The sequence below is a fragment of the Gobio gobio genome (genome assembly GCF_949357685.1).
Source record: "Gobio gobio genome assembly, chromosome: 14".
Classification (NCBI taxonomy): domain Eukaryota; kingdom Metazoa; phylum Chordata; class Actinopteri; order Cypriniformes; family Gobionidae; genus Gobio; species Gobio gobio.
Genome location: NC_137107.1, coordinates 15,820,199 through 15,923,907, shown reverse-complemented (window position 1 = coordinate 15,923,907; position 103,709 = coordinate 15,820,199). Strand labels below are relative to the sequence as shown.

Sequence of the window (103,709 nt, the reverse complement as noted above, 5' to 3'; positions counted from 1 at the left end):
GAACGTCATTGACAAATCTTTTCTTGATAAATGTATGGATAACACAAGTTATGGTGTTGTCACAATTAATCAAAATATCCAACTTTAACGTTGCTAAATGGCATCTATTAAATTATGATTTTCTCTTCTATTTAAATGCACATTTCTTTTTACAGTTTTCTCTATTTTTCCAACAAAAATAGCTTCAAACAATGACTCTGTGTGACTAACAGGATAGAGTAGGCGCCCTCATTATGCCTCATAAGATTCCATAATAGAATTTTGGATAATAATGGAATATCGCGAGCGGGCGCGCCTTGCGTGGGTGCCGGCGATTCGACAGCAAAACGCACGTCCTTGACGCGTGGTTTAGCCTACCACAAAAACGCGCTTTCTTAACATGGGCTTCGGGGTCAAGGAAAACGCGTTAAGAACGCGCGCTTAGGCTATGGTAAATCAAGCATCGAGGACGCGCGCTATGAGTCGGACAAAACGCATGTTACTAATGTGTAGCCTACACAGGTAAACCAAACAGGCAGTGCAAACTTGTGTTTGAAGTATCCAAACAGACTAAAGAACGTGCGCTTTGGTGTTTTCAAAATTGCATGCTCACTTTTTAGGGCACACCTCTTATAAAATAAAGTTACATATTGTTGACCATCTTTTTAAGTAATTACACTATTTACCACGATACACTATGGCTGTTATAAGAATTAAATGAAATCAATATCAACAAAATCTATCTTACCATTTATCAAAATCCACTTGCACTGTAATTACAATTGCCTAAATAATGTAGGCTAATGAGATTTTTAGATTTATGTTCTAAATATAATATTTTAATTATAGAAATATGAAATTTTGGGAAACATTTTATTATTCCAGGCCTATGAAATTATAAAACTGCCAGTAGCTATAGTTGGCAGCGTAATGGATTCTAGAATCATCCAACTGTTCAAAAACGCTGAATTATGCAAGAAAGAAACCTATACTTTGTTTGAAGCTATTTTTGTTAGAAAAATAGAGAAAAACTGTAAAAAGAAATGTGCATTTAAATAGAAGAGAAAATCATAATTTAATAGATGCCATTTAGCAACGTTAAAGTTGGATATTTTGATTAATTGTGACAACACCATAACTTGTGTTATCCATACATTTATCAAGAAAAGATTTGTCAATGACGTTCAGGAGCTGTAGTGGTTATTTTGATCTTCCTCCACTCTTTGAACAAAACAAACATTATTAACATTATATACTATTATTATATATATCGTTATTAACAAAACGAATAAGCAAATTACATGATACACCCGCATACCATGAATTTCCATCATTACCGGCATTACCATTTTTAATGAAAACTCAACTACAAAAAAAATGTAGGCCTACAATAAAAAAAAAACCTATATATAGCCTATTAAACTTTTATTTAAAAAAAATACGGATGACAAAATACATTAATAAATAAAAAATCTTTGGAAATTCCTCTTTAAAACGAATGCTCAGTTTATGGTTCACTATTTTGGTTCATTTTTTATTAAAAAAAGTTATCTTGCGCTTGCCTCCGCTGTCGTCCTGTCAGTCATCTCCTTGCTTCGCGGCTCTGATTACAGTTATAGTAAAATTTAAAATCACCATCATCGCTACCCATATGCCGATATGTATTAGGCCTACAGTATTTGCAATGACCATCCCTTGTCCAAAACCGAGCGAATTGTAAAGAAAAGTTATGACTGCTGCGTATAACACTTGTCTGAACATTGCATGGTCACCCGCTCTTCGTTGTCTTGCGCAGCTTCACCACACATATTTAGCCAACTCCACACAGCTAAATAAATCAGGCTGGGTGCAGATTAATATTTAATATTTCTGATATAACTTTTTCTGTGAAACGCGTTAAGTTGCACAGAAGAAAGCCCATGCCCTGTACAGTTTAAGAAGACTATTATTTTGTTACACAGAACTGGGGAAGGGCTGATGACGTCACATACTCAGATTTGCTTGACCAATCAGCGGAAAGGAGCGTCTCATGACCGCCCACATGTGGAAAACGAATTTTAAAGTCATTTATCCGTTTTTTACCCGTGAAACGAGAAACGAAAAATCAAGCCGAAATCTCGTTTTTTCGTTTTTTTTTAAAACGAAAAAACGAATAAAGGAGCCATTTTCTAATTTCTGCTTATTTCATTTCAAATAGAAAATCAAACGATCAAAACGTACACGGACCAACAAATCTTGCAGCAGTGCTTTGATCTGACTTTGAAGTGTGTGTGCGTGTGCGTGTGCGCATGCTCGCAGTGGCTAATTGGCACATTCAAAAAAAAAATAATGCTCTGTCATTCACTCATTCAATTCTTTGTTTTTGTATACCGGTATGTGAGTGACAAAAAAACCTCTGAAATCTCAGTGGGTGCCCATTTTTGTCCAAGAAGGCCCAATTAAGGAGGTTTTTTTTTCCAACCACTTAACATCATAAAATCAAGTCAATTTCTTTTTTGTGTGTTCAGGTGGCAAACTTAGAGAAAGCAGCCAAGTCTTGTACCACTCAGATTAAGGGAAGTATTTTTAAAATTAAATTAAAAAACGGTTTTGCCCACTTTTGTCCCGAAGGTCTTTTGAGTGTTAATAAATATCCTGAGGCTTCCACACTTTATAATGATAGTGACAGGGCCCACGAGTTTGAAGCTCAAAAAAGTGCATCCATCCATCATAAATGTAGCCTACTTCACATGGCTCTGTGGGGTTAATGAAGGCCTTCTTAAGCGAATCGAAGGGGTTTTGTAAGAAAAATATCCATATTTAAACTTTATAAAGTAAAATATCTAGCTTCCGACAGACCGTCTTCCGTATTCAACTTACGTTTTTTTCCCTGCAGCAGTTTCTATCCAGGTTTACCCAAATGTAAACTGTTCATTTTGTTTATGGCAACCAGAAACTCTATACCTCATATTTTCTGGCATTGTCAGTAAACACACACACACAAAGTTGTGGTGACAAGTTTCTAAATGTATAACTGAGAAATTGTTGAGCAATTTAATTTTACTGTATATACATGTAATATTTGCTTATAAATGTTAAATTTCATATTCATCAAACTAAAAATGCTGGGTTGTTTCAACTCATGTTTGGGTCAAATATGTAAAAAAAAAAATTATTTTTTATTATATACTATTACAGGGAGTACAAACTATATATATATATATATATATATATATATATATATATATATATATATATATATATATATATATATATATATATATATATATACATATATATATATATATATATATATATATATATATATATATATATATATATATATATATATATATATATATACATATATATATATATATATATATATATATATATATATATATATATATATATATATATACATATATATATATATATATACATATACATATACACATATATATATATATATATATATATATATATATATATATATATATATATATATATATATAATATATATATACATATATATACATATACACATATACATATACACATATATATATATATATATATATATATATATATATATATATATATATATATATATATATATATATATATATATATATATATATATATATATATATATATATATATATATATATATATATATATATATATACATACATATATACATATACATATATATATTTTTTATTTTATTTTTTAATTATGCTTTAGGCTTTATCATATATATATATATATATATATATATATATATATATATATATATATATATATATATATATATATATATGATAAAGCCTAAAGCATAATTAAACATGTTTTGGCAGCTTAGATTCCATAAATGGGCAGTTCAATAAAACTTTTATTTTTGCCATTTTAATTAAATTGGTTTATTGTTGGCTTTGATATGATCCGTGTATGTCCACATTTAATTGAAGTTCACCATATCACTGTATTGCATCCCATTAGGTCTTGACGCATATGTGTGTGTATTAGCTTGTCCATTGATTTAAACTACATTTCCCATGATCCTTTCAACCGACGTTTCCTTTCTGTTGAAACGGGAAGGAAGTGTGGTTCTGGTGTAAATATGAAGCGGTAAGCGAAATGGTATTTTTTTTATGCTTACAGGTGTAATTTGAGTCTGAAACTACGTGAACGCATTATGATAAATATATCAGGACTTATTCCCACAGAGCCATATTAAATATGAGTAGAGGTCTCTGGATGATAAAGCAATTCACATGACTAGCTGATTGCGATACATTTTGAAGGGTTAATGATGAGAACACACGCTTGTATGGTGGTTAAGTGTACCTGAAAAATAAATAGTGTGTGTGGAAATGTAAAAAAATAAAAGACATTGCGACCAGTTACAGCAAATGAAACAAACGCTTCACATTATAAACCTCTTAACTTTTAACGTTTAAATCTGTAAAATTTGTGTTTGGACATGGTTATTTTCACCTTTCTTCCTCATGAACACAGATTTAAATAAAAGAGAAACAAACAAATTGTAATATATTGTTAAAATTATACTTATAAAGGCTGTTTAGTAAAGCGATGCTATTAATTGTTGCACGGATTAATTGTTCACCCTAAAACCTGTAATGTGTGCTAACAAAGTAAATAAGATGGATTTTGATTTCATGAGGACTTTAAATAGGGTAACTTGTTATCTGTAACCTATTACATTTCCAAAGTAACCTTCCCAACACCTTCTTTTTATGCTGGTTAAAACCTCCAAAAATAATTAGATTTGGGGGGGTGGGGGTGGATTTGGGGGGGGGGGGGGATTTGTGGTGGGAGAGTTTAAAGTAATTGTATTTGTGGTGTAAAACAGTTGACAGAAATGTGTTTTGTGGTTTTCAGGGTTACACGTCATGCCTGTGATGATGTGCCCATCCCTGAAGAACAGGAGACAGAAGGCCAGAGACAACTACACAATCTACTGCTACAGCAACTGGATACAGATGTAAACATTGACCAGTCAGTTTGTGTGGCTTTATCATTTATTTTCTCCTAATTTTTTATTTGGTACACACAAACAGTATATAGCAGTAACTGACTTGATTATTGGTGTTTGCTGCCTGTGTTTTTTATTGAAACAATAGACTACTGCAGGGATGACAATTTTTTCAGCCAATAAATAAGTATCACTCTGGTTCCCTCTAAAAAAATAAAAAAAAAACATTTTTAACATCAACAAAAGTTTGTGATTCTTGCATGTTTTGTTCATCATGATATTCTTTGCAAATTAACACAACTTTTTATGAATTTTGAAAATACAATCAGAAGTAAAAAGCTAAACATAGGCTTTAAATTAATTACGTCACAGTCACCGACATTAAGCTGTATTTAAACCAAAAACCGATTGGGCCCTATTTTAACGATCTGAGCTCATGTTCTGAAGTGCATGGCGCAGGTGCACTTAGGGCGTGTCCGAATCCACTTTTTCTAGTTTAACATCGGAATAAACGGTTGGCGCGCCAGGCGCATGATCCAAAAGGGTTTTTCTCTTAATGAGTCATGGGTGTGTTTTGGGCGTAACTTGCTATAAACCAAAGCAGGGCCGGCCCTAGCATTTTGGGTGCCCTAAGCAGATTTCAAAATGGGGGCCTCCAACCTACTATTATAAGATATAGAATAATAAGGTGACAGTGATACAGTGCCTTCTAATCACAGTGCTCACAAATTGCTGAATTAAACCTAGGGGTGATTCTAGGATTTCAATGAGGGTATGATTAAAAATATATAAATTGTATATATTGTTAGTATATTAGGGTAGGCATGGACAATAAAGTAGGTTCTACACCACCAAGTCAATCCCTGAATATTGAATAACCAGCTAATATTAATTTATATTCATTAAGAATATAGACAAACTTTATATTACTGTAATTGTCTAGATTTGAAATATGTGGGTAAAATATATTTTTTTTCAACAAAATTTTAAACTCTATTATTCTTTTTTAACTCTACATTTGTGCAGTAACCTAGTGGCCATGGGGCCCTAGCAACCGCTTATATCGCTTATTAGGTAGGGCCGGCACTGAACCAGTGTCATCTCCCATTCCCTTTAAAAGCCAGTTGCGCTTGCACCATGGCGGATTCGCTATTTACATGGCGAAAGACTGAACGCTTCTCCAGAGACAAATTCTTTTATTTTTAATATTTAAAAATGTTTGTGTGCTGCTGCGTGTCCATGTCTGTGTAATAAGCAGAGTGTACTCCCGTTGTGCACCCGCCTATAGGCGCATATTACTAACACGGCCTTTAAATAACAAAAAAAATACTGCACTATAGACTTTAGACCAGGTTTTTTTTGGTCAATGTCGCAGTCGTTTTCAGTTGCCTCAAAATAGCAACGCGCCAACAATGCGCCTGAATACACCTTGTTTTCAGACCAGCACGCCCATGGGCGCACAGATGGGCGCAAGCATATATATATAGTTTGTACTTCCTGAAATAGTATATCATTTAAAAAAAAAAGAGTTTTTGTCCATATTTGACCCAAACATGAGTTGAAACAACCCAGCATTTTTTTTTTTGCGCACAAAAAGTATTCTTGTCACTTCATAAAATCAAGGTTGAACCACTGGAGTGTATATATATAATATTATATAATGTGTATGTATATAATTTAATATAATATATTAAATATATACTCATTAACATATTTATTTGTTATAGGTGTGTGGCTAAGAAGAAATGCTTTGCTCCAGCAGCCGTATACAAGCCTTTTGGGGAACAGGCAGCAGGTGTGAGGAGTCTGTCCCAGTTCCAGGCCTTGCAGGACGGGGATCAGGAACTGGCCGCTCTAAGAGAGTTGGGCCTTACAGATGCTGAAATAGAGCTGTGGAGATGCAGGGACCAGCCGGAGAGCTCTTGGAAGGTTTTCAGTTTTAACATGACGTCTTCTAAACAGAATGATTTTGAACTGAAAGGAAAGTGAGAAAGGCTGACCTACAGCCTACTCAATGCAATGTCACCCAATTCACTATTTTTTCAGGACAGAGGGGTTTGTGTGGCACCAGAGGCAAAGAATGAGCGCCTGCAGGCCATCCGGGATAAAATGGTGGCACATGCGGAGCTGCTGTCCCAACCGCAGCGTTTCTCGAGCAGTCGGCCACTTTCCCGTAGGGAGATGGAAATCGAAAAGGCTCTTTTCCATGGCAGTGACCGTTGCAGTTTCCTCACTGCCCTTTACCATCGAGGTTAGAGAATATAGTAATACTGAGTAGTACCTGTAGGAGCTTTTTTGTCTATTTGAATCTTTGCTGTCTTTTCTATCCACAGAAGAAGAGTCACCGGTCAGCCAACAGGGAGCGTCATCTGCCATCACAATGGACCATTTCTATAAAGACTTTCTTGAAGGCCAGAACAAAAATTTTGCTAGTACTTCAGAGTGTTTTTCTCAACCAAAAAGTATCACTAATATCCAATGTAAATCATCAAGCTTTAAAACTGACCAATCATCTTGCACAGTCCGTGATTCCAGCCCATCCAAAGACCAACACATAACCCCAGATTCAAGCCCTGTGTCAGACGCTGTGATCCAAACACAGTCTCAACAAAAAACTGTTAAAACTATGAAAATGACAGTTAGTCAGTCCATTGGTGAACTGAGTGCAGCTTTTGTCCAAGGGTATGATGGGCCCGTTAGAGTTAGTGGAAGGATAGAGGAAATTTCAGTTGAAGAGATCAAGAACAATCGTGAGACAGAAGAGGAAATACGGAATATTCCCAGATTTAAGAATTACCAGAGAGGAAATCCATCCAACGTAAGTGTGGATAATAGCAACATACCTGCGTTAGAAATGTTACATAATATTTACGAAATAAATAATTAATTAGTAAGATATCTTTATAATATAATTTAAAAGATGTATTATATTATATATTGACATTTTTGGGTTTGGTAAGATTTCTGTAGTGTTTTTAAACAAAATCTCTTATACTCGCCAATGCTGCATTCATTTGATCAAAAATACAGTAAAAACAGTAATATTGCTTAATGTTATTGCTTTTTAAAATAACGGTTTTCTAATTTAATATGAATTAAAATTCACATGATCCTTCAGAAATCATTCTTATATGCTTATTTAATGCTCAAGAAACATTTATATTATTATCAATGTTGAGAACAGTTGTTTTGCTTATTTTTTTATGGATAGCTTGATCATTTTTGGATGAATTGAAAGTTCAAAAGAACAGAATTTATTTGAAATGGAAATCTTTTTAACAATGTAAAAGTCTTTACTGCCATATTTTATTAATTTAATGCATCCTTGCCAAATAAAAGTATTTTCTTAAATATATATATATATATATATATATATATATATATATATATATATATATATATATATATAAACAGTCTTACTGACCCCCAGACTTTTGAATAGTAGTGTATGCAAAGATGTTTCTTTACATCAGAGTACATTTCTGTCTCTCTCTTGTGCATTTAGGTCCTGTGCGTGAAGAACATGAGTCCACGGGCAACAGTGGCTCAGTTGGTTTCTCTTTTTTCAAGGTTTCAGAAAGATGACAAACAGCCCATTTTATACCGCTTGCTGACTGGCCGACTCAAGGGCCAGGCTTTCATTACACTCTCTGGTAAGAGAAAGACTCAATTGTGCGATATTATTTCCCATAACAAACAACCATTTAGACTTAATGGGATAGATCACCCAAAAATGAAAATTCTGTCATAATTTACTCACCCTCAAGTTGTTTCAAACCTGTATGAATTTCTTTCTTCTGCTTAACACAAAGGAAGATATTTGGAAGAATGTTTGTAACCAAGCAGATCTCGGCAGCGATTGACTACCATAGGGGGGAATACTATGGTAGACAATGGCTGCAGAGATCTGTATGGTAGTCACACTTGAGTGTGACTAAATTATTTATGACAGAATTTTTGGGTGAACTATCCCTTTTAAAGGTTCAATATGTAATATTGGCAGCTAGTGGTTGAAATGGGTTCTGCAGTCCAAATTCAAAATATTGGAGAGAGCTGTTTGGGGGCACCCAACCCCCAATGAATGAGAAATCGGAGAGCCACATCCCATAAATCCCACCACCTTCCCTGAACAAGAAATCGGACTGCTGGGGGGCCTTTAGACAGTTATGTGCCCAGAGCACAACTGCGACATAATCCGTCCCTGCTTATCCTGTAATTTGATCAGATGATTTATTCACATTTTGTAATGCCTCTAGTCATAGAGCTTTTTAGATGGATGCCAAGGTTTTTAGGTCAAGTAGAATCTGTGATCTCTGACGTTTGTGTGCTGGCTTCCATGGCTGCAATATGCTTTGTTTTCCATCAAATGGCAACTAGGGTTTCAAAATACTATTGGGTAAATTGCCAGTGGATGGGATCACACACACCAAAAACAAAATAGACATTCCAACATGGAATGCACATTTCAAAGTAGGGATGGGAATTTTTGTCAATTTCTCATTTCGATAATCGATAGGTCTCAAAAAGAGTACTCTTGGGGGTAATTGGGGGCGGGGGGTGGGCGTCTCCGTCATGAAGATATGAAACTATTTTAAGAGTGTTACGAAAATTTATGTTGACAAATACAAACACCACATGTCTGAAAACATGAACATATGACTAGAAAAAATAACTTCTAGATTATGATGCATAAATGTTTTTGAAAAAGAAACATCTAAAAACAAAATAACCGTCTCAATAATATCGGGCATTGTAATTGAACTGGAACTGTGAATAAACAGCACCCTACATAGCTTTGTTAGCAGGTTAATAAACTCAAATAAAAAACGCACCCTATATTAGATTAATCAGTGTACCTACTTGCATGAGCACAAAAGGACGCGAATGCGCACATGAACTTAGCCGTGCTAGTTTTTACACATTTTGAATGATCTCTTCCCTTAACAACAACGCCGATACACGGGCAACTAAAGCACAGATAATTTACAACATTATTACAATTGTGTTCTCATTATAATGTTATGTACATGACAGATTGGCTCTGCACATCTTGCTCTTAATTTTATTTTTCCTGATCAAAGTGATTACAGACATCACTGCGTGTTTTTCGAAGGCATAATGAGAAACAACTTTAAACAAAACATAGATCTACTGATAAAAAACATGAGAACGAAATAACGTTGCTGCATTAATATCATCAATGCTTTTGGAAAGAAAAAAAAAGGCTATCTAAAAAGAATATAACTGTCTCAAATAACCCAAGAGTCAATAATGTCGGGCATTGCATTTGAGCTGAAACTAAAGAGAATGAACACCAGTTGGTAACGGCAGCAGTTATTAAACTCAACAAAACGTGTCCATATGAGATTAATCAGATATAGACAACATAAAAGTAATCTTACTACTTGCATCTGCAGAAAAGGACATAGATGCGCACAACTTCACCGCTCTTATGGATTTCCTTTAACAGCTGATACACGGGGAACTAAAGCACAGAGAATTTACAACATTCTATTACAATCTTGTTTTCATTATAATGCTATGTATATGACAGATTAGAGCTGCACTTGCACTTAACTGTATTTCATGATCGCAGTGATTCCAGGCATCACTGCAGTGCGCGCTTCAGTTTCACTTTATTTCGCCGGTCTGGAAGGCGTGCTGTCTAACGCTAACCAATCGGACCTCAGTTACCCCCCAAAATGCAGCAATAACTAATCAGAAAAATAGACAAATATATTTTTTAAAGTCAGGGCGATCATTGTTTTCATGATCGGTCGTTGCTGTCACTTTCGAGTAATCGATCACTGTTGCCCATCCCTATTTCAAAGTAGAATAACTGGCTGTACCGTTGTATTTCAGAGAAACAAGTATGTGAACTTAGCACGTGGTATTTTTATTTTCAGTACAGTCAAAAAAATTACATACAGCACCTTTGAATTCACTGTTGACTACATTCTTTTCACCACTTAAAAGGGATAGTTCAACCAAAAATGAAAATTTTGTCATCATTTACTCACCCTCGAGTTGTTCCAAACCTGTATGAATTTCTTTTTCCATACTATGGAAATCAATGAGGTCCATTGACTGTTCGTTTACCCATATTCTTCAAAATATCTGTTCAACAGAAGAAAGAAACTCATACAGGTTTGAAACAACTTGAGGGTAAGTAAATGATGGCACAATTTTCATTAATAAGTGAACTATTCCTTTAATGCAGAACTTCATATAACACATCTGGGCACACAAGTACACAGTACGCTGTGTAACATCTGCATTATTTGCCTTCTGTTTTTCACAGATGTCAAAAGCGCCCAAGCAGCTCTAGACTTGTTAAATGGCTACAAGCTGCTTGAAAAGCCGCTGATCATTGAGTTTGGCAGAGAGAGAAGTAAAGTGACTGATGCAGACTGATGGATCCTCTGTAGATCCCAACACCCTTTCAATACAAAAAGATGAACAGTCCTGCAACGAGAAACCCGCCTAACTGTATTTAAATGGATTTTTCATTCTTTGTTTGAAAATAATAAATTGTATATACTGTTTACTTGGAAATGTCATTGTGAATCTGTTTCAAAAACAAAAATATCACAGGATAATTGTAATTCTTTTGTTGACCAGCAGATGCCAATCTTTCTCAATCTTTCTTAAGTCACCATAAAATCCAAATGAACAGTTCTTCAACAGTCACCAGCAGAAGCAGAGTGATCTATATCTGCTGTTGCTATGTGTAGATGTTTTACCTTTGCTCCTCTAAAGTATATGCAAGGTTGTGCCCGCAGTCAATGAACCCTGCAAGTGCAGGACTCACCAAAAGAACCAATTACATTTCAGTGCTTTGTTTGCAATGCTCTTTCCCACAGTTACAGATTAAAATGTTGAGTTAAATGAGTTAAAATCAATGCAGTCGAGTTTCAGTTGGAGTGCTTCAAGTGCCCTTTCTGTAAATCACTTGTTTATATGATAACGTCACCTCAGTTAGCATAAACAGGCTTCAGTATATTGTTTTTAACGCGTGGTTCCAATTTGCACAGCACAGAGTGTCTATAAGGACATATTTGGGTTCAGTTGCAGTGTTTTTTTGTTTTTTTTTGCATCTTTCATTTGAAGAACAAGTCAAGGCAACTTTATTTATATAGCGCTTTTAACTATGCCGATTGTTTCAAAGCAGCTTCACAGTGTTAAACAGGAAAATAATGCAACAGAATTTTATTCAGCCGTATAGCCGTCCCGGAGAAAACGCTGATGTCATCAGTTCATTTAAATTATCATACAGTGACAATGTGGGCTTTAGATCATTAATTTAGTTTATATGGTTAATTTAGTTTAATAATTAGATTTATTTGGATAGTTAGTTGAAACATTTAGTGTCCCCAACTGAGCAAGCCAAGCCAGAGATTGCCGATCACAAGAAATGGTGATGCAGATCTGGAGCATAACACAGGCATCAAATAATAGAGACAGTCCTTAGAAACAGGCCGATGTCTGTGCTCGCAGTGGCGAGCGAAACAGCCCCAGTCGAAGCACTCGGCACCACAGACAGCGTCCAGATGGTACTCACGTACAGCAGGAGACTGGGCAGAAAAACAGATGAGACCAACACGACAACACAGGTCGATCCGACCAGACTAGACAGGGCAAACGAGAGACGTGAACCTGAACATACAATAAGTGAAGCATACAATAATAATCTGGCAAAGAAGCCACAAACTGGGGCCGTTTCAGAAAGGAGGTTAAGTGAAAACTCTGAGAATGTTAACCCTGAAATGAGGGAAACTGGGTTTTCTGTTTCAGAATAGGAGGTATTACAAACCCGAGAAAGCAGGGTAAGTCAAGCCCGTTTCTAAAAGAGAGGTAACTTATACTCAGAGTCAGTTACCAGGGTAACTTATACTGCGAACCTAACCTGGTCTGGAGCAGGTTTTCTTCTGTAAACCCAGAGTTTCTTTTGGTCTCCTCCCCTTTTTAAAGTGCCAGCAGTTTAAATACTTAATTCATTCATTCACACTGCAAAAAAAATATTTATATCTAGCAGGCCTAGTACATTTTTTTTTTAAATTCTTAAATTAAGATGCATCTTCTATATAAGAAAAATTATATAATATATTTAGTCTTGTTTCCTGGGGGGATCTAAATTAAGTGTATTTTACTTAAAACAAGTAAAATTATCTGCCAGTGGGATAAGAAAAATAATCTTAATGAAAAAGGAAACAAGATTACTAAACACACTGGCAGATAAATAAAAGATAAATATATAAATATATATATTTTTTTTTTTTAAGAAATCCAGACTAAATATCTTATGTTATTTTTCTTATGTAGAAAATGCTTTAGACATTTTACCTGGAAACAACAAGACAAAAATACTAAGAAAAGCATTTTGTTGCAATGCAGGTTCATTCATTCATTGCTCCTATTTCCATCATGCAGACACCGTCAACGTGACAAAAATGGCATGTCCTTTATAGGATCCTGTAGATGAGGAGGCTGCATTAAATCATTGAGAGTTAGTTTACATTGGCAGACTTTTTTTTTTTCCTTTTTTTTTTTGCCATATCCACATGCATATTTATTTGAGCAGCGAGTGTATTCCCATCATCGCACCTTCTGAAAATTACACGGATTACTTAATGGAATGGAAGGACGCCAGATGGAAGAAGAGCAGTCCAATATATTATATGCCATAACCACCACCACCACAGCTGTTTTATTCGCAATGTATTTGATCATCTTTATTTCCTTTTTTGCTATTGGCTGAGTACTAAATTGACAAAACTAAATATTCAACTAAATTTTCAATTACTGATCTGCCCACATTGTCACTGTATGAAACTGAACTGAGCTGGATAACATCACAGTTTTCTCCAGAGCGGCTGTACGGCCGAATCAAATTCTGTTGCATTATTCTCCTGTTTAACACTGTGAAGCTGCTTTGAAACAATCGGCATTGTAAAAAGCGCCATATAAATAAAGTTGACTTGACTTGACTTAATTACCCTGATTTAGAAATGTAACGGGTTGGATAAGAGAACATTTAATTATATGAAAAGAGCATTAGACTAATATAGACTACTATAGATTATGTGGAAAAAGCAGCTGCACATTGAAATAGACACTGAATATTTATTTAATATGTCAAACATTTGTAAGGTCATGCAGCCTACAACCAATATTTTAAGCTTAAAGCTTTAGCTGATTTAATTGCTATTTATGCGTAATTTTTAGCTGCTGCTAAATTCTTTTTTCTTATTTTGTTTGCCCCGTGGAATACCATGAACATTTTCCATCTCAGGGTAAGTCAACTCAGAGTTCAAGTTTAAACTCAGAGTTGGTTGAACCTCCTTATTGATACAGGGCCCCAGGAGGCACTAAATAGCCAGAAAGATGAATACAAAGAGTAACAGGTGCGGTCTCAATCAGAGAGCGTGCTGATTGCGATAGCAAACGGGAAGGAGAAGAGAGCCAAACCTAACTCATGACAGTAAAGGTTCATTTCTGTATGATTTATTTTACAGTTTTTCTCAATCGCTTTGGCACATTTTTCAAAACAGTCTTAACTCTCTAAACTGTAAGCTCAGCTGTCACAACTGTTTGCTGGAACATCAGAACTCTATAGCATGTCTGCAAAATATAGTTACTCACCCAAAACATTTAATTTATGCTTCAAAACCTAGTTATTATGTCAGTAAATTGGCCAATACTAACAAAATCTGAATGCTCTTGTAGGTCTCCGAGATTTTTACTGTAAATACGGATTCAGACAGAAGGTAAAAATTGACTGGGAAAAGTCAATAATATAGTACACAAAAAGAAAATGAACATTTGTATTTATAGTACATTTATTTTTTTGAAGTGTGTTACATGTATTTATTAACTGTTTGTTCATTTTTACACACTCTATTATGTCTTTCTCTAACACAAACATCTTACATATCTTCATATTGCTCTTCCATGACTTAAACACGCAACACAATTCTACAAAATTAAATGTACTGTATCCCAAATGAAAAATGAACAAATTAAATATGTACAAATGAGTTGAGCCAAAGTCCCCAGTGGATCCCCGGACCTCAGTTTGAAAACTCCTACTATAATAGCCTACTTTTCTTTGACATGGAACTCAGATTATAAAGTATACCAGTCTTCCTTCCACATTTCTACTCTAAAATTCTCTCATTGTTTCTTAGAGAAGAAGAGGAACATAGTGTTTTTGAGCCGCTAACCTCTCTGGCCAAGAGTCTGGAGCCAAAGACTAATAAACAACACAAAACTTTATTTACAAAGTGAATATGATCATTTAGTGCTCAAAGTGAGGGAATATAGATTTGTTAATGTTGACAAAGTGAACATTACTGTCATATGAAAATATTAAAACAAGCTGTGTAAAACAGTCATACAAATGCAAAAAACTACATGTGACTACAAAATCATTTTGTATGTTTAAGTAACAAGATTGACTGACTCAATGCTTCATGAGAGGCCAGCTGAAAAGTCATTGTCAAATATTAGCTCTGCATGTTTACATATGATCCTGTCGATCCATATTGAAAATCACCTAGCTGTTTATTTTGAAATTTTGAACCTCTATAAAAAGAAGAACAATGTCCAATAGAGAAGCAAAACCAAAAGCACCTCATTTTCTGTTTAATCAAATTCTTTGGGAATGTGTCTGCTTACGCCTTAATCCAACAATCCGACCTATTATAGTCTTTTGTCGGTCCAAGTATTAATTACTTCAGTGCTTTTAGGAGAATCGGTACAAAAGGACTGCACAGACTAGCACAAATCCTCAAACGTAGCCGGTGACGTCATACCCGGCTGCTGTATTCTGCCGAGCTGATTTCCTGACATCCTGTGCGGGCGTAGTGGAGTGGGTACTAGTGCTTGTATGGCTGTTAAGGGTCTGGTTCTTGTTGGTAAGGTTGGGGTTTGTGGTCGAATGTAGGTTAGCTGGATGGTAGGGCATCGAAAGGGGCTGTCCGCGTGGGTTGGTGCGGTCAGGGTAGGGGTAATGGCGTCTGGTTCCCCTGCTACCGTCTAAATCATCACAACAGGATACACTCAGCAGCCCTCCACCTAGCATGGACAAGAGCGAAGAAGCCAAACCCACATACAGGCAGTCACCTATCTCAAACTTAAGACTGGCTGGCATGTTCTGCATGTAGAAGGTCTGCACCACCTCATGGGTCTTCCAAGACACAGGGATCAAGGACAATAGCCCTGCCAGGAGAAACAGGGAACCTCCTGCCCCAGCCACCTTGGTCTTGATCGAAGAGCCATCCATGCAGACGGTGCACTGCATGCCGACAGTGGACACCGCACAGGCCATGACAGAAAAGATGGATGAGATGACCATCATGGCCCTGGCTGCTTGTAGATCAGTGGAGAGTCCCAGAAGGGTGTTGTAGGTCTCACACTGGAAGGCTCCAGTGCTCTGGTATACGCACTCCATCCACAGACCTTTCATGCTGACTACCGCTGTCACAATGTTGGGGCCAACGTGTGCGGACGTTTCCCAATATGGCAGAAGAGTGGCTACCAGGGTCCCAAGCATGCCAAAAAGGCCAAAAAAGAAACCCATCAACTCCAGCGCTGCTATCGCCATGTCGCCCACTGGATGAACGCTTTCTCCGAAAGTCAGACACACTTCCGCTTGATCCCTGTAAAAGAAAACAACTCACTTTAGCTTTTTAAATTATTTTTAATTCTCAAAAATTTAACTGTTGTGTGTTATTCAATATTACATTTTAAGTTAATACAATTTCAATTTATAAAATTACACTGTACATCTGACCAACAAAACCGAGAGATTCCAACAATAAAGTGAAATTGAATTGATGTATCATTTCAAATATTCAGGTGCTGGTCATATAATTAGAATATCATCAAAAAGTTGATTTATTTCACTAATTCCATTCAAAAAGTGAAACTTGTATATTATATTCATTCATTACACACAGACTGATATATTTCAAACGTTTATTTCTTTTGATTTTGATGATTATAACAGACAACTAAGGGAAATCCCAAATTCAGTATCTCAGAAAATTAGAATATTGTGAAAAGGTTCAATATTGAAGACACCTGGTGCCACACTCTAATCTAAATAACTCAAAACACCTGCAAAGGCCTTTAATGGTCTCTCAGTCTAGTTCTGTAGGCTACACAATCATGGGGAAGACTGCTGACTTGACAGTTGTCCAAAAGACGACAATTGACACCTTGCACAAGGAGGGCAAGACACAAAAGGTCATTGCAAAAAAGGCTGGCTGTTCACAGAGTTCTATGTCCAAGCACATTAATAGAGAGGGTGAAGGGAAGGAAAAGATGTGGTAGAAAAAAGTGTACAAGCAATAGGGATAACCGTACCCTGGAGAGGATTGTGAAACAAAACCCATTCAAAAAAGTGGGGGAGATTCACAAAGAGTGGACTGGAGCTGGAGTCAGTGCTTCAAGAACCACTACGCACAGACGTATGCAAGACATGGGTTTCAGCTGTCACATTCCTTGTGTCACGCCACTCTTGAACAACAGACAACAGAAGTGTCTCGCCTGTGCTAAAGACAAAAAGGAAAAAAAGTGGTCCAAAGTTATGTTCTCTGATGAAAGTAAATTTTGCATTTCCTTTGGAAATCAGGGTCCCAGAGTCTGGAGGTAGAGAGGAGAGGCACACAATCCACGTTGCTTGAGGTCCAGTGTAAAGTTTCCACAGTCAGTGATGGTTTGGGGTGCCATGTCATCTGCTGGTGTTGGTCCGCTATGTTTTCTGGTCAACGCAGCCGTATACCAGGATGTTTTAGAGCACTTCATGCTTGCTACTGCTGACCAACTTGGAAAAGCTGGAGATGCAGATTTCATTTTCCAACAGGACTTGGCACCTGCACACAGTGCCAAAGCAACCAGTACCTGGTTTAAGGACCATGGTATCCCTGTTCTTAATTGGCCAGCAAACTCGCCTGACCTTAACTCCATAGAAAATCTATGGGGTATTGTGAAGAGGAAGATGTGATATGCCAGACCCAACAATGCAGAAGAGCTGAAGGCCACTATCAGAGCAACCTGGGTTCTCATAACACCTGAACAGTGCCACAGACTGATCGACTCCATGCCACGCCGCATTGCTGCAGTAATTCAGGCAAAGGGAGCCTCAACTAAGTATTTAGTGCTGTACATGCTCATACTTTTCATGTTCATACTTTTCAGTTGGCCAAGATTTCTAAAAATCCTTTCTTTGTATTGGTTTTAAGTAATATTCTAATTTTATGAGATACTGAACTAGGGATTTTCCTTAGTTGTCTGTTATAATCATCAACATTAAAAGAAATAAACATTTAACATATGTCAATCTGTGTGTAATGAATGAATATAATATACAAGTTTCACTTTTTGAATGGAATTAGTGAAATAAATCAAATTTTTGATGATATTCGAATTATATGACCAGCACCTGTATTTATACATGACATAAAAGTGGGGGTTGGGTACTATGGTAGTCAATGAGGGACGCGATCTGCTTTTTTACAAACATTCTTCCAAATATCTTCCTTTGTGTACAGCAGAACAAATACATTTATACAGGTTTGGAACAACTTGAGGGTGAGTAAATGACAGCATTTTCATTTTTGGATGAACTAACCCTTTAAGTATGTTTAAAAAGCACAAATTGTTTTAGCTAATTGCAAAAACCTTACATGCAATACACACTTAAGTATATTCTTTTAAAGTATATTATTTCCGTATCAAGTACCCTTTTTAAAAGTGTAATGCGAGTGTACTTACACTACATATGTTAATGGGTGAGACGTTTCCAGTAGTTCTTAATTCACTCATATGTGGATGTGTGTTCCCACAGTGATCCTACCATCTCTGTTGTCCTGTAGATATGAGGAGCTGCCCTGTCCATGTACACACAGGCACCTCTGGAAAAGATAAGTTAAATATTTACTCGTTACTCACCCCAAAACTGACCTTTTCTGCATTCATCCTAAAAACAAGGCCACTGTGGAAAAGGGCAACGTCAATCCTAGTATGTTAAGTGTTTTTTTTTTTTTCAGCAGTGTGGAATTCACTCAAATGTTATCAGATGTTTTGTGTTTTATAAAATTGAAGAGATGCTGATTCGAGCGTTGGCATTTCAACTTTTAGGGCATAGTATAAGTAGGCAAATTGTGACGCAGCAACAGCTTCCAACGGCTAATATTTCCCACAACCCATTATGCGTTGGACGAGTATTCGATTAGAACTACAACACAAATAAAAAGTGTTAAAAACCTAAAAACATGGCGGATGTGTGAGTCCGACAGTTAAAGTCGCCATGAAATAAAAATTGACAATTCTTATTTTTATGTAATATTGTAGTGTTTATTATAAATGATTTATCTGTGCACTATATAATTTTTTTTTAATTCATGCACTCATAATCTTTAATCAAAAATGTTAACCTTCTCTCCCCCTCAAAACGAATTATCTTCCTGTCATGTGCTATGGCACGAGGGTGTCTCATTTCTGCCTCCATTTTGTTAGCATCGTCCAACTTCCAACGATCCAATCAATTCCCGAAGGACAAAATCAAGCCCCGCCCTACATTTCTTTTTCTCATTTCAGAAGCCATTTCACTCGTTTATACGTCACAATAAGTCAATCGCAACTTCTGTTTCATGTCCGAATTTAAGAAGAGATGTTTAGGTAAAGGGGTTTGAGTGATTATTAATTAGTATCTAACCTGATGAAAAAATATTCAATGTTATTCACATTATATTTCATCTGCAACAGCACTGTGAACTTTTGTAAAGATTTGCTTAGTCATTTTAAATGCATCATTATGTAAGTTGAAAAGACATAAGTCTCTGCATGAAGACCCATGACTGGCAGATCAAAATGCTATTACATTTCTTTCCGAAACATTAGGAAATGAAGGGTGAATGATGGATAAGGTTTTAAAATAAAAAATAAAATAGAAAACTGGCATCAAATTCAAATTTTGTTCAAAAGACTGTTTTCCAAGATGGCTCCTGTCTGTATACGCGTAAAGTACTGTCTTTATAAAGTATCTTCTTATTAAACTGTTTGTACACTTACAAAGTTCTCAATGCTTCGGTTTGCATGTAGGGACCCTCATTATGCTATCGTGTTAGTGTGAGGCTATTTTGAGCCTTGTTAGTGGTTTTAACTAGCGATTTAATTTTACTTTTATATGCCCCATATACTAGCATTATAAGTTAATCTGTTTTTAGAGATAAAACTCTTTACATTCGATTTTCATGAAAACGCATCCCAGAGAACGATCTACTCGGTAACCATGTGTTAATTACCCCTAGGTTAATTTTTCACCGGAGTTGTCCTTTAATGTTTAGTGTTATATAATATATCGTTAGACTCTAACTTCATTTAGATAACGTGAGCAGCACTGCAACAGCTACTATATCCAGATGCTATCTTTCATTTCAACAGTTTTTAGATTCTCTGAGATCTTTCTGTCAAATACGTTTCTATGAAGTATTTGTCATTCAAGGAATAACGTATCTAGCGCCTGGATATAAAGAGTTGAATAAATCGGTTGCCCTGTTTTTTTTAAAACACTATTTAAAAATTATTTCTTGGGTTAAATTCTGTATATTCTAACATCATTCATTTATATTCACCTGTTGTGTATGCTTTGTAGCCTGGATGCCAGCCGAACTTAGCCCCGCCCACAACATTTTTACTCGGGCAGTTCGGTCTGGACTTGATCCATAGAGAAGTAATTATGCCCGAACAGAAACTGTTCGGACCAATGAAATTGTCAGGGCGGGCTTTAGACGATGATGGACAGATGATCAACATTAACGTAATCATCCACGTCATCAAAGGCGCTTGGGTTGAATTTGTTCTAATCCTAAACGGAGAACTTGTTCGTATATGCATTCACCTTTACTATTTCTCTCAGAAATTATGATCGTGTTGGTAAGTACTCTGTGTATCCTTAAATTCTTTTTTTACAACACCGGCAAAGATCGTTTTCACTCATCTTTTTCTTCTAACTTTAGGCTACTTATTCCAGCGTGCGTGCAGGTACAGGGTTGCCAAGTTTTTACAACAAAACCCGCCCAATTGCTAACGTTCCTCAAAACTAGCCAAAAACCAGCCCAAAAGTTTTCCGGGGTGGGGGGGGTGGGGGTGGTATCAGACTCATATTCTGACTAGAATTGAGTATGACGACGTCAGGCTATATGCTTTGAGTATCAAAATAACATTAGGACGTTAACAACATTAAAAAAAAGAAAAAAAAAGAAATTATCACTATACCAGTAGATGGCGGAAGAGGAACACTTATTGGCTCATTAGCCATTTTTTAGCATTTCATTTTTATAGATTATCAAATCACTATTATAACATTAAAATATCGATTTTTGTTACTTTATTTGTACTGAAGTGTTAAATATATAGGCTAATTGTAGGGAACATTACAAAGTAGGGGTGCACCGAAATTTCGGCCGCCGAAAATGGCATTATCGGTTTCGGGCCGAAATAAAAAAAACAGCCGAAAACGTAAACCGAAAATGAATGTCACCCACCCCTCCCATCCGTGCGCAAGCGCTTAGGTTTCACTCACGGTCGAGCGGTTTTCACGCGTCTGCCTATCAAAGATTAAACATGTCAGCGGTATGAGAACAAATAGAGATACTGAAATATCTGAAACGATACGATACTCCTTTGCTATAGTACTGATACCAGCTGCGCTCTCCTCTCCAACCGACAGCGAGTTGACACGCACCACCTCCTCTCATTCAGTCCGGTTAACCCTTTGAACACGGCGAACACGTTCTGCTGGATTTAACCTCATGACTGTGTGTTAGTGTCTGGTGTGACCGGTCTGAATTTCGCGCTGAATTTCACATAACGTTAATTCTACTCATTCCCGCAGATTTCGCGCTCGCATCTGAAGCGCGCACACACACACACACCGCAATAAAGCCGCCTCTGACATACAAGTGCAAAAATGAGCTCCTTTTTCCAGCTTATTAATGGTCAAATACACAAAAAAAAATTCTCAATGTCCATCTTGGTGAGTATTAACGTAAACAGTCGTCCAGTTCAGGAAAAATGTGTAACAGGAACAGTGTTTGAGGTCCATGCATACATCGGGTCTTAAAGGGACAGCAGTTATTTATTATTCAAACTACAAAAAGACAAATGATCACCTACTGCTCTTGACTGATTAACTTGTGTAACTTTAATGGATTTACCTGTATTTAATTTTTTACAATGAAAAAAATCTATGTGTTTGTGTGTATATATATATATTAGTGTACGTTTTTAAAAGAAGCAATTCTCAGCTTCAGTTTCGGTTTTCGGCCAAGTGCATTCTAAATTTTCGGTTTCAGTTTCGGCCCAGAATTTTCATTTCGGTGCATCACTATTACAAAGTCTAATGAAAAACAAAAACATCTGACTAACTTCACAATAAATCTTTATTTAAATCGTGTCTGTGCTTTGTTTATGATGAGGGGATTTGTAGATAATGAGAAGATTTGTGTAAAATGTAAACTTGCACTAAAATTCATTCAGCGTTTTGAGACTGTATAAAACTTGTTTTGATCGATACTGAGAGGATTCTCATTGCCGGTAAATTAATCATATGATTGGTTATTATTTTCAACAGAAATGCCCATGATTGACTACAATACTCAACGCTGTAAAATCATGTTGTACTGTCGTGACCCAAATAAAATGAACAGATCACTCAAAAAAAGATTAACGTTGTCTCTTCTTTATCTCTCCCAAATGCTACTGTAAAGCCTAATCGAAGTCAATGCACATATTGTGTTAATATTTGACAGAAATCGGTGCAAATACAGTGAAAATGCTGTCCATCCTGCTTAATCCTATTCAAACAGATTGACAGCGCGGAGTTGTTTAGAATTATTGAGAGCTCTATGGCTCTGGTCAGCACAATATGGCTTTCATCTGATTGGCTTAAGTAGACGGTGGGTGGAGTCTACCTATTTGTGCATTTGTGTGAGTGTAGACACTAGAAATGTTTCCAAATCCACGCGCTGTGCTGCGATTTGTAAATGTGCAAGCAGAGATCCACCAATGCAGAGGAAGCCATCAACAAATGCACAGGAAGCGATTCACAAATGAATGCAAGGCAGAGTTGTGTTTGTGACATAAAAACATATGTGTGGATATTTGTTTTATTCACAAATTTCATTGTAATTATTTGTGAATCTTATTCATTTTTGTGAAACTCCTGCATATATTTGTGGATCTCATTCTATTTATTTGTGAATTTATAACATTTTTGTGATTCTCTTTACATTTATTTGTGGATAACAATCTATTTGTTTGGAATAACGCAACAAATCTACCCCCATAAAAAATAGTCATTGGTATCTGTTATCCAGGAATGACATTAGAGAAATCACAATTTGGAGACAAAAGTCTTTCCGTCATAAAAATGTAAATAAGCTTAGTTTTATCACTATATTTGTAGGAATCATTGAAAACCAATACAATTATGGCCAAGTAGATTTTAAATACTTTTATTCACAATTATTTTATTTATTTTTTACATTTTCGTCGTATTTTTGTATTCAACGATTTTGTAAGCAGGGACCAGAATGACATTTTGGGACTTTTGAGCTCAATAGTTTTTTTAAAGATAACTTTTTTATAATGAATACCGGTACTCACATGAGTAATTAAGAGGGGAAAGTCGAGTCATTTAATATAGTGTATTTTAAAAAAAGATAATGGGTGTCTGGTGCATAATATTAAACACACAGTTTAATATTATGCACCAGACACCCGAATTGGACACCAGAATTAACACGCCACGTCGTTGACCCTTATATTAAATTAAATTGAATGTGGACGATGATTTTAACTGTGACAAGATGATTGACGGGCAGTTTAAACGGCGACAGGATGCACGATAGAACTGTCCGTTAAAGACAGTTATGACGAAATATGTCCCAGAGCCGTTGAAAAACATTGAGTAACTTACATTTTAGAAACAATAGTCCGTTACGTTGTCTATTTTTCTACTCCAAAGAAGATAGTTTGTTCAGAAGCCACAGCAGAATCTCGTCTCCGAGGAGCACAACAGTCGCGGCGTTGCTGAATGAATCAGTGAACGAATCAGTTTTTGGTATGAATATGATTCCATGATCATAAAAGCTTCTCGATCGCCACCTACTGGTGACCAATCAACAGCAAAAAGACAGCACAGACATAGCCTACTTTTAAAGCAAAACAGCTGCGTGATAGGCTATATTAAAACAAATTAAAACTCATTAGTGCATTTTAATAAATTAATACATCATAATGTCTTGTACAAGTATGAGCCAAACGACATCAGTGTATAGACCAAAATGTTATCAACCATCACTAACTTTATATTTTCCACATAGAAAGCACATAGGCCTTTACAAAGACTAGTTTAATTCATTATGCTGTCTGTTTTGCCATTAAAAAAACATTTGAATTAAATAGACAAAAACAATTACACATTCATTTATATAATAAAATATAGGCCTACTTTAAACGTACCCTACCTGTTTAGTTATGTTGTCAAGACCACAAAGAGTCTGTGCCATTGCAGAAATATAGGCTAATATCACAGAGCAGTGTGTGCTGTGCGTGCGTGCGTACATACACAGTTTGAGCCGGTTTCAACTGAACCCTTGACTCGATCTCAGTTAGTAAATCACCTCACTGTAATAAGATTATACCAATAATCCAGCCTCTTACTGGAGGGTCAACCACGAACCAGCAAAAACAATAGAAACATGTGACAGCCCATTTATGCCACTAAATTATTATTTTCACATTATACATTTGTGACTTTACTTTATAATGTTTTCAGGTTGAACTCTACTGAATAATAAAATAAAATATATAATAAAATACTATAGGGTCACATCATTTGGTGGGTAACAGAATTCGGCACAACGCCTCAGATGGTTCACAATGAGGTCTCTCAGGAGTGAGATGTGTAGGTGCGGTGTCCAAAGTCACATTTCTTGAAACCTTCACCCGTTTTCTTACAACACCAAACCAAATCTACAAACTACTTTCACAAAAAGCCTGACTTTTCTTGAAAAATAAAACAATCGGATCAAAACTATTTCACTTAAGGGTGCTCCGATCAGGATTTTTGGGGCAGATCACAGATTAACGATCACTGGAAGCAGTCACTGATACTGATCACCGAAATAAATAGTACTATTCTTAACAAAAATGTATTTTAAATAGTCCCCTGCCTATAAAATATTAAGAGATGAGAAAGTAACATGAATTGACAACTCCTTATTTATTGGCAAGCAACATGTGCAACATATTCGATTCCCTCTCTTAGGGGTAATTAGGAACAGATTAGAGCTTAACAAATATAGCATTCCTGTGAAACAAATAAAAAAACAAAAACATGAACCGTCTGTATCAACAGAATGTAATCATATGCAAAACAACACTCTTCACTGTATGAATTAAATATAGATTAATCCTACTAAATCTACTAAAGAGCAATGAGTGATTTTCTCTTTGTCTTTTCATGTTTGATTAACATTAATGACACAGACGGTCACTTTAAGACCGAATGCACAGATCCAATATATGGGTAAAAATGTCCCATAAAAATGAGGGACTTGGGCACTGAACATGCTGATTGGTTGAGTTCACGCAGCATTTTCATTGGTTGACTCTAGGGCTATAACAACTAGTCTATAAAATCGGTAATAATCAATAATGAAAATCATCGACAACGATTCTTATTATTGATTAGTCGGGTCTGCCACCAATTTACACCAGTCGCGTCAAATTACAGCACTCAATAACGCATTTCTATGGACAAAATGCATCTAGAAATAGTGGAGTGTAAACAGAGTGAGCTGCTGCTGGAAAGGTACATGATCCAAGCTGCCCAAAAGCATGAGAATTCTATATTTTAAGCTTCAAGCTAATGCATTAGCGTTTAACATACCCGGTCATGCGCTTTTACAGATGCGTGTGCGTCCTCAGCGAAAAACGTTCATTTTACAGGTTATATCCACTGATCTATAGAACAGTGGTTATATCCTCCTTATCTGCAGCGCGTCAGTCTGACATTGGGCTTCAAACTTCACTGAACGAGCAGTGGTCAAACAAACAGAAGGCAGTCGAGAGGGAGACAATTAATATTCAGCGCAAAAACATTCATTTAGCTGAAATATCTGCTGTTGGACGCTAAATTTAGGTTTAAAAGTCAACATGTAATTCACATATTTTATAAGAGTAGTAACTGTAAAGGGATAATAGCGTGTAATTGAATATAAATGTAAGACGTTTCTACAGGATAAAGAAATGACAGTATAGGTTACTTTGTCCATAGCGAATGTGTGTGTCCCTGCAGAACATTCCTCTTATCTGCTAACACTGAGTTTGTGTTTTTGATTTTCTTTAATATCATTTTAATGTAGGGATTTAAACTGTCCTTTTGGTAGTAACTTGTTTTGCACATAATGTAGGCTATAGCATAGAAAATTAACCATGGTTCTAGTAGATAGTAAAACCATGTTGTTGTTGTTGGTTTTTTGGCTTATTTATTACCATCCATCCATCCATCCATCTTCTTCCGCTTATCCGGGGCCGGGTCGCGGGGGCAGCAGTCTAAGCAGAGATGCCCAGACTTCCCTCTCCCTAGACACTTCCTCTAGCTCTTCCGGGGGGACACCGAGGCGTTCCAAGGCCAGCCGGGAGACATAGTCCCTCCAGCGTGTCCTTGGTCTTCCCCGGGGCCTCCTCCCGGTTGGACATGCCCGAAACACCTTCCCGGGAAGGCGTTCAGGAGGCATCCGGAACAGATGCCCGAGCCACCTCAGCTGTCCCCTCTCGATGTGGAGGAGCAGCGGCTCTACTCCGAGTTCCTCCCGAGTGACTGAGCTTCTCACCCTATCTCTAAGGGAGCGCCCAGCCACCCTGCGGAGAAAGCTCATTTCGGCCGCCTGTATCCGGGATCTTGTCCTTTCGGTCATGACCCAAAGCTCATGACCATAGGTGAGAGTAGGAACGTAGATTGACCGGTAAATCGAGAGCTTCGCCTTACGGCTTAGCTCTTTCTTCACCACGACAGACCGGTACATCGACCGCATTACTGCAGAAGCTGCACCGATCCGTCTGTCAATCTCCCGTTCCATCCTCCCCTCACTCGTGAACAAGACCCCTAGATACTTAAACTCCTCCACTTGGGGCAGGAACTCTCCACCAACCTGGAGTGGGCAAGCCACCCTTTTCCGACTGAGGACCATGGCCTCGGATTTGGAGGTGCTGATCCCCATCCCAGCCGCTTCACACTCGGCTGCAAACCGCCCCAATGCATGCTGAAGGTCCTGGTTAGAAGGGGCCAACACGACAACGTCATCCGCAAAGAGCAGAGACGAAACCGTGTGGTCCCCAAACCTGACACCCTCCGGCCCTTGGCTGCGCCTAGAAATTCTGTCCATAAAAATTATGAACAGAACCGGCGACAAAGGGCAGCCCTGCCGGAGTCCAACATGCACCGGGAACAAGTCTGACTTACTGCCGGCAATGCGGACCAAACTCCTGCTTCGGTCATACAGGGACCGGACAGCCCTCAGTAAAGGACCCCGGACCCCATATTCCCCCAGCACCCTCCACAGGACGCCGCGAGGGACACAGTCGAATGCCTTCTCCAAATCCACAAAACAAATGTGGACTGGTTGGGCAAACTCCCATGAACCCTCCAGCACCCTGTAGAGGGTATAGAGCTGGTCCAGTGTTCCGCGACCAGGACGAAAACCACACTGTTCCTCCTGAATCCGAGGTTCCACTATCGGCCGGATTCTCCTCTCCAGTACCCTGGCATAGACTTTCCCGGGGAGGCTGAGAAGTGTGATCCCCCTATAGTTGGAACACACCCTCCGGTCCCCCTTCTTAAAAAGAGGGACCACCACCCCGGTCTGCCATCCCAGAGGCACTGTCCCCGACCGCCACGCGATGCTGCAGAGGCGTGTCAGCCAAGACAGCCCCACAACATCCAGAGACTTGAGGTACTCAGGGCGGATCTCATCCACCCCCGGTGCCTTGCCACCGAGGAGTTTCTTGACCACCTCGGTGACTTCAGCCCGGGTGATGGACGAGTCCTCCTCTGAGCCCCCAGCCTCTGCTTCCTCAATGGAAGACGTGACGGCGGGATTGAGGAGATCCTCGAAGTATTCCTTCCACCGTCCGACAACATCCCCAGTCGAGGTCAACAGCCGCCCATCGCCACTGTAAACAGCGTTGGTAGGGCACTGCTTCCCCCTCCTGAGGCGCCGGACGATTTGCCAGAATCTCTTCGAGGCCAGCCGATAGTCTTTTTCCATGGCCTCACCGAACTCCTCCCAGGCCCGAGTTTTTGCCTCCACGACCACCCGGGCTGCAGTCCGTTTAGCCTGTCGGTACCTGTCAGCTGCCTCAGGAGTCCCACAAGCCAGCCAGGCCCGATAGGACTCCTTCTTCAGCTTGACGGCATCCCTTACTTCCGGTGTCCACCACCGGGTTCGGGGATTGCCGCCTCGACAGGCACCGGAGACCTTGCGTCCACAGCTCCGAGCAGCCGCTTTGACAATGGAGGTGGAGAACATGGTCCACTCGGACTCAATATCTCCAGCCTCCCTCGGGATCCGGTCGAAGCTCTGCCGGAGGCAGGAGTTGAAGATCTCTCTGACAGGAGACTCGGCCAAACGTTCCCAGCAGACCCTCACAGTACGTTTGGGTCTACCGAGTCTATCCAGCTTCCTCCCCCGCCATCGGATCCAACTCACCACCAGGTGGTGATCAGTTGACAGCTCCGCCCCTCTCTTCACCCGAGTGTCCAAGACATACGGCCGCAGATCAGATGAAACGACCACAAAGTCGATCATTGACCTACGACCTAGGGTGTCCTGGTGCCATGTGCACTGATGGACACCCTTATGCTTGAACATGGTGTTCGTTATGGACAAACTGTAACTAGCACAGAAGTCCAATAACTGAACACCACTCGGGTTCAGATCAGGGGGGCCGTTCCTCCCAATCACGCCCCTCCAGGTTTCACTGTCATTGCCCACGTGGGCGTTGAAGTCCCCCAGTAGAACGACGGAGTCCCCAGTCGGAGCACTCTCCAGCACCCCTCCCAGAGACCCCAAGAAGGTCGGGTACTCTGCACTGCCGTTCGGCCCGTAGGCACACACAACAGTGAGAGACCTATCCCCGAGCCGAAGCCGCAGGGAAACGACCCTCTCGTTCACCGGGGTAAACTCCAACACATGGCAGCAGAGCTGGGGGGCTATAAGCAAACCCACACCAGCCCTCCGCCTCTCACCATGGGCAACTCCAGAGTGGTAAAGAGTCCATCCCCTCTCGAGGAGTGTGGTTCCAGAGCCCAAGCCATGCGTGGAGGTGATTCCGACTATCTCTAGTCGGAACCTCTCAACCTCACGCACAAGCTCAGGCTCTTTCCCCGCCAGCGAGGTGACATTCCATGTCCCAAGAGCCAGTTTCCGTGTCCAGGGATCGGGTCGTCTAGGCCCCCGCCTTCGACTGCTGCCCGATTCGCTTTGCACCGGCCCCTTACGGTCCCTCCCGTGAGTGGTGGGCCCACGGGAAGGTGTCCCCACGTCGCTCCTTCGGGCTGAGCCCGGCCGGACCCCGTGGGGGAAGGCCCGGCCACCAGGCGCTCGCATACGAGCCCCAACCCCAGGCCTGGCTCCAGGGTGGGGCCCCGGCTGCGCCATACCGGGCGACGTCACGGTCCTCCGTCTTTTTGTCATCATGAGGGGTTTTTGAACTGCTCTTAGTCTGACCCGTCACCTAGGACCTGTTTGCCTTGGGAGACCCTACCAGGGGCATATAGCCCCGGACAACATAGCTCCTAGGGTCATTCGGGTACTCAAACCCCTCCACCACGTTAAGGTGGCAGTCCATGGAGGAGTTATTTATTACCACACAAATACAATAGTTAAACAATGGATTGAAGCAAAACTGGTTAATTTATGGTTACCATGGAATAACTACAATAACCCAGTTGTATTTATTATTATTTTTGTTTGTTTTATTAGTTGTAAAACCATCGCTAATTTTTGTAAGGTATATTTACTTTGTATGTTTTCATAGCACTCAGCTGACACGTTTGTTTGATGGACAGCATTGGGCAGGATGTAGAGTGTTTTGTCAGTAAAAAGGGCTCTTATCCGATTAATCGATAAATCAGAAAAAAAAAAAGAAAAAAAAAATCGGCCAACTAATCGATTATCAAAAATAATCATTAGTTGCACTTAGCATTTTATTTCAACTACCATTTTTAAAAGTCTGTTGTGGTGCGTGCAGTAGAGTTGTTTGCTATTCGAATCAACAATGGAGTTTAAAAAATATGACCAATGGAACAATGACAAGGTTCAGGCTTTATTAAGCTAATATGCGGAGCACGAAATCTAGTGGGAACTGGAAAGTCGTGCACAGACCTACATCACCGGACTAATCTTCACGGTACTTTAGACCACAATGGAAACGCAGACAGCAACAGGTCTGGGGGAAAAAGTTCCTGGGACAAATTGTTCCAGGTAATTTCGGTGAAAACATGGCTTATTTCCCAAATGTTTATGTTCATGTTCACTTAACCTCTTAAGCTCTTAAGATTCTTTTGGATTTCTGCCTGACATTGACATAACATCTGAAGCCTCCTCTTACCCACATAGCCTACAATTAAGTAAATAAATAGAATTGGTGTCATTTTAAATAAAATCCCTTAAAATAACACTACAAGTGCAAAACATTTTATAAATATTATCATATGTGTCCAAAGTATTATAAAAACCAAGACGCTTTTGGAGTTTTTGAATCTTGTCTTTTATTAAAGTGCATAACTAAGCCTCTGTGTGCTCTGGGATTCTTCTGCAAGTTTTTTTTAATCCACCAGATGGCAGCAAAGACTGGAAAAAGATTATTGTTTCTACCATGTCGGGTTCAAAAGATACTTTTTTAAAAACCAAAGGGAGGCAAAAGGCTTTTTGGAGTCTAAAAGGCCCCAACTTATCTAAAACCAATCTCAGCACTGACAAAAACTCACATTTTGTGTCATTTTTGCTGTTTCAGAGCGCAATACTGAACACTGTGTGAGTCTGAACACGAGTGCTTGGCTCTCCATGGCGGCGTCCGGAAACGTAGGCAGTTGATTTGTTACCTCGCTGCCTTGCGTTTGCGCACAAAAGTACCACTAAGCAAAAATGTAATTACTACAATAGTAATTTCTCGCTAGAATTGACAAAAGTGGAAAACATTGATCAAAAACATGCATTTACACACAAACTGATCACCAACCGCAAATTTCAGGCGCCATCTTTTTCTTTAGTTCACCTGTCAAAGAATGGAAAGAACAGGATTGTGGGATATCAAAGGATACATGTAAGTGAAGCTAATGGGAAGTGAAGCTAACATTGGATTCAGACGTGCCTTGATGCCTTCTCCTACCTTGGAATGCGGCAAAGGCAGCATTTTTAAGTTTTCAGACGCAGCCCATGTGTGTTTGCATATTAATATCTGTCAACTTCGAATGCGGCAAAGGCAGCATTTTTAAGTTTTCAGACGCAGCCCATGTGTGTTTGCATATTAATATCTGTCAACTTCGCTGGCGCACAGGGATATTCCAAACTTCCCTCTATTAAGGAAGCTGTTGTAGCTCATCTTTGCCCCTCCACGTTGTTGAGGGTCAAATCGTGGTGCAGTCCAACAAACCATGTCCTACCACCGCCAACATCACCAGGGAAGGTCTATACTGCAGCAGGCCAGGCAGCGCCATCCCTCCATTCGATGGCTGTCCTGCAGGTGTTCCAAGCAAAGATGCTGAAGCATTTGGACGACCACAGCCAGGACCCGGAAGCTTTTGAAGTCGTCAAGTCAACTTTATTTATATATCGCTTTTTACAATGCAGATTGTTTCAAAGCAGCTTCACAGTGTTAAACAGGAAAATAATGCAACAGAATTTGATTCGGCTGTACAGCCGCTCTGGAGAAAACGGTGATGTCATCTAGCTCATTTCAATTATCATACAGTGACAATGTGGGCAGATCAGTAATTGAATTGATGCATTTAATTTAGTTTAGTAGTTAAATTTATTTGGATATTTTGTTCTCCTCTGGCCAATTAACAAACAGTGTATGATTATTATTCTAGCAACTTTACAGGTCAGAGGTCATATTAGATCTAAATATTTGAAAGATCTGAGTCATCACGCCGGAGACGGGCTTATTGAGGATGACATGTCGATTAAACAATTATAAAATAGTAATATTCGAAAGATCGGAGTCATCATGCTGGTAGGGTTGCCACCTTCAGTGTGATAAAATAAGGGACATCCCCCAAAAAGGACACAAATAAAGAATATAGTCATGAACTGATTATTTCATCAATAAACCATAAGAAGAGTTTCTTTGTTCTGCTGAACACAAAAGAAGATATTTTGACGAAAGTTTGTAGCCAGGCTGCTTTGGGGCACCATTGACTTCCATAGTAGGAATGTATCTTCCTGTATTCAACATAAAGACATTTATACAGGTTTGGAACAACTTGAGGGTGAGTGTCACTTTAAGCAGTAATTCTGAACCAGTAATCCCTTTTTGTGACAATTCTGAATTTTTTTTTTTATTGGTTTGAATTTATTTAAATTATGACTATATTGTAATGTAATTATTTGTCCCATTTTTATCTAAATATTTTTTTAAATGTCATAAGCTATATGACAAGATTATTTATTATGTATGATTAATATTATATAGCCTAGCTAAATGATAAATTAATAGTAACATTAATTAGGCTATAATCTATTAATTAACCTGTCTAAAAAAATATAATAATTCTGTCTACTAAGCTCTGATAATATTATATTAATATATTATCCATTAAAACAAACAAACAATAGGCCTACCTTTAGAAGATGTGTCGGTCACCGCATGTTGTTTAAGTCAGTCAGTCTGAGACACTGAAATGCTTCTCTGCAAAGTGTGCAGTTCACCTGAGGTTCATCATGAGTTACTGCACAGACCCATTGATACCTTTTTCTATTCAGCCCTATATCTGGAGATCCTCTTGTGTTCAAACGGTGGACGTGAGCTCGACATGTTTTAAAAAAACCGCGCGAGTGTAGCCTACAGTGCATGTTCTCGAGACTCCGGGACTACTCGAGACAACTTATTGTGAAATTGATTTCTTTATATTTGCAATTCGTATTCTCCACACTGCAAAATCCTTATGTGTTTATTGAACTATGTGTGGACCTATGTAAAATGGGACAAATTGCATCCCGTATTGGTTTGATACGGGACGCGTCATTTTGCTTGTAAATCCGGGACGATTCCGTATTTCGCGGGACGGGTGGCAACCCTACATGCTGGAGACGGGTTAATTGAGGATGACATGTCGATTAGCCAATTAATAAATAGGAATATTCGAAAAGTCTCACGCCGGAGACGGGTTGAGAGCTTTCAAAAAGCTTTGCAGCGCCACTGATCTCGCCCTGTGAGCAGGAAAAAATTCAGACACTTTTCGCAGACGAAGTCCCACTGAGTGAATCAACTGAGAATGGCATTAATTTACATGTATTCCCCTTCTCCTGAGTTTCCCACATCCGACTCCACTTCATGCTGAGAGATCATCCAAAATCTGTGTGATTTGGATGTAGGTTCTCTGTACAATACTATATGTCTTTGATATCGTTTGAAATGTCTCCGTGCGAATGGTACAAAAATCTCATAACCACATAAGTATAAAAGAAGTTAATAAGAGTTTTTAGAGCTTATAGATATTTTACTCACGACGGTGGGTGTGGCTTTTGGAGCCATTTGGTATCTTCTTCCAATCCAAGCAAATGGGAACTTGATCCAATTTAAATTCCCTTTGTTATCATGTATTTCCATTTGAAAGAGGTTTAGGTCTGGTCTGAGTTACTTAAAGTGATACAGCAATGAGTTCGGGGCGCACACTGTAATGGAGTTGGCCCCTAACGTGGAGTGTCTTGACACTCTGCGTTGCGTAATATTCAGTCAGGTATCGATATCTTATTCTTTGCTACAAAGTATTTGATGTTATGTACGAATTATCTTTGAATTGATTATGTAATTGGCATTATACATTTACCTGACTGTTAATAAATTGTTCCATTTTGATCCTTTCTGAATTACTCTGTAATTATTAACTATCTCCAGAAAGGAACAATATAATTGCAACAAAAGGTTAAAACGAAATGATTAAATGTATGATTAATTATCAAATATAAATGACTAAACAACCAATTGGCATTCTCTTCTAAATTCGACAACTATGATAAATGGAGTCAGATTAAAGATATATTAGTTTTAAATCCATTCTATCCAGCTGGAGACACGAACGCGCACCGGCCTTTGAGACGCTATCGTTACCGTTCATTGGAGTGATTTCAGTGGCCTTACAGGGCGTACGATGGGGAGCTTAGTCGTGTTACCACATCATTTGGCTGAACCTACTGGCATATAAAGGAGAAGGCCATCCTTCTGTCCATACACTCTAAAACCGGATAAGTTGAGTTTACTTAAAAAATTTGAGGAAAGTGTTTGCCCTAAAAAATTTAAGTAATGATTACTTGATAAACTTGAGTTAAATTTATTTAAAGATATTAGCCGTTCTAATAACTATTTTAAGTTGAATAGACTAAATACTTTAATTTTAAGTAATACCGCTGTTTAATTACTTCACTTATCTTTTTAATTGCATTAAATTGTATACAAAAGCAATCAGACAACCAAAGATTTCTCTTTTTTTTTTATTTAAAACTTTTCAAATTGCAACAATACAATGAAGACAAGTTTAAAACAAGTTTGCCCTCAAGTTTAAGAGGTTTCCAACTTTTGTCTCTACACTGTAAAACCTAACAGTTGTATGTACTAAATAAAAATTAGTTCACTACACTCAAACATTACCGAATGTTGTGTGGACACAATGACTGAAACAGAACTCAAAATGAATGAGTTATAGAAAATTTCTAGTTCCCAGCATGATAATTGGATAATAATTGTATTGTTAAGTGATTAAATAAGTGATAATTGCGAATTGGTGGTGACACCTGATGATGGTAATGAACAGAATCACTGAAGGAAATAGAAACACAAGAACTACAACTGACTTCAGCCACAGCTTTAGATGAAATCAACTGAAGATAAAAGAAGACATTAAATCTCTGAAGATCTCAGCAGAGGAGGATTAAACAACTCCACAAACAGCATTACCAGCTTCACACATTACTAACCAGACTAACTTTATTTGTAATTTCTGTTATATTGAAAATAATAGTTTTGTTTGAATTCACCATGGTGTTCAGTGTTTGCTTTTGTTGGGATCTTGACCCTTGACATAACATATCTTGCTCTGGCTTCTTTGACTGTGTTTACAAAGCACATTTGTTATGGTAAGAGAAGCTAAGAGAAAATGTGATCAGCTGGTGTTGGTTGCTGATGATATTATCGTCATGTAGTGACTGAATCACTGATCTCATTTAGAGTCTAATGCTCTGGTTATAGAGGTTTTGTGTTATTATATTTTTTTATTATTCATAATAGAACCTATGTGATTTTACAGCACAAAATCCAGGATGGTTGTGTAATCGAACAATATGCAGGATTGAAATAAATAAAATTAATGCACAAAAGGTTTTAATCTACAACTACACTCAGACACACACAGACATCAAGAATCAGAGTATGAATCTCAACAATGGTGACAATCAAAAAAATATTCAGATAAAGATCAACTTTGAACATAAAACAAGCTACAAAAACATCACAAACATAGCGAAAGTAAAAGCAAATAGTAAGAATCAAAGAAAATTTATCATAATTCAGATGCATAATTTATTCATGCCACAATGCATGCTGGGACCGATGAGGGAGTTTTGATCGGTGGTACCCAGCATGCACTGCAGCATGAAGCTTTTCATTGATTGTCACCATTGTTGAGATGCATACGCAGATTCTTGATGTCTGTGTGTGTCTAAGTAATGCCATAGATTAAACTTTTGAACACTACATGGTTTTGAAATCTTGCATATTATTCAATTACTACAACAGAGCTGGATCTTGTGCTGTTTAATCATGTAGCCACTATTATTAATAATACAAAATTAACAACACAATACCGCTATAACCAGAGCATAAGACTCCGAGTGAGATCAGTGACTTAAGCCACCACATGATGATTGTACCAACATCACCTAATCACAATTTCTCTTGGCATGCCTTACCATAACAAATGTGCGTTCTAAGCACAGTTAAAGCAGCCAGAGAAAAAAACTAATGTTATAGATTTAAGGGTCAAGAGCCCAACTAAAGCAAACACTCATTAATTAAACTATTATTTTCATTAAAACAGAAATGACAGAAATAAAGTCAGTCTGGTTAGTAATGTGTGAAGCTGGTAGTGCTGTTTGTGGAGTTCTTTAATCCTCCTCTGCTGAGATCTTCAGAGATTTAATGTCTTCTTTTATCTTATGTTATTTCATCTAAAGCTGTGGCTTAAGTCAGTTGTAGTTCTTGTGTTTCTCTTTCCTTCTGTTATTCTGCTCATTATCATCAGGTGTTCATAATTAATGCCCAATCATCACTTAATTAATCACTTATTTACTCAACTGCAACATATATTAAGAATCATTAAAAAAAAATTATATTAGTGAACTCAACTGAAATGAGCTTAGAGTACTCATAACTGTTAGTTTTTAAACTCAAATTATTTGAGGTAATAAGTTTCCTCAAATGTAATGAGTTTTCTTAACTCATTAGGTTTGACTTTGTGTGTGCTATTGTGAGCTAGCAGTAACTAGCAGTAACTAGCAAGCTCTCTGAGTTCATTTAAAGTTTGTAATTTCTGTTGTTTTACTCATTATAGTGAAGTTTTAGCTGTAAAAAGTATTTGAATGCAGTGTAAAGTTTAATTGGATATTAAGAAATATCCTTGGTTTAGTGGACTCAATTAAAATAAGTTCAGAGTACTCATAACTACAGTTTTTCTTTACTTCAATTAAGTTAAACTCAATTTAATTGAGGTAATCAGTTTCCTCAAATTAAATGAGTTTGCTTAACTTGTTGGGTTTTACAGTGTAGGCATAATTTGTGTGTGGTAGCCTACATGTCCACACCACTTTTTGCCAGGGTCAATATTGTCTCCACCACTTTTTGAAACATCTAGCGGTGTGGATGCACCTACCAAAGCTGCCTGTTCCACATAAAGGTGGGACATAAGCTTAAAAGCTGTTAGCCTACATCTACGTATTAAAAAGAAGTGATAAATCCAATTACTTTTTAGTCATAATCCTATCAGCCCACTTCCTTTCTTTAACTGTAAAAGTTTTTTTGCAAGTGGTACATACTTGTATGCGGTCGGTGATGCAGAGAACCTTGGGAAAAACACGGTTTGTCGAACCATTCGGCATTCGCAAGGTGGTCCTTGCACTGCAGGGGTACATAAATGGCTTCATTGTTGTCACGTTACGCTGAGGGAAACTGAGGTGAGGACTCATGTGCAGGATGGGAATGAATTTAATATAAAAATGAACATAAACACAAACAAAAACCCACAAGGGGGAAAACATAATATAATACAAAACATAACATAATAGAACCAAACAACAAACCAAAAAGTCAGGGAGCGGATCACAAGGAAGGGAAGTCAGGGAGCGGATCACAGGGAAGGAACACGTAGACAAGACAAACGTAACCACAAAGACTATGAGCACATGGGAACTATATAAAGGGGAAGAAATCAGGAGGGAACAGGTGGAAGAAATCAAACACTAATCAGATAACAAGGGGGAGGGATCAGACAAAGACACGAGCACAGCCCAAAACAACAACACACCACATGTGCTTCACAAGACAGGACAGACATGTGACAATTGTGTTCCCTGGACATTAATTGACCATGTCCATAAAAGAGGGCTTTTATAAAATTGCCGGTAAGATATATTGATAGGGTGACATATGAACAATTTAACCGTTCACATTCAGGTTCTTTTTTTCTTTCCAAAAAGCAGATTTTACTTAGAGCACTTATATATATATTATAGGCTACATTATCTACATATTAAGAATGATTTTAAATCTTTTTTTATTTTTAAATCCTATGATAGGATTCCCTAGAGTCATAGGAGCAATAGACTGCACACATGTTGCAATCTCAACAGCTCTAGGAGAACATGAGGCTGATTATGTGAACAGAAAGTCCTTTCACAGCCTTAATGTTCAGGTAGGGCTACTATACACATGAGATGATTTTTCATATGCATTGAGATTAACCTTTTAAATGAATAATAACTTTAACAAATAGGACAATGATTTACTGTACATTTCATCTGCAGATGACTTGTGATCATGAATGCATGATCACAAGTTTGGATGCCAAATGGCCTGGCTCAGAGCATGATTCCCGAATTTTCCGTGAGTCTGTGTTGTGTCAGCGCTTCGAGGAAGGTAAATTTGGTACAGTACAAAACACTTTGAAGTGTTAGTTTTAATTATGACAGAAAAATGTACACAATTTTCCCCTTTTCTGTTCCATGACAGGGCTTTTTGATGGCCTGTTGGTAGGAGACAGGGGTTATGCATGCCAGAGGTTTTTGCTAACTCCCTATCCTGACCCTCAGACAGGGCCACAAAACCGCTTCAATGTGGCCCTCAGTAAAACCAGGGTCAAGATCGAGATGACCTTTGGCATCCTAAAGGTGCGTTTCAACTGCCTTCGGCGCTTAAGAGTGTCACCACAGGCCTCAGTTTCTGGGGCAGGTTGTGAAAAATCTTACAATAAAAAAAGATAAATGTAAGGGCCAGTCACTTTTTTATGACGGATTCAAATGTGTGCCATAATAAAAAGCCCAGTGCATTCACCTCAGCAGCTGTATCAGAACACACAGACAGAGTGTCTTCATCATTTGCGTCACCCTAATAAATAAAAGTAGGCCAGTGTAAAGCATAACTGTTATAAAGCAGGTTATGTTCATGGTGTTCTGTCTGCAGCATACTGACATCTGTGTGGGAGACTGTGCGCATGTGTGCTGGCTTCAACAGGGACACTGCATTTCCCTCTACTGCAAAACATAGAGGCAGAAAAATTAGAAGTTAGAATAATAAAATAAAAAATAAAAATATGAATGCATTGCACACCTCCCCAGTGTCACTTGCTTAAAGGAGCCAGCACCAGGGTCAGATTGCACAGCATCTTTAATGCCATCCATAATCGGCCTCCCCTTATTGTTACTTATTGCCAACTCCTCTGCCACAGTGTATTCAGGAGGAGGTGGCCCTCCCCCAGTTTTACGGATGTCACACTTTTTCTGTTTGCTGCAAACAAGTGTTTATAAAGTGTTTATAAAATGTTCACAAAAATAATAAAAGGTTGTGGTAAATACTCACCACTTTGAATTATATTTTTATATTTTGTCTTGATCTGCTGCCAAGAACGTTTGGAGTTGGGGTTGCATCTAAAAGTCAATGAATATCATTTTTTTAGGATGTAATAGCCTATACATTCACACATATGTTGTGTGATATATATATATATATATATATATATATATATATATACACACACATATACATATACACACTCATTTCAGTTTAGCGTTTAAAACATTTTTTAAATCAAAAGTTGTAACTGTTAACATTAGTGAGGCCTAATGCACAGTGAAGTAACATGAACAATGGTTTTGCCATTACCATTAACAAAGAATAATAAATGCAAAACTATTGTTCATTGTTAGTTCATGTTAGCTTATGCATTAACTTATTTTACCAAATACAACCTTATTGTAAAGTGTTACAAGCGAACACACATACATATAGGCTGCATTACACTGCAAAAAATGCTCTTCTTATTTAGTATTTTTTCTTGTTTCCAAAATTATTAAATCAAGATGCATTTACTAGATAATTAAGTTACATAAGATTTATTTGTTTTCTTAAAAATAAAACCAAAATTAAGTGAGTTTTTGCTTAAAACAAGCAAAATTATCTGCCAATGGGGTGAGGAAAATAATCTTATTTCTGTTTGGGACAAAACAGAAATTTTCTAGAAAACATATCTTATGTCATGTAGTTATCTAGTAAATGCATCTTGATTTAAGAATTTTTAGATATTTAGACTAGAAACAAGACAAAATTACTAAGTAAGAAGAGCATTTTTTTTGCAGTGTATATACACATCATTTTACATGAATGACCTATAGCCTAGAATGTTTTTTTTTATATCTTTTTTTTGCAATCAGCAATTTTCCTCCAACATTCTTCTCTTGCTTTGGCAGCAGAGACAGTGTTACTGCGTGCTTGAAATACAGTTTTATATTCTTAATATTTCTGAAGAATAAGCTCTTGCTCCTCTGCGGAAAAATATATGGCTCTCGCTCTATCCATATCGAACGCGATTGGTTGTTTAGTGCCGACGTCACTCTTTTATGTGCACGCGCGCGTGAAGTAATCATAGCTTAAGGATCAAAGCCTGAGTTGACAGAGAAAGTTGATGAGCTGCGTCATGGTACCAATAAAGCTTGATTGCATCGGTTTGGTTTTGTCAACTCAAAACCAATCCTGTAACCCTGAGTTTGTTCAACTACCTTCATGGTATAGGCCCCTGGAGTCAAGCCTACACTGTTATCCCTGAAATTGTTTTAATTCAAATTATTTAGGTACAATAAACATAAACTCCAACAGATTTGTTCAATGACTAAATGTTTTTCGTTTGTTGTACGATTTGCATGATTTTTTTCATTCTATTTAATTGTTTAGATTAAATGTACTTAAAGAAGCCTATTTTAGTCGGTTGTCAATACAACGCAATACAAGGAAGATGCTGATTGGCTCGAACTGAAGTCAGGCATGGATGCAGCTGCACGCATTTTTATCAACGTTTGCTTCAGTATAGGCCTTGTAACTTTACATTTTGGTCTCAAACAGCTAATACATTATTAATCCCTAATAAATTAGATGTATAACAGTTAGCCAGTAAAACAAAATGTAAGTTTAGGCTGTGTTTACACTCAAAAAATTATTTTACGATACTGTTGACTTTATTTAAACAATTTATTTTGTTTAAGGTTTTCATTTTGAAATAACTAAATAAATCAACAGAAGATAAAAGAAGACATTAAATCTCTGAAGATCTCAGCAGAGGAGGATTAAACAACTCCACCAACAGCATTACCAGCTTCACACATCACTAACCAAACTGGCTTTATTTCTGTCTGACCATGATGGAGATAAGTGTTTGTTTTAGTTGACCCTTGGCTCTTTAACATTAGTTTTTTCTTTTCTTTGGCTGCTTTAACTGTGTGTTTAAAAAAACACTTTAGTTATGCCAAGACAAGCCAAAGAGAAAATGTGATCAGGTGACTTTGACTTACTGTATTGATGATGATGACATCATCATGTAGAAGCCGAATCACTAATCTCAATCACACTAAAATGTTCTGTTTATAGAGGTAATGTGTTATCAATTTTGTGTTTACGTGATGTTATTAATGTTCTGTTCTATAACACGAGATCCAGCACTGTTATGGTAATTGAATAATATTCAAGATTTTAAAACCATGTAGTGCTCAAAAGGTTTAAATCTACGGCATTACTTAAACACATGCAGACATCAAGAATCTGCGTATGAATCTCAACAATGGTGACAATGAAAAGCTTCATGCTGCAGTGCATGCTGGGTACCACCAATCAAAACTCCCCCATGGGTCCCAGCATGCATTGCGGCAAGAGCCCAACTAAAACGAACACTCATCTGCATCATGGTGACCTAAAATTTAAGTTAGTTTGTTAGTTCAATTAACTAAAAGTTTTTAATTAAATGCTGTTGAAATCTTAAAGTACATTAAACTGGAAATGTTTTGTTTTTTCAACAAGACAAAATTAACTTTTTTAGGGCAACGAGTTTCCATAAATTGTTTAAGTTCAATCAACCTGTATAAGCTTACAGTGTACTGAGTTTTATTGTTGATGTTTGCTATCTGTCTAACAATACAGAGACGTATCTGCCAGGACAGAATATAAACAATTAAGTTCACTTAACTTGGTGTTAATTTTAAGTGTACTTACATATTTAAGTTAACACAACCAATTTAGAAATGATTTATAAATTACAATTATAAAGTTCTTACACTGCAAAAATGCTTTTCTTATTTAGTATTTTTGTCTCGTTTCTAGTCTAAATATCTAAAAATTCTTAAATCAAGATGCATTTACTAGATAAGTAGATATTTTTTCTTGTTTTCTGAGAAAAAAAAACCAAATGAAGTGAGTTTTTGCTTGAAACAAGTACAATTATCTGTCCATGGGGTAAGAAAAATAAGCTTGTTTCATGATTAAAAAGACAAGATTTCAAACAGAAACAAGCTTATTTCTGATATATTTCCCGACATGTTTGCCGCTCCGTCATATGTTTGGCCACGAAGACCTGAGAGTGGGAGGTTGAGGCGGAGCAGCACATCGGAGGCAATTTTCCAAAGATGAGCGCCAGTTGCTGAAATTTCTTCAGCCACCCCCCTAATTATGGTGTTTCCCATAAAGCTCAACATTTTGTTCTGTATTTCAGGGCTGGTGTAGGTTTGATGCTTCTACAGCCAGCTTGCCAGGTTGGAGTCATCCTCTGCCTTATCCCTGAGATAAGTCTGGAAGTTTCCCTCTTCGTTGAAATGGCCTCTAAGAGCCAAGCCCTGTTTGGAGATATACCTCAGAGCACCTACAATTTGTAAGAGAGCAGACCTGGCTGCCTCTTGAGCACTTGCTGATGGGCTGCATAATTGCATTCTTACAGAATTTTGTAGATGCGTATGTGTGTTGACAGCTATAATGTGTGCCTTGCTGATCTCATGCCTACTGAAAGCTTCCCTACCCTTTCTCCAGTTTCTGAAGCCTGCCGATATGAAGCACTTTTGGCCAAGGTGGAGGTTTTCTGCGCAAAGGTATTCTTGCAATGAATACACAAAACCCCCTTTATTTGATGGCTGTAGTGTAGCCAGGGGAACACTTTGTACCAGCTGTCCTGGAACCTTAGTGTCTGATTTGATTGGGTAAGTGGCTCAATATCCCTTGCACTGGGCTGGTGCGGGCAGTCCAAAGGATGTTTGAGGTGGATCCCCTCATTTTGAGTAGCTGGTTGCTCCTAAAATGTAATTAGTTCATTGGATATGAATGAATGTGTTATTGAGTAGTAGTTTAGTTAATGGCATCATTTTTGTAAATTGTTATTTGTGTAAATAATGTAGTAGTTTAGTAAGTGGAATCTTTTTTGTCAAACAGTAATGTTGCTTGGTATAAGATTATTGTTGCTGTCTGTTTATTTGAATTGTATAGGTTTTTTCTCCAGATATATGCAGACCTCACCTCGTCATGCTCATCGGTCTGGTCCTGCCTGTCTGTCTTTCTTTCAGATGGACCGGGGACCTGTTCCTGATATAAACCATATGTAATGTAACTTGTTTTTCATTATAGTTGTTCATTAACCTGCACCTGTCTTTTTTTTTGTTGTGTGTTGACCTCACCTCTCTATTGTGCACCAGTTCCTGACATTCAGTAAGTTCTTGTCCCTAATAATGTAAACAATACAGTGAAGATGGATGTTAACTTGACTGATTTTGCCCTGTCTCATTTTTATGGTCCTTTTTTAAACAAAAACTTTTTTATAATGCCTGGATTTCTCCTTTTAGGAATTTGTTTTTGTTTTTGAATGTGCTACCTTACCTCTTCACTGTCTTCCACCAGTTCCTGCCTTTCACTTAGTTCCTGTTCCTAATAAAACAAATTTAAAAAAATTGAATAACTCCATTGATTTTGGCCTGTCTCATTTTTATTGTGGTTGTATGTGGTGTACACCCAACAGTCTACAGCAGTTCTTGTAATATCTTCTCTTCTTTTCTCCAAACCGTAAATGTAATAATTAATATTAAGTAATTGGAAATTGAAGGCATGATTCGAGCAGGCTAAGTGGTCGTACAAAAATTTGTCACACTTTTGCTCTCCGACCGACCATAGGAAATTAACGGGAAATTGACAAAAACACAAATATTCTCTACAAATCGGCCACGATGCAGAAAAAAAAGTGCGCAGCAATGAAGGGGTGACCCTTTAAAACATTAGGCTAATAGTAAAAAATATAACACAATTAATAATTATAATTAATATAATTATAAAATTAATGTTTAATAATAATAATATAAATAATAATAAGCTGTGATAAAGCATTACTGTTTATTTTTTAGTTTATTTTATTTAATTGTAATGTTACCTGTAACAAAATGCTTTCTCTGTATTCAGGTTTGACTGTAGTAATAATCCAAAAACGTGTACACTTAAAGAAAACCCTGTATTTTCCCCATATTTTAGTGTTATTCAGTGCGTTCTTCAATCTGTAACAGTGTCAAAAGCAGGGGATAACGTACGTGCATTAATTGATAAATTACGATATGTGGATCTGCGGGAGCAATTTAAGACGGTTTCCCATCCACTGTAAAAATCTAGGCTTATGAAAATCCTTTGAATGACACTGCGATAAATGTGGATACCCAGAAACGGTAAATTACTAGAATGTACAGCATACATTAGAGCATTGTTTCCCAACCTTTTTTCAGTCATGGCACCCTTTGAAAATGTTCTCCATTTTGTGGCACCCCCTCGCATATGTTACGCTAGGGGTGTAACGGTACAGATTGCTCATGGTTCGGATTGATCACGGTTTTAGGTTCACGGTTTCAGTACAGTTCAGTATTTGCTATGTTCAGGGAAAAAATGACCACTGTCAAATAAAAATAAAGAAAATAATGAGAACAAATAAGTTAAATACAAGCAGCAGCACAAATAAATACTATTGAGCAAAGATACTAATAAAATAAACTATGCTTTTCAGATTTTTCAGGTACGTCTAACATTAGTTTTCAGGTAGAGAAATTGATCAAATGTAAAATAACATTGCATATTTGAGTGTATAAATTAAAGATTAATCCTATTAAACTTACAAAAGCTATTCAATCAAGAGCAGTGAGTGATGTCCTTGTCCAGTGGCGTAGCAAGTCAGTCCCGGGCCCATATGCAAAATAAATTGTACGGGCCCCCCTAACCCCGCCCCCCAAGTAGGCTACATGGAAGAAATATTATAGATATTTATGGACCGCTCATGATTCGCCTCAGTGGCATAACTTTAACCTAGTAATGACTGACCCTGGTGCAGCCACAAATATCATAACTATAGGCCTACTGTAATTAAAGGGGCTATATGCGTTTTTCTGAAATTTAAACTCGCGATTGACACCTGTGGCTAAAAAACAGAACTGCTCTCATTTTCTGCTCGCTCTCGCAGCTGTGGTGACGTCACATCCGCAGACAGCGCGGGAAAAGACCACCCGCCAGAAAATAGGAAAAATAGGATACAGGTGCACCCACTGTGAGCGGACAAGGTGTCAGTATGCTCATCAGGAGATGTTTGAGTCATAAATGGTAAAATAAAAAAGCTATTGTTACGTTTATTTTGGGGGAAAAGTTGCATATAGCCCCTTTAAGACATATATTCAAGGAATGTATTAAAAACAGAAAGACGCTTTAATTTCAACAGGCCGCACGTCAATCCATCCCCGACGATCTTGGTTTGCTTCTTATTTATTAAATATACAAGCAATTACTTGATGAATAGATCAAAATTAAAATACAATTTATACAAAACGAAATTCACTTTAAAGACTTTCTATAAAACTCAATTGTCAAAATCATTTCTGACCATGACCATGTCTCCAGAGATATTGCGCATCGTATAATGAAGCTTACTCATGCTGCTCACTTTTCATAAAAAAAATATATATATATATCTATATATATATAGTTAATTATATATATTTAATGTTTTCCTTTATGACAGGTGAAACAACACCCAATAGCCTCCGTAATTTTTAGCCATACAGATAAATTCAAGACATAATTATAAACTATAAACTGTCTACTTTTATTTGTGTGTACACTCACAACAAGGGAACAGATTAGGCCTATTTTGCATTCGCTCCAAATGCTGTCTTCATTTAAAAAAGGTATTTTGTTTATTAAACGTAAAGTTTTACATTTCGAACGCATTTCTAAATTTAGTTCATATTTCCAACAAATGAAATTCCAAGGAAAAATAACGAAGTGTTAAAAAAAACCTTTGAGCTACCACCATGCAAATTCAAACATTTTGCCCTTCCAACGCGACAGGGGACGGTAATTAACTATGTTCTAAATAAATATGCACATAAAGGCATGTTTTGTACACATCACTATACGACATGTCCAGGAGAAAATATCATCATCAATAACATTTCGTCATTACGAGAAAAGATGTTGTTAAAATGACATAATTCAGTGGAAAAATATAATATAGCCAATGTGGCAGCAATAGCCTCCGTCACCGTAGTTTTGCGACGTGGTGCTCCGCGAATAATGTTTTATTAGCTTCAGTTTTGAAAATGACACTCCGCCGATGCAACAGTAACAGGGATGGTAAGAAAAATATAATAAAATAGGTGCACGTCACTGAAGCTTTGTGGTGTTCTCAACAATCAAAAAACTAGTCAGATCTTGAACTGTTGTCATCCCAGAGATTTGTCTTTGAAAGGCTGCACGGAATGCGATCAATTGGTGTGGAAGGGCTGCAGACAAGTCTTTGTTATATCTCTCCACTAATCTCTGTTCCCTTTCGTATATCGCGTTCTCCAGTTGCAAGCAGAGGTTAAATTGGGCCGGAGCGCACAGGAGCGCAGCTCCGCCTCCTCAGGTCCACAACACACCCTGCTGGAGCTCAGCTCCGTCTCCTTCAGCACGAAATATTGTTATTAGACTTCAATTATTGTTCGTCTCCTGGCAAATACAGGCTACATGGAATTATCAGACGTCATAATGCATTAATCGCTGCGTTCTCTGGTTCAGCACCGCGGCCACAGCCATCAAGGTTAAACCGTCATAATTCTTACAGTGAGTTACCATGGAGATCCGCGAACGGCTAGAGCAGCGGTCGGGAACCTATGGCTCGCCAGGTCTCTCACACTTTACCAACATATCTAACATTTACTAACATGATCGATAAAAAAGATTAGACACACACATCAACAGAGATCTGTTCTCTGCAGAAAAAAGCAGCCAGTTACAATTCCCCTGTTGTACAGCCTACCGAAGTTAATGACAAGTTTATGATAATAATATTAAAGTTGTGTGTTCAGTGCTGTTCGCGAGTGTCATGATAAAATAAATAATAAAAGCATGATAAGTCGCGAAAGACAACTGAATTTCTGACAGGATGCTGTGCGCGCACTCCGAGCGCAACACGGACAAACGGACACGCGCACTAGCCTTTGTCTTCGGTTGCGCGCCTAAACGGCCAAATAAACACAGAAATATATCAAAATGCCAAGTCGAGTATTCACATAAACATAAACATAGTAGATGTAAGCACTGTGGGCGTTCACACACACCAAGAGGATTTATACTCATCAGTTGGTCAACCTCACAGTGAAAGCCATGCACAATTAATTCCATATTGCAACTTATTTATTGTTTGCTGCATAATTGTTTGTTTTTAGTTATGGACTTAATAATTACTACTGTTGACATTTTATTGAAAAAAAAAGCTTTTTAATAATAATTTTATATATTTTTTTACTGTGGCTCTTTTGGAAAAATGCATTTACCAAAAATGAAGAAAAGAAATGGCTCTTTGGTCAAAAAAAGTTCCCAACCCTTTTCAGGGACAGACGAAAATGAAAAGACTAGTCAGAGCTCATCTTTAGGGGGGTATTGTCAAATAATCTACTGCCCACTGACATGGTTTTGAAAGTTAATTGGGCCTTCAAACTTATTAAAAATGCACATAATGTAGATCAGAGAAATCAAAATTTTATCGGGGGAACATCCCCCGAACCCCCCTACCTACCTGATATTTGGGACCACATTGATTTTAAAAACCCTGCTTATGGCCATAAGTGAACTGTAAAATATTTATATTTGTTTGAATAACTACTCAACCCTACCTTACACATTATTACTGGAAAAAGAGCCCCTTTGGTGTAAAAACACATTAAGTATTTTTCCAGCGCAATTTTGAATGACCATTCAACGTAAATAAGGGCTCCCCCTCCCTACAAAAGCCAATTTAACCACTGGTTGCAAGTATACGTGTGGCTGCACCACTCTCAACAAATCGACAACTGATCGCAAAGCTGAAAATCGCTGACTCAGCTGGGAAATTATGTTTTTTGGCGCGTCGATGCAGCGCCATATATTAAAATGACAGAGTAGCCTACTAGTTCTACTGCAGTCGCGGGATGCAAAAAATAATAAACGCACGCAAGAAATGACGGAGAAATTAGACATTACGGAGAAACAAGAAATTACTACACATGACACAAATATATATTTATTGTGGCCACGAATTAAAAATGAATTCCCTCGTTTTATTTAAAAGTTCCCCATGGGCGGGCCCCCTATTGGCCCGGGCCCATATGTACGTGCATACCCTGCATGCCCAGACGCTATGCCACTGTCCTTGTCTTTTGTTGTTTGACATTAAACAGACAGCAGTAAAGGCTACTGCCCCTTTAAAACCTAATGTACGGATATGCGTCGTCTTTCTCGACTGTATAAAGTTTACATATACAGACATATACAGGCATGTACAGACTATGTCTGCTAGAATACTCAAGATGGACACGTTGACATACCTTTTGTGTGAGTTTGTCCGTTCAAGAGCAAGACTTGAAAGAGAACTCAATATTTGCCATTCGTGAGACGTGTGAGCGCTTTCGGGTGAGTGCACAGAGACAAATTTTCTCAGCACGTGCGACTTCTCATTCGTGTCTTCTGGCACTACACCCAGGTGATGACGGTGAAAAATGACTAGTCATATTCGAACATCCCGCAGCACTCGCATGCATTGAAAAAAGTTTACAAAGAGAGAATTATTTGAAAAATTTGAGGGAAAAAAATTATTTGAAGGACTTTTACACGGCACCCCTGCTCTCGTCTGCAATTAACACTGCATTAGAGAACGACTAAACTTTTCAGTCACTAAAGGAAGGAGGTGCAAGCAATTATTGTAATATTAGGAAATATTAGTAAAATGAAAAAAATATAGAATTCATGAGGAATTATTCAGATTCTTGAATAATACAAGACATTTATTTTGTTATTTATTACTTCGGACAAGTTGTGCTCCATACTCCAATCCAGTGGGTGGCGGAATGCTCCTTATAGTTCAAACTATTAATCCAGTTAAACGATAGAAGAAGGGTCTGTCCAAATAAACAGTGTTAAACGCAGCCTAGATCTTATCAGCCTGTAAGTACATTTACTATTTACTATGAAAAATGGAAATCTGACAACTTGTACATGCTGAGAACACCAGACTCTTAAGGGAATCAAACCATCTTACTGAATCAAAACACTTATAAATGAATCAATGCGACTCAGAGAAATTGAATCCTGAATCCGACTTGAAATGAACATGTTGTACGTATAGTGAACATTATGCGCTTTACTGACCAGTTGTTCACATGACAACGTATGACTTGCGTTGAGTAATATCTATTTAATGTAAGGGATAATCATTATATTAAATAGATATCACCCAACGCAACTGTAAACAAACAAACGGTGTAACGTTAACCGACAAATATTTTATTTCAGATAGTTATACTATATCAACTAACTATGATTTAATCACTACATTTTTTACTTTACTATTTTAAAACATTGTCTGACATTTCACATATTTGCACACATTCACACGTTTAATCCATGTCTGATTACCGCAATCAACCCTCATCAATATTCTTTTCCCTTCTCTTTGAACTGCTGTGGGAATTGAAGAATTGATAGTTTCACAGTGCTGGAAATATTGAGCTTATTCCTGATATTAACACCCCTTTTGAGGAGGTAAAATACTAAAATACCATAAAGAAATAACAGTTATGTACAGTAGGCAAAGACAACACTCATTTGTAGTCTGGATGATGTTCTGTAAAAGAAGCCTCCCAACATCTTTAATTTAATCAGTCTGTGATAAATAATATTTAATGTTAGAGCAGTGGGTAAGTGGGTAACATTTGCATGTTACCCACTGTTCTTCAGAAAAATACTAAATGAAATGTTGCTCTAAACTGAAACGGTGAAATTATAAATTATTCAAGGCAGTACTAAACAAAAAAAAATCTTTGATCACACTTTTTTTTTTAAGTGATTAAAGGCACAATGTGTAATGTTAGAGGTTGCTTATTCAAGACAATAACAAAGGTGTAGCTTGATGTCGCTGTAAATGAGCGTGGAGTTGTCATATTCACCTCCACAGCTTATGAAAGTCCAGATACGTCTGCAAGATGTCTGTCAAAGAGTGCTTCATCTGGAAAGCATCTGCTGTGTACAAACTACGGCTGCATAATTAATCTCAAGTAACCCAAAATCGCATTTAAATCGATTTGGCTTAGGGGCATTTATGAAATCGCAATGGCTGCAATAATTATTATTTTTATGCACAGCTTGTCAGTGAAGAGCAACTCTGTGATCAGTAGTAAATGCAAGTCAAGTCAACTTAACTTTATTTATATAGCGCTTACAGATAAAAATGCATCATTTCAATTATCATACAGTGACAATCTGGGCAGATCAGTAATTTAGTTTATATAGTTAATGTAGTGTTAGGGCAACAGCTTAGGACCCAGGACCAGTAGTGAAAAATGAAGACCAAGAGTCAGGAGTTAGATTAATTCAAGAAAAATGTACTGAAGAATAGTTTGCAGTCTCATCAGCAGAAGCCAGCTTCAAGTCTCACAAGGAGTTCGTAGGCCGCACTCCCTCTAACAGTCTCCCCGCCTCCACCTATCGTACATACAATTTTTTAAACAGTTATACTGTTTTCAAGGTCTAACCACGTCATTATTGCCATGTGGAATGATTCTGATTGGCTCAGAGAAAATGCACAGTCACGGTAAATTTCCACACAAGGATAGATAGCAGAGCATATCACTAAACTAGGTAGACTAGTTGTTGCCCCATCACTAGATTTATATCACAATGACCCAGGAGGTCATAGAAAGCCGTCTTCAGGTCTGGCATCGTCTGCAGAAAATGTCCATCTTCAATATTGGGCCTGCACAGATCATGCAACACACACACAAAAGCACTAGGGTATCGCACTCTAGTCAGTGTCAGTGGATCCTGTCCTTTATCAAAAGAACACATAATAATAAAACAGAGATACAGCAATTTCTCTCCTTCGAGAGAAAAGTACACATACGTGATCTTCTTTATTCTTTAAGGACTAAATATATGAAAGCAGAGAAAGAGATACATAATTTTATTATCCTTGATTATTCAGGTTATGGAAATAAATAAAAAGAAACATTGAGAAGGATAGGTGCATAAAAGAAGAGACACAGGTATCTGACCTGCCCCTTCAGTAGTTTACTAATTAGATTTATTTGGATATTTAGTTGAAAATTTAGTGTCCCCAACTGACAGTGGCAAGGAACCAAAACTCCATCAGGTGGCATAATGGAGAAAAATAAACCTTGGGAGAAACCAGACTCAGTCGGGGTGCCAGTTCTCCTCTGGCCAATTAACAAACAGTGTATGATTATTATTCGGACAACTTTACAGGTCGGGGTCATATTAGATCGAAATATTAGAAAGATCAGAGTCATCACGCCGGAGACGGGTTTACTGAGGATGACATGTCGATTAAACAATTATAAAATAGGAATATTCGAAAGATCGGAGTCATCACGCCAGAGATGGTTTTATTGAGGATTACGTGTCGATTAAACAATTATTAAATAGGAATATTCTAAAGATCGGAGTCATAACACCGGAGAGCACTGCGAGTTTGAGTCGCTTACAACGTGCATTTGAAAAAAACAACAACACGTCAAACATCTTTCCAAATAGTGTTGTCAAAAGTACAGACTTCGGTACCTAGTCGGTACTGAAATTTAAAAAATGTGTTGAGCAGAATCGCAGACACCTGATTGCCCATTGTGCTCACGCGCTCATCAAACATGTCTGTGATTGGCTACACTGATCAGCGCTTCAAAAACATGTTGTAAATTTACATCAATGACGCTCTTCACAGAGCATTTGCTGTGCCGACCCGAACCAGTCTAAAATAGTCTGAATTAGGGATGATCGATTAATTGTCGATAATACATTTATTTGGATAAAACCTATCGATCATTGATTAATCAGGGTCATGCGTGTGCATGCTGCTGAACCGCGAAACATGTAAATCAGACACAAGGAATAATGATGCGAGCGCAGGAGCTCTGTTTGGGACCATTTTACAGCTAGAGTTACACCTTGATCTTGACTACAAGTTTGCATGTGCATTCGCAGCCTTTTGCTTTGTGCAAATGTAAGTTGTAATATTGTGTTTATTTTGTGTGGGCCTATCTATAGCTGATCTTTTAATCTCATATAGGATGCATCTGGTTAAGAATTAATGCAGTAGTGAAGCGTGCCGGTGATCAGCTTCAGTGCATCCAGCTCCAACAGCAATGCACTACTTATAATGACTAGGATTGGGACTGTCATGTTACACATCATTTCAAAGAGAACAATATTGTAATACATCATTGTGAATTTACTGGGTCTAGTTGGTGTTTTCAGCGCGTCCACACATTCTGAAGAGCACGCATCTGAGGTGAAGTTGGTGACACGTTAACTTGTATTACTCATATTTGAAGTAATTTAATTAAATGATCAATCACATCGACTCATTTTACAATCCTATAGCCCTTTATATATATTAAAAACCCTTCCCATTGATTTGGTGAGGAACATGGCGTTTTGTCAGCGTTTGCACACTCTGTCATGCGGTTGGCTATAAGCCACTGCTGTAGATGCATATGCAGTGTTAAGGCCTGTACACACCGGGACGAATATCGCGCACGCTTATCGCCAGCGTTTTTCGTGCCGTTTTTCGGCGCGTCTTGAGTGTTCACACCCAAGCAATTTTCACTGGCGCTGCGCCGAGTGAACGTGCACATTCAGTCGATGCGCTCCCGGTACACAAGATGGTGCTGCGGCACTTTAAGCCTCTGACACTCGCTTGTCACACAGAAGGAGAAGAGAGACAGTATTTACGTGCTTGCCAAAACCATAGACATATTATGTATATGGACAAAACCATTCACACACTTTTTGCTAACTGGCAAGCAGCATTAGCAGTTCTTCTTCTTTGTCTACTTACTACTTCTTCGTCGTATCAATGTGTGCTCGGCAAGACCGTTTTGTGCTTGAGCGCCACCAAGTCGTGTTTTAGTGTCACTTCAGCAGCTCCAGGCACGTGAACAAAAGCGCCGATCTCATTGGTCGGACAGTTTTTTACGCGCCGCGTCAAAATAAAAAAACGAACCCGAGGCGTTTTTTTAAAAATGACGCTTTTACGCCTGGCGTTTTGCGCGTCGGTGTGAACACTCACATTGGCGCCCATTGTTTAGTCCCGAGGCGTTAAACGTCGGCGATAAACGCGTGCGAAAATCGTCCCGGTGTGAACAGGCCTTTAAGGCTAATGATTTATCGATTAATTGATCGTTAATTTAAACGACAATCGATCATGGAAATTTGTGTAAATTGATATCCCTAGTCTGAATATAAACGCATATTATACTGTAGGTCAGGGGTCACCAACATGGTGCCCGCAAGGACCACATGAGTCGCCCACGGGCCTGTTCTAAAAATAGCTCACCATAGCACCACTTACTATTGCTATTCTTTTTAAAATCACACTTGCATTGGTGTGAATTTTAAAATTAACCCTCTGAACCCGAGAAACGCGCGGGCGCTTTTTGCTTGATTTTTTCCTAATGACAGTGTAGAACAACTTAAAATATTCCGTCATTTTTGGCCTCACAGACATGAAAGATATGTCTTTACAAAGCTTAAAGTGTGTACTTTTATTTGTGTACACTCAAAATAAAAACTAAATGTTGTGCTTTTCCGCTAAATAAAACCAACAGGATGCGCGTTCTCCCGTCTGTCTCCCTGTGATGTCCATTCTGAAATGCGTCTGAAAATGAGCTGTAACTCCGCGAAAAATTGCCACACAGACACAACATATATCTCTTTATAAAACTTGTTTACTTTTAAATGAAGTAATTTATATATTAAAAAAATTCTCTGTTTATGTAATCCGTATGAAAACAGCAAGAGGCACAGTTCCTCCAGCGGAGCCTCATTATCTTTAATGTGACCACACCCACGCACACACAAAGAGATTCACATGCAAATCGTCCGCATGGAAGGAACGCAAACCTGTAAACACATATATGTATATTCAGTTTAACAGCATTAAGTTCAAGAAGTTAAACTGAACTAGGGCTGCAGCTATCGCTTATTTTTGTAATCGATTAATCTAGCACTTAATCGGTCAATTAATCGATTAATCGGATAAAAAATTAGTGCGTGTTTTTAAACAACCAAAACAAATAATGCATTACGAAAATTAAGAGGAAAAGCAATTTATTTTATTAATATGCACAACAGGTTTCATGCTCTAATCTAGCCCTGACATCAAAGTAAATATCTTTTATGTAGATTTCTACACCTGCAGCATTTACCATTAGGCTACTAACAAATAATATATCATTCCTGGGGTGAGCCTATTTGCGATGGTAACCTAGCAACCTGTGTGTGTGTGTGTGTGTGTGTGTGTGTGTGTGTGTGTGTGTGTGTGTGTGTGTGTGCGCGCCGTGCGTGAGGAAGAGTGACGCCCCAGTCAGACCAGTTGCTTCATTGCAGTTTGGTACGGCACAAATAAATACATTCATTTCCATTGAACGCTGCATTTGGCTTGTATCACTTGCATTGTGGTGCATTTTAGATGAAGCATCCGTTCGAAAAATCTCGTCACAACATCACGTCCCGGTGTATACAGTGAATGCATGCTGAAATTATTGTTGCGTGGCTACATAAAAGTTTAAGCATGTGATGCATTGCTGCGATTGGTCTGACTGACGCGTGAGAGAGTCGAGGGTGCATGCATGTGTGTGTGTGTGTATGTGTGTGTGTGTGTGAAGGGGTTCTTTTTTTTAGGCTATACCCTCTTGCAATTGATCGTAAATACGTTAACTACTTAAAAACATCAAAGCTAAACATCATATCTAGTCAAACCGCATCACGACATCGTTACAAATACAGTATGGGATTAAAATCAGCGAACATCAATGAACGTCAACGGCTTAGGCTATGTTACCATTGAAGTCGTACTGCTGTGAAGTGCTAGGTCTACTTTGCAGTAGACACATTACACCTTGTTCTCTTCTTTTTTAAGAATGTACTGATCCCAAACTTAAGACATTCTCTGCCGTTTATGTACATCTCTACTCTCCGCCATCGCGCCAACTAAATTCAAAATGTATCACTCGCTATGGTGTGCTTCCTGAACATTGAACAACGGTCCGTGTGAATCAGATCCCTGCACGTATAGTGCGCGTCATAGGAATTTAACGAGGCTTCGAGGCAGAATTTTTGCTTCGAGGAATTTTTGTAATCGAGTAACTCGATGAATCGTTTCAGCCCTAAACTGAACTGCGCAGTGCGCATATTTTGATATTTTGACGCTTAAATAATGTTGAATGGGTCAAAAACGCATTTGCACAACAGCCTGAATCCACTTGAATTAATTTGGACTGCTCTCTCATTGAATCATCTGAAGCGATTTCTCAGTCAGTAAAATAAACTGACAGTATATTGAAAGAACAACAAGCTCTGTTTTTCAATTGTTTTCCTCTGTGGACATGGGCTAGATGGGTGTCTAACAATTTTGTTCCTTTTTACTGTTTTCAGATTTAAAAACATTTAAAACGTCTAGAGATAGAGTAGGCTTTACTCATTCTGTGGCACTGATGCTCCGAAATATGCGTAATAGTTAGGCTATATTAGGGGTGGGCGATATCTCGATATTTAAAATATATCGAGATATTTTTTCAACACGATATGGATTTTGACATATCGTATATATCTATATATTGTTTATATTTAATTCTGATTCCGCCACTTTGCTTGTTTGCGTTCTCTGTGCTGTGCTCGCCCCCGCTCGCTCGCCCTCCGCCTCCTTGCTTTTGTTCCCCCTCCCCTCGCGTGTTGTCTCATTGAACATGGCGGCGTCCGCAACCGGCTCGGAGGCTACAGAACTCGTCTTAAAAAAAAGGACAACTGGCTCCATTATATGGAGATACTTCGGTTTTAAGGTGTCGGACGAACAGCAGACAGATGTCTACTGCCATGAATGCCGACAGTTGGTTCTCAAACACTTGATCCAAAATACAGTTTACCTAGTTGCGAGACAAGAACTCCCGCGACTGTACACTACAGAGAGAGAGCGGCTTGCTGCTGAATTGGTGAAGGTTACTTAAGTAATGCGCGCGCACTAAAAGCCTGTCAAACAAAAGTGATTACTGGACTAAATCTTACTGCGCTAATAATGTGAAATACACACAAGGTTAACATAAACACAGTCGGTTATGTCTAAAGTGAAAGTAAAATCGGCATGTGTCTGTATATTAGATGCTTGCACGTCTTAAATTGACAGCAGGGCAGCCGAGTAAACACGCTGCCACTTGTCCTTAAAGGGACAGTTCACCCTAAAATGATGTCATTATTTACTAACTCAAATGTTGTTCCAAACCTGTATTCATTTCTTCTGTTGAATACCAGACAGTTGATGGTAGCGATTTTCATCCATATTATTATTTCCTACAATGGGGACCAGCAACTGTTTGGTTTCCAATATTCTTAAAAATATGTCCAACAGAAGAAAGAACTTTATTTAGGTTTAAAACAACTTGAGCGCGAGTAATCAATGACAGAATTTTCATTTTTGAGTGAACTGTCCCTTTAATGTTAATACAACAACAAAAGACAAAGAGAAAATCACTCATTGCTCTTGACTGAAAAACTAATACAGTAGCTTTAATAAGAATCAATGTACATTTTATAGTGAAGTCTATGTAGTGTTTTATTTTTTACATTTATTCATTAAATTTCATACTTAAATGCTGCTGTACAGCTCTGAGCTGCCAGTGTAAATCTTTATATATATATTTATTTTATATTATACAGTACACTAGGAATGTGTACAAGGTTTTTTAAAAGTAAAGTTTTAAGTTTAAGTAAGGTTTTTCAAGTCTTTTAAGTAAAATAAAGAAAGAGTATTGCAATAAAAAAAATAGTATTTTTTCCTCCTTAACAGGGCTCCAGAGTGCGACTAAATGGTCGCATTTTGCGACTAAAATTTGAGAGTGTGCGACTGAATTTTAAATCCAGTCGCACATGTGCGACCAGTAAATTTGCCTGCTGTCGGTACTGGAGAAATTAAGAAAATACACTTACTAATTATAATTGATAGACGTTATGTCTGGCAAATTCTATCTTTGCCAGCCGTTTCTATATGAGATAATATTAAACCATTTGTCCGTGATGCATTTTTGCTATTCATAATCCAGAAGAGAGAGAAAGCGAGCGAGGCGAGCTCTCTCACGTGGAGCTACAGCGAACACAACACCAGTCAGCTTTAATGAGTGACGATGGCCAAGAACGAAACAAAAGTTTAGTCTGCTTAAACTTTAGGTATGTGCTGTGATATTAATCTAATTTTATTTTTGATTTTGGCTTCCAAGAATTATAAAAAAGATGGTATGAGGTAAAACTATTCCTATAGCAGTGTTCCGTCGAGCTCATCCTTCCCTTCACAGCCTTGCGCTGTCATTTCTCCTTAGACCTAAACTAAACGTCAGAATCAGTGATTGTTGTAAACTGCAGTCTCTACTGTTGCTAAACTGCGGGATGTGTTTGATAATAAAGAGCTATTAAATGCACAATAATCCGCGCAAGAGACGCTGTTTCCAACTTCAAGGCGGCGTGTGTGCTGCAAAATGGACCGGCTTGCACTTAATATTTTAGGCTTCGTGTGCGCGACTAAACCATCAAATAAACATCAAATAGCCGGTGTCAAAATGACCGGTTTGGAGAGTAGTTATTTTAACAGTTTATATCTTAAATGGGCGTAAATAGTTTGGAGAAATAGGAGAATATGATATTAGTTCAGCGTTCGGTCTTAAAGGGGCAGCGTCTAATAAACCTGCTGACGATTGAGCCATTAATTCGAATCGAACAAAAGGCAAATAGAAAATATTCACATCTCTTGAATAAATAACTTTAGCTTTTATAAGCATTAATCTATCAATTTATACAGAGAAAACTATGCAGTGTTATTTTACATTTCATTACTTTATTAGATTTCTTTGTAGGTTTGTTCTTTACTGTAATATTAATGTTAGCAGACCTTCTGAATGCCTGCACACTGGTCCATTTACAAATAGATGTTTTATATTTTTGTTCAAACTTTGCGGTTTCTTTTGCTATAGATATTTTACTTTTCAGATTTTAAAGCCATGTTAATTATGTTCTTAATTATGTTTTTTTTTTTTATAAAAAAAAAATATAAAGTATAATAAAAAGAACCGGTAAGAATACTGTTAAAGTACCGGATCGATAAGCAGTATCGGTAAGAGTAGTAATACCATTAAAACCTTAACGATACCGATCCCTATTAGTAATACAGTGGACATGAGTAGATTTGGTAAGCATGTTGATTTACGGTGTGCGCCCCTAAAATTTCTGGTTGTGCCCCTAAAATTTTCAGTTGGGGGCCACTGTGCACCTAGTGAAAAAAGTTAGTCTGGAGCCCTGCTCCTTAAGCTCTTGCTGTTCGGCTAAGAATAGAATAGCAAAAATCTGTTGCGACTAGCCATCAGAACCGAACCGAACCGAAAACCGTGGCAAAAAAAACCGAGGTATGTATTGAACCGTGGACTTACTGTATTGTTGCATCCCTACTTTGTTCCTACATGAACTGCCTACCTCTTTGCACTTTGCATATTTGTTTTTGCAGTAGTTTTTGGGGGGTTATTTTTCCGGTAAAGATATCGAGATATATATCGTATATCGAGATATAGCAAAATATATCGAGATATAATTTTTGCTCCATATCGCCCAGCCCTAGTCTATAGGATATACTGTATACAAAGCGTCATATAGATGCATTTTGTCTTAATAGAGAGAATTAATTATCAACCTATTCTTATCTATCAAAGGCAAAAAATAAATAAAAAAATAAAAAAACAATACTACCCCATTCAAATGCTGATGCAGAGTGTTTTCTGAAGTGAACTGTTGTGTGTGTGTATATATATATATATATATATATATATATATATATATATATATATATATATATATATATATATATATATATATATATATATATATATATATACACTCACCTAAAGGTGAGTGTTGTGTGTGTGTATATATATATATATATATATATATATATATATATATACACTCACCTAAAGGATTATTAGGAACACCTGTTCAATTTCTCATTAATGCAATTATCTAATCAACCAATCACATGGCAGTTGCTTCAATGCATTTAGGGGTGTGGTCCTGGTCAAGTTAATCTCCTGAACTCCAAACTGAATGTCAGAATGGGAAAGAAAGGTGATTTAAGCAATTTTGAGCTTGGCATGGTTGTTGGTGCCAGACGGGCTGGTCTGAGTATTTCACAATCTGCTCAGTTACTGGGATTTTCACGCACAACCATTTTTGGGGTTTACAAAGAATGGTGTGAAAAGGGAAAAACATCCAGTATGCAGCAGTCCTGTGGGCGAAAATGCCTTGTTGATGCTAGAGGTCAGAGGAGAATGGGCTGACTGATTCAAGCTGATAGAAGAGCAACTTTGACTGAAATAACCACTCGTTACAACCGAGGTATGCAGCAAAGCATTTGTGAAGCCACAACACGCACAACCTTGAGGCGGATGGGCTACAACAGCAGAAGACCCCACCGGGTACCACTCATCTCCACTACAAATAGGAAAAAGAGGCTACAATTTGCACAAGCTCACCAAAATTGGACAGTTGAAGACTGGAAAAATGTTGCCTGGTCTGATGAGTCTTGATTTCTGTTGAGACATTCAGATGGTAGAGTCAGAATTTGGCGTAAACAGAATGAGAACACGGATCCATCATGCCTTGTTACCACTGTGCAGGCTGGTGGTGGTGGTGTAATGGTGTGGGGGATGTTTTCTTGGCACACTTTAGGCCCCTTAGTGCCAATTGGGCATCGTTTAAATGCCCAATGCGCCTTGTTTCTGATTGTTTCTGACCATGTCCATCCCTTTATGACCACCATGTACCCATCCTCTGATGGCTACTTCCAGCAGGATAATGCACCATGTCACAAAGCTCGAATCATTTCAAATTGGTTTCTTGAACATGACAATGAGTTCACTGTACTAAAATGGCCCCCACAGTCACCAGATCTCAACCCAATAGACCATCTTTGGGATGTGGTGGAACGTGAGCTTCGTGCCCTGGATGTGCATCCCACAAATCTCCATCAACTGCAAGATGCTATCCTATCAATATGGGCCAACATTTCTAAAGAATGCTTTCAGCACCTTGTTGAATCAATGCCACGTAGAATTAAGGCAGTTCTGAAGGCGAAAGGGGGTCAAACACAGTATTAGTAAGGTGTTCCTAATAATCCTTTGGGTGAGTGTATATAAAATATATATATTTTTCATTTTATTTTTTTCTTTGTACGGTAATGATGCTGAATGAGACAAAAAAAAATGCTTTTGGTTGGCCCCACCAAATCTCACTCCAAGATTTTTTGAAAAGTTGGCAGCCCTGATTTAACATCTGACAGGAAACATCCTAGAGACATATTACAGATGAGCAAAAATACATCGTCCAGATGTAAAACTGAACATCAAATAGACATCTTTGAGATGTACTTGTGCTATTCGGGAAGCAATCTGATGAACTCGGGCAGAAATCATGTTCATGGATAAGCTAATGTATTCAAGTTTTATTAACGTTACTGTAGTATGAAGCAGTTGTGGGCCAAGAGTCATGGGAGCGAGACACATGACACAAAAGATAGAAGTTAAAGACAAAAACTCAAATCATGGAATTGTTTCTAAATTACTATTTGATCAAAACACTTACGCTGCATTCACACGGGGCATCGGCGTTGGCGCTTGAAAAGTTGAGAAATCTTCAACTTCTGCCACTTGCAACGCGACGGAACCCACAATTCAGTGCGGCAACGCATGACGTCACCCATTCAAAGTAAATGAGAAGCGGTAACGCCGACGCCCTGTGTGAATGCAGCGTTAAAGCTGGATAATTGGGAGCAATTGTAAGTGATGTAGATGAGTATCTGCTAAATGAGCAACAGTGACCACAATTCACAACTTCAGTCAGTGAAGACACTTCCACAGCTGTTCATGAGAGTTTAAATGCTGGGGAATATTCCTGTCTTCCCACAGGAGAAGAAGAAGGAGGAATGACTTCAGGAGAAACTACTGACACTATTTTAAAGATGGAGTTTAAAGAAGAACCCTGCAGAATAAAAGATGAAGATACAGAGGAACAAATAGGTATGTGTTTTCCTTCATTCTCTTTAATGACTGACGGGGAATAGTAAGATGACAACTGACATATCTAACAACAAGGCCTTGTTGTCACAATAGTAGACTTGATGTCAAACGTACCGGTACTTCTGTACCAAGTTGATACTTAAATTTGAAAAACATTACCAGCCTATTTGAAGTACAGAGTACTGGATCAATCTGGTACCAGTTGAAAGGTGCTGCTTTCAAATGCTCCCGTGCATATTTGTGTGTGCGCTCTGTGAGGAGCGTCAAAGGTTTCTATTTACAACTTTGTTTTTGCAGCGCTGAATATTTTAGTCATTGTAGCTAAGTGTAAATAGCAACTGGCTTCTATATACACTAATGCCAAGTTCAGACTGCACGATTTTCAAACTCGTCAGATCACTGCTCTTTTCACACTGCATGACTATCGAGGGTAGACTTCAGTCACTGCTGTGTTCACACTGGATGATGGATCGGCGTCAGGAGGTTTCACACTACGTGACTTCACACAAGAGGAAGAATCACCCACAACTCTCCAGTGCGCAAGCTACATTTCACAACCAAATACACATGAGATGTGACATGTGAACAAAGTGAGATCACGCATGCATCAGACTGGAGTTCTCGCGCAAGACTGGAATTGTTATTAAGGGGGGGGGGGGGGGGGGGTGAAACACTCAGTTTCAGTCAATCTTGAGTGCCTATAGAGTAGTATTGCGTCCTTCATATCTCCGAAAAGTCTTTAGTTTTATTATATTTATAAAAGAAAGATACGCTGTACAGAGTCTTTCTGGAAAAAAACGAGCGGCTTGGGGCGTATAGTGTGGGCGGAGCTAAAGAATCACGAGCACGCGCAGTGATTGCGTTGAGAGCTGAAAGCTGTGACATCCTTAAACGCGGAAAAAACGTTATCCTAAATAAACCATGGAGATCAATCGGATTTAGCCATACATATATGATCCAAAATTAGATCTAGAGGCTGAAATTGAACAGGAGAAGCAACAACGAGGACTACAGCAGGACGTGTCAATGGTACTATGTACTGTAAAACTTATATAACGTTGCCTGCTTATAGCGGCTTGTCTGTGTGTTTTTACTCATGGTATATGAGGACATAATTTGATTTATGGACTATTGTATGCGATTTAATGTTAGCAGTAGCAAGCGGAATGGTTTTGCAAGTCAGACTAGTGTGTGTTTACATAGAAAAACAATAGAATAGTAGCGCATTTGATTGAACGAGTCGATAACTAACTACACAAAGACATTTGAAGCAGTTTTACTCACCGCCTGCTTCCAACCTTAATCGCTGGAACCTCTTCACCGTCGCCGAAATGCAGGGGTCCCATTAACGCTGGGTTCTTTGGGAAGCTGTACAGGGTTGTCTTGGGTTGTCCCGGACAACCAAAAACACACATCTTTGGTGACATTGTTGATTTCGTGACGTCCTATGACTGCAGCGCAGCCGGCTTCCCTAAATCCAAGCACAGTGCTATGATGGGCGTGCATTTGCTCTCTCGATCTAGTCGCGCGCACGCCCTTCCGGGAGAAGAGCCCGTACAAGGACATTCCGCCCTAGCTTACGTCAGATGGATCCATACTCGAAAAAAACATTCCGAAACTTATGAGAAACCGCAAGGAGTATTTTTGGCACAGAAAATACTCCATCAAACGTCCAACTTTTTTTTTAAAACTTTGTCCATGTTTAGCATGGGAATCCAAGTCTTTAACAGTGTAAAAATCTCAGTATGTATGAAACAGCATTTCACCCCCCATTTAAAAATGATAAGCTGCAGAAAGTTTGTGATCCAAATAGTTTGTGGAGAAAAATAAAAAAGATTATGGCAGAGAAAATGGTTGGGGAGACACAGGGAGCAAGGATTGTGTTCTGCAAAGAGAGTTTGAGGTAAATAATTTTTTTTGCAATGTGCTACTGTTGCGGCTGGTCAAGCAAATGTTTGTGCTTTGTTTCAGTTTGATAGAATTGTAAATATATCTATTAAAATACTGATATTCTGGTCTATAACTCCTCCCGCTGCCCTGTATCTTGCGCTCTCATTGGCTGTAGGTCATCGCCAATGTATTTTTCAGTCAAAATTCATTTCACACAGCAGGAGTTTGAATCGCCGACAGGTCCAGTTATTTAGCATGCCAAATATCTCACGGGCGTTGGCAACTCGTCAGCGATTCTCTCTGATCGTGTCTTTGATAATTCCCACCGCGTGATTATCACTCACGTGCACAAGCACTGATTTGACTATGATTTCGGGCATTTGTTGGCGATTTCGTAATTATATTAATAGCCGTGAGTTCCGTGTGTTATATTAATAGCCATATAAGAATTATTGGTAACGCTTTAGATTACAGCCTGGAAAGTACTGCGTAAGTAAAGTGAATTTACAGCGTACCTTTCAGTAATTATAGTGTAACTATAAAGTATGTGTATGTGTAGGTATAAGGGAACAATATGTAATAGTTACCCCTTTATTCCACAATCAGGAAAATTAACAAATTATTTATACTGTAAGTATTTTTTAATTAAGGGGTAATTATCCATGTAATTACAGGGTAAGTATGAATCTGCGGGCTGTAAATTAAAGTGGTGCTTTTTCCCCTCTTGTTTCATGTAGTTACAGGGTGAGTACAACACATACAAAATCTGATATCACTCGGAAACATTTATTTGAAAAACAACTTAATTCAAAACCGATTTTTGACACTTATTCATTTTTTTAAAATAAACTTTTCATTTCAATAAATAACGTCCTGACGTTGTTTCTCTTGCTTGGCTTCTCCTCTTGTTCCTCTTCTTTTTCGTTATTTCCACTGATGGATCTTAAGAGGAATCCCATGTCTTTTGATATTTTGTATTATTATTTATTAAAAGAAAAAGTACACCAAGAAATGCTCTCATAATATACTAATCTTTTTGCATCCGACCAACTGTTACCAGCGCGTGCAATATGAGTAAAGATGCTTCAAGCTTTCATGACGCTCTCGCGCAAGTTTCATCTGAAACACACGCAATAACTGGCTTCTAGTCTTGTTTGTTTCTCGTTGCTATAATCATATATCATGTTATTGTTTGTATACTGTTGTGAGCATTAATAAAAATTAAAAAAAATCGACATCCGCATGACCAGAGTTTCTTGGCGCACTCACATCACGCTTCAAGTTACGCCAAGCGTGAACTCAACCCTCTCATTCACCCAGATGACTGCTGGTCGGAAGCGATAGTCTACAGTTCAAAAAATTTAAAATATTGTTATTTTTCATACAAACACTTTTCGTTTCACTTCAGAAGACATTGATTAATCCATTGGGATCGTATGGATTACGGTAGTTATTGCTGTATGTGCTGTTTGATGCTTCAGCTTTTAGGAACCCATGAGTTTTCATTAGCAGAGATAATTATTGTTCCGTGTTTATCTGAAGAAATAAAGTTGTATACATCTCGGATGGCATGAGGGTGAAAGACCAGTAAACGGTGTGGACATTTCTGTGTGCACTGTATTTTCAGTGTAACAGCTATATACATAATACAGAATAGCTAGAGACATGGGATTCCTTCTCAAGATTCATCTGTGGCAAGAACGAAAAAGAAGAGAAAGAAGAGGAGGATGAAGCCAAGCAAGAGAAATGAATAAGTGGGACCCACTTTATATTAGATGGCCTTAACTACCATGCACTAACATTTTAATTAATCATTTGATACAATGCACTTATTGTGTACATACATGTTTTTACATTGTACTTACATTTAAAAAAATACCTGCGTGTAATTACGTCTGTAATTAATTTTTGTAGTTACATTTATAATTACACAGTTGACACTTCCCTTACACCTAACCCTACCCTTAAAATTACCCATACCCCCACACCTGTCCCTAACCCTACCAGTATCCCACCTCAATATCAGCAAAGGTGTTTTGCAATACAATTTGAACACGGTAAGTACATTGTACTTATTTTTTGATGTAAGTACATAGTACTTAAGGCCACCTAATATAAAGTGGGGCCAATAAGTGTTGTAAATCTGTTTTAAAATGTTAAAATGTTTTTAAATAAATGTTTCTGAGTGATATCAGATTGTGTACGTGTTTTTTATTGTACTTACCCTGTAACTACATGAAACAAGAGGGGAACAAGAACAACTTTAATTTACAGCCCGTAGATTCATACTTACCCTGTAACTACACGGAATAACAAGCACCACTGACCCTGTAAATACACGGATAATTACCCCTTAATTAAAAAATACTTACAATATAAATAATTTGTTAATTTTCCTGATAGTTACCCCTTTATTCCCCCAATATTACATATTGTTCCCTTATACCTACACATACTTACTTTATTGTAACACTATAATTACCGAAAGTTATGCTGTACATTTCGCTTTACTTACGCAGAACTTTCCGGGCTGTAATCTAAAGTGTTACCGTATTATTTGTAAGAAACACTTCAAGAATCAGCCCAACTATAGCAGTGGAGGACTATTTATTCTATTGGCCAGAACTGTGGAAGAACTGAAAGCGTTGATCTTTGGTTGACCAATCAGTGGAAAGGGCTGATTCTCAAATCAGAACATTAAAACCACTAATCAATTTTCTACCCCTGAACCTAAAAATATAAAATCAAGCTGAATTCTCATTTTTTCTTTTCTTCCTCATTTTTCTGCTTTCAATATTAAATCAAAAAAGGGAATTAAAAAATGGTACCGAAATTGGTACAGAGAATCGTAAAATTTTACTGGCATTACTGACTTAAAAAATGTTGGTATCGTGACAACACTAATGGCTCGTTTCCACCGAGCGGTACAGTTCAGTACAGTAACAGTTCGATACGGGACAGTAAACCCAGATCCAGCTTGTGTTTCCACTGCCAACAGTAACCTTATGATAGGTGTGGCACAGCGATTGAAATCATTCTTGTGCAAAGAAGAACGCGACATAGTAAACAACAATGGACAACACACAGCAGATTTTGTTCTTGCTTCTCAGCATGTGGCTGTTTGTCACAAGAAGTCACGCTTTGAGCCAAGGCTGCAAGGAAAAACACAGTTGAAAAAGCATGCGCATTCTCCGTCAACCAATCAACTTTCTGCAGTGAGTCTAGCTCCACCCTTTAGTACCAGACTACTGTGCTAGGTACGCCAACGGAAGGGTGCCAAAAAAGGCAAAAATTACATACCGTACTGAACTGTACTGAACCGTACCGCTCGGTGGAAACGAGCCATCAGATTTGTACTAAGTTAAGGGATAACTTATATTTTATTTTGTTTAAGTTGTTCATCTTTAATTGACTTGTGGTAATTTTAATATATTGATTTTAGATCCGATGGAAGTGAATGAAGACAAACAGCATTGGTTTCAAAAACCTCATCACTTCACAAATGAAGATGGAAACGCTGTCATTTTACAGACTGAAAAGAATTTCACACAGAAAAGTTCTGGAAGTTCTGGAGTCAAAGGATCTTTCATCTGCTCTGAGTGTGGAAAGAGTTACATATATAAATCAAAACTTAACATACACATGAGAATTCACAATGGAGAAAGGCCTTATATATGCACTCCGTGTGGAAAGAGTTACATGCGTAAATCAGACCTTAACAAACACATGAGAATTCACACTGGAGAAAATCTGTTAATTTGCACTCATTGTGGAAAAAGTTTCATTGAGAAAAGAGGCTTAAATGTGCACATGAGAATTCATACAGGAGAAAAACCGTTCACATGCACTGAGTGTGGAAAGAGTTTCACATCCAAAAAAGTTCTCAAAGATCATCAGCTATCTCACTCTGGAGTTAAGTTCAGCTGTGATCAGTGTGATAAAACATTTGCTTTTGCATCAGGATTAAGAGTACATCTTAAAGTTCATGCAGATGTGAAGCCTCACTTTTGTTCTTTTTGTGGAAAGAGTTTTCCACTACTTCAAACTTTACAAGTTCACCGGTGTATTCATATTGATGTGAAACCTTACATATGCATTGACTGTGGGAAGACCTTTATTAAATTGGAAAAATTTATAACACACCGGAGAATTCATACTGGAGAGAAACCTTACAAGTGCTTACACTGTGGAAAGAGTTTCTCTCTGTCAGGAAACCTGAAACATCATGAGAGAGTGCATACTGGAGAGAAACCTTACAAGTGTTCACATTGTGGAAAGAGTTTCACTCAGTTAGGAAACCTGAAAGATCATGAGAGAGTTCATACTGGAGAGAAACCTTACAAGTGTTCTCACTGTGGAAAGAGTTTTGCTCAGTCAGGAAACCTGAAAGATCATGAGAGAGTCCATACTGGAGAGAAACCTTACAAGTGTTCTCACTGTGGAAAGAGTTTTGCTCAGTCGGGAAACCTGAAAGATCATGAGAAAGTTCATACTGGAGAGAAACTGCACCAGTGCTCACACTGTGGAAAGATTTTTGCTCGGTCAGAATACCTGAAAGCTCATGAGAGAATCCATACGGGAGAGAAGCCGCACCAGTGCTCACACTGTGGAAAGAGTTTTTCTCAGTCAGGAACCTTGAAAGCTCATGAGAGAGTTCATACTGGAGAGAAGCCGCACCAGTGCTCTTCATGTGGGAAGAGTTTTACCCAATCATCTAGTCTACGGACTCATGAGAAAAAGTTTTGCCTGAAGGTGTCTAATGAGCAAAGTTCTTGTTCAGATCCATGACTTGTAAATAATTTGATATTCAGATTAAGCAAAAAATGGAATTAACTTTAATAGAGTAATTTAATCAAAAATTTGTAGTGAATTGTTTGTGATTGTTTGACGGGGGGAATCTTTGGGGAAGGCCAAAATAATAGTTTAGAAAACTAGTCATAAAACTAGTCATTAGCCATAAAACGCTGATTTATGAAGGGATGCGTTTTGTTTCTTTGTGGAGTTAAATGATTTTCATTGTACACATGAGGCAACAAGCTTATCAAATGTCTTTCATTTGACAAACAACTTGTTTTTAGTCTCGCTGTTTAGAGGTGATGCATTAAAGACACTTAATGGCGGATTGAAATCACTCTCTGCACATTGTGAAAATGTGAGAAATAAAAAAGAACAAAACTTGTGATTTATTTAGGTATAATTAATATATTTTATTTAGTTTATATTGAATCAATGGGTTTAACATTGTATTCAGCATTGCTAATGAACCAATAGTAGTAACGACTAATTGTTTTGACTAAAAAGTGCCCAAATATTTTCCTCATAATATGGACTCTAAATTCTATGTCTGTGGCAATTCAGCAGTGACATGTTTTACAGCTGCTATTTAGTAGTTATGAAAGAAGGTTTAAGGTTATCTTAAGTTCTTACGTATGGTACCTTGTATTTTGACAAACAATTTGATAAAATAAAATGGAATAAAACTGAACATGTCATGATTCAAGCAAATTTTGTGTTGTCCTCTGAATTTGTCTATACTGCAGTAGCGGTGTGAACCTACACTGGTCTCACGGTTCGGTTCGATTACGATTATCATGCCATCGATTTGGTTCAATTCGATATCTCAATATATTGACGATGCACTGCATCATGTATACAATTTTATCAGTCAGTTATATGAACTGAACCTTTAATTTTACCTGCTCAAAGAAAACACGCTTTTTGAATGTATCAAACAAAACTCAAATCTGGGCGCAGAAGACAACAGGAGCATTTAGAACAAATACACAATACTAAAAGCCACTTCAGGACTTGGTCTGGGCCGCATTACAGTCAAAACTAAAGTCTAAATGCATCTGGTTGTTGAAACCACATATTTAACCTTCTGGGGTTCTTCATTTATGGGTCACACTCAGGACCTTCGGGTAAAAATGACCCGGAGGGCGGGATTAAGTTAAAAAAGATTTGAGTAAAATCAATTAAATATATTTTTGTTCAATAATATTTTTTCTTTTCTTTTTTGGTGTTTTGAGATAATTTTATGATTTATAATTAATATTTATGCAATAATCATGACCCATTTTTTCCCATTGAATATAATAAAAAAATGTATATATATATATATATATATATATAACTTTTCAACCTTTATAATATATTTTCAAGACTCTTGTGATGATACATCAACTTACAATAGGTTGAATGACACGTCTGCCATAACCTGATGGGGTCTGTATCGTTTTTAATCGTACTTTTAAACTTCGGGTTTCGGGTAGTAACCCGAGAAAAAAAGAACTACAAAATTCGACTGCTTTATGGCATATACGTTTTTAAATTCGGACGTGCGAGCCCAACTATCATTTGTTTGCCGAATGTTATAGTCATGGCCGAAGCGGCACAGAAAAATAAGAAAGCAAAGGTTTTGTCGGAGGAAAGCAAAAAGAGGAAACGAGAAAGTGATCGGATTAAAGGCAGGGCGAGGATCAACATTGGGCCAGCGTTTGCTCGTTGACGTGAGCGCAGGAGGAGGGGCTACATTCTTGCAAGTAAATACGTAAGACGTACAAAATCATATTTTAGGAGACCTAACATGTCTGTGATATTGGTTTATTTGTCTTGCCTCAAGCTATAATGAAAATCGATTTTTCAAATTTGCAGATTCATCTATGGTAGCTTGATATTATAATATTGACGATATATGGTTATTACCTACCACTCAAACACTGAATTGAAGTATCATATAGATTCTGTAAAACGCTAACCAATAGACTAGGCTACCATAATGACGCTGGCTTGTAAACATGAGCATCGCGATCATTTGGCGTTTGAAAAAAAAAATAAAACCCATGAAATTATATTCATATGACATGCTGAAACATATGCCACTGTACCTGGGATGAAGACATTTCACACGCGACGCAAGCAGAACACCTGCATGTGAACTCCTGCAGTGTTCAAGGCTATCATGGTTGTCATGTCAATAAATGCACGTGCGATGCATCCCCTGATGTAGAATGACAGTTTACGACAGTAGTAGAGGACAATACTGTTTCCCAACTGTAGGGGGACCCCGAGAGCAAAACCTACCTAGTGCTGCTTTAAAGCTGTATTTCATTTTAGAATCAAGCCTAGGCCTCATGAAAGCTATTTTTTAAATGAGATCGGTGCCATCTGGTGGACACATTGAGCATTTTTATCACGCAATAGCACATTTTTACCACTATAGTGGATCTTGCGTTTTATAATTTAAAAAAAAAAAAATCGTAGCTTCATTGAAATGGTCCGAAACTTGGTGACTTTTTTGGTACTTGGTATATGAATACCCCAAAAAATTGGGGACAGGATTTGAAAAGTCTAAGTGGTCGTAAAAAAATAGTCACTCTCCGGACCTTCGGGTCAAAAATGAACCCCATAGGAAATGAATGGGAAATTCGTTTCTTTGTGCATACAATCTACAAATCAGCCAGGATGCAGAAAAAAAGGACTCAACAGTGAAGGGGTGAATCTCTAAAACATCAAGAGTGCAAAACAGACAAAAAAACACACACAGTTCAGGCTGATCTTTTTTTTTTCTCATTTTGTGAAGTGACATTACAAGGTAATAAAAAAAGAAAAGAAAATAAATGCATCGATGAAAAACAGACAAGGCTGAGACATGCAGCAAAACAAAGGAAGTATCCCATATTGTTGCATTTGTAACCAGTGGGATCTTCAGTTTTGAGTGTTAATAAAGAAGCTAAGATAATTTCCAAAATACATTTTATCTGGACGTTGTCGTCTTGTTTTGTTTATGTATTCAGCTCCCACATCTATTGAATCCTTTTTTTATTTTTATGAAGTGTTGTTTTGCCCTACATAAAACAACTTTCTTTTTATTTTATTTTTTTTACCTCTTACTTGTTAGAATTAGTTTTCAGACAGATGCAAAGATACTTAATAGTGTCTAGAAATGAGCACGAAAAGTATATATATATATAGTGTCCTGACCTCTTAGAATATTTTTTCTATCCATGCAATGTTCTCACCTTTTTTACCCCTCACCCGTTTGCATCCCTGCATTTGAATTGACCAACTTGTTAAATAAATATGATTGAGCAAAAATTGTACGAGTGAGGTTGTACAAATTCTTATGAATTAGTCACCTCGTAAAATACGTACAAATTCCTGTGAGATCGGGTTGGAGTTTTACATCAGAAACCAGGAAATCATTCTCCATTTGGCTGCTCAAAATCTGCGGTTTTTCAGACTATGTTAATTTAATTATTTATCAGGAGAAATCTAAATGATTCTAAAGAGTATTTATTTCAGTTGGGTGGTTATCGAAAACTTGAATATAATTTTTTTACTTTCGCAATGACAGACTTGAAATGAACCACGGTTATATTTTATTTTACAACATTTTCTAAATGTGCTGCTGTAAATTATGCTGTAAATTATACATAAATAACTATAGTTTTAGGTAAATCTTTATATATCTGAATTGGAAACATTTGTCTCTATTTTCATACATTCACACAAACAGTGAATAATTCAGAGCAACTGTAAGTGTAATGATCATCTGCAAAATAAGCAACAGAGACAACAATTCAACAATTCCTTCAGCAAGTTTAAATGCTGGGGAATATTCCCATCTTCCCACAGGAGAAGAAGCAACAAGCAGGAGGAATTACTCCAGGAGAAACTACTGACGTACTATTGTAAAGTTTGAGGAAGAACTCTGCAGAATGAGACCGATGAGGAAAATTTCAGAAACCCTTGTTATTAGCGACACTGGTGGCTGTTAAGTGAACTGCAGCCAGTAACTTACTACTCATGCTCACACACGTAATGCACAAATGACTGAACATTAGGCCTGCAACGACGTGTCAACGTCATCGATGACGAATAGATTGAACAGATCTAGAATAATGCCAGCTTCTGCTCCCGGGCATAGTGAAAATGATCATTTATCATATAAAGCCAGACCGCGACATTCAAAAGTCTGGGAATACTTTAAACAGAAGCCGAATAAAACTGTGCTTTGTTCGCTCTGTAACGCCGGTTTCACACGGTACGCGGTGGCAGAGCAGGAGCTGTGCGAGTGGAGAGCAGGAGCCGCGCGTGCCCGTTGGGCTTTCACACTGCCAGTGTTCGTCTCGCGCAGCTGAACCGTGGCGTGTGTATTGCAAATACAGACGAATATTGTCCATTCAGTCACATTTTCCGGTGGTCTTCTCCGACCCCAGTACGTCTCGTGCTTTTATTTATTATGGGCAGCATAGGTCTATATCTGCTGCAAATGCGACCGGGTTCCCCTCTGTCCCAAACACACATGCATATATAACATGCTGTATATAGGTAGTTTATATGATTAAAGTAACATTAAAGTTAAGATATGCCTCTAGTTTTAATAATTTAAATGTGTCTTTGAAGTTTGGTCAAAACTTCTGGCAGCTTTAGTCGTTGTTTATGCACATGTATATATCTTCAAAATAGACTACTAGTTATACATTAACTCTATGCTGAAAGCTCCTGTATGTGAACCTTTTGCAGATAAATACAAGTGCATTTTCGTTTACTATTGACACAAATCAATAAGTAAATCATACTCAACTATTATAGTAAACAACATTTCCTAATTAGGCCTACTCTGTATACATTTTATGATGAATAGTATCATTAGTTATACATAATGTTTAAAATGCTTCTTGTGTTTATATATTTCATTATAAAATGGCTTAAGTACACTACCCTTCCTGAAATACAATTAATATTGTCATCATTCATTGATTTAATGTTAAAATAATATACAAACTCACTACCCTCTTTGAAATACAATAATCAGTAAAAGGAATCGTTAGATTGGTCGACTAATCGAAAAAATAATCGTTAGTTGCAGCTCTACTGAACATGATTCAATGTTCCGATATACTCACTGCAAAGTTATTTTTCATGCTTCGCTTAAAGCTGCAGTAGGTAACTTTTGTGAAAAATTATTTTTTACATATTTGTTAAACCTGTCATTATGTCCTGACTGTAGAATATGAGACAGATAATCTGTGAAAAAATCAAGCTCCTCTGGCTCCTCCCAGTGGTCCTATTGCCATTTGCAGAAATAGACCGCTCCCGGTAAGAAACAACCAATCAGAGCCAGGAGGAGTGTCTTAGCAGTGTCAATCAAGCTTGTGTGCGCACTGATCACACCCCTCTCATGCACAGCGCGTACAGGCGTTCAAATTCAAGATTACGGTGTGCCGCAGCTTTGCTTATGGCGGACAAACAATCCAAACTGCCAATTCATCGAGTGGCACCTGCATAAAATAAAGACGGGTAAACGGAAAAAGACAGATGACGATGATATAAATAGACAAAAAGAAAGAATTAGATAGAGCCCGAAATAAAACAAGGGTAAATATCAGAGCGGCTTTTCAAAGGTGGAGGGAGCTACGTGTCCTGAAAGGATTAAAAACCGATGCAGAGTTAGCTACATTTCTGCTTGACAAGTAAGTATCCCTGCTTGATTTGTTTCATTTTTTAAGAACTACACAACCCATTCGGTGACCTCTGCCCCGTCTCCCACGTCCCCTGCCTGATGCTCCGCGCACACCACGGCTTCCTCTTCTCCCCGCCCGTTGACTCCTCGAAGTCGCTGTGGGTGTGAATTCCTCGTCGGAGCCCATTGACTCAGTGTCAAAACTCTAGCCGCATAACATACAGATAAAATGTCACGCACTGTGCAAAGCAACTCTTGAAACCTACTAATTCACTGGCTTGTCATGTTGCTGAAATAATGTACTAGCAAACCTTATTTAGCATTACATATCGATAGAATAATTACTTGCATACTGTAACTTTAGTTACCGTTATATTCTCTTTTTTCTAGCTATTTATTACTTATAGAAATAGTGCAACGTCATATAGTTACATTACATGTATTGCAAAATACGTAATGTTTTGAGGACCAAGTTTATAGTCAAAGTATGGGCAGGCCATAGTCAATGTAAATCATATTGTTGATGTTTCGTCCGTACCAGTGAATGTGCCATAACTGTTTATCCGCCGTCATCGGTGGCCCTGCTTGCTTACTAGCCTGCGCGTTCACGGCAGACTCTGTTGTGATGGGGAAGGAGCTGTGGAGGGAGGGCTGTAGCGCAGCAGAGAGCAAGGGGGAGTGACCTGTGAGTTGTGCTTGTTCAAATTTTCAGGCTAAGTCAACGTTTTCTAAAAACTCACTACTGCAGCTTTAAAAGTAATAAGTTGTTACCATTTCAGCGTTTAACGAACATCCCGACTCACTGTGAATGCTGCTGAGAGCAACGTGTAGATTAATATGTAAATATGTGCTACGCACTTTCCTCTCAATAACAAAATAAACACACAGCAAAAATGACAACCATGAGAAAGCAGCAGTTAAGAAAGCATCTGATCATAGCGAAGTGGATATGTTTGCACCAGCTCTGCGAATCATGTCAACAGATGAGGTAAGTAAAATAACACTGTTATGATAGTTTGATTCTCAAGTATATTTGAGACTATAGACTATATAGATCTGGTTATGTGAGACCAGTTTTAATTGATCCCTTTTCTTTGCATGACACAGTACAGGCTTTTCTGAAACGCCTAGGTTACATATGTAACCTGTTGGACTGACGTAATGGGGTCTCGCCTGGGAGCCCAATCACCTCAAAGTGGTAACAGAATGAGCCAATGAATATTGGTCAGTGAGATTTGCATGCAGAGTAACACCTACCCGTACATACGGGTATAAATATGACCGGCATTACTCACTTCATTCATGTTTTGCTGAGGAGCCGAGACCGGGATCTCGGCCATTCATCGATGGTTCAGGGCTGTGGCAAGGGGGACGTAATCTCTACATTCCCTCCAGGGAACTAGGGTTACTTGCGTAACCTAGACATTCCCATCCAGTCAGTCACATTCAACGTAATGGGGTCTCTATGGAAAGCGCCATAGCCACTGAACTGTGTTACGAGTGTTGGAGATGCAGATGCTTGCAAGCTGCCACATGCCCTTTTTGCAACTGCTCTCACAATGTCGTAACCTACCCAGCGTCCCAAGCAAGTCCAGGACTTAATCTGGGGATGGTCGTAGCTGCTGTTCCTATAACGTGACACACACACATATATATATATATATATATATATATATATATATATATATATATATATATATATATATATATATATATATATATATATATATATATATATATATATATATACACACACAGTGGGGAGAACAAGTATTTGATACACTGCCGATTTTGCAGGTTTGCCCACTTACAAAGCATGTAGAAGTCTGTAATTTTTATCATAGGTACTCTTCAACTGTGAGTGATGGAATCTAAAACAAAAATCCAGAAAATCACATTGTATGATTTTTAAGTAATTAATTTGCATTTTATTGCATGACATAAGTATTTGATCCATCAGAAAAGCAGAACTTAAAGGGGTGGTAAGACAAATTATTTCGAAGGCTTGATTGTGTTTGTGGGGAGGAGTGTGTTCATGCATCGTTTTTAAAAAAATATTGCATTATTTTTCACATATTTTACCTTTATTCTAGGGCTGTAATCAACCAAAAAAAATCTTGGTCGACTGAAGTCCTGAAATTTTCGACTAAAAATGAAGTTTTTTTGGGAAAAAAACGTTAAATTAATTAGCTGCACACTGTGCGCAGTACTTGGTAGCCTTGTTGTCAAGTCAAGTCAACTTTATTTATATAGCGCTTTTAACAATGCAGATTGTTTCAAAGCAGCTTTACAGTGTTAAACAATAAAATAATATAATTTTGTTGTCTGCCTAAATGAATTATAAATAAACATAAAAAACTAGGCTATTTGCTGTATATTAAATCGTTTTTGACTTGATTATTTTGCACTGAAATGAGTCTGACACATGAGTCTGTCGGCTCTGACAGCGTTGCATCACGTGCACCTGCGCAATATCATAGCCTGTGATTTCCGAAAATATAGTACTATGTTGTCAACTAGTGATATCATCACAAGAACTTTTGAGGAATATGCTACATAATTTAGACAATTGTTTTTGTCATATGTATTATAATAACTGACAGACACTATAATTTCAGCCGCTCTGTGCAGCTCGAACATAGGAGCTCAGCTTTGCGTCTGAGACACGAATAGAATATTAACTTAAAGCTTTTATTCTTAAACACAAAAGGCACGTCCACTTAAATAAAAAAGGAATATTTATTAAACAAGCCAGATCAAGAGCAGAAAAAACGCTCTCACCATTAATTAAATAAATAATATACAACAAACTATAGCCTACTTCAATCTGTCTCTCTTCTCCAGTGGGTTGGGCTTATCCAAAAGAAGTGAAAACAAGGGGGGTGTTCTGAAGACACCCCCATTAGCAATTAGTGCTTTCCACCTAATGAAATGAACGTGGCAAAACTGACAGTACAGATCCACTTTTGCGGCACGACTGAAGCGTGGTGTTGTGACCGTACAGATCCACTTTTGCGGCACGACTGAAGCGTGCTGTTGTGACCGTAATCCACTTTTGCGGCACGACTGAAGCGTGGTGTTGTGACGCTTCCCCTCATGTGTATGTTGATGGGCGTTCCTCAAGTTTACCTCTATGGGCGTGCATTTGAGCCTGGGGGAATGAAAAACAAAGGACCAGCGAGAGACTTCCCTCAGTCACCATGTGCTCTAACGTACTTGTATTGGATAGTTGCGTCATGTTCAACGAATTAATTTGCATAAAGATGGGCTTCGGCCAGCTTTTTTGACGAGCGGCATTTGTTCAAACAGAAGTGTCGCACGGACAAGTGGATCTGCACCCTGATGAAATGAACGCGGCGCTGCAAAACTGATTAAATGAACGCTGAAAAACTAATGAAATGAACGTGGCAAAAAATCAACCAATCAAAATTTTGGTCGAGCCAGAACGTATCGACTAATAATCGATTAATCAACTGGGAGATTACAGCCCTACTTTATTCTACACTGCTCTGTCCCTCCTTGTAAAAACGGTCTGATGATTTCCGGGTTCTATGAAGCCAGTCCCTCAAAAATACACAATGGGCTCAGATTAGTTAGCTGGCCCAGTGTGTTGTGATTCGCTAACCGCCTGGTGCACGTTTTTCGGAAACGTCACGCCCCTTACCTTTACCGGTAGTCTGTGCTTTGGTAGTCTGTGCAATGGCGTCAATAAAACCATACCAATTTGAGCACGAATCGGACCCAGAACATTTTTGTGAAGATGATCGAGCACAACCTGTTCAAGAACGACTGTTAAACGACGTTTCAGAATGGTTTGTTTTTTGTTGTTGTTGTTGTTGTCTCATACTTTTTAGATATGTTGTTATTTAATTGTACCAATTATAATAGTTGATGTTTAATTTATAACAATAATAAGTATGTCTATTAACAAAAGTGTATTCAAGAACCTTTTTTATTTAAAATATATATATTATTTTATTAGGTGTACATGTAATAACTGTGCAAAAATGCCAACTGAAGTGGAAAACATCTGATGCAAAGAAATACAGAAGGTAGTTTAATAAGCTAGTTCCAAAATTGTGCATAATGTGTTTATATTATTTTCAACAGCAGCTCATTGAGCTCAAGAAGGCCAAGCTGGCCTTAGAAGAAAGGGCACTTGCACTAGAAGAGATGAAGTTCGCAAGGCCCTCCATTTCTGTGCCAATTATCTTACCAGAAGAGTCAGGTAATATGATTATTGTTGCATGGGGATTCACTAAGTTTCTGTAATTTCTTGTGTAATATGAAATGTTTTCTATATGTAGTTATGTCTCATCCCACTGTACAATGTCTTTTGTATTTCCTGGGGAACTGAATTACCCAAATGAATAAAACTATGTTATTGCATTGTTTTTGATGTCCGTGTGTTTGTTGAACCACTCAAGGCCTAAGGCCCAATGAAATACCATAGGAAATATAATGGGTTCTTCCAAGAGTTTCTGAAGTGAATGGTTAATGATTATTTCATAAGCATGTAAGTTTCAATATTACTAATATGTAAAGTCTATATATTAAGGATGGTACACAAGGTAAAGGGGAGATGGCGCTCGCCTGCAAAACAAGAAGGGTGCTATAGATGTAAAGGAAAGAATCATAGCGCCAGTGATTGTTACTACAAAAACATAAAGTGTCATTAATGTGGCAAAGTCGGGCATATTCAGAAAGCATGCAGGACTATCCTCCCAAACTGTCTGGAAGGTGCTAGAGCTCACAGGGCCTGAATTACACACTTTCAAATCTGAATTTATAAGAGAAAAAAAAAAAAAAAGGTCTCTTTTTTGAAGGGGTTATTACAGCTTAGACAACATACTTACATGTTAATCACTTTTAGCAGTGGTTAATGAAACTTCAAAGGGTTTCCTGTAAAATTACACCAAACTTTTGAATTTAGACCACTGTATGTGGGTATGGGAAGCTTTTCCCATAAAAAAATCCCAAATCCCAAAAATGGTCCCAGACCTTAAGAGGATAACAAAGTCCCAAAGAGGGGATGTGTTGGAGAATTACACTGGTTATATGAACTATAATCAGGATATGTATCAATAAAATAATGACTGGGCCTTCTGTAAGGAGAGGGTCCTGCAAGAATATGGAAAACTACTGGAAAATTACATCACTTGATGTATGGGCAGGGATGTGAGACGATAGGAGTCCAGTGGAGCGCTAAGAGAATGGTACATAAGATGTGTTAAAAAAATGGAAGTTCTGGGGATTTTCCCCCAGTAAATCTAAAAAGATGCAGAGGTTTGCATTTACGTGTTGCGAAATCACAAGGTGGAGCTACAAAAACAAAAAATGGTTGGAAAGGTGCCCATTGGATGAGGGGAGATAAGAAAACAGGATAAAGTTTTACTATGGAAAAATTAGATGTTCAGCTGGCATCTCACTTTGTTGTTCTAATGGTGCGTTCACGAGTTCGCACTTACATATAATTTATAGAGAGTCATTCAATGCGCATTTGGCGTGCTGTCCGGGGGGAGGGCTTCGAGCTCGGAATTAGGCCCGAACCCCGAGTACCCCCCGTATATGTAAGTGGTTTTAGAGTTAAAAGGTGTGGCGAAGGGGTGGTGGAAGGGTTGCTGATAACTGTCAACAAACAGAGGTAGGACTGCTGTGTGTATATATACCTCTATTGTTGATTAGCTGAGTGCTCTCCACCTGTGTCAATTATCTGAACGTGCTTCTCCCGAACCTTGTTAATAAAACATAATTTCACGAGTTCGCACTTACATATAATTTATAGAGAGTAATTCAATGCATATTTGGCGTGCTGTCCGGGGGGAGAGCTTCGAGCTCGGAATTAGGCCCGAACCCAGAGTACATTTACATTTATGCATTTGGCAGAAGCGACTTACAGTGCCCTTATTACAGGGACAACATGGAGCAACATGGAGTAAAGTGCCTTGCTCAAGGACACTCTGGTGGTGACCACTGGGATCGAACCAGCAACCTTCTGCATATCAGTTCCATGGTTTAACCCACTGGACCACCATCTCAACATTGAGATGGTGGTCACAGAGTACCACCCAAAAGCTAAAGAGCATAGGACAGCCGCCTGCTAAATACCCCCACAAGAAGTGCCAAGCTTGGCGGCTGGCATTAGAGAGGGGGCCTGCTTGTTTGAACGGGAGGGCCCGTGAGCAGCTTGTGTCGCCAGTGGGCGGCCCCTGTTAGTTCACGAATCGCACGGTTCTTGATGGGAGCAGAGTGTGGTCTTGTACGTGGGAGACCGCCTGGAAGAAAAAATGGGAAAAAGAAATATGAGATCTTGATTCAGAGATTTTGTGGGACTTACCCCTTCCTTGCTGCATGGAAACTTTCCACTTTCTTGCCGCAATGAATCGATCCACTTCCTTACTAAGTGGAAACTTTCCACTAGTGGAACCTATCAATCTAGAGGGTTTTATCCGCTTCCTTACTGTGTGGAAAATTGTCCACTTCTCGCTGCGTAAGTTTTTTTTAAACCGCTTTCTTGCTGTGTTTAACAACTTCTATTTCTTGCTGTGTGAAAATGATCCACTTCCTTGCTGGAATCTTCGACTTTCTCGCTGTGTCAAACTTATTCGCTTGAGGAGACTATTCACCATCTTACTGTGTGGGCTATTGTAGCGCGTCCACATAATGGGGGAATATTTATACTGCTGTGAATTATTTTCATTATTAATTTAATACAGCTGTTGTGTATATTGTTTTCCCCTGTGGTATATGGCCCGGAAATGTGTTTGTGTTCCCGTTTTACTCACGCGAGATGTGTGTCGGGAAGATCCAGGGAATCCCTGTGACGTCATGGGGTCAGACAGCTGATTGTCACATCCGATAAAAGTGCCGGCTTGCCGGCGTTCGAGAGAGGACGCTCTCAATTCAATGTGGATTACGCGATTGATCGCTCTACACTACTGGTTGTCATCGTCTGTGAAGGATTATCTCATTGAGGAAATAACAAGTTGGAGTATTTCACCTTTGAGAGACTGCACAGGACAGCGCTGTATTTCATTGTGCTCCCGGACTAAAAGCCTTACCGGTGAGGCCAATCCAACACACACACACACTTCCTCGCTGTGTGGAAACTTTCCACTTCCTCGCTGCGTGGAAACTTTCCACTTTCTCGCTGCGTGGAAACTTTCCACTTCCTCGTTGCGTGGAAACTTTCTTCTTTCTCACTGCTTGGAAAAATTATCCGCTTTCTCACTGCGTGGAAAACTATCCACTTTCTCACTGCGTGGAAAACTATCCACTTTCTCACTGCGTGGAAAACTATCCACTTCTCACTGTGTGAAAAAGTCAAGTCAAGTCAAGTCAACTTTATTTATATAGCGCTTTTAACAATGTAGATTGTTTCAAAGCAGCTTTACAGTGTTAAACAGGAAAATAATGCAGCATAATTTTATTCAGCTTACCATTCAGTATAGCCATTCTGGAAAAATTTCAAGTATCATACAGTGACAGTGTGGGCTTTAGATCAATAATTTGATCAGTAATTTAGTTTAAATGGTTAATTTAGTTTATTATTTAGATGTATTTCGATGTTTAGTTGAAAAATGTTGCGTCCCCAACTGAGCACGCCAAGCCAGAGGCAACAGTGGCAAGGAAACCAAAACCCCATTAGGTGACCTAATGGAGAAAAATAAACCTTGGGAGAAACCAGGCTCAGTCGGGGTGCCAGTTCTCCTCTGGCCAATTAACAAACAGCGTATTATTATTATTATTCTGGCAGTTTTACAGCTCGGAGGTCATAATAGATCAGAATATTCGAGGGACCGGGGGCAACATGCTGGAGACGGGTTTATTGAGGATGATGTTGATTAAATAATTATTAAAGTGCAATATTCGAATGATCGGAGGCAACACGCTGGAGACGGGTTTATTGAGATGCCGTGTCGATGAGGCAGTTTCAGGGGGAGTCTAATCACGGTCTCCCAGACACTTCGGGGTCCTGTGTTGGTCTTCTCTGGGCGCAGGTCCACCATCTGATCTGGATACGGCCCGGATCCAGCTGACTGCAGTAAACCTCGGGATAAAACAGAGAGACTAACATTAGCGTAGATGCCATTCTCCTGATGATGTAACGAGTACATCAGGTGTTATGGGAAGTGTTCCCGGTTCCGGCTGACCTAGTTAATGCAGCCTAACAATCATTTCATTGAAAAAGTGTTTTATGTGTATGCCACAGTAAAGAGATGTGTTTTTAGTCTAGATTTAAACTGACAGAGTGTGTCTGCTTCCCGAACAATGTTAGGAAGACTGTTCCAGAGTTTAGGTGCTAAATAGGAAAACGATCGACCTCCTGCAGTTGATTTGGATATTCTCGGTATGATCAACTGGCCAGAATTTTGAGACCGCAGTAGACGTGATGGAGTATAATTTGTTAAGAGCTCGCTCAAGTATTGGGGAGCTAAACCATTTAGTGCTTTGTAAGTAATAAGTAAGATTTTAAAATGTATGCGATGTTTAATAGGCAGCCAGTGCAGTGTTGACAGAACTGGGCTAATATGGTCATACTTCCTGGTTCTAGTAAGAACTCGAGCTGCTGCGTTTTGGACCAGCTGGAGTTTATTTATTAAGCGAGCAGGGCAACCACCCAGTAGAGCATTACAATAATCTAACCTTGAGGTCATGAACGCATGAACTAACTGTTCAGCATTTTGCATTGAGAGCATGTGCCGTAATTTAGATATATTTTTAAGATGGTAGAAAGCAGTTTTACAAATGCTAGAAACGTGGCTTTCAAACGAAAGATTGGTATCAAAGAGCACACCCAGGTTCCTCACTGACGACGAGGACTTGACAGAACAGCCATCAAGTGTTAGACAGTATTCTAGGTTACTACTTGTGGAGCTTTTTTGTCCAATAATTAAAAATTCATTTTTTTCTGAATTGAGTTGCAGGAAATTACCAGTCATCCAATGTTTTATATCAGCTATGCATTCCGTTAATCTTGTGAATTGGTAAGTTTCTTTAGGGCGTGAAGAAATATAGAGCTGAGTATCGTCAGCATAACAATGAAAACTAACGCCATGCTTCCTAATGATATCTCCCAGTGGTAGCATGTACAGGGTGAAGAGTAGCGGTCCTAGCACTGAGCCTTGTGGTACTCCATACTGAACTTGCGATCGGTGTGACATATCTTCATTTACTACTACAAACTGATAACGGTCGCATAGGTATGATTTAAACCATGATAATGCAATTCCACTAATACCTACATAATTTTCGAGTCTATTCAAAAGAATGTTGTGGTCGATAGTATCAAATGCAGCGCTAAGATCGAGTAACACTAATAGAGAGATACAGCCACGATCGGATGATAAGAGCAAATCATTTGTAACTCTGACGAGAGCAGTCTCAGTGCTATGATACGGTCTAAATCCTGACTGGAAATCCTCACAGATACCATTTCTTTCTAAAAAGGAACATAATTGTGAAGACACTGCCTTTTCAAGTATTTTTGACAGAAAGGGTAGATTTGAGATTGGTCTATAATTGACTAAATCTGTAGGATCAAGTTGCGGTTTTTTAATAAGTGGTTTAATAATAGCCAACTTAAAAGTTTTCGGTACATATCCTAATGACAAAGATGAATTAATGATATTAAGAAGAGGATCTATGACCTCTGGTAGCATCTCTTTTAATAGCCTAGTTGGTATAGGGTCGAGCATACATGTTGTCGATTTTGATGATTTAACGAGTTTAGCCAATTCTTCTTCTCCTATAGCAGTGAATGAGTGTAATTTTTCCTCAGTGACACTACAATGCTCTGTCTGATGTGATGCTGTATTAGACGGCTGCATGGTTAAAAAATGTTTCCTAATATTATCAATCTTACATGTGAAGAAGTTCATAAAGTCATTACTGCTGTGCTGTTTACAATCATCAGAAGTTGAAGCTTTATTTTTGGTTAATTTAGCCACTGTATCGAATAAATACCTTGGGTTGTGTTTGTTTTCTTCCAAGAGAGTTGAGAAATAAGCAGATCTAGCAGTTTTTACAGCCTTTCTGTATGTGATCATGTGCTCTTTCCACGAATTACGAAATACCTCTAATTTTAAAACTAATTTTAAAAACTATCCGCTTTCTCACTGCGTGGAAAACTATCCACTTTCTCACTGCGTGGAAAACTATCCACTTCTCACTGCGTGTAAAACTATCCACTTTCTCACTGCGTGGAAAACTATCCACTTTCTCACTGTGTGGAAAACTATCCACTTTCTCACTGTGTGGAACTTTCCACTTTCTTGCTGCAAGGAAACTTCCGCTGACTCTCTGCGTGGAAACTTCCGCTGACTCACTGCGTGGACTTTTTCCGCTGACTCACTGCGTGGAATTTTTCCGCTGACTCACTGCATGGAAACTTCCACTGACTCACTGCGTGGAAACTTTCCGCTGACTCACTGCGTGGAAACTTCTTATTACTCACTGCGTGGAAACTTTCTGCTGACTCACTGCGTGGAAACTTTCTGCTGACTCACTGCGTGGAAACTTCTGATTACTCACTGCGTGGAAACTTTCCGCTGACTCACTGTGTGGAAACTGTCCACTTTCTCACTGCGTGGAAACTTTCCACTCTGAAAAACAGGAAAGAAAAGAATGAGTGCTTGACTGGGAGATTTCTCACTGCGTCCACTGGAAGATAAATGCTCGCTGGACAGAGACAAAACTGAGCTCCTGTGGGAGCAGAGGGAACAGCACTGCTGTGGCAGTGGAGAAAATTAACCAGAGAAACTGAGCTCCTGTGGGAGCAGAGGGAACAGCACTGCTGTGGCAGTAGAGAAAATTAGCCAGAGAAACTGAGCTCCTGTGGGAGCAGAGGGAACAGCACTGCTGTGGCAGTAGAGAAAATTAGCCAGAGAAACTGAGCTCCTGTGGGACCGGAAGGGAAAGCACTGCTGTGGCAGTAGAGAAAATTAGCCAGAGAAACTGAGCTCCTGTGGGAGCAGAAGGAAAAGCACTCCTGTGGCAGTAGAGAAAAGGTTGCCAGAGAAACGGGTCCTGTGGGAGCAGAAGGAACATCACTGCTGTTGCAGTGGAGTAAATTAGCCAGAGAAACTGAGCTCCTGTGGGAGCAGAGGGAACAGCACTGCTGTGGCAGTAGAGAAAATTAGCCAGAGAAATTGAGCTCCTGTGGGAGCAGAAGGAAAAGCACTGCTGTGGCAGTAGAGCAAATTAGTGGAGAAATTAGCCAGAGAAACTGAGCTTCTGTGGGAACAGAAGGAACGGCACTGCTGTGGCAATGGAGAAATTAGCCAGAGAAACTGAGATTCTGTGGGAACAGAAGGAACGGCACTGCTGTGGCAGTGGAGAAAAATTTAGCCAGAGAAACTGAGCTCCTGTGGGAGCAGAGGGAACAGCACTGCTGTGGCAGTGTTACAGGAAATACAATCACTGGTTCAAGATGAATGGAACACAACACAGCCACATTGATAATGATGAACTTTTGAAGAGTGGAAGTCCATCAATATTGAAAGAAATCTCCAGGGAATCAATTCTCGAAGTCACCTCAGAAGGATATCTTTTCAATGTTTTTTCAATTTCTTTAGGCAATGATAGATGGATGTACTGCATTCCAGATTTATTCTGAATATCAACTGCTCGTGCAGTATTCAAAAGTGTGCGTGCAGTAGCAGGCAATGTGTGATGTCCCTGTGATCGCAAGACTTTTAAAAGGTCATTTAAAGCACTTTGTCGGATTTGATGTTTGTTGGCCCATGCAATGAGGTCCTCTCTCAAATAATTAGTTCCACCATCCTCTTCAGAGAGTGACAAATATATGTCATGATCTGGAGTGTGTTCATCTATGCTGAGTGTGTCCTCTTGATTTAAGGATATATTTTCACTCTCTCTTGAAGAACAAGCTGTGATACACTCTGAAATTGAACTTGCAGATGATGAACATTGTTGTAAGGAATCTTGAAGTATAGAACTAGTGCAAATATTATTTTTGGCCAGTTTTTGGTGACGATTAGAAATAATAATTTTGGCTGCTCTCCAGTGTCTCATATATTCTCTCCTGCCAACTCGTCTTTTGTTTTCCATTCTAAAGATAAGACGTTAATGTTGATAACTTAATTTTAATTGCATTACATTTAGACCCATATGATTGTTTACAAAAAAGATTTAAAATAATGTATGCTTACCTCAATGTGAAAATAGCCTAAGTAAGAAATGGAAAAACAATATTAGAATAATTGCTTTGTTTAGCTACTTTAAACTTTTTTTTACACTATAGATTTTACACCCAAATCTGATTTACATGATTATAATAGAAAATTCGAAATTCTATTATAATAGAAAGCTCTAACGCAAAATAGAAATATTTTTGTAACATTATTTATGTCTTTACTATCGTATTTGATAAATTTATACAAACACTGGCAGTGTTCATTTAACAGCTGGGTTTTTTGCTGTGTAGTGTGACCTGTTATGGCCAGCATTGGCCATCTTCAACACCAAGAAAAAAAACCTGTTGGCCTGCCTTTACTGAACAGGGTATCTAACGTATTAGAGGGTTTTCTATGTTCGAGGTTACAAACGTTTGTTTCTTTTCTATGTGCGTTTCCAAAAAAGGGAAAAAAAGAAAACATTAAAGGGGTGATAAAACCCGATTTCACTTTTCTAACTTTTATTTATATATTTGCTTTTAAAGAAATCAATTTCTAAGGACTACAGCAAATGGCCGGTAGGGACTAGACAAATGCTCGATCATCTTCACTAAAATTGTTTGGGTCCGATTCATAGAACCCGGAAACCATCAGACCGGTTTACAAGGAGGGACAGAGCAGTGTAGAATAAAGGTAAAATATATGAAAAATAATGAATTTTTTTTTTTTAAACGAAGCATGAACACGTCACAGTGCACCCCACAAACACAATCAAGCCTTCGAAAGAATGTGTTTAACCACCCCTTTAACGTGCAAATACGTACCGCGCTTCGCTGTCTGTTCAAGGAGTGCTGAAATGTCAGGTAACGTTAGGCTAATCATCATTAACATCATTATGACTAATACCTTTTGTTATAATGTTAAAATATTTGTTGTTTACCTGACCAGAAGATAACACTTCTCTTAACGGTAAGGATATCTGAGTAACGTTTCTAAAATATAGCTAACGTTAGCATTTACACAAGATCGCAAACTCCATGAATTATCAGCTAATTTGTCCGTTCAGTTTGTCGAAAGAACAAATTAATGTCACATTAGACACGGAAATTGTAGGTTGTTTGAATATTTGGGTATCTTATTTAGCTGAGGTAAATTAAATGCAATACCTACTCACGTATCCACGTATCGTTTGCTCGATGAAGAATGAGACGGTTCAACTGTCAGTTGAAATTTAAAAGGCTGATATTCGCGCTTCAGGTCAGTGACGAGTACAGGTCGTCCAGTGGTTGTCCAGATACCCTAGGCCAGGGGTTCTCAACTGGTCCCACCCTGGGACCCACATTTTCCCATGGTCATTAAGTCGCGACCCACTTTTTTAGAATTCAACCAACAAAATGTATTTATTCAAAAATAACTGTTGAAAACACTCATATATCATCTTTTTAAAAACATAACCCTACATACATAAATATATTATCCCATACAACGTGCACTTCAGAGCTTAATAAGTAACTGGACCCTGACAACCACATGTACAAAAGTTAATTAAATAAATAAGGCCACATAAGATATCTATTCAGAGCAAATTAATAAGAAACTAAGGAGGACCATGACAACCGCATGTACAAAAGTGAATAAAATCAATGTCAAAATCACTCAAAATAAACAAGGCCACAAAACAAGATATTTTCACTGCATTATGAGCAAATTAATAAGAAACTAAGGAGGACCATGACAACTGCATGTACAAAAGTGAATAAAATCAATGTCAAAATCACTCAAAATAAAGTTTTCACCTAACCAGGTCATTTGTGGAAGTTAATGAGACAATTGGGGATGTGCTTTACTCTTGATAAGAGTTTCAAAGTCTGGGGTGACAGTAGACAGAGCTACTCTCAGAACATGTTCAGTGTCCAACCTGTTTCTCTGCTTTGACTTGAGCTGGACCAAGGTAGAGAAGCCACTTTCACACAAATAGGTTGTGCTGAATGGTAAGATCGTTTTGACTGCTAAAGTGGCGAGGGATGGATACTCAGTCATCACATCGCTGCACCAGAAGTGGGAAAGGCTTACCTCACCAAATCTCTTTTTCAGCATCAGGTCACATGACAGGTCCACCAGCTGATGCTCTTCGTTGCTTGGCAATGTGATGTTTTCCACATTGATACCGAAGGGGTCGCGTATCCAGTCCATAGTTGTGTTTCTCTGGGAAGTAGTCGTCAAACCGAGCTTGAAGTTTAGTGAGATGCGCCCTTAAAGTTTGTTTCAAGTTATTTTTGGCCACACTGTCCAGCTGCTGTGCTTCATAGCAAGAGTTGGGAAACATGTCCAGTCTGTCTTTGGATAAATGATTCAGCCACAGTGAGATCTTTTTCTTGAACGCAGCAATTTTGTCTGACTGTTCAAATATATTGTGTCCTCTCCCTTGCATCGATACATTTAATGTGTTGAGGTGCTCAAAAATATCAGCAAGATATGCAACTCGTACGAGCCACATTTCGTTGTCAAACAGTTCTGCATACGGGGAGTTAGTCTCTGAGAGGAATGTGGCGATTTCTGTTTTAAGTTCGTAAAAGCGTGACAACACCTTGCCCCTCGACAGCCAGCAGACTTCTGAGTGATACAGCACCTGCATGTGCTCAGAGCCCAGGTCTTTACACAGATGTGAAAAGCAACGGCTACTTTTTGCACTACGTTTTATGTGGTTCACCACTTTGATGACATTTGTTAAAGCTTCATCAAGTAAAGGTACCATATTCTTAGCCGCCAGTGCTTCTCGGTGCAAAAAGCAGTGGTTCCACGTCGCGTTAGGTGCTCTCTCCAGAATTCGCTTCACCACACCGGAATGTTTCCCGGTCATAGAGGCAGCTCCATCAGTGGTGATTCCCACACAATATTCCCAACTGAGGCCCAGTGAGCTCAAATACAAGTCCAGGGTGTTAAACATGTCCTCTGCTTTTGTAGTGGTAGGGAGGTCTCTGCTGCAGAGAAATTGTTCTTGCAAATCACCGTCCCACACATGCCTCACATAAACCAATAAAATGGCATGGTTAGCGATATCTGTCGATTCGTCCATCTGTAAGGTGTAGTAAGGGCTTGCCTGGATGCGGGCTGTGGTCTGTTGTTTTATGTTACCAGACATGTCTTCAATCCGCCGAGCTATGGTATCATTGGAAAGTGGTATGGTTATCAGTTTATCCGCCGCTGACTGATCCAGCCGCTGACTGATCCTCTCTTACCATATCCATTGCAGCAGGTAAAATGAGCTCTTCGGCTACTGTGTGGGGTTTCAATGCGGTGAGCTACTAGGTAAGATGCCCGAAGAGCTTGTTCTTGTTTGGAGCAAGACGCTGTCAGACACTTTTGTGATGCCCTCAGCTCCTGGAGACGTCTTTGAAAAAACTCCACCGGCTTGTCTTTCGATGCGGGATGTTTTGTTTCTAAATGGCGCTTCAGTTTGGACGGTTTCATGCTCTCATTGGCAAGCACTTCACTACAAAGCACACACTGCGGTTTCTGTCCATTATTATCCTCAATGTACGAAAATCCATTTTTTAAATAGTTTGGGTCATTTGCGCTTCGCCATCTCGAATCTGAATGCCAAAACAACACAGGATGGTTACCATGGCGATGGTTACCATGGCTACCATAGTAAACTACCGCACGTCTCTGACGGATGCCTGTCAAAATAAACCCCTTTTAAAATAAAAGACCAATCAAACATGAGACGCACATTACAATTTTTATTTTTATTTTTATTTTATTTTTACCAGCTTACCGAGATCCACCCAAAGCAGGTCTGCGACACACTTTTGGGTCGCGACCCACCAGTTGAGAATCACTGCCCTAGGCACAACCTTAAGCTATGGCCCTGGACGGTGGTTCATAGTCAACATCGTGACAACGCTGTAACAACCTTCACCACACAACGTAGTTATAGCAACCTTTTGGCCACGTTATTAAAACGTTGTTAGAAGGTTGTGTACGTTGTGTCAACGTTCTGTTTGCTGGGCATAGATGACATAAAATCTCTGCACTTTTGATGAATGGCTATACTTCTAAATTTTGTAATTTCACCATTTGTGAGATTTAGTCAGTTGAAACAGTTTTGAGGTTAGGCTATATGATCTAATTTTGTGTCTCTGGAAAATAGTGATCTATGATTGCATTATTGCATTAACGGGCTGTAAATACATCTGAATACCAATTCAGATGCAGCTTCTGAAAAACAAATGTTGTTATAACCTAAAAGTTTATAAATTCTATTTTGAATCAAATAAGACATTTCTGTTTAAAGCTACTTTTTGTAGTATTTATTTGATGCTCTTCTTAACACAATAATTCACTAAAATATCTCAGTGATAATTTCTCAGACATTTCTTTAGCCCTCATATTCTTTCAGCTTCTCTCTGAACTGCTGTGGGAATTGAAAGATTGATGGAAATATAGACCTCTTCTTTGATAATAACACCACATTGTGAGAAGATAATGACTAAAATACCATAAAGAAATAACCGTGTATTTGCCCTTCTTTAATTGAATTAAGGGAATTTGAGACCCAATGGAAGTGAATGAAGACAAGCAGCATCCATTTAAAAAACTCATAATTTCTCGAATGAAGATGGAATTTCAGAGACTAAAAAGAATTTCATGTAAAAAATGTGTAAAGAATTTCATAAAGGTGTGCAGGTGAAAAAAAAATCACACAGATAAAGACCATCTATTCTATTTAATTGCGGACTATTGCTTGCTCTTAACTTTTCAAGATCGGCTAGATATATTGGCATCTCTTTGAATGAGCAACTTTCACTTTCATTTTACCGAGACGCATTGCCTTTTATCTACATTTCAATAACTCCCATCACTAGAGTTCCGCCAGTAGAGGGCGCTAGTGCACTGAAGCAATGACACGCATCTGAGTGTAGAAGAAGAAGAGAAGTGTTCCAGGGAAGGGAACATAAACATGTGAAGTGGAGCACAGCCGTACATTCTGCTCTAAATCTGCTGTTTTTCACACTGTGAGTACGTTTATTTTATTATTTATTAGTAAAAATCTAACGAGTCAGTTAATTTAGTGAATCACTTAAAAATGGATTGAAATTACAATTTGCAAAGATTATGAGTTGTGTTTTTATTTTATGTAATTAACAAACAAAACCTTTTAATGATAATTCATATCTAATGCAAACAGGTCTCGATTTGAGGGGGCATGGCATCCATCCTTGTTGATAAAATAACAAAAGCACCCCCTCTTTAAACCCTCTTACCATCCCCATTAGATTGAACAATATGGGGCAAATTGTTGCGTTATTCCAAACAAATAGATTGTTATCCACAAGTAAATGTAATGAGATTCACAAAAATTAAATAAATTCAGAAATAAATAGAATGAGATCCACAAATATAGCTATGCAGGAGTTTCACAAAAATGACGTAGACTAACCATGTTCCGTACACAACGATGTTCTGTGCAGATTAACTTTTACCGCCGATCACTGAGATCGCATACATAAACTATATATCTGTGTCATCATCATTTCTCCCTCTTTCACACCCGATCATGACAGAGACCCTACCGCCGTTTGTTCCAGTGAGATTTCAGTAAATATGCAAGGTGCGCCCACTGCGCTTGAAATTGGACGGTGGGCAAGCTGCACGTCAGACTGCAGCTTGTGTGGGGAACTAGAGCAGCGAAAATGTACATTTTGATTCAATTTATGCTTCTCACAGTATTACAGTCTTTATGAAATGAATATTACGTTATCACAAATTGTTAAATATATGACCTTTTGTTGAATAAATGCTTTGAAATGGGAATTTTTAAACGTCAATTGCGAGCGATGACCGCTTGGCGCCGACTCAGAGAGACAGTAGTGATGGGTCGTTCGCGAATGAGGCTCTTTTAGGTGAACGACGGGAGCTGGCTCGCATTTCTGAAGAGCCGACTCTATTTAAAAAAATATATAGCCTATAGAAATTAAATCATTATGTCATAATTAAATAATGAATTTTATTTTATTTACAATAATTGACTAATTCAAAGAACAAAAAAAAAAAATGATATAGGTCTAAAGGCGCACACATTCGTTTCGACCATAGACCGTAAAAAAATATGGACGACGCGACTTCATTGACTTCCGTTGACCATAGTTGAAGCTTTCATAGTTCCGCCTAACTTTCATTGCCCATCACGGCGCTGACATCTTGGGACCGAGTCTGAGCAGAAGCGATCTCGGGACCGGAGTTGCGCATTAGAGAACAGGAAGTAGAGGCGCGATTATCAAAAGCCCGCCCACACTCTCGCAGATGCAGAATAATTCATTGTGTTGGTGTGAAATAAACAGTTATGGAAATGTAGAAATTAAAGCTTAAGCTCCAATCTCCTCCCAAAAATCCAGAAAAAAGTCCGTTAGTGCCTCAGTGACAACTTCACTCAGAGAAGCCGTCAATCTCAGCTGTCAATCATGACGTCACACCCCCCGTTTTTATAGCATCAAATAACTCACTAAAACTAAACTTATTTAAAAAACGAACACTTGAAATGAAATTATCGTAATAAAAACTGCCTAAAATTACAGAAACCATCTTTAGGAAACAATTATTTGAAGTGTAAATTAATTGTTTAGTGTGTCTCGCTCTCCATTCAAATACATGGAGAGGCGGCGTTTAGGAGCTATACTGGGACCGGCCACCGGGGGGCGATCGAGGCGCGGAAGCTTCAATTTCTGACAGGAGCACTACAGGCTTGGTTTCGACTGTCTGGTCAGCCTCACATTCTGTTCCTGTCAATCATACACGAGGTGTCAACCAATTATACGGCATGAGGGAGGGGCCGAGCCATCACACACACGCGTCGCACACACAGTGTCAACTGTCAAACTCGGAGGAGAGGAGAGGAAAAACAGCTGTGAAAAGTTCAAACAGAAGCAAGAAAATGAGTCGGAAGCACAGCAGCATTTGGAATCATTTTAATGATGTAGACAATGTTAAAGCACAGTGTAGAATTTGCCAAAACAAAATCTCACATAAAGCCGGTTCTACCCACAACCTACACCGGCATATGCGAACTGTGCACCCAACTGTGAAGCTAGCGGAGCTTCGAGAAACTAGCGGTCCTGCTAGTGATGGTGGTGGAGGAGCGACTGGAGCCAGCACCTCACGTGGAGATGTATCCACTCAGTCAAGCAGGCCTAATCCGCGACCCAAAGCAACGCAGTCTTCTATAATGGACCAGTTGCAAATGCAAATGTTTAATAGTATTATTTTTTCATAAATCAATGCATTTTTAAAGAAATTGTGAGACATTGTGAGTATTATTATTTAATTTAATCTTTTAATTAGAATTGTTTTCACACCTATCATAGACAAAACATTTAAAAAAATTAAAGAGCCGTTTGTGAGTCAAACGAGCCGGCTCACGAAAAAGAGCCGGATTGCCCATCACTAAGAGACAGGCAGAGTTTTGAAGTTTACACATTGGTTTATCATTACATTTTTTAAATCAATGAAAATTGTTTGCCCTTCTTTGTCTTCAGAAAGATATGGTAATGTTATTCCCCAATGTTTCACATGGTTCATGCTTAACTCACATGCCATAATTAATATCACAGTCATGCCTAAAGGCCCGGGTATACTGCGGCCATCCGCGTTTGTGCACTGTCCGCATGACGTAATTTTCGTCATGCGGAGGGCTCGCGGCTGGCCGCACACCCCTTCCGCGCGCAGCCCAAATTTCGAGACCGCGCGGACAGTCCGCATGCAACAGCGCATGTGCCAGCAGTACAGAACTAGGTGGCAATACGCACATTATTGAGCACAGTGTTCAGCCATCCAAGTAGAGTGTGCAAAGACCGGTTTAAAAACAACACGCTTGAAAAAAAAAGGAGGGAATTTTGATTCTTCAGTGTTTCTTCCAAACTATGTTGCAATGGTGGATGCACTACAGTCCGATCATGCCCAGCGAATGTCCCGTTGATGACAGGACTCAGTGCTGCCATTCGATGTCTGGTAGAGCATAGGAAATTTTTTTACTGCGCATGTGTCGAACGCGGTCATCCGCGCGCATCCGTGGTGTAGTATACTTGCGCGGACAGGGCTGCGCACGTGACGCGTCCGGGCGCGGAAAATGAAGTATACCCCGGGCTTAACTCGCATGATTCTTTAATGATCTTACATTTTAACCAAATAAAAAGGTATTCACTTTTATTATTCATTTAAATTATGTTTTCTTCAGTGAGTATAAACACACAGCTCACAATTGATCAGATAAATGTCAATTTTCGCAGTTGAAATCAAGTTATTCGCTCTGTACAGAACACCGTTAACACTTATCATCTTCCGGACACCAGCGGAGTAGGTACTTTTCCCCACTTTTCTTCAATACTATTGGTCCAAAAGACATCAATCAAAGTGTGGACTGTCCAATGGGTATTCACCAAGCGGCAACCTCCCGCAGTTTCTCTTGAAGCCAATAGAGTGCCGAAGTTATGACGTCACTTTGTAGGCCAAAACGCTGAAGTGAGTTAGCATTTTAGCCCTACCGGTTCCCTCGCCCTAAAGTCTATGGGTTTTTTGAATGGGTTTTTGCTAAATCGGCTGAAATAAGGTCTGTGGTTAACAAAGCTTCTAAATATTTTCACGTTTTGATCTATGACATAAAATGCACTAGTTAAAACCTGCTTTGTGATTTTTTTAAAACTTTATTGTGTCTTAAAAACGGTGGTTGCTAACAAGTTGCTAAAAGGGACTACATCCTTTGGCGGGGACTTTAGACGTCATCGTGACAAACAGGTAATCTCTCACTAGCCCGCGTTTCAGCCTTATGAAGAACTTATGTGGCGTGAATAAATCGCGCTATTAGCGCAAAGTTGGATACTTGAACATTTGGAGTTTACTCTCTTCACATGTTCGTCTCGTTGAGAAATGGCTGACATGGGCTGTGTTTACACGTCTTTTTTTTTTATTCTACTGTTAATGTGTGACAAAACGTAGTTTTAAGACTTTTTCAGTCGATAATGTGGTTGTTTAAAGCTCAAATCTGTGCCTATTTTAACATTTTATCTGGTGTTTTCGGAGTTGTGAGCTCCAGTGGGTCGGCGGCGCTCCGCGCTTGTTTACCTGGCGAGAGTAGACTTTCCTCGGCTAGTCCTTCTGACGTCTGCCGTTGGCTCTGATGTCTCTGTGGCGTCTCCAGCTATAATTCGTCTTGTGGAGATTTAACGGCCCATATTTGCTCTCATGGATCTATAATTTGTTCCCTGGCAAATCGTTTAGGCTGAGGGGAAAGTGAAGTTTCATTACTTGTTAGACATGTGCCGGTAAACGGTAATACGATATACCGCAATAATGAACATGCACAATATTGTTATCGTGGGCACTTCAAAATACCGTGAATAATTATTTATTACGAATTATTCCGATTTTTAGAATGAATTTTAAGAATACTTTACTCATCAACCGTTTAAAATGAAAAACACGTCAAAGAGGAACGCGCACTGATGTAAATAGACCGTGCATGAGCCGAGCACATGGCGGAATGAGGAGACGCTGAAGTGCACATTCATTCTTCGACAGCAGAGGGCGCTGACGGAACAGCAGAAATGCAGCCGTTTCCCCAGTAATCACATAACCTAATACATAATACTTAAAGACTTAAGGCTATTTATTTTCAAACTTGCATTTTATATTTTAATCTGGACTAAATTACATGCCCTAGATATTGTTTGAATATGTTCTGACTGTTGTTCAATCACACACTTTACAAGGCTCCAGTATTTAACATTAGTTCCTTCATTAACAAACTGACAATGAAAAATACTTCTAAAGCATGTATTAATCTTAGTTAAATGTACATTTCAGCATACCTATTGTTCTTTATAATTCTTTTGCACTTTAATCTGTTTTAAATATTTGTTTACTTTATACATTTTTGTGTATTGCTTTATTGTATTTAAATGTTTGGTTCTTTTGTTATAAGTAAGTGATTTAACCTTTTATAGTATGACAACACTTTTTTTGCAACTTATTTCAATATCGTGATAATACCGTATACCGTGATAAAAGCTTCAGCAATGAATCGCAACATGAAAATTTGATACCGGCACATGCCTATTACTTGTTTATTTTTAGGCTATAACTGTACGTTGCAGTTGTAACGTTAGCCGACTAGCACTGACTTTGAATGTTTGACTGAATTGTTCGCTTTATTTAATGTATAGCTTATTATACCTTTTACTTGTACTTTTGTGTTATTGATCATACATAAACTTGCATTTAACAAAAAGAGACTGGGTTGTGTTTCATGTCATTTAATGTTATCACAGTGATAATCATATTGTCTGAAAAAACATTAACAAAAGATAAATCTCAGAGAGGCACGCATAAACAAAATTAGTTTCTAACATTTTTGGAAAAAACGAATGGGCAATATTTCTCATGAAAAAGTGGATAAGTGTTCATACACAGCACAGATCATAATGAGCGAGCGTGTTTTTTAAATAAAGTTTGAGGAAGCTTGATGATGACGTTGATCCGCGACCATGGTGTGCTGTAGTCCGTTTATAGCCTACCATTAGCATTTTATATCTGACGGCTTTATTTAAGCTTCAAAATGTATACATTTTGGATTAATTTGTAAAGATTATCTTGGTAGACAAAACGTGTAAGGGTCATAACTCTTTGTTGAACACAGATCTTATTTTTTGCGATTTTCCAAAAGTCAATGGGGAAAATGCATGGCTTTTCGATCTAGGGAACCCATGCGCCACTAACTTCCGGGTTGGCCTACAAAGTGACGGCATAACTTCGGCACTCTATACGGAAGTGCCTTAAACTGCAATTCATCGACTGGCCGCTAGGGACAGGCTCCAGAAGGGAGCAGAATCTCATTGAGCCCCATGTTAAAATGGCCAACTTTACAGCAGAATAAAACATGTTTACAGCCTGGTACAAATTGTGGTTTTGGTCTATACGGCTAATTTTGCCCTTCATGACAACTGTGAGGGGGGTGAATTTTTTTATAACTCATTCATTTACATTATATAAAGCATTAAAGTTCTGCATAATTAAGGGCGTGGCCACTTCGAGTGACAACTGGATAGCCGTTTATCTGCTGTCTGTCAGTCATCGTGTCACTTCAGCTCCGCCCACGTCCCGCCTTTTTGCCCATTTTCTGTTATCCGGGAGTGACGCGCTGCCAAGATGACAACGGCCATCTCGTCCATACTTTGCGCTTCAGAACGGCTCATCAGAATCCTATGGGTGACGTCACGGACACTACGTCCATATTTTTTTACAAGCTATGGTATTCACCCAGAATGATCACACAAACATGCTTGTCTGGCTCTCAACAACGGAGGAGTGGGCATGGACTATGGTTATTCTAGAGCTCTATAAAATCCGTTTGATTTTTTCCCAAATTCCGTTGTATTTTTTCCCAAATTCCGTTTTTTTCCGTTTTAATTTTTGCAAATTCCTTTTTTTCCGTTTTCATTTTTGGGAATTCCGCTTTTTTTTACCCTTAACTGTTATTTTAGTCATAAAAATAGTGTGCTTTTAATGTTAATATAATAGAACATAAAATAGGAATGACCTTAAACTTATTGAGTTAACAAACATCACATTTACTTCATCATAAGTACTTCAAGTCACAAAACAATATCAGTGCTGTGAATTGATAAAAAAAAAAACCTAAATTAATCGCATTTTTCAGTAATTAATCATGATTATTTGCAATTAAAAAACATTGGAGTTTTGAATATTTTGATATTGTAATAATTTCAGTTACTCTCCAAATTAATGAAGAAACAACTTAAAGACAGCATATTTTAAATGTGTTGTAATGTCATGTTTTTATGAATGAAGGCCAGTATATCACTAATACTAATGTATCTATGATTACAGTTACATTACAGTATAACTGAAAGCTACCAATTTCAACAATTATTAGGCTTTAAAAAACAACTTTTAATTTAATTGAACTTAAAACAATCTTTACACAAACCCATTATAATAAATGTTATATTTTCCCAGTGGCCTTCCCTGTTAGACACAGCCTACACAGAAATTTAATAAAGTTATCAACACCTTTCTTAACTGCATAAATAATAAGTGAAATATAGATTAATTATCATTAAAGCAATACTTTTCTCTGTTCCCATTGTTCTTTGATGGACATTAATGACAGACATCATCAGTGCTGTCACTTTAAGAGCGGCCGCTTCCGAACATGACGCGGATCAGACGCTGTCCCGCACATCTCATTTTCTCTCAATTTCATTTAAGGCATAATTTTCCATACAGTACATTAAAGTGCATTAAAAACAAGGCAAAATAAAGCAAGCACTCCCCCCGAGGGAGCTGCTCGGCTCGGTACTGAGGGCTTAGCGTTGAGTTTCTTAACGTTTCCGCCGACGAAAGCAGAGCCGTAGAGAGCCGCTTCGCCATACTTTCATTGTTTTGAAGGGGGAGCTGAAATGACGCGAGGGTTGTGTCGCCCAGATTTGCGGTCTGCATTTTCCCCAGACATTCGTTCTTCTCCCACACAAAACAGCATTTCATTCGATTCCGTGAACGCGAAAATTATAGGGCCCTATTAGTCCACGTTAGATTCACAAATAATTCAATTTACCGGTTATAATTAAAATTATTTGTGTGTGTGTGTGGGGGGGGGGGGTTCCCTGCAAAAATTCGCATTCCCGGGGCTAAATATCACATAATTGGGGTTGCATTAACCCGCAGACATGAAAAACAGCCCTCGGAAACAGTGTTAAAGTAGCCCAATTGCGCGGGAAAATTGGTTGCCCGGATTTTTTTAAAACACTATTTAAAACTTCTTTCTTGGGTTAAATTCTGTATATTCTAGCATCATTAATTTATATTCACCTGTTGTGTATGCTTCGAGTATCAAAATATCATTAGGACGTTAACAACATTAAAGAAATGAAAAAAAGAAATTACCACTTTAACCAGTAGATGGCAGAAGAGGAACACTTTTAGGCTCATTAGCCATTTTTTTTAGCCATTCATTTTTATAGATTATCAAATCACTATTATAACATTAAAATATCTATTTTTGTTACTTTATTTGTACTGACGTCTTAAATATATAGGCTAATTGTAGGGAACATTACAAAGTCTAATGAAAAACAAAAACCTCTGACTAAACTTCACAATAAATCTTTATTTAAATCGTGTCTGTGCTTTGTTTATGATGAGGGGATTTGTAGATAATGAGAAGATTTGTGTAAATGTAAACTTGCACTAAAATTCATTCAGCATTTTGAGACTGTATAAAACTTGTTTTGATCGACACTGAGAGGATTCTCATTGCCGGTAAATTAAACATATGATTGGTTATTATTTTCAACAGAAATGCCGGTGATTGACTACAATACTCAACGCTGTAAAATCATGTTGTACTGTCGTGACCCAAATAAAATGAACAGATCACTCAAAAAAAAGATTAACGTTGTCTCTTCTTTATCTCTCCCCAGAATAAAATACTACTGTAAAGCCTAATCGGAGTCAATGCACATATTGTGTTATTTGACAGAAATCGCTGCAAATACAGTGAAAATGCTGTCTATCCTGCTTAATCCTATTCAAACAGATTGACTGCGCGTTGTTTGGAACTATAGGCCTTTATCACACTTACTATTTCCGGTAAGTGAAGCAGTGCACCTCTACTTCCGGTCCCATCACGACTCAATCAAAACGCGGGTGTAACTGCAGCGATCCCGTGCTCTAATACTAAATAATGACATCCTTACCTCAGATTTGACCATTTCCTGACACTAAAAGAATAGAGGAGAGCATGGGTGAGACTGATATGGTGGGATGAAGTTGTATGTTTGTGTGTTGTAGGCCTATGCATTTCCAAACTGCGGATGTTTACGTCTCATATCGTCAGCCTGCTGAAATGTTCCCATCCAAATGTGCATTCTGAATAATAAATACATTTCTAACCTGCCGCAGTCCAGTGATTGTCTTCTCATTAACAGTGTTTCTCTTACTAATCATATTTCATAACTGTTGTTACATTTTTAAATTAATTTGACTGATAAACACCCTTACGAAAGTTAACCATGGTTTTATTATAGTAAGAATGTAGTAACCATGTTTGTTTTTTTCGTGGATTGACTACCATTTGTATTAGTTTTACTACAAATACCATGATAAACTACAATAACCATGTTTTATTTTATTTGTAATAAAAACCATGGTTCATTTTCATGTAATAAATAGATGAATGAATGTGCGGTAACTGCCTTAAAGAAAGTAAACAATGTTAAGCATTTAATTAATCTTAAACAGTAATACGTTAACAGCGTGACTGAATTTTGGCATAAATGTGTGAATTACATATACTGTAGGCTACAGTGAAATGATTGTCACTGAAAAGTGACAGAACAATGACTAAAATATTAATACAAATCAATATGTTCATTCAGATCTTATTCGTCAGGTCTCACACACACTTAATCGCGGACACTATTTAGACGTGCACTGACACCGTGTGGTGAAATAATCACGTATGTTTACGACCCTCGGCTTATGTCGGATTAAAAAACTACAAGTTCAACAGAGTTTGGAAAATCCTGTACACAGTAATGATCAGTTTGTCTCTTCTCCTGTCTCGGAAAATGTCAGGATTTTTAAATCATCCTCCAGATGCTTATTTTAATTGTCGTTTGTTCAGCTAGGTGTTCACAGCACATTGAAAACATGCATAACCGGAAGAATCAGCACACTGCTTCGACGCGCACTTCCGGTATTCAATTCCTCTGTGATAAAGGCCTATTGAGAGCTCTATGGCTCTGATCAGCACAATATGGCTGTCATCTGATTGGCTTAAGTAGACGGTGGGGAGTCTACCTATTTGTGGATTTGTGTGAGTGTAGACAGTAGAAATGTTTCAAAATCCACGCGCTGTGCTGCGATTTACAAATGTGCAAGAAGAGATCCACCAATGCAGAGGAAGCCATCAACAAATGCACAGGAAGCAGGAAGGCAGAGTTGTGTTTGTGACATAAAAACATATGTGTGGATATTTTTTTATTCACAAATGTCATTGTATTTATTTGTGAATCTTATTCATTTTTGTGAAACTCCTGCATATATTTGTGGATCTCATTCTATTTATTTGTAAATGTATTGAATTTTTGTGAATCTCTTTACATTAATTTGTGGTTAACAATCTATTTGTTTGGAATAACACAACAACGTCTACTTTGACACGCCCTCAAACACTGTAGCTGGTACGTGTTGTGTACGTGTTGACAAGGTTTTCTGCTCTACAAAAGCAACTTATTTTTGTAAAGAATTCCAAAGGATGAGGATGTGAAGAGTCAGTGGTTAAAATTACCACATCGAGACAACAGCAGTATAACCTTTTGACAATTGCTTCTCAAATCTCTGTGAGGTCAAAATGGGATTTACAAAACCCTTGTCAATTAAAGAATTTGTTCACTTTAAAATAAAAATTACACCATGATTTACTCACCCTTAAGCCATCCTAGGTGTATATGACTTTCTTCTTTCTGATGAACACAATCAGAGCTCGAAAATCAACAAACAAAAAATAAATCAAGCAGCTCTAAGCACTTTTTTAAGCTTGATTCTGTGGGCTTTCCTTCCTTATAATGGCCGTCGTCAATGGCAACGCATAATGCATAAATCTCTAATATTATATCTCTAATCTCTAATATTATCTCTGTAAATATATTCTCAAGCAATATTCTCATCAGTGTTCTATCAGCTGTGACGCATTTAAATCTAGCATATTTTGTGTAAGAGCCCATACAGTATCCTAGTGAAATAAAGCATATATTTTCATATGATTTGACAGTTTATTTTATTAAATATAAAAAATCCAAAAGGTGTGTATCATACCTAACACCTAGATGAACACTTTACAGTCAGTTTTATGACTAAGTCATTCTCTTCAAATGCCATTTAAGTTAGAAACGTGTATAGCCTACCAATGTTTTATGTAACTTTAGAGACGGTCCCTAAATTCGCGAACGTCAAGCCAACTTTATGCCAGTCATATCAGATGCGCTGTGGTTCTGCTGTGTTTGTTTGAAGCTATTTTCGCTGCTGAAATAGAACAAAAACTGTCAATCACTGTATGATGAATGAATCTCCTGCGTACATCGCACGTTCATCTCAGCTTTGAGTGTAGATTTCACCGAGTGAGAGCGGCGCGCGCTCTGAACAAAACACCGCTAATCTGAACGCCTCTGATTATTATATCCATAAACTCAATAGAAACACGTGTGATTGTTTATAATGCGCAACGGGATTATAACAGATGGCTTTTGAGAAGACCATAATAAGTTCAAAGTGGCTAGTGTGAGTGTTATTCGCCACAGCCGAAATACACACGCAGATGGCGATTGTTAATGTCAAGCCCTGATTATCTCTTAAAGGTCCCATGGCATGAAATTTTCATTTTATGAGGTATTTCAACATTAATATGAGTTCCCCTAGCCTGAATATTGTCCCCAAGTGGATAGAAATGTTGATCGGTGTAAACCCGAGTTCTGGCTGTCTCTCTCTGCCTTTGAGAAAATGACAGGCCAGACGAGCCAATCCTGAAGTCTCCTGGTTTGACGTCCAAGCAGGAACGGTTTCCTCCCTTTCCCCCGCCCAGAGAATCTGCCACACCCATGCAAACACCCGAGATCATTAACGTTACTTGTGAACGAGTGAACACTGGCAGTTTCTCAGTGTTTGGATGTACAAATGAAAACAGAAGTCTTTCTTCAGTTCCTTCTGATCTGTGATCATTGATTTCTTATGTGTAGCTAATTATTTATTATTTGTGGACACGCAGCGGCTTCTTTCTCTCCCGACAGAACGGTGTTTTCGTGTTTTCTATCTTGTGAGTCAGTGTTTTTGTACGTCCTTGTCGCGTCTATCTGTTCTAAAATGTGCATACAGTCTTTTCTGTTTAACATCAGCAGTCACATCTTTAGAGATAAACTTCACGCATGCCGAAGCTCGGCCTCCAACATCCCCGACCCCCAGTACTGCATCTGGCCCACAGCGGAGGCACCAAACGCGGCGTGAGATTAAGCAGAAGGAGGGTAAGCGTGAGCGTATCCGGCTAGGCTAGCCAGCTTTCCCCACAATAAACTGGATTACATTCGATTACAGCTGTTGTCTTTGTTTGCGCTGTGTAACGTTACTCAATGCGCGTCAATGACGCTATTCATATGATTGGAACATATCTAGAAATAATGCTATACTCAACACTTACTAACTCGTTCATCTCGCTGTAATGGTACATTGCATGTGTTACAAAGTTGGTAGAATAATGATGAAGAGGACTCGGTGTGACTGGGACTCGTGTTTATTCAGAACTCTCAGATACAAACACAATAAACTCGCGCTGACTGACAGCGCTCTCATAACTCGGTAGTTACTATAAATAACTTTGTTAGCAATCGCTTCGTCTCCGTGATGTCCGGTTCGCGAACGAATCATTCTTTTGAATCGGTTCTTTTTAGTGAACCGAACCAGTTCACCATATCGGACTGAATCGTTCTAAACGGTTCGCGTCTCGAGTCAGCGCTGATCCATAATTTACTAAAGTTACTAACTTTCTGACATGAGTGACAGCCCCTCCGTCTAGAAATAAACTAATAACCTGAAGTATATGCTAGTAACTACAACAGTTCACCCTGAACTGAGACATGCTGAGAGAACTGATGAGAAGTGAACACAGGTCC

The 103,709-nt window shown here is 38.3% G+C and overlaps 4 protein-coding genes and 1 pseudogene across 12 annotated transcripts in view; 4 read left to right on the top strand and 1 right to left on the bottom strand.

Annotated features, from left to right (window-relative positions):
• Window positions 1–4,040: 4,040 nt before the first annotated feature.
• Window positions 4,041–11,851, top strand: rbm41 (RNA binding motif protein 41; the record flags this gene model as incomplete). Of its 3 annotated transcripts, none has more annotated exons than XM_079835008.1 (7): window positions 4,041–4,089; window positions 4,864–4,980; window positions 6,685–6,886; window positions 7,004–7,208; window positions 7,291–7,775; window positions 8,463–8,610; window positions 11,259–11,851. In XM_079835008.1, the coding sequence occupies 7 exons, from the start codon at window positions 4,082–4,084 to the stop codon at window positions 11,369–11,371; spliced, it is 1,278 nt and encodes a 425-aa protein (XP_079691134.1). In that variant the 3' UTR covers window positions 11,372–11,851. The 3 variants fall into 3 exon arrangements, with proteins under 3 accessions (XP_079691134.1, XP_079691135.1, XP_079691133.1); XM_079835009.1 differs by having other exon boundaries at window positions 4,044–4,089; window positions 4,864–4,966; window positions 11,259–11,508; XM_079835007.1 differs by lacking the exon at window positions 4,041–4,089 and having other exon boundaries at window positions 4,844–4,980; window positions 11,259–11,508.
• A 2,363-nt stretch (window positions 11,852–14,214) lies between these two features.
• Window positions 14,215–24,629, bottom strand: cldn2 (claudin 2). 6 transcript variants are annotated; one of them, XM_079834892.1, is made up of 4 exons: window positions 24,496–24,618; window positions 23,946–24,136; window positions 18,737–18,876; window positions 14,215–16,617 (listed from the first exon to the last, which is right to left on the bottom strand). In XM_079834892.1, the coding sequence occupies exon 4, from the start codon at window positions 16,560–16,562 to the stop codon at window positions 15,747–15,749; it is 816 nt and encodes a 271-aa protein (XP_079691018.1). In that variant the 5' UTR covers window positions 16,563–16,617; window positions 18,737–18,876; window positions 23,946–24,136; window positions 24,496–24,618; the 3' UTR covers window positions 14,215–15,746. The 6 variants fall into 6 exon arrangements, with proteins under 6 accessions (XP_079691018.1, XP_079691020.1, XP_079691019.1 ...); XM_079834894.1 differs by having other exon boundaries at window positions 23,946–24,058; XM_079834895.1 differs by having other exon boundaries at window positions 14,447–16,617; window positions 18,819–18,876.
• Window positions 24,630–25,794: 1,165 nt separating this feature from the next.
• Window positions 25,795–38,787, top strand: LOC307137046 (putative nuclease HARBI1; annotated as a pseudogene). Its single transcript has 6 exons — window positions 25,795–25,844; window positions 37,323–37,453; window positions 37,872–37,929; window positions 38,104–38,219; window positions 38,332–38,443; window positions 38,537–38,787. The product of its transcript is annotated as a putative nuclease HARBI1 (transcript).
• Window positions 38,788–49,236: 10,449 nt separating this feature from the next.
• On the top strand, window positions 49,237–68,871 carry LOC307137029 (uncharacterized protein). Its single transcript, XM_079834509.1, has 3 exons — window positions 49,237–49,309; window positions 61,369–61,479; window positions 66,812–68,871. Exons 2-3 carry the CDS (start codon window positions 61,386–61,388, stop codon window positions 68,155–68,157), a joined length of 1,440 nt encoding a protein of 479 aa, XP_079690635.1. The 5' UTR covers window positions 49,237–49,309; window positions 61,369–61,385; the 3' UTR covers window positions 68,158–68,871.
• A 22,011-nt stretch (window positions 68,872–90,882) lies between these two features.
• LOC307137930 (uncharacterized protein) overlaps window positions 90,883–103,709 on the top strand; it is a 23,933-nt gene continuing 11,106 nt past the window's right edge. The window contains exon 1 of the mRNA XM_079835964.1: window positions 90,883–90,992. The gene's annotated coding sequence lies outside the window, so the exon portion shown is untranslated. The remainder of the gene's footprint in view (window positions 90,993–103,709) is intronic.

Bases quoted from the DNA above. Each gene is read 5' to 3' on its own strand.
- cldn2 (XM_079834896.1), bottom strand. From the start codon at position 16,562: ATGGCGATAGCAGCGCTGGAGTTGATGGGTTTCTTTTTTGGCCTTTTT.
- LOC307137029 (XM_079834509.1), top strand. From the start codon at position 61,386: ATGACTTCAGGAGAAACTACTGACACTATTTTAAAGATGGAGTTTAAA. The intron at 61,480-66,811 runs GTATGTGTTTTC...TATTGATTTTAG, and splicing joins AGATACAGAGGAACAAATAG to ATCCGATGGAAGTGAATGAA.